Here is a 115,597-nt window from a genome sequence, read left to right on the forward strand (position 1 = left end):
CACAGTGGCATTTTCAAAGGTCTAAGATTACACCTTACATTGTTTTTGTCCTTTTTTGTGGGGGGGGGGGGGGGGAGTGGGTCCCATGAAGAGCAAAATTTTATTCAAAAAAAAAAATAGCGTGACAGAACTACTCCTAAAAGCCACAAGTGTAGAAATACATACTTGATGTCGCTGATGTCGCTGTTCAATTAGTTACAATCTCTCGCTCGACAGCGCAGCGTGACAAAATTGCACTAGCCAGTATTATATTTCCCCTTCATTGAACTCCCTGTACAGGTACATATTTGTAATTGACATGCAGATGGCGCTGTTCATCCTGTCGGTCTCGCGAGTCTTCCTTGTCTAGTGTCGGTCTCGTGGGCTTTCTTTACCTAGTGTCGGTCTCGTGAGCCTCTTTTGCCTAGTGTCGGTCTCGTGGGCTTTCTTTGTCTAGTGTCGGTCTCGTGAGCCTTTTTTTGCGTATTGTCGGTCTCGTGAGTCTTTATTGCGAAGTGTCGGTCCCATGGGCTTTCTTTGCGTAGTGTTGGTCTCGTGAGAATTTTCTGCGTAGTGTAGAACTCATGGGCTGTATGACTCATGGACCTATTTTTTATGTCGGTCTCGTGGACCGTATGACTCGTGGGTGTCGGTCTCGTGGGATGACCCCATTTTTGTCTTCGCGCCTATGTGTGTACGTGTGAATATCTGAATAGTCATAATTTCATAAAGGTTGTTTGGTAAAACAGGGACAATTTCCCCATCTGCACATGATGATGATGATGATCCACAGCATCTGTTATAGAAACATTCAAAGGCGCAGACTCCTCCAAGACAGTTAGCAATTGAATGTCCGGTGGAAAATGTGAGTTTTGAGTGAGGCTTTGAAGTGATCCAATTTGTCAATTTCACGGAGGAAAGATGGGAGGGGAAAGATGGGAGGGAGTTCAAAAGGCGAGGAGCAATAGAGGAAAATGCCCGGTCTCCGTATCCCTTTATATGTGTGATGGGCACCTGGAGAGTAAGGCCAGATGAACGAAGGCCAGGGCGAGGCTGCCCTGTCAGTCTCTGATTTTTCGCTAGATAATTATATGTGATCTGATATTCGACATTAACGTAAAGCACTTACTCAACAAGAGAAACTGATCTCGCAGCAGAGTTTAAGGGTGAGCATATCCACAGATTCTATTATATTTGTCAGTAAAAAGCAAAATGGTTGTTACTGAAATTATTGAGATACCTGAACGCAAGATACATCAATGATTCTGGACTGTAGGCCCATGATGGCTGGAGATTCAGAGTTCTGTTAAACAGCGAAGCTACAGTACGCAGCCTTTGAGGATGTCCCTTCGGGTACCACACAATTGTCTTGTTGGTAATGCTGTACGTTCTCTCTGCGTAAGGAAGTCCCTTGTTATCTCGAAGTAAGTCACTTGGCACTTTTATTTTTGACAGTTCGAACAATTCTTCTGTGTTTACTGTAGTTAAACTTATCCTTGACCCGACATCAGATGAGAAATTTCTCCCAACGGGCGCGAGATTCAGCCTGAAAATAAAATCGTGTTCGTCGATTTCGCGTCCACACCGACTATACTCCAGTACCCCAGAGTTCCCGACGACAGCACATCGTGGCCCGATGGTTGGTAGTGGTTCCGTCTGGTTTTGTGCGATGATAGTAGATTCATTGACGCCGAATTGAAAAGCCTCCGCTGCGATGCCCATGCGAAATATTCTGTGTTTGTGTCCAAGTATTTCATAATGATTTTTGCTGTAAGACAAAATAAACGAAGGTATTAAAAGGGAGAGCTTTTCATGGCACTGTTTGCGCAATTCTGACATCTACATCGATAACTAAGACGTAAGAAAAAGTCATTCAAATATAAAAACATCGATGAGATATGCTGAATAACATCATATAAGATATAATAATATAAATTTAAATTACGAAATGCAAGAAGAAGGTTAGGAAGCGTAGACGCTTATTGGAATTGGGTTGATGACAAGAGAAACATTTATGAAACAAATAGAATTCAAGATGTTTTATCAAAATCGTATACCTAAAGTTATTAATGGCATTTAAAGTATCACAAATTTGCCCCCACAAAAATGAAATATTCTAAGCAAGTGTGTATGACATTTCACAATAAAAGTGACGATGTCATGGCTTCACAATGCTAGACGTACAAAACAGATTGCTTTCATTCGTGTGTGTGTGTGTGTGTGTGTGTGTGTGTGTGTGTGTGTGTGTGTGTGTTGATTGTGTCTTACCGTGAACTAGCAACAGCTGTAGCTGATAATGGCCTCTTCATGTGCTTCATATGTTCAAAAGTCGACATTAAAACTGTACTGTCGTATGTATGTCGAACGGATACTTCAAGCCTCGCAATCATAGCTGCTGACTCTGAAATAGAAAATACAAAACTGAAGTAGTATTTTACATCATTGTCGATCCAGTATGATTGTAGTATAGTATGATCGTTTTAATGGGATAGAGTCTTCAATATTGACACTTTTCTAGGAGAGGACCCGCCAATTTATACACCAAAGTCAGGAGGGACATTTGGGGGAAGCATTTTTTTTTAAATCTGATTATCTATCACACCATGTAGGCCTAACCCTCACAGCACAGGGATATCAAAATAAAGTAAAGAAAGCAAAGGGAACAACTTCAATTCTTACGTTAGTCGATGATGCAAATGAGTAATTCAGGTTTTTCATGTTCTACAAACATAATACCCTGGTTTTATTGCTTTGTGCCTATATCGGAGCATTTTCAACTTGTTAATACCATGATCCCTTATACGATACATAAGTTCTATGTGGAGTGTACACAACTTGAGAATGTTGTTTGATGGTTGGAAAACAAATCTGATTACGTCATCATTCAGCTATTTCTTGATACTGCAGGGGAAGGAATTCCGTATGCTTCTGAAACTTGTATGGTACAGGTTTTATTTTGATTTTAGTTTGATTAATATTACCATTTATTTATTTTTCGTGTGTGTGTATATAAGTAAGTTATTCTGTTTTCACTGAAGCAATTATGAATGTTGGTCCTACACGTTTGTTTGTTCTTAATGTTTTTAACAAGGACCCCTTTGCAATTCAGCCCTAACTTTGGCTAAAAGGGCAATCCTTTCCATGAGTGGAGAGACGAATACATAAAAATGAATAAAAAAAAAAACTAAAGAAAAAGATGAATTGATTTTCAACTATACCTGATCCTCTTTTGCTGATGAGTAAATGCATCTTCCCCAGGTTGGCTCTCCACACAATACAAGCAACCAGGATCACAATGACGAGAGCCCATGTTCTTCCCCGGCAGAAAAATTGATCGTTTCATCCGGAAACGGAACGGATACATGCTTGAGCAGCAAACTCACAGCGATTTCATATCTTCCCACTTCTTTGAATCAGTATGATCCGCTTCATAAACTATACACGGTCAATCTCTGCTTGGCTCACTCGCGTAGAATACGAGCGTGCGTAGAATGATAACCCACAAAGACTGACACGTTTCATTGCGTGATATGGGTTATTAAAGGTAACTGTGATATCGATTACAACAAATTATGCTAATAAGATAATGCGTTGACATCATTGGTTCATAAAGATTGCTGTGAAACTCACTCCAGTCAAAAATTCAGCAAACTGAATCCCCGATAGATATAAAAGTCGTAATTACGAAATTAACACTATGTTGATATGAAGGGACGATCATTGTAGATTATTCTTTTTTATTTCACCGGTGTAAAACTTAAGCATTACATAATGGGAAACTTGAGAGACCATGACATGATTACCTCATCTTATTTGCATATGTAACTTCGACAGGGCTCCAGGGAACTCCATAAAAGGAATTGAGTCAGTTTTTGGTATATTCCAATGAAACTGTGTGAACATTGATAGTCTCCTTTAAATCTACTCCTTTGAGTCAAACTAAACATTTTCACTGTCTTCTTCTTCACGTGTTCTGTTGTAATGTGATGTGATATGATGTTGTAATATGATGTTGTATTATGGGTTCTTTTTTGTTGTTGTTGTTGTTGTTGTTTTTTGCTCTTTTTTTGCTTTTTGTTTTTTTGTTTTTTGTTTCTGTGTGTGTGTGTTTTTTTTTTGTTTGTTTGTTTGTTTGTTTGTTTTTTTTTTGGGGGGGGTATTTCCTCATTGCCATATGTTGCGGATCCGGTCCAGGGCAGCATCAGTCGCAAGTTCTGAAAGCCTTCCTGGGAACATCCGCAGATGGCATCGTCCTCCACGATCATATGACGCAGTTTAATTTAGTTCTATTTTGTTTTTTATTTTTTCTGTAAAATAAACCGTAACCAAAAAAAAAAAAAATAATAAAGTCTGTCAGTCACAAACAAACTACAAGCTTCAATGTCTGATGCCTTTTTACTTAAATTCTAATAAGTAGTGGTTATTAACACATTTGACTTTCAGAGGATCAAGGTCATATAGGCTTACATCCAAAAATCCCACGTACGACAGCACTACTATGTTGAATCAAGCAAAAGTAAATTAATCAAATAAAATGCATATTGTAATCATACAACTCCCCATGACAAGATCATCATGCAGACCTGGTTAAAATTCAACACAATTCCTCTGAGTATTAAAATTTAAGTGGAAGAATATTTCGATGATATTATATCTTCCGATGCTTCAAGAGGAATAGGCACTGATACATATTTTACCCCTCATCTCGTTATGTATTATTCAATACGTTTGTTGATCTGGATTCATTTTAATCTAATCTCTCATGGGGAATTTCCAGTAAAAGCAGAAATCTTATCTTTTTTTTTTACTTCAGAAAATAAATCCGTTATTTTAAGAATTTAGAATCAGAATTTAGAACTTAGAACGAAGTTTAATCAACTATTCAAAAGGGCTGTCTTTAATGTATTGATTCTCGAAACAATCCCTACTTTTACATTTGAAATTTTTATTTATTTTATATTTTTTTATAACACAGTGTCCATTCATAGCCAACTCGTCTTTTGTCTTTTATTTTGAACAGCCCCAGATCACTCCTAGCGCAAATAACCATAAGACACAAAGGTTTCTGATGTATGGAATCCATTACCCGAATATCTTCAAGCTACCTTTTCACTGTTTTCTTTTAAGACCGTATTAGTGGACCTTACTGTGGAAATACAACCATGAATGATTGGCTTGAATGACAAAGCCTGATTATGCTTTCTTTTTTCCCCTTCTCAAACCAAACAAGACTTCACTCTGAACAATGGCAATATTACTCCGCAAAGACAAAGTTCCCAGCAATGTGCACACTGCATCACACTTTGCACAGCACAAACGTATGCAGTTTCCTTTAAAATGGCAAATCATTATTATCGATTATGACATTTTATACTCTTAATGATTCAAGCTGGCTGTATGTGTCCTTAATCATTAAAAAATGGATGGGGGGGGGGGGTCACAGGCAAGACTGATACCAATAAAAGATACCAAGTTTTGATGCTTTAAAAACACAAGCAAAGTATGGATGCCTGTCTTTTTTTGCCAGGTGAATTCATTTGCGTCTGCATAGTTAAAGAATAAATTAAATTAAAGAGGTCTTTTTCAACAATATAAGCGGCGTTTCATTTTTAAGGGGGAGGGGCGAAAGAACATTGAGCTTATGCTGAATACCCACCACGTGAGAAAAACCCTGAGACTGACATGGAGAGGGAAAAAGAACTCTGGAACGTTTTTACAAGTGTCCCGTCATTTAGCCTGGAGACAGGGGCTGAGACATTTCTAAAAAGTGATTAATTCATTGTAAATCACAAGAGGATGTGATGTAGGATATAACCTCTGTGGCCTAGAATTATATTGATAAAAATGTTATGATCAAACCGTCCAACTCCAGAGCCTGATTGTTAGTTTTCTCGTTTATTTCTCTCTTTTCCATTTTCAAATTGAATTTTTGATGTAAACACAACACGAATACAACTTTATATAATATATAATTATGTACACACATGTGTGTGTGCATGTGTGTATCTTTTAATTGATCAAACATTGCTAATTGTATATTGTGTTTATACATTCAAGATTAATGTTTTTCATGTGAAATTATAGAAATAAAAAAAAGACTGAAAACAGTGGTTGTGTGTTTGTGTTTGTGTGATGTTACGAAAGAAAAAACGGTGAGTATAGCTTGGCATTATTATTCCTGTATACTGTTCCTCCTTTTTGGAAAAAGTCACGAGTTGAATGCATATATATATATATATATATATATATATATATATATACATGTATATATATATTGCCATGATTGTGAATTCTTATACACGGAAGAAAAATCTATGTAATAAAACCGAAAAACGCAATATTTGAACATAAATATCATTGATACTATCAGTCCTGTATTTTACTGTAAAGTTGTGCCTTACTAAAATGCTAATATCCTGTGTTTGATATAGGCCTACTCCTGGGTCCCAGTGAGATTATACATGCACACATGTCAAACATACCCAAAAGCAAATGACAACAACAACAAGAACAGTAGTAGTAGTAGTAGTAATGTAAATAATAATACTAATAATAATGATATCAATAAACTCTTCAGCAAGGCTTTAAAGTACGATAGATGCAAGTAGACAAATCCTGAAACGTTTTGTCCTGAAAGATATTCTGGTACAAGATGAGTTTATTATAAAATCCACCGCATCATCAGTCTCTCTTTTGCATGTCGGTGCTTTTGAGAATTACAGACTGTATATAGTTATATTGGGAATCTCTAAACAGATAAATGAAAATTCAGCATGACGGTTGGTACATAATATACACTGTAGACCCCCTATACGTATGATTCGCATAAATCACCTCTTGGTACTGACATATTTGTAAAAATATTTGAAGCTGAATTATATTTCGATGAATATAGTAGAGGCCCATGGATATGCCAGACATTTCGCTCCAGCTGGCCTGGTGGCAAAATGGATTCTATTAGACTTTTTTTTTTTTTTTTTTTTTGGGGGGGGGGGGGCAATTTTGGGTTCCTGATTCAAATATAAAATGTATTTACTTAAAGTATACTGTCATTAGTTTAGGAACTTCTGTCCGTCTCTTCTGAAACAGACTGAACAGTTTGAATAAACACACAATTGATTCCTACGTAGAAAAATCAGTGAGATTGATGAAGCCCATTGAGAGACATAATTAACCCTAGTCTTACTTTGAATGGCACTTATTCAGAAAGACACGTGTTGAATGTTCTTATGTACAATCAAGTTTACACAGCTGACAGCCAACAGCTGTGTGTACAAAGTGCTGTTGTGAGTTTTGGATTGTGCATTATAAAACAAACAAAACGTCGCACGACCTGACTTTTAATTCAATTTGCAGGGACTCAAAATAGGGGAAATGAATCAACCTGATAATTTTCCTACTTTTTTTTCTAAAAAGGGTAAATCTTTTTTTCATGTATAGACTTATTGTTTGTATCATAAAGAAATGGGATATAACCCAATTTTTCTATATTAATAAAGATTTTTTATTATTTATGTGATTGGGTATGGCCGAGAGGTCCCTTTCCATTTCTTAAAAACCTTTTACACACTCTTCACCTTCAACTCTACTAACTTTTTGAAAGAATGATGCTAATACATTGAAAGTTGGTATGCATTGGCCATGAAGAGAATACAAAATAAAATATCAGATTAACTTCATAATTCCTTCATAGTGCTAGCTATGATTTTTTTTTTTTTTTGGTCTTAGTCACTGCACTGATAATGGGTGAGAGAGATTAAACCCTACTATGTATCATCTTTTCTCAGTCAACACTTCTCCAGTAATGTTCCTTCGTAAATGAAAATAATATATTATTCAGAGGAAATGTCGGAATTTCGGAGCTTGGGTATTTCAATTTCAATTCGTTTATTCATCTCATTTTCTGATAAAACAATACAACAGTATTGAATTTTACAATACAGAACAAACAAGATAATCAATCATTTACATATATCTGTGAAAATGAAAAAAAGAGAACTTGAATAAAGCCAAAAGGGCCTTGTAAAGTAAGTTCCCTTATGTACGAGTATGCACAAAATAATTGATTTTTAAAGTACAAAGTGTAGACATGGACAGAAAACCAACAAATACAACAACACATAACAAAACAAAACAAAACAAAACAAAACAAAACTTAAGACAAATTATATGATAGATTGACAATGTGTGATTTGTTGGAAGGTATATTTTCAAAAATTTCTTAAATGAGGACAGGCTATTGCGTGAACAGATATCTTAAGGAATCGAATACCAGATTAATGGAAATTGGTGACGTAGGGAGTTTGAAACCAGATATGTTTTTACTAACAACATATGACGTCTATTGCAATTTCGTGTGTTGTATTTATGAATTTCATTATTGGTGCAAAACATACATGAAATATTATGAGGTAACATACCTTTGAAATAACAAAATCCCAAAATAGCGGTATTATAAGTATACAAATCAAATATATTCAAAGTATTATATTTACGAAAAAGAGGAGCAAAATGAGCAAGTTCCAAGTTGTTCCAAGTTTATGGCGTTACTGCTGGCAACCAGAGATAGCTTGCTGCCCGAAAGCAGTAGATGACAGGTTCGAGTCCCACTGGTTCCTTTTTTTTCCCGACATGTTTGTTAGTTTATAGATCAGCAGTTGCGATCTTAACAAATTTCATTTGCAGAGGGAGACAAATTGAAGAAACTCACACCTGAATGTTCCTTCTTGTCATTGTTAGATAAAGCAACAAAAAGCAATCTTGCTTGCTGATCGATAGACACGATATCAGACTGGTATCGTTTCATTGAAATAACCATTTTATCGACCGTTGAATATAGATTTTCCCGGCCAATTTCCCACTTTTGTCAGTCTAATTCCTTATTGCTGCATTCAATTTAGCAAAATTAAGTGTAGATGACATGCTTGGTATTTCAATTTTATAATCTCTTCATTCAAATTCATTTTGGAGCATTCAAATTACCTTTAACCTCATTCTAATCAACACTTATTCAATTTAAATTCGTAAAACAAGCATCATTTCGTTATTCGTTCATTCAATTTAGAATGATATGGTCACGTGATCACGTATATGCTGCACTCGTTCATTCGAATTCATTTTTGGGCATCCAATTTAACATATTTTGCAGACAATTTAGCACACATGTTTATGCTTTGGTTCTTTCTTTACTTTTTTTTTCAACATAGTTATTGTTTTGTAAACATCATTATATTTCATCTTTTCGTATTCATTTTAGAGATTTTGGCAACAGTTTCCTTTTTTCAATGTGCTTATTGAGTCTCCCAGTCCGGAGATGGTGCATGTGGCTACAACTTCATCTACCCCTTCTGAGAACATTATTGGCTCAGAATACATTTATATACACAGGCCCTTGATTCTGGAATTCATTAAGTTGTGAAATAAAAAATTCTCCTTCTTTGTATTCCTTTAAGCGTAAGTTGAAATCCTTTCTGTTAAACCCTCTCTGATGTTCGTTTTTATTAACCAAGTCCCAACAACCACAGGGTTCATCATCCAACCATCAATCAATTAATCTCTGAACTCATCAATTCATGAAATAGCCATCATAATCTCTACACGGCTGTATGCAACCACCGGCTGTTTAAAGCATCTCTTCAATTCCCTCTTCAATTCCCTCTTTCGTTTCTTTGATCAGCGTGTAGGCATTCTCTTTCTTCCTTCCTTCCTTCCATTTTCCACCTTTCTGTCTAGTCGTGTCATGTTATTGTGTGTCTCCTGTTTTGTTCCGTCTTGTTTAAATTATACTTGTGTTAAGCATATACAAATAAGTATTTCGTTAGAGTTTCTTGAGTGGTTCACAATCTACAAGCTTACTTTTAAGTGGACCTCTCAGTTCTCCTTTTTTTTTTCAACTGAAACATAGACTTGTATTATTTTGCGTATACATGTATATATATGTGAATTTATTATTGTATCATTTGATATTATTTCCAAGCTGTGTGTATACGATTGTGATGATAACCTAATTCATACTGTGTTGTGTTCTGTTGGAAAAAGGAGAATGAAATAAAAATGAAATGAAAATGAAAATGAAAACTTATCTGGCCGTTGAGCGCTTTATTCGGAGTGTGTCGGCCAGTTCTTGGAAGTCAAGGTTATCATCATCAAATGTTCCTATAATTCTTTCTCTGTCTTCTTGAGATATACGTTTGTATCTAACTTGTGCTGTCATGACTGTAAGAAGATGAAGTTAATCTGTAGTACTGGTACATGTTGGCCTATATGTATGAAAGAAAAGGGGCGTTACAGAACAACAAACTCGAGTTATATCTGGTCAAAAAATGACACTTTTGCTGCGTAACAGTGTGTGGATGAAACAAAAAGTCACATAGAAATGCACACATTTAAATGCTCTCACCTTTTCAAAATTTGAATGAAAATGTTTGGAATTTGACTGCCCATTCGCGAAATTGACTGACTCAAATACCCTTTTCGGCAAGTGTTAATGGCGAATTTGAATGAACGTAGAGTACCAGCCAATTTGAATGCCCTTTTTACGAATTCGAAAGCCACATGTGCAAATTTCTTTGATCGAAATGCTAAATTGAACGCACGGATTGCAATTTTGAAAGACAGACTGTGCGATAACGAGGGGTTTTGTTGAATTGAATGAACCTTCTATCAAATGGTCTTGCAGGCATAAGTGCGAAATAGGCCAGGAAAACCTATAATAATATTTTGTAAAGTAGTAACTCTTCCCTGTTGACTTAGATGACTTGTAGAACGCTGAGTGAGTCGCAAAAACAAGAAAAACAACAAGAAAAACAACAACAACAACAACAACAACAAAACCCGAAGTTCCTGTACAGATAGATGAAGACTGGCTGAGCCACATAAATGTAAGAAAACTTGCAATCAGTTCTGCTCTACCCTAGGAAGACGTATGTTCAGAATGTTTATTCGATTCCACACGTTTGTAAGGGCCCTGTCAAAACTTTCCGGGCAAGCCCAGCATGCGACTTGCGAAGAACAATTTTTGCTATACCCGGAGGTGACCGTAGATGACCCACACATGACAGTACCTAGCACGTATCGGAGTTGCGCACGCAAGTCCTATTCACCCCAGCCAAGTTTAGGCCCTGTCACACTGTCACTTATTTGTTGCCAATTAAATATCGACTAAACAATTAAGTGAAGTTTGTTTAATATAAAAAAAAAACTTTCAATTATGAACTTAAGTACGAAAAAAAAAACACAACTTCAAAGAATCAAACCAGTCAAACTTTGGATAAGTCACAAACAGTCAATTAACTTGATTTTTAAAGGGACTGTACAGTACTGGTTGAGGTGGGGATTCATGTTTTGAACATTCTTAAGTGAGATCATGAGAAACCTCTTACGAAATATGAAAGAGCATGTAAATTTAAGGAGTATTCAACGTTTATTTGATGAAAATTGGTTTTCAAATGGCTGAGATATCCAAAAAAGTGATAATAATAAAAGGCGACATGCCACAACTTTATTAGGATCTCTTTGTTTCACCTTGTTTTTGGATATCTCAGCCATTTCAAAACCGATTTTCATCAAATAAACTTTTGATACCCCCTCAGAATTGCATGCTCTTTGGCATCTCATAGAGTGGTTTCTGAATATCTCGCAAAACATTAAAAGCTAAATCCTCACCTCGTCCAGAACTGTACACACCCTTTAATATAATGTACCTTTCCCCTCAAATATTCAAATACATATACTATCAATACAATAATCACAGTCAAATGTACGATTTTGGTTGACAACATACACAGTATTTTGATTACAAATTTGATGGTTTTATAATTTTACAACAGTTTCAATATTCAAAATTCTTGCAATATATTTTGATTAACTTGACCTAAAACCCTAAGGTGCACCAATAAAATAATACCGACTTTACATGGGGGCGGAAATATAAAGCTCCGCGATGAGGGAGATCACGCGTGGGTAATCATGGTGATAAAGAGTTCGTCGGCTACTGGTAATCAATGACGAGGTCGTTGTCGGAGATAATCGAGGTCGTTCGAGACCAATTTGCCGAAAGCGTGGAGTTCGAGGAGTTGACAGTCTTGGCCAATGGCCGGCGTCTACGAAGAAGACATGGAGCTTACTTAGCCCAGCTAAGTTTGGAGTAAGACGAGGAACGGGATGAGGAAATCTCTGTGGTCTTGGGTTTGGAGATGTGCTTTGGTGTGCTGTGGCAGCCAAAAGGAAGTCCAGAAAATTGCAAGTCTGACAATTACTTGCTAGTGGGGGATCCAAGTCGAGGCCTTTTCACACCCAGAATCCACACACATCCAGTCACACCACTGTGAGGATGAAGAGCTCTCTCTCTCTCAACTCAAAGGTTCAATATGGAGTGCACCGATTTTCCCTCACACAACTCTCTCCTAAACACAGGACTGCACGCACCCAAAAACTTAACCAATTATCTCCTACCCTGCCAAGTAACCTAGCAACTGAAAAACAATTTAATTACCGCATTCCTAAGCCTATATAAACTGTGCACAGCCCCAGCACAGCTAGCTAAAACACCAGACTGAGGCTTTGTTAAAATTAGCCAAACGCGGAGACCTACTACAGCACTAGGCCGAACAAGAGAGAATGCAAATGAGTATGCCTTGCCAGAGTGAGTTTAAGAAAAAGAAATAAAAATGCAAATGAGTTTGCCTTGCCAGAATGAGCTTAGGGAACAGGGTGACACACACCTTTCCGGGCAAACTAGGCGGGCTTGTTGCGTGTGGGGATTTTCCTGCACGCACGACAATTATTGCAGGCGGACAAGGATTTGGGCGAGTTTCGCATGCGTCTTACCTGCTGGACCCGAGCTACTTACGTTCTACTTACGTGCATTCCGTTTGGCCTGCGTGTCAGGCGCATGGGTGGCGAGTGAGGGCCGACAACTCGGTGAAGGAATCCCTCTGAAGGAATTTGATATGGCACAATTCCCACAGAATGTCATTATCTTGGCCGCAGCCAACTCTCAAAAAAGCAGCAGAAAGGCAGTAACCGACCCTCAGCATGCACGCAATTTCCTCGTACAGCTCGCTCCACGCCCACAGAATTGAAGAGTTACACGGATATTGGCAGTTTCGACACCTTTCCTTGCCAGTAAAACGCCTGTATTATGCTCGTAGAACACCCGCAGATGACACGCGCTTCTGGCGCATAAGCATAGATCCACGGGCAACTTACGTACTTCAAGCGTGTTAACTGCCTGTGACTTGCGGCAGCTACGGGCCTCCTACTGGCGTTCTGCGCGGACTAGCTCTGCGGGCAATCCCCGCGACTCACCCGGAAAAAGTTTTTGTCGTGCTCTAAACTTGGCTGCGGGTAAATCGGACATGCGTGCGCACCTCCGGACAACTATGGGCGAGATACGCGCTAGGTACTGTCAGGTGCGGGCCAACTGCTGGGAGGTCCGGGTAGCAAAAAAAAAAAAAAAAAAAAAATCCCCGGATGTCAACCCGCAAGGCTTACCCACACACGGTGTGACAAGGCCTTGAGCATGCTCAAAACTCGTTCCGGGTGAGTCGCGGGGGTTTGCCCGCAGAGGTACACGCAGAACACCAGTAGGAGGCCCTTAGCGGTAGCACCTCGCAAGCAACTCCCACGCAGGTACTTCGCACCTGTAACGCAGGTACTTCGCAGTCCCCGTATGTCGCTCGTAACTGAAAACGGATCGGTTTCGAAACTCTCACACAGGTCACACGGAACACACGCACGTAGCGGGTAAGTAGCACGCGTCTAGCAGTAAGACGCAAGTACGGAACTCGCAAACATCCTTGTCAGCCCGCAGGAAATTCTCCTGCGAGCTGCAAAATCCGTACTCGCAACAAGCCCGCGGAAAGGTGTGACAGGGCCTTAAAAATAGGACATAGAATGCAGCATATGCTGCTCCTGTGACCATACTCTATGAACCATTGGTTTATGTATAGATAGTCGTGCCACTTTGATTGCAGTATAAGCTTTGGATCATTAATTCATCATTTTATTGCATATCTGATAATCCGTCTTCAATATAGGGCTCACACCCGTAAGTACAATGGACCGTCCCAGACCCCTTCACAAATTCGTACCAAAGATACCAAAATAAATGAAGAAAAAAAAATTAATTAAAAATCAATGATGTAGTTTGGCAAAAAACTGAATAGCTGTAGATATTGAGTATGAATTCCTCTACAAATTGCATTTTGGTTGGAAGATGAAAGCTTTTCTGGTGGAATTTGAGGGGACTATATTTCATTGGGTACGTGTACGGAAAATGGTGATATTTTGAGTGACAAGAACTCGTAGTCTGGCTTTGCGGACCCCTGGACAGAATTTGAACTGAATTATCCACCCTGAGAATTTGATGGATGAAAGGGTATATCTAACTTATTCAGGTTAGTGAAGCTGAAACACCTCATTTCTCCCAGCTATTTTACAGAATTTTTTGAAATGTGATTTTTAACACACATCCCTATGGGGAAATATTTATGGGTGTGAGCCCTATACAGGTAATACATCAATTGCCAAAGAGTCATCGAGAGAGGGCGGTAGAGTCCCATTCTTTTAAAGATGTTTTTCCCGTCATTGGTTATACATGTACTGGCAAAAAAAGAGATTAGTAATGTGTGTGTGTAGTGTGTGTGTGTGTGGGGGGGGGGGGGTGGTCCTAACAAATGTATATCAAAATGTCAACCTCTGTATTTCTAAGGTCCAAAGTGCTTATCTTCATTTAACAAACATGATGGGATCTACTGCTCTCAGTGCAGCGACACTACCACCAGGCTTTCCCTGGTTGCCGGCAGTGACACGATAAACTGGAAACAAATGCCTAGGCTCGGAAATTCCGACGTTCTTATGTTAAACAGTCCAAAGCGGACAAGACTTATCAAACGAGAGAAAGCGATTATCAATACACACGGGAATATGTGCTGTGATAAATTTGTACCAAATTAATGTCACCCTCTACATATTTATCAGTGAAAACTGAGCAAAGAAAATGGGATTCCATCAGAATAGTGCAGTGTCGCTGCCTTATAAGCAATAGATCACAGGTCCGAATCACAGGGGATTATTTTCTATGAGTGGTACATGTATTCTTGTACTATATGTTATCATAAACACCGATCGTCTTCTTCTTCTTCTTCTTCTTCTTCTCTTCCTTCTCTTCTTGTCATTATCATTATCTTTGACAGGCGTGTATCTTTAGAATTAAAGGGAAAGGTTATAACCGCATTTTCAGCAGTGCAGTACTCTTGTCACACAAATTCTGTCATTTTTCATGTATCGAAATTAGAAAGTTATTAGCTACAACTACTTTTGTTGTTGTTGTTGTTGTTGTTGTTTCACCTCGTGCCCAACATCTTCCACAGCTCGGTTGCTCCGCACCCTTGTATTCTCCAAGTTTTGCAACACCCCCCCCCCCCCCGAAAACGGATCAATATCCCTGTTTGTGTATGTGGATGATAAAATAATGTTCATGATTATAGTTGGTTGTGTTTGTGTGTATGTGTGTATGTGTGTGTGGTTGTTTGAACATTACATTATGATAGCCTCTCTGGACCGCGAATCCCCCCCCCCCCCCAGGCCTGAGGACTTGTCTATCTGGAAGTGACACGATGCAGGGGCCGTGGAACCAGGAGGGTGGTCTGCAGCCCCTCCCCCCACCCCCCCCCCCCCCACACACACACTTTTTATGGAGGCCTATGTCAAGAAAAAAGTAAAACAAACCACATTATTAAGCAGGGGCGGGGGGGGGGGGGGAGGTATAGGGAATCGGGAAATAGGGACCCGTTATAGCCATTTCAGCCCTGTTATGAAGTTTTGGCCGTAATTAGGATAGACTATTAATGATAATGACACTTTTTATAACTCTTGTCAAAACATGTTATTGCAATTTGGAACAGTAATGCAGCTAAGATTAATTTCAATCCACTAACTTGTTCTATAATTTACATATTTTATATTTTCCACGGATTGGTAATGCTTAGTGTGGTCATGAAAATTAAGTATTAGCTTCTATATGAATATATTCTTGCAAGCAAAGCGTTTTACACTTAGGACTCGAGGGTAGCATCTCTAAACAGCATCATGAACAGGAAATTTCGCGAGTGAATGGTCAAAGTTACAAAGTAGAAAAGATTTAAGTACCGATGCACTTTTAACAGAGTAAAGAAATCATTGACAACAGCCGTTGTTTATTTAGTTATTTATTTCGGCTACTCTCTCTCTTGCAGATCGATGATGAATAAGTTGTCCACATGGATCTATTTCTTAAAGCAAGAATACCATGCAGATCTAGGCTGTAGTTTTCGTAATGACCCACCGACTGTTCCGTACAAGATATATTGATTACAAGGGGGTACATTATCAAGAGGCTTAAGGTTAAATCAATTTCTCAATTAATCAATCAAGTGATCAATTAGTTTGTAATTCAGTTACTAAATAGATAATATTTGGTGTCAGCTTAAAGATGAGATGTGATATGATGCAAATGATTGATTTATACACATGGTGTATATACAGTGAAATTCGCAACATTCTAACCATTATGTCATCGCATACATTTAAATACATTTTGCTAACATTTACGGGATATGATAGACATGAAGATACTTTTGTAACAAATAAAACTAGGCATAGAATTGCAACCTTGTAGATATACTCCGAAGATGATAGTTCAAAGCCGATTCAACAGGATGCGTGAATTTTTACACTCAGTTCAAGTCGTGTAAGGAACAATGATTTACTGTATACACTGTATGAATCTCACCCGTACATGCGTATGGGTTAACGGTGGTTCTATCAGGTATTGAGAAACCTCGAAAACTATAATCATTGTGAGCGCAGTTCGCTTTTTTCCAGGAAAGTCGGTAAATGTCATGTAAATTGGCAATGTTAAAAGGTGATACGTTTTCATGCTGCCATGGCTAAACGATTTTTGATTTAATGTGTGAAAATATGATTGTTGCTTCTAAAAATCCTATACCACAATGTATTGGACCTAGCTTATGAAATTCATCACCATCTAGTTTGCTCCTTTAGCAATAATCATTAGCCTGCAATATCTCTAGAATTTGGAATAATTAAGATAACATTCTGACTGGTATTTCATTTTTCAGTATTTCTCATTACACAAATGATTTGGCATAGACGCCTGAAAAATACAGAAGTTGATTTGTGGTGAAGTTGTAACGCACACCATAAGAGCTTTGGCTTACTACAGCCGATGAGTCAAGTACTTTGTAATTGGCAAGTTAACTGATATACAGTTCTCTCGCTAAGATTTTTTTGTTCAATAAAAAAAGGACAGACTGCATATTTTTCCCATTTTTTCTCTACATGCTTCAGATATTGGTGCCGACGATGACTCCAACTTCCTTGACTGAATTCTTTCCGATGAATTGAATACGATAGATTTATGAAATCACAAAGCTATCACATCTTGTTTTTGTTAAACCTATAGGATAAAGAGCAAACCCTCTTTCATACAGACTCTGTTGTCTTTTGCCGTATGCAATTTATTTATTTATTCATTTATTTATTCTCCACTCATGGGATGGATTGCCCTGGTCAGCTAAAAGCTGGTTTTCACAGGGGTGCATTATGGGCTCTTTGACCTTTAACTGAACTTTTTATATTCACCCTTTTAAAGAAAGACGCATTCACAATGGTACCCGTCTCGCAATGGCTCCACATAGAAAACATCTTGTAGTTTGAGATGGGAGTGAAGTGGAACGTGGCCATATATCGCCTTAACCCTATATTTTAACTGGGCTATATGAGACCAAGTTTTTACTGGGGGGGGGGGGGTCAAATTTGACCCCCCCCCCCCTTCAGATCTCGGCCGCCTATCGCGCGATCGCCGCAAAATTTTGCCTGAAGATAGAGCCGGATGTCACCTCAAGATTTCATGGTCATACAATAGAAAAATATTGGCTTTCTATTTTTAGTTAATTAATTATGCAAATTTACGCACGAAATCATATTTTCACCTATAACTCCATTAAAATGACTGAAGGATCCCTAAATTTTTGTGTCAGAGTTCCTCTAGACACATCAAGCAATTTTCTTGTAAAAAATAGCGAAATCAAAATCAGTTTCTTTTGTTTTTCATTGTTTTGTTGATTTCTTATGTAATTTACTGTTTTTTCGACCTTTCGTTTTCTATTGTTTTTTGCCAAAATTTGTTGCAAGTACTTTTTCAAGCTTATCTTTATTAGAAGTGATTAATTTCAATGGTTAAAAGTTGAAATAATCTGATTTATATCAATTTTACAAAAAAACACAATTTGCATTGTATTTGCACACGATATCATGAATTTGAGCCATTTTTGGGTTGATATGCATATGCAAAACATTATATGTAACTACAGAACAGTGTACCCGGACGTCGCAAATTTGGTCTCAAAATATGCGGGAGACTTCAATTTAAAAAAAAAGTAATGAAACGACGCGGCAAATTCTTTGCGCGTTGTGAAATCGTGGCGCGAAATGTCGAGGGGGGGGGGGACAATTTGACCCCCCCCCCCCAAAGTTGGAATAGGGTTAAAGGGAAAGTCCATCTTGATTATCTTGCTTCGTTTGAAAACAGAAAAATCAGAGAGACAATATTTTTCATTTTTCCTAATTATTTTGTCACAGACATAACTTATCTACAGAGAAGGACATGCAAACACGGATTACTCCTCATTACATACCAAGAACAGGTCTGAAGAAATTTGTTTTTCTCGTGGGGAAAAAAATGAAAATTTATGACTTTTTGTGCACAAACGGAATGGAAAGTTGCTCAACACCTATGTCGCATAGAGTTGCCTATTTGTCTAGCTCTCTGAACTTTAACAGTTCATAACTTTGTGTGTGTGTGTGTGTGTGTGTGTGTGTGTGATTCCCTCCCTCCCCCCCCCACACCAAAAAAAAAAAAATCACTGATCTACTTTTCTGATTTTTGTTTGTTTGTTTTCCAACAAAGCAATATAATATCAGAATGGAACTTCCCTTTAAAGGTCCACAGAAATCAAGAACATTCTTCTCGCAATTTTCTTTGTTGACTTTGAATGTTGTATTGCATACCTACTTCTGGCGTATTGTGCCCTTTTACCAGTTTTTTTTTTTTTGTTTCACCTACAAAAGTAATAACTGAACTTGAGATACATTTGAATAAGATGCAAAAAAACTTTAACAATTTTCAGGTTTGCAATCTTAACTGAATCACGCATACACACACACACACACACACACACATATTCTACGAAAGGGGCCCTCTGAAAAGACTGACTGCAGAAATTGTGTGAGACAGTCCGAAAGAAGGAAGAAAAAACACCGTGTGGGGGAGGAGCTCTAAAATGATAGGACACTCTTACAGAGCTAGCGTGGCGTGAACTCATGTCTATTATATTTAGAATTAATCCTTGAAATGTCTAAATCAAACAAGCTTTCTTTGCGCTTGGTGTTTGCAGCGTAAGAGCATCAAGCGGTTGGGGAGATGTTTGATGGCTGCAATGGGTTTGTGATTTCTCGAATCATTTAAGGGTCACACAGTCATGTCATTGATTCACGATTTTTGTATTCGCTATGGAAAACAATATGTCTTCATATCATTGTTATGCCGACGAAACCGTTTCCGATTTACTTTGTTTATCGAGCGTCACTGCTGGAAACTGATGTCCCATAAACTGCAATGAAATTGGCCTACACAGTGTAACGTATACTGCAACGGTGAAGGTGGAAATTCTCTCTTTGTTTGCTAGTGTGTGTGCGGTTTTTTTTAATAGATGGTTCAGAATGGATGATTCCACGGGAATTACGAGATATCCAGAGATTTCCTTTAAAAAATAGGTCTTGTTGCTATTTGAATGTTTTCAGAAGCTAATTCAGTTCGATTTCTGTGGACTTAATCAGACCAGTCACATATCAGCTCCGGCGTCAGTTCCCGACGTGGGCTCTCAATGCGAGTACAATAGATAACTGGTAAAATGGACCACCATTGTGTTCAAGTCTCTTGAGTCTTAATTCCACCTATTACTCATCGTAGCAGCGTTCAGTCACTAATCGGAGTACACCCTCTTCGTCTAGCTTTCGCAGCAAAGAAAATTCCCGAGGCATCTTGTGCACACCCACTGTGTTGTTTTTAGAGTAAAAGTTTCTTATGGTGGGTTCATAGTAATGGTATCGCAGCTCTCGGTTCCGGGAATCTTGCGGGAACGGATAGAACCCATATATGTTAACTTCATCACAGTGTAGAAGAGCGACAGTAACCACAGACAGTCCCGTAGACGGCAAGGGAATCTTCCAAATCCTGTAGAGAGAAAACAAGCCCACACAAGAAAACAATGTGGAATTTGATAACACAGTGAATTGTTCTCTGTAATGTTAAAATGACTTATTGTCAGAGAATGCTGACTCGGGGTCAACGGGTGGGACTCAGCAAAATTGAAATGGTTAAGTTTATATACGGGTGCGTTTACGCATTTTTTGATCTTATTTGAAATTTGAAATTCTGATGTGTCACAAAAATATCTGCCCTGTATTGTCTTTGCAGAGTTAATAACATTGTTTCAATGTCATGAAATGAATGATTTAAACAAAATACACTTAAATGCAAATAGAGCGAAAAGCTTCAATTAACATAGCATCTGTATGTGTGAAAATTTTTACGATGAAGGGTGCCGAACCACATTCATGGAATGAAACAACCGAGTGAGGGCACTCAGCCCCAGACCATCCCGTCCCAAGGGTAGGGGAACTTGTGGCATTTTCCTTTATGAAAATCAAAGTTGAATTCTAATTTGGGGACAGCTAAGAAGCGCATTGGTATATAGAAAGATACCACGTAGCGAACAGCCAATTCAATAATAACGTAATGTAAATCATACAAACTAGTGCCAATTTTAACTTGTATATTCCTTGAACACTTTTTTAGTCGCATATCCGCTGTAAGTATCTAGCAAGTGACAGTTTGCATTATTTTTGGGAACTATTGGAATCCGCAACACGATTGAAGACATAATAATTACGATGACTCAAGATTATCAAGAAATAATGGACAATGAAGTGGTTTTATGATCTGCACAGAATGTGTGCATTAAGATGTTTAAACAGCACTTACAGAGCAGTCTGTCCCTAATATTGATTCCATTGACATTACTACTGTCTTCTGCGTTGAAGTTTGCTATTTCTATATGTTATGTTGTTTTATGAAGAACATGAAAACATAGGACGTTATGCCGACAATCGCATGTAGTGATATCACATCGCGCATGGCACTGACCCAATTTAAATCGGTTGTGTGGAAGATATGGAATTTTCTTTTCCGAAATTTGAGGTGAATGATTTTCAAGTCATTTTTGGCACCACCAAACAGCAGGGTTCCACTCTGAACACAAGATGCATAGCATGAGCGAAAAGCTAGCGCTATTACTCTTGTTGCACTAAGTCAATCCTTACAAATAATGGCTGATTGTCCTGCCCGATATATCAGACCAACTGTTAAAATTTGTCCAAAAGCACCAAATTTGGTGCACATATAATCTTTTATAATTTACATTTAATATTTTATAACATACTTCATTTCTTCACAGATCATAAAGATCTAAACTTTCGCTTTGATATTGCAGAATTATTGTTTTCTGTTTTTGTATGACGCGATCATCTTAACAGCTATATATATTTAATGCAGTTTGCTGTCTTCTGTGGATAAGCACCATTAAATGATTGGTTTGAAACTAGTTTCTCCTTTTTGTTTGATTCCTTCTCTTTTTGAATAATTTCAAATATTACCATTATTGTGTTTTGGTGTTGTTGTCATTTTTATCACAATCATTACTAACATCGTTGTAGTTGCTGTTGCATGTATTAACAATTGACAAAAAGTATTTGAAAGCCGACAGGTTTCCAGCGCACACTTTCTGCAACCAGCCCCCCCCCCCCCCCCCGGGGGGGGGGGGGGGGGCTTTGGACGAATGGTGGGGTTCCAGTCAACACAACGGGATGCGTTTGTCTGTTTGTTTGTTTGTGTGTGTGTGTGTGTGTGTGTGTGTGTGTGTGCAAATATCTCAGCAGTCATGCAGATCTCGAAATTTGTTGTCTGTTGGAAGATGGAAAAAGCAAAAGGGTTGTAACTACAAATAGATCATGCATATTGCGATACCTGGACGCAAGGTACATCAATGACTCTGGACTATAGGCCCATGATGGCTGGAGATTTAGAGTTCTGTTAAACAGCGAAGCCACAGTACGCAGCTTTTGAGGATTTCCCTTAGGGTACCACACAATTGTCTTGTTTGTAATGCTGAACGTTCTCTCTGCGTAAGGAAGTCCCTTTTTATCCCGAAGTAAGTCACGTGGCACTTTTATTTTTGACAGTTCGAGCAATTCTGCTCTGTTTACTGTAGTTAAACTTATCCTTGACCCGACATCAGATGAGAAATTCCTCCCAACGGGCGCGAGATTCAGCCTGAAAATAAAGTCGTGCTCGTCGATTTCGCTTCCACACCGACTATTCTCCAGTATCCCAGAGTTCCCCACGACAGCGCATCGTGGCCCTATGGCTGGTAGTGGTTCCGTCTGGTTTTGCGCGATGATGGTAGATTCATTGGCGCCGAATTGAAAAGCTTCCGCTGCGATGCCCAGGCGATATATTCTGACCGTTGTATTGGTGTTCAAGTATTTCTTTATTTTTTTGCTGGAAGACAAAAAAAAAATGGTGAAAGAGACCCTTTAGTTCGACCTGGTTAGGAAAGTAAAAATGAGGTTATGATAGCGTGCTTGGATATCTATATACGTGTTGATAGACAACGTAACGGACCCCGGAGAAAGTCATGCGTTTTCATGAAATCCTTTTGATCTTCTTCGTCTTAATCTGTTAAAGAATGTGTTATTGATACTGCAACCCCTACACTCTGGGAATGGAAATGACGGAAACGCGCTTTGATAGCAAGCATTTGTTTGAATAGTAGGAATTCGGTACAAAGAGATCAGATACTATGAATAACTTCCTGCACACAAAAAAAAAATCGTATTCGCTTCTAATCGAATAACTGTTTCGTTCTAATATTAATCTTTGTGGACTAATACAACAAAATGTCTAATTGAAACACTGCTTCAGTTGGAAATACTATGATATAGATAAAAGTGCGCTTATAATTTCAGTATGATGAATCATATACACTGTAAAAACATCGGTGTTAGATTTAACACCACGGGTGTTAAATCTAACACCGATCAAACTTCAATAAAGGACCACACCCACAGGTGTTAAAAATGCACTGTGATGGTGTTGAAAAGTGCTCACCTGACACTTCGTGGTGTTAATTTGACACTGTACCTGGTGTTATTTTGACACTGTACTGGTGTTAATTCAAAAATGACACCACATGGTGTTGATTTGATATTTGTTGGTGTTAATATCAATGGTTTAACACCCGTCCAGCTTCAATAAGAGACCACACCAGCTGGTGTTACTTTGGTGTAAATTTATTTTCACATTTTTTTCAAAAATCTAGTATTTCAATGTAAAATTCTTGATCGTCTTGTTTAAATTAAAAATCAACAAGAAGTGCAGTTACTAAGAAACTCTTCAAAAAACAGTTTAAAATTTGGAAATGACACCCGTAGGTGTTAATTCAACACCATAAATGAGCACCGAAAATTTAACACCAGCTCGGTGTTTACTATTTAACACCGGACTTTTTGCAGTGTACAGGTAAAGGGAAAACTGGATTAATAAACTCAAATTAATGTATTCGTGCATCGAGTGCTTTTATTTCAACTGATTGCCCTTTATCGACTTGAATACTCACCGGGTATTCATTGTTTTAGTAGTAGTCACGATAAAAAAAAAAAAAAAGTTCATAGGCATACATACTTCAACGAGTGTATGTACAAGCGCATGACTGTTTTTAGCATGGCTGCTACACCGAATAATCGGTACTTTATATTCACGTCGATAAAGGGTCAATTTGTTTATCAGTTAGATTAATAAAGTAAAAAAAAAAATGGGGATCACTCAAAGAAATAGAGAACAGTGTCCTGATCTCTCATTTGTGATTTGCATTTGTATGATGAAATAATAACTACACTGCACGTATATTGGGGGTTTTTTTCTCTCTCTCTACCGAATTCTGCTGATTGAGTTGTAGTCATCTACGATGTAATAGGTTTCCATTTTTTCTTCACAATGCTACTAAACATATTGCCGTTATTATGAAAAAGAAAGAAAGAAAGAAGAAGAAGAGGAAGAAGAAAGAGAAAGAGAAGGAGAAAAGTGAGAGAAAAAAGCTATAGTCTGTCCGGTCTGCAAAGTGCATTTAGAGATGTTTGATTAAATCCAAATGTAAATGTGGATGGAGTGAAAGCAGCAATATTAATGGAGCACATCAGTGACAATTTGAGGAAAATCTGACCCTTTGTTCAACATTCTTGATTTTTTTTAAAGTTCGAGTGCCGTCATTGCTTGATAAGACGAAAATTTGTCAAGAAACGTATCTATCGCACACGCAAATGTGACACAACGGGAGGCGTAACATTAAGGCCGTGTCACACCATTCCGGGCAAGCTACGCGGGCTTGTGGCGAGGAGGTAGTTTCCATCACGTAGAAGATTTTCAGCGGGCGAACAAGAATGTTTGCAATTTTCATTCATGCCTTGTCATACCGCACGGGGGAACTTCTGCGGCTTGACTTGCGGGGAAACAAATTTACTCCCCGGAGCTCTCCGCAGTTGGTCCGCACCTGACAGTATTTAGCGCGTAGTTGCCCGGAGGTGCTCACGCAAGTCCGATTTAACCGCAGCCAAGTTTTGAGCATGACCAAAACTTTTTCCGGGTGAGTCGCGGGAATGCCCGTAGATGTCCACGCAGAACGCCAGTAGGAGACCCTTAGCGGCAGTACTTCCCAGGCAATTCCCACGCAGGTACTTCGCAGTCCCGTATGCAGCCAAGATAATGAAATTCTGTGAGATTTCAGCCATTCCATTAGAAGAATTCCTTCACTGAGTTGTCAGCCCCCAAGCGACTGGTACAAAGGTCACACAGTATACTCGCAAGTATAACGCGTCCAGCAAGTAAGACACATGCGCTGACTCGCAGAAATCCTTTTCCGCCCTCAGGAATGTCCGGTATGCTAGAAAATCCCTACACGTAACAAGCCCGAGTAGCTTGCCCGGAAAGGTGTGACAGGGCCTAAACACGGTTGCGGGTAATAAAATATGCGTGCGCACCTCCGGGCGACTACTTTTGAGATACATGCTAGGTATTGTCATGTGCGGATCATCTACGGGAACCTCCGGGTAGTCAAAATTGTTCTTTGCAAGTCGCACGCAAGGGTGGTGTGACACGGCCTTTACAAATCCAAATACCGCGCTGCATGCGCGTCCCCGTTTTTGCACATGACACCACGAGCGTGGTACCCCGGGGTGCGGGGGCGTACCGTTATACCCCGGGTAGCGGGTTATAATTATGGCGCCATCTCATGTTCAGAAGACTTATATTTATACACTGCGGTCATTGTGGCCAAAATTTAGCACTCGGGAATAATGATCCAAATGCAATCATGTACCACTATTCGGCCCTGTTATGGAGTTTCATGCCCTTTTTACTATAGGTCTAATAATAATGATGATGATACTTTTTAGGTTTTCAAAATATTCTATGTCGATTTTGAACAGTTTTTCAGAACAAGATGATTTCAATCGACGAACTTGTCCTATATGTTTACTTATTTTACGTCTTCCGTGGATTGGTAGTGCATGGTGCTGTGCAGCTGTCTACGAGTGTGTGACACTCACATCATTGGTGCATAGTGTATGTAATGAGCACTGTGATGAGCACTGAGGCTGATTCTGCTGCACTGCTAAGATCATTGTTGTGAAAACAAAAAAATCTTCCAAGAAGCACTGAAATATTTTGGGTAACCAAAGATAAAGTACTGACAAACGATAATGATAATTATAATAATGATAATAATAATGATAATGATAATAATAACAATAATAATGATAATAATAATAATAATTATAATAACTATAATTGTAACAATAATGATAATAATAATAATCAAAAAGAATTGCGGATTTCTGTTTGGTACCCCCAGGGTACCATAGACCACATCACATGAGCCCACTGATCTCTCCTCGGAGATCAGTGCATGAGCCTAGGGGCTTCGCTTAAAATTTACGCACTGACGGCTGGGCGTAGAGTCTAACTGAGCTCCACACCGGCGCCATGGTGTCTATCGTGCGAGAACTGTACAATTATTGTACATGTATTGTTATTCAGATTACAGGTGCGCTGGGCCAGTGACTTATTGTTGCCTGATATCAATTGTATCTGTCCAGTCTACCATATCGCTGCAATTGATATCACTACAAAAAATGGTTGCGCGAAATGGAGGATGCTACACCAGACTCTCATAATAACCATGATAACGTAGAAGATCTTCTTTCTTTTTTCTTTTCTTTTTGAGCTGATTTCTGAAAAGAACCAGTAAACATGCCAAAATAAACTTGCGCTATGATATTGTATAGTCACCTCCTGGGATCGATAGTCAACATGATTATCATTAGACCTTGAACAGTCTGAGATGAACTAAGTTTTTCAATGTTTTTCTACGTGCTGTCAACATTTCAAGGGAATCTAAGTATAAGGCGTAAATATTCAAGATAGAAAAATAGTCATTTTAAGGTCATACTTGCGTCTTACAGTTAAGTAAACCTCTTTGATCCCCGCCTGTCTGTGTGTTTGTGGTTAAATATGTTGCGAATCAAAATCTGGATTCACTGGTTGACATAACTGAAGTTAATAAAATAATGGCGTTCATGAAACAAGAGGATGGGGAGGGGGAGGTGAATCTAAAATGTGAAAACTTGTATACCTCACGTGAGGTGGTTTAGCTGCAACTGAAATTCTTTCTCACTTAAAAAAGAAGCACTGTTGCAAACTAGAGTTCCTCCATGTGAAACCGGTATAGTATATGCTAAAAAATACAATCTTTTTCTAGAGTGTAACTAAACTCCCCTGTAATAAAATTCACCAAGCATACGCCACATGTGTACGTTTACGTTGTACGTCCAGAAAAGATATGGCGATAAAGAGCAGAAAGATTATTTTTCAGAAACAAAGTCTGGTAGCTGACCGACTCTGTTGATTATAATTTTTCGCTTAGTCTCTCACCCATTACCTAAAATGTGAGAAAACACAGATTTAATACCATTATAATATGGTATTTAATAAATATTTCATCAATTATCAATTATTCATTTATTCTATTCATCTTTGTATCTAATACCATAATAATATTACAGTATTTAATACATATTAAGATAAACATCATGTCATCTGCTAATAGGGCAAAGTGGCACGATCTGGGGGCAAATTACAAATGGTATTCCATTTTGCCTAATTCACTCTGTCCCGACTATGTCCGAAGATTTCTCCGGACATGTATCACTGTATTCACTAGCCCTGGTGCAATTACCATGTTCAAAGTAAGCTTAAGCCCATTTATAATTGATATGATTTTCGAGGTAATTCAGCATAATCATGGTGATCTAGATGCAAAATGTTTGTATCATTATTGGTTAGATGTATGGAAGACAGATGATATATATTATATATATATATATATATATATTATATTTTATTATCATTATTATTATTCATGTTCCATATTCTACATTTCATACAAGTTTTATATTCCATTTGATTTGAAGCAGAAATGTTTTTCACACAATGGTCAGTTTGAACCAATAATGCACAAATGTATAAGGACATTTGTAATTGACGTGTAATATGAGGAACCCACTAAAATGCAAAGCTTGTAGGATGTGGGCTCCAAAAATAAAACATAGGGTTTAGTAAGTACAGATGTCAGAAGTGACGTAACATGCAAAATACAAAATATCGAGAATATTACAAAGTTTACGGGATGTACAAAGTATAATATATAATGTTTATGATTAACTTATGGTATAAATGCTAAGAAAAGTAGCAAGTTGATCAAGCTAATGAAGTCATCCGAGCGAGGCATCATTTGAGTATGCAAAAAAAAAAAAAAAAAAATTTCAAGTGATTACGGCAAAATAATTAAACATAGGATTTTAGAAAATTGGCTTTCAGATTTTTCTTAAAGGAGCTTAAAGAACTTGAGTGCAACCGAACCGAATCTAACTCATTCCAGAAAGAAGGGCCGGTCGATGTAATTGTCTTAAGGGCTAAAGCTGTACGGACAGGGTAAAAATGATAGGATTCACTGTGTCTTGTAGGGTAAGTATGAATATCACTGTTTTTCACAAACATTGAGGAAAATATACTAGGAAGGTCACCAGTATTCAACTTATACATGAAAATTCCAACATGATACAAATACAAATCAGAAATTTTTAACAATTTACTTGAAACAAACAATTCATCAGTGTGATCAAAAAATTGTGCTCGATTTATAATCCGTAAGGCCTTTTTCTTAACCAAAAATAACGAATCAATTTTAGTCTTTGAGCAATTCCCCCAGGCTAATATTCCGTAATTCAAGTAAGGTAATAATAAGGTTGTATAAAGAGAATGCAATATTGGCTTTGGGAAGAGATATTTCAGTTTGTGAATAATTCCAACATTCTTGCACAATAATTTACATAAATAATCAACATGTACCTTCCATGAAAGGTTACTGTCAATATAAATACCAAAAAATTTTGTTGAATCTATTTGATTTAACTGTAAACCGTCCATTAAAACTAAACCTGGAAGAGATTTTGTTGTGTTACTGAAAACCATATAATTGGTCTTATTTATGTTAAGCGACAATTTATTTGCCTGAATCCACTCCAACAACAACTTAAGTTCATTATTCAAAGAATCGAGCAAAACATAAGGATCTGAGTGAGAATAAAAGAGACTTGTATCATCTGCGAACAGAAGAAAAGACAGCAGAAAGGATGAGTTCTGGAAGTCATTGATGTATAAAACGAATAAAAGAGGACCTAAGAGGGAGCCCTGCGGAACACCACAACAAATCGAGTTTATATCAGATTCATGATTATTTACGGAAACAAATTGAGTTCGACCGGTAAGATAACTTCTGAACCGCTCCGAGGCCTTTCCACGAATACCGTAATGATTTGGTTTATACAAAAGAATTTCGTGATCTATTGTGTCAAAGGCCTTGGAGTAGTCCAGAAACAGACCGACTGTATGCGACTTTGTGTCTATAGCTCTTACAACTTTCTCAACCAGTAGTAATATAGCATGGGTGGTTGCATGTTTTTTCCGGAACCCGAATTGATTATCAGCTAAAATATCACATTCGTTTACAAATTTGATTAAACGATTATAAACCACCTTCTCAAGTAATTTAGAAAAGGATGACAGAAGCGATATTGGTCGATAATTTCCTAACTCATCCTCTCTGCCTTTCTTATGAATTGGGATAACTTTAGCAATTTTCATTTTAATGAGCACAATACCAGTTAATAAAGATAAATTCAAAATGTGAACTAATGGTGATAGTATTTCGTTTACAATACATTTCATGAGGTGATTAGAAATCCCATCATGACCTGTACCCTTCTTGGGGCTAAAAGAATTGACAATATCTAAGACATCTGTTTCAAGTACTGGGAGAAAAAAAAAAGACTGAGGATTGGAATTTAGTAGGTAAGAATGAAAGGGTATACATGTGTACAGATGAAATATTGCGGGCCAGATTCGGACCAATATTAACAAAAAAAGAGTTAAATGCTTCCGCAATTTCCACATCATCTGTTAAATTCTTCCCTTCACAAAGGATATTATCAATAATACCCTTATTTACACGTTTATGAATAACACTATTTATTACATGCCAGGGATTTTAGACTTGTTTTGCATCTACGCAACAGGGACTATTCCGATATTCTGTACAAATCACGTATAAATATTTTTGATACTTATTCCTTTCTTCTTCTTTTTTTGCCCAGCCCTAATCACAAATGATGCAGCATTTCTGCTTGGTTCGATCTTTGTGCATGAGCTCAGAGTGAGGACAGCAGAACATAGAATTTGTAAGCAGGGAGGTGCCACCTCCCTGTTCTAAGGATGTGTTTCCCTTTACTCCATGCTCCACTTGACTCGGGTTCTCCTACGTGTCATGGCGTTATCGTGGAATCGCCCTGATATTAGAAGCATTACAAGTGCATGTAAAGTATATGTATATGAATTACTGGTGCTGGCATGGCATTACAAATCTTCCTGAACAAAAATCTTCTGACTACAAAGAAAGCCTTGTTCAAATATTTTTTTTTTGTGTGTGTGTGTGTGTGTGTGTGTGTGTGTGTGTGTGTGTGTGTATGTGTGTGTGAAAGTGTGTGTGATGTTGACAACAATTAAGCAATTATGTGAAATTGGTTAGTTTGACACAAGTTGTAGCAACAAGACAGCACAGACTGTAAAAGAGCTATTGATTCAAATATTGTTGTGTTTGTGTGTGTATGATTTTGCCCAGTGTATGTCAACTTGTGTGACGTGTTTTTTTGCATCAGCCTCAGACATCTTAGTGCAAGAAGTTGCGAAACATGCTGGTGAACTACGCGAAACATTTATACACGTGTATTAGTAAGCTACTCCAGAAGTACGTTTCAGACCTATATGATCTTTCAAAGTTTTTATCGCTTCGTATCGTGGAAATATCCAATCAGATTACTTGTATGTTTTGCAAGTACAATAACTGTTCATTGGATTTGCACTGGGATGACAGAAATTGGTTAGTTTCCTTGTGAACAAGACAGCACAGACTGTAAAAGAGCTATAGTTAAGATGACTTTAGGTGCATAACAACATAACGGGTACCAAAAAGACTGAGACGCTTACATTTTTTTTTCCCTTGCTCATCCATGCTGAAAGTTTTTTCTCGTTTTTTCCCCCCGACACGTCATTCGTTCAACATTGGAGGTACAAAGAAAGATCATTAGTCTTTTGTGTCTCCATGGTTCAACGTGTGACGCCTACACGCCGTGGTATTGGGAGAGTTGGGTGTTGTCCCTCTTTTATTTGGCAAACGGTCAAGACCATACAATATTGACAATTCACTCAAGCTCTTGTCAAAAGTATAGTCTTTTTGAAAGCACTGCTGCAATGAAAACTCAATGGTGTGATATGAATCAGCCACCATGCAGTGACTCTACTTTGTAAGATATTAATTTGCAAATTATGAATGGCCCCACTGGAAAAGTATTTCGTTTTTCTTTGATAGTGACTTTCTATTTTTTGTGAAAAGTTACTTTCCTGCAACATGCGAAAATAATCCCTGTGTAACGAAGAAATGTGGAGTGAGCCATTCGAAAGAGTAAGAAGTTAACTCCCTATACATCCCTTTGTTTAAAGTTATTGTTTTGTTAGTTCCCGGGCACGTGACACATGACATATTAATATATTTATGTACCTATATTCAGAGAGAGGCATGACAAAGATCGATGGGACGAGTGGTATACGTGTGCATGCGTTGTGTCTTCCTGTGTATATTGGCTTACCGTGAAATAGCAATTGCTGTAGCCGATAATGATCTCTTCATGTGCTTCATGTGCTCAACCGACGAGATTAGAACAGATGTGCTATCATATGTGTCTTCAACGGCTACCTTGGGTATCGCATTCATGGCTGCTGACACTGAAAAAGAAAATACAAAACTTAATCTTTCTCATGATATAATCATTCAGTGGTCTTTCTACAATATTGTATGATCGTTTTCACCAGATTATAGCTTCTTCAGGGTTGCCGACGTTCTGTATAGGGACGCCTGCAAATAAGGAGGGACAATTTGTTCAAAGATTTTGTCCAAGGATAAACACACTTGGCCCGTGCTTATTAAAAAAACAGAATCCAGCCTTATCCAAATGCATAAACACATTGATATTAGAATCAAAGTAAAGCATGCAAAGCTCAACTCGTCAACTTGGGCATTTCGAATTACTTGGTAAATAGACCTGTTCTATGGGGTAAGTACACAATGTTGTTTGATGTTTGAAAAAAAAAATCTGATTCTGTCGTCATTAGTTTAGCAATGTCTATACTGCAGAGAAGGGATTCAGTACGCTATATTAAAGCTCTGTAGTCTAGAGTCAAGTAGAAACTGCCAACTTTACCTGATCCTTCTCTGCGCATGAGTAAATGTACCTTCCCGAAGTTGATTCTCCACACTACACAAGCAATCAGGACCTCGGTGACGAGAAGCCATGTTCTTCCCCGGCATAACATTGATCGTTTCAGCGGATACATGCCTGCATAGCAAACTCACAGCGATTGCATGAATTTTCTTCCTAATCTATCAAACAGTCTGAATCAGTATGATCCGCTACATCAACTATAATGGGGTCAATCTCTGCTCGGTATACGAGTAGAATACAACCATGCGTAAAACATGACACACTGACACGTTCCATTCACTCAAAGCGCTCAGTGGTTCCATTACAAACGAAAAGTCAACGTTGCCACAATTGGCATAATCAAGCTCTCCGGTATAAATTTGACCTCTTTGTCATCTATAGCATTATGCTAAGCATAATTTGACTTTTTCGAATGCTTTCAATTCATTATGATCTATTTTTTTTTAATGGCACATCTGTGTGAATTTTGTTTAGATTGTACACATTGGTCTCTACCATCGGAGTAGAGATCAGTGGTGGTACATCCCTCCTTCCATGCGCCACACGCCAAGCAACGAGGAAAGAGGGGAAATTTCCCGTGCGTTTGGTTCATAACGTTCAGCATATGATGCTACATAGTCACAACTCCGAGCGGCGAGCGGCCGATTTGCAGCCTGCCAGGGAATTGCTGGGAATTTAGGCATCGCATCGAGTGATTCCTTTTAAAGGGGCTGTACAGTACTGGTTGAGGTGGGGATTCATGGTTTTTACATTCCTAAGTGAGATAATGAGAAACATCTTATGAAACATGAAAGAGCATGTAATTGTAAGAAGGATTCAACGTTTATTTGATGAAAATTGGTTTTCAATTGGCTGAGATATCCAAAAAAGTGATAATAATAAAAGACTTCATGCCCCAACTTTATTAGGATCTCTTTGTTTCACCTTGTTTTTGGATATCTCGGCCACTTCAAAACCGATTTTCATCAAATAAAGTTTTGATACTCCTTAGAATTGCAAGCTCTTTGACATCTCATAGAGTGGTTTCTGAATATCTCGCAAAATGTTAAAAACTAAATCCTCACCTCGACCAGAACTGTACACACCCTTTAAGTCGCCGCTCAATTTGGAACTCGCCAACTGGTGAGCGACCGATCTCCCAACGGCGACAAGGCGGCGACCGCTCGGCAGCCATTTATTTAGCAGGGTTTTTTTTTACCTTATTAAACTCGCTCTACGGCGACGGTCCGGCCACTGAGCGTATTTTGGGCAGCGAGTGAAAAGTGGGCAGGCGACGTCGAAATTTAACTCCGCGGTAAAACTTCGCGGCGACCGAGCGATGCCCTAATAAATAGCGATACCCGGACGTACAGTCTGTATGCAGTAATTGGTAGTGGGGGGGGGGGGGGGGGGGGGGGGGGGGGGGGGGGTTCGGACGACCCCAGCGAGTGAGGTCCGCTTGAACATCCTTCTTTTTATAATAAAGTACATTTATAATGCGCCGTATCTATCATTAATGGTACTCTCGGCGCATGAGAGCCTGCATATTTCAACACATACTGTGTACAACCCTCCAAACCCAGTCCATATCCAATATTACATTAACATTAACAAAAACTACAATTTTTAAACAAATATGATTTAACTGGAGTCTTGAAATGAGAGGGTTTTTTTTCTTTGTTTAAATCACCCAACCATGAAAGTGTGTGTGTTGTCGTTGTTGTTGTTGTTGTTGGTTGTTTTTTTTTTTTTTTTTTTGGGGGGGGGGGGAGGATGGTATACTGACATGAATAACAAAGTTATCATCTTACTTTTTTATCACAAGATTTCCAAATATTCCATCCAGTATGTTCACCAGATCGTTGAAATTCAATTTTTAACATTGAAAAGCTCCCTCGTTTGGAAGGGGAATACCCCCTCCCACATGCATCTTCCGCTCGGTCGCTGCCTTCGATTATACTAAATCTACTATAGGCATTAGGCTTTCAGTTATCAGTGTCAGTTTAATTGCATTTGTTCCCTTGTACAATACAGAAAACACGCAAATACACAATGAAAACGACAAAATCAGAGCCTTTTAATCTTTCTCGTAACATAATATAGACATACAGGTATACAGAAAAGGAAATGACATACGGGGGATACCTAAAATTAAGAGGAGGGAGAAAATAGATAAACAGTGCTTGAAGGATAGGGGCTATCTTCTAATCTTATACAAAAAGAATTGGTACCCAGGAATTCTATATATTGAGCTTTCGAGTTTGAATAAAGTGGGCAACAACAGTGGAGATATTACTGAAATATACAACAGTAAAAAAAAAAAGTAAGATGATTTAAAACTGAGAAGAGAAACACTGTGCCTAAGTTCCTCAGACAGCGTCTTGTCTGTACTGTCTTATACTGTCTTTCTTTGTGCTGTAATAAGGTTTGTATTTTTCAAAAGAAAAATGATAATTAGTTGCATGACGGGTTGGATATTGGTGGGTGCCGGAGTTTGAGATAAATGTATCTTTAAACATTGCAGAGAGGTGATTGTAGGCGTATTTATACATAAATATCGCAGTTTGCCGTATGTGTACATCAGTGATTTTGATAGTCTTTATATCATGGAACAGTGAATCAGTGTGTGCTATGTAGTGAGAACCCGTGATAATTCGTACTGCACGTTTCTGTAAAAGCAAAAGGGTATTGATTTGGTGAAACCAAACTTTCCCCAAATAATATTACAGTAAATTGTGTGAGATAATGTTAACGCGTTATAAGGAATTAACGTTTTCTTTTACGATTTAACTGTTAATGAGGTAGTCAATCAACAATTAATGAATTTAGTTTGATTTTGCTTTTGACAATATTTTTATGAACAATGAAATAATGATATCACCTTACTTTCTTCCCAAAAATATTGAAATCTTTTTATCCCAAAGTATTCACAAGATCGTTAAATTTCAATTTTAAAATGCAAAAGTATCCTCGCATTCCAGCAAATCAAGAAACCCACGAACAGCCAACACTTTTCACCAGGGATCCGAAGATTTCAAGTCAGCATGGAGGACTATCCACATGTGGTGACCCTGAGGAGACATCGCAAATCTTAAATCCCAAATCGAAGTTTGTTTTTAAATTCACAATTAACTCAAAAGTAGTTAAAACATATATATTTGTGATCTTGTGGAACAAATCACGAAGTCATATTGTCACACACAAAAAACAACAAAAACCAACAAATCTCAAATTCACACGCACACAAAATTCACAATAAATTATTATATTACAACCAAACATGGGCAAATATCTGCTAATCATTTATGAGTTATACAAATTCACAAACATCTCATAACTATTTGTGAACAAATTCGCAACATTTCAGTATAACTGTATAACACGTGAAATATGACACGTGAATGAATTCACAATCTACTGAGACCTCGTCTCAAATTTTCTTCAAGCACAAAATATATTGGATCTTGTCAGCGGGGTTGCTATAATTATTATTCATGGAACTTTTTGATGACTTATCATAGTTTAGAGTTTTGGCTTCTATAAGTGAAAAAAAAAAATGTGTTACGAAGAGTTAAGTTAAACAAATCAATATCAAAGACTTACTTCTATCCGATCAACAAATTTAAAAAGCAATAGAATTTTGAAGGTTACTGTGATATTAATCACAATCGTCTATGCTAATCATTAAGGCGGTGTTGTCATTGGTTCATAAATATTAAACGTATTACACGTATACAGTTGTCAATAGTTCGGTAAACTGAACCCTCTATAATAATTATATTAAATCACTGTGAAATTATTAATTCATTGTGATATGAAGGATGATTATAGGCTCTTCTTTTTTATTTCATATCAAAAGAAAACATCTTTGTAAAACCTATATAAGCGCTATACACAGAGTGTGAGACTTGAGAGGTTTTGGCATAATCATCTCATCTATTTTCATATGTGACTACAGCAGGTTTTCCCGGGAATTCCAAGGAAATGTGAAACTGAAGAATTCCATATTTTTGTTATTATTTTGCATGCGAAATCCAAAAAGAAAACGGTTCACGTAACATTTCTTGATCTTAGTGATGCATTTGGCAGCATAAATCATGATCTCACTGCCCATTCTTTGAATCGTTACAGTGTACCTAGTTGTGTAGTAGACTACATCAATCGATTGTACAGCAGGCTTCAGGGATATGTTTCAGGTCCTTCGTGGGAATCAAAAACTTTTCACTTTCGAAAAGGTGTCTTTCAAGGTGACCCTCTATCCCCGTTTATATTTGTTGCCTGTTTCAACCCTCTACTGGAATATCTGACTTCAATTAAATCCAAGTATGGCTATGACCTCAATGGACACAAGGTCATCACCACCCCTAATGCAGACGATTTTAATCTGATTTCAGAACTCAACTCCCACTGCCAGTCCATGGGTCTTTCCCTGAAGCCTGCAAAATGCCGAAGTCTGTCAATTTGTAGTGGTACTCCAGGTGATATCTCATTCCGTATTGGTAATACAGAAATAGACTCACTGAAATGTATGTGACTGTATTTATGCGGGGGGGGGGGGGGGGGGAGGGGAGGAGGCGTCGTATTTCATTGGGCTTAGACCTCCTTATTTATTTTCTCCACTTCAATGTATAGTATTTCCTATGTTTTATGTACAATTTCAAGCAGTTCATTATTATACTTCATTCAAGAATTTTGTTCACTTCGTCATGTACATGCATTCTATTTACCATTGTAATCTGGGGGCTTTACGCCTTTTCAAGCTATTGCTTTTTGTAGTCCCCGTTCTCCTCATCAATATTTCTTTTTGCTATGCTGATCTCACAATGTATTTGTCTTTATGATGATTGAGATGAATAAACGAATTGAATTGAATTGAATTGAATTGAATTGAATTGAATTGAATTGAATAAATGGCAATTGTCAAAGTAATAAAAAGAATTCAGCTTCCTGATTGGCTGTTGCTATTGGAAGTTGCCATTCCAGCAAAAATTGCTATCCTAACATCTTTTATGAAATGGGGCCCAGATTCCACAGGCGTGGGGCAGCTGCCAAGAAGGGTCTGCCTCCTGTGCGAGTGAGAGTCCTAGGGACAGATAGCCTCGTTGGGTCTTGGCCTGACCGCATTCCTTGTCTTTCACACTGGTAACACGAGATTAGTTTCTTAAGCACAATTCTGATGGAGTACAATTCTGAAGACTTTACTGCAGGTGATTAACAAGATTCTGTACATTATTCGCTTTTGCACTGGGAGTAATTGTGTAATTGTATAGAGGAGAAGCATGGATAATTGGATCTTTTTGATATTTTGTATTTTTTAATACAAAGTATGTCTCAAAATCCCCCCCCCCCCCCCCCCCCCCCCGTTATGACGAACTCGGTTGTGACGAGGTTCCGGTTGCGGAAGTAGCTGTTAGGGCCACGGTGTTGTCCGCCCGGTGTGTTTGTTGTTATTATTGTTTTGTTGTTGTTGTTGTTGTTGTTGTTGTTTTTGTTTGTTTGTTTGCTTGTTTGTTTGTTTTCGGTTGTGGCAAAGTTTCGACATGGCGAAACAAGAATGCCGGTCCCAAGGGCTTTCGTTGTGGCGGGAGTCCACTGTATGAGATACATATCACGAGCGTTTTATAATCATTACGCCAGCTGTAATGAGTGCATTTTTGTATTATGATATACGGATGTATGTTCATGCACAGCATCTCACCTACGGGCTGTGCACGTCGACTTCGATTCTCCCTCATGTATTGTTGAATACAATGTGTAGGCTCATTTCTTCCGATCGGAAAGTTGATTAAATCCACTCAATATTTTGAGTGGATTTTATAAATAAATTTATAGATAGTGTATTATGGCAGTTTTGTACGATTGAATGAGTAACCAGAATTGATATTTTCCGGCGTTAAGTTAAATGTATGTTAAAATCGTTTTATTCTGTTTGTTTTGAAACAGCTCATCAAACTAAGGTTTGTTTGTAAATGTATGTATACATTGTGCTCTTGTCAATTGTGCTGTAATAGTGTATTGTATTTTTCCTCGTACTTACCGTAACCAGGCAATGTTGGTTTAAGAAGAATTAAAGTATCTTAACTGGTTTGTGTACAAAGTGCAATGTCATGCAAAATGGTTAAACTGATGAAGCACAAATCCGGTTAATCCATGATACATCACTTGCTGATACAAAGTCATGTATAGGCAAAACAGTGCAAAAATAATGTGGTACATAACATATTCTAAAGTAATGAAAACCACGAGACAACACACGATGACGAAATGTAGACATATCTGCCGGTCCGTTTATTAAAGAACAATGTGAATGACCTGCCATCAATGATCATAATTATTTACGATGGGTCGATATAGTTATTCTTCGAGATGTGTTAACGACAGACATAGCGGCTGTGCAATTCTGGATGTAAATCTAAGTGGCCAAATACTGACATGACAACTGCGCGTTAATATGGATTCTCAGTAGAAATAAATAAAGGCAAGATTTTTTTTTTTCTTGTTTGTTTGGTCGTTTGTTTTTCACGGTGCAATTTTAAAGATGACTACTATCAGTCACTTTCCTCTCTGATCTCCATGATTTCCAGCCTTCAACTTCTTTTACCGCTAAGACCATAACACAGGCCCGTAACTAGGATTTTTTGGGAGGGTTCAGAATTAGAAAAAGTGGACCTTTTTATTTCAAATTCTTCGCCACTTCGCGGTTTAATTAACTGACAAGCAAAAAACCAGAACAAAAAAACAGAACTCCCCCATGCAGTTTTTTTTTTTTGCGTTTCTTGTGCCACTTCACCCCCCCCCCCCCCCCCCCCCCCGATCTGCGACAAACAAACTCGAAACTACAGTCACTAATCTAAATTACTCATTGCACCACCTTAGATAATCACTCACGGTTTCAAAGAACATTTGTAAAGATTCTTTAATTTTGAGGGTTTGTCTGTCTCCCCCCCCCCCCTTCCCGGCCCCACCTCCGGCATTGTGCTCCACCCCAGGGGACCCCTTAGGTGGGGAATGGTGTGCCCATTTGAACAAATTAAGATCATATTCCACAAGGGATACTACCTGACAAGTTTGGTGAAAATCTATCGTGAGGTTCTGAAGAAGATGAAAATGCGCAATTTCATTTAGGCTCAAATTTGGACCCCTGGGTTTCAAGGTGGAGGAGGGGCACCCCTGGATCCGCCAAGAACAAACTTCCCTTCAGGTGGGGAATGGTGTGCCCATTTGAACAAATTAATTAAGATCCTATTCCACTAGGGATACTACCTGAGAAGTTTGGTGAAAATCTATCGTGGGGTTCTGAAGAAGATGAAAATGCACAATTTCATTTAGGCTCCAATTTGGACCCCCGGGTTTCAAGGTGGGGGAGGGGCACCCCTGGATCCGCCAAGAACAAACTTGAAACTACAGTTATCAATGTACTTACTCATTGTATGAATTCAGCTCTATACCTTCTCGTTCTAGAGAAGATTCCCAAAGATTCCTTGGGGGTTGCCGTGCCCATTTGAACAAATTTAGATCCTATCTCTCTTGGGATGCTACCTGCCAAGTTTGGTGATACATGTAATTCGTCATGATGTTTTCAAGAATATAAAAATGTAAATAGTTAATTAATACATGATTATTGTACATGTACGTACGACGGACGACGGACGGCGGACGAGTGATCGCCGTAGCTCACTTAATTAGGTGGACCAAAAATTGTACTCCCGGGTCCGCCGCCCTTGCGTGAAGAGTGTTTTGCTTCTTAGTTTTGAACGAAAAGAAATTTACTGAAGATTTGTACACATGAAAATCGGAAACTTATGAGGCCATGACGCTACCACCTCATCTTATTTGCGTCATTGACATAATAGAAACATGTTATTCCATAAAGCTTTCCTTTCTTGTCTAATCTCAATGATTTTTTTTTTTAATTTCCAATGTGTGTATGGGAGGCCAAATTTAGTTTAATCAGCATCATTATACATCATATTGCTATGACGTCATCTATGGAGATGTTTAAAAAAAATACGCAGGTTCAACTAATACTGAGAGAAAATATTTGTGACAAAAGCTTATCTTTTTAAACAATTAATATTTCGTTACATCTCCACTTGTTTTATTTTGTTTTCTTTAAACAATTTTTTTTTACTTTCTTCCTGAACTCTCACATGACAAAGAGCATTTTGTTTGACTTACAAATTTGAATAAAGAGCAAATATATATATATAATTATATACACGTATAATATTAATAATATAAATAATAATATAAATAATAATAATAATATTAATAATATTAATAATATAAATAATAATAACAACAATAATAATAATAATAATAATAATAATAATAATAAGACTGTAGCACGCAGTGTAATACATTGTATGAGACACTCGGTAGTACCAAAGTTTCATTGGGGATAGGAGGTGGCATTCTTGACAACAAAACACATTCATTGACAATCGGAAATATTTACATATGTGTATACATATTGCTTTTATTTCAATTATCCTTCATTTCATATAATTTGCATTTAAAATCCCTTTATGCACAGAACCTAAAGAACATAATACACCAAGCACAAATTCTTCAGAACCCATTATGCTGAAGAAAGAAAGAAATGAAGTGGGATTAGGACTACCATGCTTCCAAAAAATAAATTAGTAACGATTAGGAGATTGTGGGGAAAAAATCACATTATGCCTATTTGTGTATGAATATGTTTTGTGGACCACTTTTGTACAGCATCAAAGAATGAGGCTTCCCTTACTTAGATTATCCACGTGGCTTAAACCTGTCAAAATGATTTATTCATGTTGTTACAATGTTGTGAGAGTTTTTGTTTGTTTGGTTTTGGTTTTTTTTGGCCATGTGACAATGTAATGATAATCAATCTCTTTTGTATGAAGAATTTTACATGGGCAGATGAAATATGCAACACAGTAACGTATTACGGTTGTACTGGTGCAACACTGTAGAGGCGTTTCTTCACGTTCTCAAACTTTCTATGTGTAAAGCATGACTCATCAAGCACTGAAACCCCAGAATGCAACATTACCGGTAAACTGCCTAGAACCACAGTATGTTTGCAATGACTATGACATATCTGTCTCAGTTCCTGTTTAGAAACTGCCTACAGAAAGTTAAAATATACAATCGGAGCTTTCTTGTGATATGTATGAAATGCATGTATTTGTATACCGTCATATACAGTCACAGTTCCAATCATTTTAACAGTGTGTTCCTTTTGATATGTGATGTGTGTTCTGTGTTTCAGTCATATCTGAGGAAGATCAAATCACTTTGCCTCATCCCCTCATTCACTCACTGGAAAATCCCAGTATGATTAGGTTTGCCATTCAAAACATGGTATGTGTCTTATTACTGTGTATGTGTACCATAACAATAGAAACTGCTCTTGCAAACACAGGAAGCAATAGCTTGATCTTACAACATTTGCTATCACAAAAATATGTGTCACAGTTTCTCCAGATCAGTCAATTTGCACAGCTAAAGCCAGAACCATTTCTTTCTTTTTTTTTTTTTTTAGGTGATCCGAGTATCCTCTCGGATCACCTATTGTATCTGTACGGATTCTTTCTTCTTCTTCTTCTTCTTCTTTCTTTATTTCTCCCCAAAAGTTGTGCAGAGGTTAGCTCAGAAAGTACTCTGCCTATCAATTTCAAACTTATACCATGTATGTATCGTGTCCCAAAGACGGCAATCGAACTAAAATCAAAGTGATCAGTTGACCGTGACGTCACTATGACGTCATTATATGAAAACACATTTTCAGTCATATCTCATTAATGGAATGAAGTTTTTCAATGAAATTTACGTCACATATATTTCAAGTTATGCGCATTCTACTAATATTCTCAAAATTCACATTTTCTCTTGGTACGTGCGCGTACGCGCGCGTTGAAATATTTGTATGCTCAAATCGAGCTCAAATTTTTTTTGCACACGTTTCAGACCATTTGGAGCATTTTTTGAAAAATTGAAAAAATCGGACGGACGCGTACGCGCGCGCGCATATACGCACGCACAGCTCATATGCAATAGAAATTTCCCGTTTTTTCACACATATCGGCTGCCTGAAATGTCAAGCAATATTTCTACCAAGTTTCAAGTCAATCCGACTCAATATGACGTCATACGGGCCCGTCAAAGTTGAAATTCCGCGCGCGCGTCAATGGCGATATGCAGTACAACTATGCCAAAAAACTGCCAATTTTAAATCGGATTTTACTCGTCAGGATGGACGGTGACCCCCCATTTTCTATACATATTTTGAAAACTGATGAGTTGTACATGTCATTTCATGGGTTGGCAACGCTGACAAAATGATTAAAAGATATCAAATTTCTTAATAAAGTAAAAAAAGTAAATTTTCAAAATGACGTCATCAAATTTCAAGTTCATTCGAGCGTATCTCACTAGTCCTTTGTCAATTTTCACCCAGATTTCAGTATGATGTAGCTCATTTAATGTTCTTTCAAACATAAAATAACAGTGTTCTGATTGGATAACGGTATCACCTCGTAAAAATGGATAAAGTAATCTTGTCAAATTTGACCAGTTTACGTGTTATCTCTATGGGAGTGCAGTTTTTCTGGAAATGAAAATTGACATGACTATCTTTATCGAGCACTAGCTCACTTAAGCTTTGGTAAATTTCTCCCAGATTTTAATATGTTGTAGCTGAGACTTTACGCTACCGTAAGTGTGCCCTTTGTTTTTTCATACGATGTCAAAATCACGTCAAAAAATTGGGTTGAAATTCAGGCTTATCTTCGATGTATTGAGATATTTCTTTCTTTCTGCAACTTTCTTTGCAATAACTCAAGAAAAACGGCCTCTATCACTTCTATATTTTGCACATGTTTAGTTCATGTCACGTGAATTATTTCATAAAATAACAGCTACTTGATCGGACACCATCTTGGGTATGTAAATTAGGGTCAAAGGTCATAGGTGTTTCACCCTGTATCTTAGTGAATACATGTCTTATCTTTCCCATATTTTGCACACGCAAAGACCATGTTACAAGGATCATTTCACAAAATAATCACTTTTTACTCAGATGCCATCTTGTCTGTGCAAATTGAGGTCAAAGGTCATATGTACTTCTTTTTGTATCTTCGTTATGACGTGTTATCTCTATGGGAGGGAATTTTCTTTAATGTGAAAATTGACATGATTGTCTTTATCGAGCACTAGCTCACTTACCCTTCGGTGAATTTCTCCCAGATTTTAATATATTGTAGCTGAGACTTTGCGCTATCGTTTCATTTCCTTCATTTTTTCATACGATGTCGGAATTACGATAAAAAATTGGTTGAAATTAAAGCTTATCTTCTATGTATTGAGATATTTCTTTCTTTCTGCAACTTTCTTTGCAATAACTCAAGAAAAACACGCCCTATCACCCCCATATTTTGCACATGTTTAGTTCATGTCTCGTACATTATTTCATAAAATAACAACTACTAGATCGGACAACATCTTGGGTATGTAAATTAGGGTCAAAGGTCATAAATGTTTCATCTTGTATCTTAGTGAATACCTGTCCTATCTTTCCCATATTTTTCACACGTATAGACGATGTCGCGAGAATCATTTCACAAAATAACCACTATTTCATCAGATGCAATCTTGGGAGTGCAAAGGTGGGTCAAAGGTCATATGTATTCATTGCTGTATCTTCGTTATTCAGTGTATACAGAATTTGGTACCAAAGATGGCAGATATGACTCCCTTTTCTAAATGAGAATGCAAACATCACACGGCCAATGTCTCTAAACACAGATGAAACTTGTATGGTCATGCCTATTGCGATCGGGACTCGAATCATTGATAAAAAAAAAATCGGATCACCTTAATTTGTCAGTGATGACAAATTACAATCTCTAGTTTTTTTTGCTGTTGTGGTTGGGGGTGTTCTTCTTTTTTTTTTCTTTTTTTTTGGGGGGGGGTGGGGTGGTTGACAGCTGTATCAAATGTACAATTCATATGAGTATCAAAAGCGATGTTGCACAACCAATGTGTAAAATTTGGAACATGTGAATCATAGAGTTGGGAGTGCTTCTATTAAAAATTAGTACACACGGTCAGGTTTATAGCACACAGAAAGATCATACCACAATAGAAAATGCCAACAATATTCATAATGCCAGTCTCTTTCATGTGCAGGCAACTCCCGTTACAGTCAAATCCTCAGGCGGGCAGTTTTCTTTTGTTATATCGAAATTCCATCATATATAGCTGAATAAAAAAGCATGTAAAGATATATTAATGGTAATCGTAGGACCTGAATTCTCATTTCATTTTAACAAGAGTTCCATTATAATCATGTTCATTTTAACCAGAGTGCACTACACTTAAAAAAGGAAATACTGTTTTCATAATGACAAATAGCTGGCTTACAAATTTCCACATGTGACAAGACTTTTCTCTCACTAACAGCATGAAGAAAAACAGGGGAACTTTGACCACAGACCATTAACGAGTTTATGCAAGCACTTCTTCTAATTTAATAAATCAATAAATGTGTTTTAGTGTTATCTGTGCAAATATACACATTAATATATCACACAATGTCAACAGATACCTTGCCATGGATTAAAGTAATCATGTTTCTTCCACAATCTTGTACACTGTCCATTCTGAATGGTACTGCAATGAAAAACCTCTTATGAATTATGAAAGAGCATACAATTCTAGGAGGATTTCATGGTTTATTTGATCAAAATTAGTTTTGAAATGGTCGAGACATCCAGAAACAAAGAGGTCCTAATAAAAAGTGGGACATACCTTTTATTGTGACATCTCTGTTTTATTTTGTTTTTGGATATCTAAGCCATTTGAAAACAGATTTTCATCAAAGAAACTTTGAATCCTTCTTAGAATTGTGTGCTCCTTAATATTTCATAAGTGGTTTCCGATTTTCTCGCAAAAAGTTATAATCTGAATCCCCATGTCAACCAATTAATATACCATCCCTTTAGGTCGCACTATGACATATAATGGCACTCGATGTATAATGCTCAGGTGACATTAATGTTGGAAGTGAGGAATTCTTACTGGTATTCAGCAGTACAATGTACATGTTTACACAGGGTTTCTCATCCTCATGCATCATGGCTTACGCACTTGGTATGAACCATTTGTAATGCACATTAGGATACACAATGTACTTTTTGTCAATACACCGTAATGCTGCTGTAAGATGTCATTATCTTAAAATTTGGGATGTACACTGCACATACACAAGAGATTGGTGCATATCATTGCTGGGGTGACAAAATCTTGTATCTAAAATTTTGGTGAAAATGACTTTCTTTGATTAACCAGTACTGTACAGTCCCTTTAATGGCCAGATACACATAATTATTTCAGTGATGTCCTCTCCAAATCCTAGCTGTCTTACCCCAAAAATGAAGCCACCACGGCATGTCAACTGAAAGGCTATCCCATTTGATATAGTGCTTTGGCTGCCATGTTTTTTTTTGTTCTCCAGAACATTTGACATTTTGTAGATACGGGGTCTTGTCCCCCTCGCAACAATATGTATGCACTGCTGCCAGTCCATGTTAGTTGTAAACCGAAAAGCAGAAGTATTCGATCATGAGACATCAGATAATAAGGAAAACTTGGCAGTTCCACCTACACATCATTTTGTTCCACTGCAGCAAGAACTCTCATTAATTTATCATTATAACCAAATATAATCTGGTATGAATCAAAACATGCCGAAAGGTTAAGAAAGGAACACCAATTAAAACCAAGATACAAGGGACTGCAGGATGCTTTTTCTCTTTATAACAAAATTTACATTAGATGGGACGGTTGCTACATAAATAATACACATATGTAGGACTACACACTGATGCTACAAATCAAGCCCCACTTGCAGGTGAGAAATCTGTAATGATAGTGTGAGTTTGTGTCATGTCAAAAAGACAATATTGAATACTACTTTTGTAAACATATGTATTTCTAACCTCACATTACAAGCATTCACTGTTCATTATGATATGGTACTCAGTTTCTGTGGGTCTCCAGACATCCTGTGGAGAGAGAGAGATGGCATGGAGGATAGCTTCCAATGGCACGCTATCTATGGATTCTTACCATCCACATAGGAGTGGAGGCATCTGTTAATCATGGCCAAAGAATCAGTCACACACTTATGCCGAAGACTAATGCATAAATTGGTACTGTAGATGGTACACTACATCCCAATGCTACAAAAGGGAAACTTAGGACCAATACAGCAAACAGTGCAGCAGGTGTTACCTCTCAAATTCTTGTGTACAATGAACATGCAATATGCTCCGCATGTTTGTGTATGTAACATATACAAGATGTTGTAAATCCTTGTAGCGTATGCACTGGGCAATTAATCATTTCACCTGTTCATTTGATCCTGTTGTAACAAACAAAGCTAGTAAATGGAAATATCGCATGCTCTATTATTGATATCATCTCATGCTTCCAATAGTTGGGTATTTCCAAAATAAGCTGGCTTTATTGAACAGGTAATGCCATTCACATTTGCATAAAATATGCGTACTAGGAAAAAATTCTTGCGATAATCACATCTCATTGTATTAACGTTCAATATACTGGGATGTGCTTGTATCTCATTCAGCAAAATACACAGGGTGGTGTCTCCTGTAGATGAAACTAAATCTGCCAATGTGTAATCTGGTAGCAACTTTTATAGCAAATTACACAATGTTGTATGGGTGTACAGTAGCAGTTTAATTTGTCCATCTGACCATGCACTGTGATCAACTCTAGGATTTACGTGATCGCTTCGTATCATCTTCCTTCTCTGTGATGTCATCAGCTACTTTGGTGGCAAAGTCTTGTGTGCTGGGAGTGTTTAGGGCCAGGCGTATCCGTCCCACAGCTCCATTTGGATCATCTGTGACAATATTTGCACCTGGTGATACACACATGCAAAAATGAATTTATAAATATATGAACAAATGTTCAGAATGTCAAAAATGTGAGTTTTAGAATACTTTACGACAGCAATAGATCCTGACCACATGTAAGCCACATACAGTGGAAACTCGATATAACGAGATGGTCGGGACCGAGTCGTTTTCCTCGTTATAGCCGATATCTCGTTATATCAGTAGGCTTAAAAGAAAGCATAACATTAAGACATTAATTTGCACATGTGGGACTACCCATGATCTTTCAATCAATACTGACAACTTGATAATGTGTTTGAGGGAATTACTCACCTTTATGGGTAAAATGTTTTTCGCCAATGAAATCCAATATCAAGAACATGTTTTTTGATAACTGTAGACGTTTGAATGTGTAAATTAATATAGCTTGCGATTGTCAAGATCGTCAGTGGATTGGTATGGTTATGGTATGGGTGTATGTTATATGTGGAAAGCTTGAATACTAGTATGGTCTGCACAATGATGTGTGTGTATGTGACACATTCTGTAGTACATTATGACTGCGTGTGTGTGAAGATGGGGAATTCCCTACGTAGAAAGCCAATCACAGCATCAGATTGCCTCACACCCTGCCAAACGTCATGATGACGTCATGTATACATACGGCCGTCCCACCACATTTTCTGCATGTATCAGTGCACACACACACACATACAAGTACAACATGCCGTGCTAGCTGGAGTGCACTGAAGAAAATACGTGTGTACAAGACAGTTTTTGGCGCATCGCGAGCTTTACAATATCGGAACATGATAGCACAGGCGAAGTAAAGCTTTACCCGAAGACATTTTGCTTTACCTCGCTATAACAGGTTTGATTGGCTATGTTTTTCTTTGTTTGGAAATCACAAAATTTATCTCGTTATAGCAGTTATTTCGTTATAGCCGATCTCGCTATAAGAGTAGCATTTTACATAGACTTGTGTGGAAGGAAATTTGGGACCGGGAAAATTTTCTCGTAATAACCGATATCTCGTTATAGCAGTGTTCGTTATACCGAGTTTCCCCTGTATAACATGAAATGATTACTATCATGAAATGTTTTGATGTATGATTTGTAACCTGAAGTCCTATAATCCAATTATTAAGTGCTTTGTTTACTGTGAAGTACATTTAGACTTTGCAGAACATGAAAGGAATACTACATGTATACCATTAATCCACATATCATGGCTGCCTAGATGGCACTCTGATCAAGAATTCTAAATAGGCTATTAATTCATAAAATTACATCTACAGAATAAATGTGGTAACACTAGAATAGCTCATGAAAAAATGTCACCACCCCAGGAAACAGAATATTTTTCACTTGCTATCATACGACTAGCATTTAAAAATGACATAAACATAAATCATTCAGTTTGATTTTGGAAAAAAAACCAAGGTAACCGCAAACACTGAACATAAACTTTGGTATCCAAAAAGAATTAGAGCATTTGGCAGGAGAACCAAATGAGGCTGAAATGGCAGTCTGAGTGGTGCTCTTTCCCTTAGTGGCCTGGTACTTTATCCCTCAATAGAATTTAATGAAGGAAATAATTAAAGAGTGGGCATGGAGATCAAATATGGCTGAGTTATCACTAGTCAGCGTAACCTGAAGAAATAACTTAACAAAGTTATTACATTTCTTAAATGGGTGAGTGATTGTTGCATATAGATTTCAGAATTTCTCATTTTTCCATCTTAATACGTCTTCCAAATCAAACTAGTGACAAGAACGGAACACTTGTCATACATGGGTGAGAGCAAGACGGGCAAACAAGGGGACAATGCAAACGGTACAATAAAATTCTGTTTCAAACACTGTCAGGATCAGACTGTATGGCTTCTTTTAGTGCAATGACTACTACTGCCTTACAGCAAACTTTGATGTCAATGTTCACATGACCAGCAGCAAAATTTTCCCATTTCTCTGAGTAGGAATCAGTGAGTAACAGAGGAAAAATTGAACAACCCACGCACCTTAAGATATCTTGAGTAAAATGGAGAAGACAGAGCAAGGTTAATTGCCTCTGATTCTGTTTAGCAGTCGCCCAAAGAAACCCGGCTCGCTCTCCTCATCACTTTCCCCTAAAGGTTCTTCTTTTGATTTCTTGTCTGCATTGAATGGACCAAACACGAGAAAGGAACACAGCAGTAAGGAAAATTGTTCACCTTTCCAGAATGTCTTTCTCGAATGATATAAAAATAAGCCATGTTGAGAAACTGCGCAGTTTTACACTGTTTAAAACTACAACCACCAATTATCCAGGAAATGATTTGATCTGTTAATCCTCCAGATATCAAGTAAGCCACCATCTCATAAATGAGCCAACTCATTCAATCATAGTACTAGCCTTCAGGTTTTTGGCAGTACACTGATCAAAATCACCTCATTTGTGAGAGTCTGGCATCATTTTACATATGCCACCTATTGCTTTACTCCCTCAAATGTTTGATGTTGACTTACCTTGTGTACAAAATATGATTAACAGTGACCAACCAGTCACATTGTACCAAATGAATATGGCATCTCTATCAGTTATGGCCTAAAGCTACCAGAGCATAATCAATTCTGATGCTATTTTTGTACATATCTAATTTTCTATCAATATTCTTCATCAGCAGTATATGATCTATCATTTTTTTAAATCTACCATGACCTGCCATTTTGTCAACAGCATCATAGAGTCTACTGACAACTTAGGGAGGTTTGATTCAATTAGACTCTACAACAATTTTGCTTACATGGCACAGAATACTGCTTTTTGACATTAAAAATAACAAATTCCTTGATTCACTATTAAAAATCCCAGAGCTGTTAGCATAAAGAAACAGCTAAATGCTAAAAAATTATAGTTTTCAACAGAACTTCACAGAAAGCAGAACCCCTCAAAGGTACATTAATATGCTTGTTTGTTTGCTTATTTTTTTAAATAAAAAGAAATTAATCACTTATCAGAAGAAATTGTGGATGTACAAAGGTAACAGCTTCAACAAGTTTTCAGCAGAGAAGTATTAGGTACGGCTGAAGCACCAAGGACTATAACTGTGAGATGGTTGCACCTGATGAGCCCATCTGATGTACTGACGTACTGAAATTGTGCACCCATTTTGTGCATTGTGTTCATGGTTATCATTGCATTTCACATTTACAAAGTGTGGAATAATATACTAACAAAGTGAAAGTCAAGAAAAGGCATGTACAGAATAAATCCACACAAGTATGCAAGCAACAGTAACATACTTTTCAATTGTAGTTCTGACCCCTGTGTACATGGATATGGCCAGGAATTGCATCAAGTTGCATTTTTAGGATGTTACACTATCCGCCCTAGTCCCAGGCCCTGTTTCATAAAGCTGTTTGTAAAGTTACACATGACCTAATGAACGACTGGAATATGAAGTGCCAATAAGTGAACCCATTTTTTTTATTTCCTTACGTTTTCATAAAGCACGACCGTACATGTATGTCAATATTTCATCTACACTGGGGCAAAAATACACTTTCAACTAAAAACGTGCGCTAACATGTAAGAATAATCATTATCATCTGCAAATTTCAAATTTTGCTACTGAAATTAACAATGATCAGGGGCCCGTTTCATAAAACTTGTCATCAGTGACAACTGCCACATTTCTATGACAGATTTGCTCTCAGCCAATCAGATGCAAGGATTTCAGTAGCTTGTCACAACTATGACAACCTGTCACTGATGACAAGTTTTATGAAATGGGCCCCAGGAAACCCACTTGGGTTGCTCTATTCCAGCTGTTCATAAAGTTGTGTGTAACTCTTCAACAGGCTGGGCAGCATTTGAGGCACTCAAAAATATTACCCAATGTAAATGTTTGTCTGCAAATCTCAGTATATTCCAAACCCACCCACGCAATATAAATGAACTTCCCCTGACAAACCCCAGTGTATACCCGAGCAACCCGGGCCAAAAAAACAAATAAATTAATTAATTAAAAAATCCCCACTCAGCTTGGATGCAAGTGGCCGCCATCCCTGCTTACCCAGGGGTCGGGACTATGATTGACAAGTGCATAAAAACAGTCCATTCAGCTTTTTATGGACTACTATGTCAAAATGTGAGTACCATTTCAAATGGGTCACTTAATGTTATGACAGAGGTTAAGGTAGTACTGTTGCTCCACTCACCATCCTGTGTCTTGCTCAGCCCATTGATGGTCCCAGTCACACCAGACTCTTCCTCAGCATATGCCATCATGAGAGCTTTCTGCTTGCTTGACAGAGACCTGGGCAAACATTATACAGTCAATAACCATCTCATCCCATTTCATGGAGAGACTGTTCGATCATTTGAATTACACTAATTGCAATTGCCATAGCAACAGCTCTTTCATGCTTATCGCTAATAGCTTAGTGCCTTCATGCAGCCATAATGCCTATTAGCATTATGGGCTGCTATATAAGGTGGTCTGGCTCTACATCATTTTGTTCACATTAATTTGTCTCTAGCTATGTCCTTTGATAATCATTTTGCCAAATGTTCACCTTGCCCTTCTGAAAGTTTATCTAGAAGCTGAATGGGCTAGGAAACACAAGATAAAAACAAAGTTATAGGAGAAATATTGTACAATTGAAGTCAAAATAAAAATTACTACATTTCTTTTTTACCAGAAGCCCATAGTACACCATACCATATGACACACATATTCACATAGGCATAGTCTCCCTAGATATTGGTAATTATTAACTTCTACTTCACAGATCTGCAGCTTTGTTTTTGCACCCATTCACACAGCATTGGTCTGACTGTGATAACATTCTTCTGTAATGGAACCACCTTGCTGAGAAGGCCACACTTTTATTATGATATTATTGTGTTTATACATTCAGCTTCCATTTTGTGCAGAAACACTTGTTTGACATTTTCAACAGGTAACACAAAACACATCCCTTGAGATTAATTCACTTCCATTAAATAATCCATCAAGAATGATGGTGGTACATTTTGCTAGATGACAATTACATGCTAACTTGCATTTTGTCCTGCTTAGATGCAGACTGATGAAGATGGCATCAGTCTGCATCTAAGCAGGACAGAAATCAAATTGTCTCCTTGCTTTGCACTATGAACTAAGCTGATACTAACATTCCACAGTTGTTTGGCTGCCAACAGTCACCTCCTCAAGCTATATTTACATTGCTCCTGATGAGCTCCTTACTTTCTTAAGCAGGCTTTTATGAGTGTGAGAGTGTGTGCAAATCTGTATGTGTGTGGGTGGGTGGGTGTGTTCCGTCTTACAGCATTGGCAGATGGCAAATTGCATCAATAAAACAACATAATACCATAAGCTTAGAATATGTCTTAAATTAAACATAGCAGTCAACCAGACCATGAAAAAAAAAGACTTTTGTTCTTCATCTTTTGCAATGTTAGGACACTTTGCAGATGACTGTTATTATTATCATTTTATTATTATTATTATTATTATTATCATTATTATTAATATTACTACTACTACCACTACTACTACTACTACTACTACTACTATTATTATTATTATTATTATTATTATTACTACTACTACTACTACTACTACTACTACTACTACTACTACTACAACTACTACTATTACTATCATACTATTATCATTGCTGTTCTTATATAATGCATAATACCTTTGGCAAGATCTCTATGTACTTTAGAGGAAAAAAGTTTCCTTTGTTTTTTTTTTTTTAAGTTTGTTGAAATGAAGGGTATCACATATAGATTCTCCCATGACGACCTAAGAACTCTCCTAGACTCATATCTTACATGAAACTCTGAGAGATATGAAGGAGCACTTTCGTGAAAACATTGGTACGCAATCAATAAGATCTTAAATTCAATACGTGATCTGATAGAAAGCCAATGCAATGCACGTCAGACTATGACACAAGAGTATTGCTTTCAGACCAAGTTTCTATTGCTACAGTGCAATCTATGATGCAATGAATGCTGTGATATGTCACTTCTCCAAGTAGCTCTGCTCTAAACTTAAAGGAAGCCAAAACCCACAGAGATATGTGGATTGAGTGAAAGCGGCAACATTTGTATAGCACGTCAGTGAAAGTTTGAGGAAAATCGGACAATCAATGCAACAGTTATGAAGTTTAAAAGTTTTGGTGTTGGAACCACTGGATAAGGAGACAACTTGAGTTTATGACATCATGTGTGGACAACAATATAAAGAAAATATAAAGAAAATTCAACATGCTTTCACTTTTCTAGCACTTTCAGAAAGCAGGGGGAATGATTACTGCCCTTAACATATGACAGTATCAAGTTGAAGGAATGTATAACTTTCATGAAAAAAGAATTTTCGTGGAATTCTCTTTATATTTTCTTTATATTGTTATCCACAAATGATGTGATGAACACTAGTAGTCACCTTATCCAGTCATTACAACACCAAATTAATAACTTTTGCATCGATTGTCCGATTTTCCTCAAACTTTCACTGATGTGTTTTCCTAATGTTGCTGCTTTCACTCAATCCACATTGCTCTTTGGGTTTTGGTTTCCTTTAAAACAAATAAGTACCACATGAGACCTGCATCATTCATAAAATGTTGCAATACATCTTACTGCACGGTTTGACTTTCTATCCAATCACTTTGCATAGTCTCTGTTCAAGAACCTAAAGGTTTGTTTACAGAGCGAGGGCATTTCCCTTGAACAAGAATAAAAATTATATGTTTGTTGCATGACAAACTCCGAAAAGTACGACTTCACTTTAACTTACATGGGGATCTTGATCTTGACATGGACATAATGGTCACCATAACCATAGCCATTGACTCTGCTGATACCTTTCCCTGGCAGTCGTATCCTGGCATGTGACTGGGTGCCTGCTGGAATCTGTATGAAATCACAGCAAAAGAGGACAAATATTGCATCCCCAGTACGAGATATGAAGTTCACAGAGACTTCTTCTTATGTAATCTTTACAAAAATAATTGATATACATATACATCAGGACTAAAAATGACACTGGCAAAAATATTTATGAGATTATTGATAAGACAATCATACGGTAGGTGCTGTAATGTCCTTGTTGCTTACCGACACTGGAAATTTTAAATTTGAATATGATTTAGAATTACGGGTTGTTGTTTTTTTCTCCAGGGGTAGTTAAAGGGAGGCAGTCCTGAGATTTTCACTGTACTGATAATTAAGAAGAGTAAAAAATATAACCTTTCACCAGTTTATAAGTGTGAAAATTAAAAACTGTCTCTGTACGCGATTTTTGAAAAATAATTCCTGCAAGCGATTGTGTAAGAGCCTGCAAAAAGATGCTATGTCATTGATGCCCTACTCTCAAGTTGACAGGCGTGCCTCTAAAAACCAATTTAACCCATTGAAGACGGTTTGATTTAGCTACAACACGCATTTCCCATAGACGCTTGCCCGAGTATACACGGGACTCGTCTTCAACAGGTTAAGTGTTCAAATGATCAGTTGTAATTTTATCATAAAATGTGAAAATATGTGATTTTATTATTTTAAACAAAATAATTCAAGCTTAGTTATATATAATTCATGTAAATTAATATTGTAAATATAAATGTATATATATTCTAAAATCAAATAAACCATGTATTTGACATCAAATATCTCGGTCCTCTTCTAGCTTCTCTCCGTGTTGCATACTACTTTGCGTACAAACCACTCTCGCGCGCGAATTCTTACCATACTAATGTACACAGTACTCCGTCTAGCTGAGTTTGGCGTTCAGACCGAAGATCACCTGGGCATAAGAGACTCGAATTCTTCAAAGGAAATATTGTTTCTATCTCGATATTTCTGTAAGTACTCAGATATCAAACGAATATGACTTCTACCGGGCAGGGTAAAAACAGGGGACCGGAGGAATATGATTTCGCTCCACTTTAGCCATGCAGGTCCAGTCGGCACTTGCAGTGGCACTGTACTGCAGTCCAACCCCGGCTGCAGCCCCACCGTAAATGACACATAGCTAGCCACTTTCCTTACCTCTCTAACATTTACGCTTCCTTTCCTCGGTTCTCTTCGAAGTTGATGCTTGAGGTGTTTCTGTTTTATAACTCATATGAGCAAATATGGTCGGGATTGCATCTGGCTAGCTTCAGTTTTCTCGGCTTATAAGCGAGGGCCACAGCCTGCCTGTCCACGTCAAAACATGCTTCTCAAATGGTCCTCGCATAGGCCTAACGTTACAACACGATATCGAGAATGCTTTAAGTTTTAATGTTCGGCTTCGTTGTACCGAGATTTCTCAGCCATACAGCGCACCTTTCACGATCCTTTTGTGGGTCTGGGATGGAAAAAAACGATTTTCCTGGGCAATTTTCTCTACGATTCGAGCAAAATACTTCTTGACACATCGCCATCGGCATGATGAAAGATAGCCTTACAAGACGACGCCAAATATGTAGAACTGTTTCTACGCACGTACATGTACTGGAACATGGCCTACTACTGTAAACAGTGTAACTACATGCGCGGCGACAGGGCTGCGCTGTGATAGACTGGAACGCACAAAGGGCAAACGCAACGGGGTATCTACCGTAGACCTGTAGTACTGTAGTACTGTCCACAGATGTACTGTGCGAATATACAATACGCAATACATACACACACACAAACACACACACACACACACACACACAGAGTACGTAAAAACAACGTCAAATATTAGCCATCGCCTTCTTCATGCATCCGGGTAACAATTAGCATACGCATAACGAGCAGAACACGGCTGGGAAGAGTTGTGCCTCAGTGACGTCGGACTCTCTGCCAAGATTTGCTCATTAGCATATTCACCATGCAGATTCACACTTTTTCAACAAAAATTTATGAGCTTATTTGGTGATTTGAAAGTTTGTTTTTAGTGAAAGTAGTTCATTGGAGGTACCAACAACAACATATTTTTTTAAAATTCGTGAGGACTGCCTCACTTTAAGAATGTTTGTAAGCCAGCAATTATGGGACCGACAGCCTTAAAGTCCCCTTTGAAAGACTAGGCAATGAGGATAAAGTGCTTTGCCAAAGGGCACAACTGCTGCAGCCGGGGGAGTTGAACCTTGGACTTTGTGAGTGAGAGTTGACAGTCTTATCCCCCTGAGCCACAAAAGATTTTGATTTAGTACACATCAGCAATTAAACCTACGACAGTTCTCTAATGGTTCTCTCACACAATGCACATTTAGACAGAATACTGGGTAGGGAAAACTTGGTGAGTTATAATCCCACTATGAAGTACACAACGACCATGTTCAACATGGTAGGACTCACATCTAGTGTTATGGTGTCGTAAATGCCTCTGATTTTCACGGTGCCTCCAAGCGCGGCTTGAGTGAAACTAATTGCAGCATCTGAGTGAATGTCGGCCCCCTCTCGCCTGAACTGGTTGCTCCTGGCGACACGGAAGGTGATGAAGAGCTCCTGACTACCAACGGGCATTCTCACTGTCTGTCCATCTTCAATGCCTGGTGAACAAGTCAATTGTGTTCAGACAGATGTGCATTAAACCAGAGCACTCGCAATTGAGCACATGTATCCCCCGAACCCATCTCCCATACCCCATCTGGATTACTTTTTAGGCCAGAATGTTGTATAATATGGCAACTGTCGCAGGATACAATAAAATCCGACGAGAAATGAGGCTAGTATATATAGCACATACGAGGAATATGCCATCCTATAAAAGTTTGAACAATGAGAGCACTGGCAATGAAAACTTTTGTTACCTAGAATAACTCCGCATAAACCTCCATAGCAAGTTTGAATAAAATCTGACAAGAAATGTGGCTTATACAGCATATACAAGAAATGTGACATGGCCTCCAAGTCGGAACACTGAGGGCGCTGTCACTACAAACTGTTGTGTCCTTCATGTACAATGACCACCCATACACCTCTTTAGCAAGTCTGAGTAAAATCAAGTAGCAATCAAGTTATTGCCTAAATAAGCATGCATTTTTGCAAATTTTGACATGATCAGGGTGACCTTTGACCCTGTAAAAGGTGGAATAGAGAGGGCAGCATTAATTATCAATAGGTGTAGGTGTATAGATTTGACTATGATACATTTATATACCAAATTTGAAAAAAAATTGGTCGAGAAACAAGGCCAGCGTCGTACACACAAGCACACCCTGTTAAATTTACCTTTTCATGTATAAAGACGGAACAAGCGAGGGCGCCACCACCAAAAAAAAAAATATAGGCATCTTCATTTCATTATAATGCACCTTTTTGCCAAATTTGAAGAAAATCTGATAAGAAATGTGGCTGATAGAGCACACACAAGAAATGTGCATTGGCATCCAAGTTGGAACACTGAGGGCGCCATCACCATAAACTGTTGTGTCCTTCCTTCATATAAAATGACCATCCATACATCTCCTTCGCAAGTCTGTGTAAAATCCATCGAGTAACTATCAAGTTATTGCATAAATAAGCACTTCTGTAAGTTTTGACATGATCAGGATGACCTTTGACCCTGTAAAACGTGGAACAGTGAGGGCAGCATTATCAATACATATAGGTGTATAGATTTGACTGATACATTTACATACCAAATTTGAAAAAAATCGGTCGAGAAACAAGGCCAGCGTCGCACACACAAGCAGACCCTGTTAAATCTACCTTTTCATGTATAAAGACGGAACAAGCGAGGGCGCCATCAATAAAAACAATAGGCTTCTTCGTCTTACCATAATACACCTTCATGCCAAATTTGAAGATGATCGAAGAAGAACTGCAGCCAGTAGAGTGCTCACAAGAAAATCTCTGCGGCAGACACGGCACAACGAGGCCAAATCCATAGTATCCTCCGAACTCTGTTCGGGGGATACAACTATGATTTTTCATCTTTTCTTATACATCAGTTTACGATGTATAATGCAGGGCTGCACACTAACCCATTTTTTCTGCCGGTCCGACCTGTCTCTGTCGGACCGGTAAATGCCCCGTTTTACCATTTTTTACCGGTCCGAATAGAAAATTTACTGGTCAACAACGACAATCTAAAAAACATTAAATGACTTGCAAACTTATTTTCTTGTTTTTTTATGGACGTACCCCCCCCCCCCCCCCAAATGTACATTGTACAGATTAATATTTTTTTTAAAACTTGCATTATTTATTGCACAAGAACTTTAAAAAAAGATAAGAAAAAAATAGAATGTTTGTTTGTGAATTACAGTGTAAAATGGTAATGAACAAAATCAGATTTTATCAAATGCGTGCAAGTGACTTTTTCTAAACATCGGCGCACGAACTTGCTGCGTAATCTGCTCTTGGTGCTCAGTTGGATTGCGATGATTTAATGAATTATTTTAGCTGTGATATTTTGTGATGCACGCGCTACAAGGGGTTCTCTATTTTTCTCCCGATAATCTCTTCGCATTTGTGCATGCGTTCTTGAAAGATACACGACATGCAGGGCCGAATCCTTTTTGCGCCCATTTCTACCTCAAATATTAGCGGGATTGTGACGATTTCATAAATTACTTCGGCTGTAATATTTTATGATGCACGCACCAAAAGGGGTTGAAAATGTGTCCTTTATTTTTTCTCGATAAACTCTTCGAATTTCATAAGTGCGTTCTTAAAAGATGTACCACACGGCCGCATACATGATACTTTTTGCGCCTATTTCTACCTCAAATATCAGCGGGATTGTGACGATTTCATGAATTACTTCGGCTGTAATCTTTTATGACGCACGCGCCAAAAGGGGTTGAAAATGTGTCCTTTATTTTTCCCCGATAAACTCTTCGAATTTCGTAAGTGCGTTCTTGTACCACACGGCCGCATTCATGATACTTTTTGCGCCTATTTCTACCTCAAATATTAGCGGAATTGTGGCGATGTCATGAATTACTTCGATTTAATCTTTTGTGATGCACGCACCAGCTAGAATGGTTGAAAATGCGTTCTCTATTTTTCTCCCCATAATCTCTTCGCATTTCCGTACATGCGTTCTTGAAAGGTATATGACACGGCCGAATTTACGATCCTTTTTGCGCCTATTTCTACCTCAAATATCAGCGGGATTGCAATGATTTCATGAATTACTTCGGCTGTAATCTTTTATAATACACGCGCCAAAAGGGGTTGAAAATGTGTCCTTTATGTTTTCCCCGATAAATTCTTCGCATTTCGTGAATGCATTCTTAAAGGGATTGTACAGTACTGGTTGAGGTAGGGATTCATGTTTTGAACATTCCTAAGTGAGATAATGAAAAGCCTCTAATGAAATATGAAAGAGCATGTAATTTTAAGAAGGATTCAATGTTTATTCGATGAAAATTGGTTTTCAAATGGCTGAGATATCCAAAAAAGTGCTAATAATAAAAGGCGACATGCCCCAACTTTATTAGTATCTCTTTGTTTCACCTTGTTTTTGGATATCTTAGCCATTTCAAAACCGATTTTCATCGAATAAACTTTTGATACCCCTTAGAACTGCATGCTCTTTGACATCTCATAGAGTGGTTTCTGAATATCTCATAAAACGTTAAAAGCTAAATCTTCACCTCGACCAGAACTGTACACACCCTTTAAAATATATACGACACGGCCAAAAATCATGATTCTTTTTGCACCTACTGTTTCCTCAAACTTCAACGGGATTGCGATGATTTTATGAATTATCATTCGGCTGTAATCTTTATGATGCACTCGCCAAAAGGGGTTGAAAATGTGTCCTGTATTTTTCTCCCAATAATCTCTTCGCATTTCGTACCTGCGTTCTTAAAAGGTAGGCCTATACGACACGGCCGAATTCACGATCCTTTTAGCGCCTATTTCTACATCAAATATCAGCAGGATTGCGAAATTTCATTAATTATTTCGGCTGTAATCTTGTGTGATACACGCACCAGAAGGGTTGAAAATGCGTTCTTTATTTTTCTCCCGATAATCTCTTCGCATTTCTGCATGCGTTTTCAAAATTATATACTGCATGCAGGGCCGAATTCGAGATTCTTTTTGCGCCGATTATTGTTTACTCAAATTTCAACGGGATTGCGATAATTTCATGAATTACTATTCGGCTGTAAGCTATATGATGCAAGCGCCAAAAGGGGATGAAAATGTGTCCTTTATTTTTCTCCCGCTAATCTCTTCCCATTTCGTACATGCGTTTTTAAAAGGTAGGCCTATACGACACGACGACCGAATAAAATTCACGATCCTTTTGCACCTATTTCTACGTCAAGTATCAGCGGGATTGTGGCGATTTTCATGAATTACTTCGGATGTAATCTTTTGTAATGCACGCACCAGAAGGTAAAAATGTGGGTTTTTTTTTATTTTTCTCCCGATAATCTCGTCGCATTTGTGCATGCGTTTTTGATAACCAACACGGCATGCAGGACTGAATTCAGGATCCTTTTTGCGCCTATTATTTCCTCAAATTTCAACGGGATTGCGTTGATTTCATGAATTGTTATTCGGCTGTAATTTTTTATGATGCACGCACCAAATGTGTCATTTATTTTTTTTCCTCTATAATCTCTTCGCATTTCGTACATGAGCTTTTGAAAGGTGCGACGCGGCCGAATTCATGATCCTTTTTGGGACGATTTCTACCTCAAATATGTAAGCGGGACTGCGATGATTTTATGATTTTTTTTTTCTCCCTAGCATTATCTCTTCACATTTTGTGCATGCATTCTTAAAAAGTACACGGAAGGGCCGATTTCGTGATCCTTTTTGCGCCTATCTTCCTTATGAGACCATTCTGAACGAATGAAAATATTCATTTGTGAAATGACTGTGTAAAATGAAAATGAACGCAATCAGATCAATTAACTGTATCGCTGAATATCGAATATGTTTTTAGTTTTTCTAAAAATCGGCACAAGTAAATCAGTTCTAACATGTCAACTGCCACGCTGCTGCGAAGCCGGGATCGGATCGATCTTGGGTTAAAAAATCATGAGTAAAATGACCCAGAAATGCGTGCGCTTCTATCAATGCTTCTTATCATGACCGCCGATTGCAAGCAAACGAACAATCAAAACGAGATCGGGGAATTACATGCATTTCAACAGTTACATCAACATGCTTTGCATGTATTGCATGGCATGGCAGTGCGTGAGCAGCGCCAATGCGCAAGCGAGCGCGAATAACTAGTCGACTGCTAGTGCTCAAAAATAACATGGTATGTTTACTGTACAAATTGCACCGGTAGACATAAACGAAAACTTGCGTAAAACTTGTTGAACAGTGCGATATCTTGCATTCTGTTTCTCCCTGATCGGGGCTGCTCTTTTTCATTCTAATGACCCCGCCAATGCTGTTTTTTTACTGGTCATGTCGGACCGGTAACTTGTGGATTTACTGCCTGAAAAGTTACCAGTCTTTGACCGTCGGACCGGCGCCAGTGTGCAGCCCTGTATAATGTATTCTTAGCATGCTGATATGTTGTGGTTTAAAAAGTTAACTAATTTTCATAGCCCTAAAACTAAAAGAAAAAAAAATCAGTGGAATGGGACTTCCAACAAAATGAAATGAAGCCAATGATATACATACATACATACACACATACTTACATACATACCTACATATATATGCATACTACTAGCATATAAATCATCATGTAAACTGCGAAGTCAATTAAAGGTTAAAGGTTAATCAATCCCAAGATCTATGCCACACATAGCATTATTTTATCATGTACTGTATGGGTGACTGGGACTATGCAGCATGACTCATTCCCTCATGTTTAATCATTAAGACACAGCTTTAATATAGATAGCTGAAATACAATTGGTTGGACCCTACCATTCCAATCCTTTCCCCACCTCAATCTGAAAAAAAAACAAAACAAGGCAATCGCCAAATTGTGTCTCGCCCATTCGCGTACAGGAAATTAATATTTTTTATAACTCCCAGAAGTTAATTGACCTGCTTATGACCTTTGACCTTGTGGTGACCTTCAACACCCTAAGGGACATTTACCATCCAAGTTTGGTCACAAACGGACATAGGGATCAAAAGTTATGAGCCACAATCAAAACGCGCCCATAAAACATAACATTGGGCCCTTAAAGTTTGTTGACCCCTGTCTGTGACCTTTGACCTTGTGACGACCTTCACCTCCCCAAGGAACATCTTCCATCCAAGTTTGGTCACAAACGGACAAAGGGATCAAAAGTTATGAGCCATACACGAAATGCGGCCTAAAAACTTAACATTGGGCCCTAAAAGTTCGTTGACCCCTATCTGTAACCTTTGACCTTGTGGTTACCTTCAACTTCCAAAGAGACATCTACCATCATCCAAGTTTGATTGCCATTGTAGCAACATGTGCTGAGTTACATGTGATAAGAGAGTCTTGCAAGTAAACTTTAACGTATGACCTCGAATGACCTTTGACCTTATCATGTGACCTCTTACGGCACCATAACATGAAGGTACCCCCAGTGCATCCATCACCCAAGTTTGATTGCCATTGTAGCAACATGTGTCGAGTTACGTGTGATAAGAGAGTCTTGCAAGCAAACTTTAACGTATGACCTCAAATGACCTTTGACCTTATCCTGTGACCTCCAACGGCACCATAACATGAAGGTACCCCCAGTGCATCTATGACCCAAGTTAGGTTGTAATCCAAGCAACTTATGTGAAGTTATTTGTCAAAAGAGAGTCTTGCAGGTAAACTTTAACATAGAAAAGAGAGTCTTGCACATACTCTTTAATATATGACCTCAAATGACCTTTGACATCATCACATGACGTGTGATAAGAGAGTCTTGCAAGCAAACTTTAACGTATGACCTCAAATGACCTTTGACCTTATCCTGTGACCTCCAACGGCACCATAACATGAAGGTACCCCCAGTGCATCTATGACCCAAGTTAGGTTGTAATCCAAGCAACTTATGTGAAGTTATTTGTCAAAAGAGAGTCTTGCAGGTAAACTTTAACATAGAAAAGAGAGTCTTGCACATACTCTTTAATATATGACCTCAAATGACCTTTGACATCATCACATGACCTCCGACAACACCATAACATGAAGATACCCCTAGTGCTTCTATCACGGTAAGCACTATTTGGGCACCCGTCCCGCTTCATCATGAATATTCATCAGGCAGTAAGATACTGTACTAGTAAATGGCAGAACGCTGGATACGTGCAAAACGTATGGCCGGTAAATGTAAAAATCTCGAAAAATTGCATCAACGGGGAATGTTAAAATGTCTCGCCGGGAGATGGTAAAATGTTCAGTTTTGCCGAGAAATGTAAAAACGCTGCCGGGAAATGAAAAAAGTATGTATTTTCCCGGTATTACGGATACATGTAGATGATGAATATTCATGATGAAGCGGGACGGATGCCCAGATAGTGCTTACCTTCTATCACCCAAGTGTGGCTGCCATTGCTGTAACAGTTGCCAAGTTATGCATCATAAGAGAGTCTTGCAGGTAAACTTTAACATTTGTGACGGACGACGGACGACGGACGACGGACGATGGACGGACGACGGACGGACGACGGACGACGGACGGACGCCATTTGGATCCCTTAGTCTCGCCTTCACCTCCGGTGGGCGAGACAAAAAGCAGGAAAAAATAATAACAAAACATGGATGTCAGCCCTTTTTACATGTCACTATAGTCTTTTAATGAATTACATTGAAATATCTGGTAAATATCAAGTATCTTTTGACATCTTTATGACTGGCTTACCAGCTGGAACTGGCACTGTGACTTTCTTCCGCTGTAATGTTTGCCCAGCCCCTTTGCACATGATACATGGAACATTGATGATTACACGAGTGCCACGGCATCGCCGACAGGTGGTCCGCATCACAAATGGTCCGGTGTTAATAGTTTCCTGCAAGGTTAATTCAAAGTTAAAAACAAAGTGCATAATCAATCTTTGTCATTAATCCTATACATATCATACACTACAGCAACAAAAAAATATCTTTGTAAAAAGTATCTCCTTAACTCTTTTTGCTTAGACTTGCACTATGAACCTAATGACAATTGATATGAGTTACTAAAAAAAAAGATTATCATCCTGCACAAACTTTCAGAAATAATCTTTAAATAACATGGCAAAGTATTATCATAATAAGGAGCCTTCGGAGTAACAAACGTAAGAAACAAACCTTTGGAATAGCGAACTGTAACCGAATCCTACGCCATCATTTTCTATGCATATGTGACAATACAAACAACTTTATGCTCTCTTTTAAATGTAATACTTAAACCAAATTGAAAAGGTACCATCCCATTTCATGTAGCTTTCCAGTGTGTGATTTGTATTCAACAAGTATTATGATATATGCGTGGCGTCCTTGTTTTCGCTATTATTGTATTTGTTCGGTTATAACGAAATTTTGTTATAACGTAAGAAAACTGCCGGTCCCGAGCATTTCGTTATAACAGGAGTGCACTGTATATATACTTTGATATGTTAGATTACTTTCATTTTGTTGCCTCCTCCTGGTACACCTTTCAGGGCTCACTGTTTGCTCAGCCCCCTCCAACCCCGCCCCCCCCCCCTTCCCCCTTGCTGTTGCTTTTTCACTCTTTCCCTTTCTTTATCCCTCTGTTGCCTCCCTCTTCATCCTTTTCCTTCAATGGTTGCCCCCATGATCCTCATGATCATTAACTGACCCTCCTCTGCCTTTTGTCTGTCCACCCTCCTGCTCTAATCTCCTCCATTTACCTGTTGGGCTCCTTGCCCCTGACCTCCCACCCTCTCCTTTGTTTTCTTTGTTCTGTGTACCCAGCCTGTCCCTGACTGTTCTTGTTGTGTGAAGTCCTTATATGTGATTGCTTTCCCTGCTTGTTTGTCATTTTGCCTCTGACAAAGATTCTGCTAGGATCGAAAGCTCAGGCCCCTTTTGACTACATTTTACTCCATTGGCTCGCCTTTATTGGATAAGCAGTTTTCAGCAGGTTTTTTTGCTACACTTATTTCATGTCTTATATGCTCTTAATCAAGCAGAGTTGAAAAATCCACATTCGTCAGCAATGTATTGTATCTTCTCGTAAGGTACGGTACCGATTGTCTTCTCCTTAATTTCCTGAAATGTCTTTTTTGTAGCTGAGAAATTACCCCCCCCCCAAGAAAAAAAAAAAAATGCAAACCAGGTAATCAGATGTCCCCAAATCTAAATCATGCTTTTCTAACCTGTCCCGTTCCATTACACTGGTGGCAGGGGGATGACTTGGTGCCTGGTTCTGCCCTAGAACCTTTGCAGCGTTGACAGGTGTCCTCAATGTTGACCGTCACCTCCTTGTTGACACCACGCGCTGCCTCACTGAATGACAAATCCATCATCACCTGGGTACACATCAAAAATTATTTATATAGTAAAAATATCAAATAACATTCAGTTTTAAACTTCCTCTATCAAGATATGCGCAAAGGAGGGGAGAAAAAAAAACCCAGTGACCTTAGCCTTTTACTACTTTAAATTCATGGTACTGATTATTGTCTTTTTATGTTTTTAAACGATTTCTAACCTTCCTCAAAAGTTTTCTACCACTGTACATTCCTAGATTAGGTTACAGCATATCTTTATCTTATTTTATTTTTTATTCTTCGGACAAGTTATGTGACATTTGGCCATTCAAGATTTATTGCAAAATCTAATCAGCAGATGCACACCTCATCTATTGATTTTCTTAAATCGTAATGATGAAATACAAGATGAACAACAATTCTAAAAACATGACTCCGCCACACACCAACAAACCAAACATGAGACCCGCGGGTCTAGCGCTCACCTGAGTATCGCAAGTTCACCTTTCACGCAGTCACTAGTAGTTAATCTAAATTATTCACAGCTCTACCAAAATTTGACCAGGCATTCTCAAGTAGAAGATGAAAATGTACAATAAGGGCCCAAATTTTTTAAGATTCCTTAATTTGGGGGAATTGGGGCCCCCTGGGGCCCTCTGGGTGGGGTATGGTGCCCATTTTTATAAATTAAGATCCTGAACCCTTGGGGAGGCTACCTGCCAAGTTTGACAAAAATACATCATGATGTTTTCAGGAAGAAGATGAAAATGTACAATTCAGGCCCCCATTTGGACCTTCCCAACCAACCCCCCCCCCCCCCCTGCCCCCAAGAGGGGCACCCCTGGATCTCCTATGAACAAACTTGAAACTATAGTCATTAATGTACTCACTCATAGCGTTATCTTATCTCTACAACTTCTGATTCTAGAGAAGATTTTAAAAGATTCCTTCATTTTGGGGGTTTGGGCCCCCCTGGGGGCACCCTGGGTGGGGCATGGTGCCCATTTTAACAAATTGAGTTCCTAACCCCCTAGGGATGCTACCTGCCAAGTTTGGTGAAAATGGGTCACGGGGTTCTCAAGAAGAAGATAAAAATGTACAATTCAGGCCCCATTAGGACCCCTCCTCACCCCCCTCCCCTGGGTCCCAAGGGGGGCACCCCTGATTCTGCCATGTACAAACTTGAAACTACAGTCATCAATGTACAAACTCATAGTATTAACTTAGCTCTATCACTTCTGGTTCTAGAGAAGAAGATTTTTACAGATTCCTTAATTTTGGGGTGTTTGGGCCCCCTGGGGGCCCCCTGGGTGGGGCATGGTGCCCGTTTTAACAAATTGACTTCCTAACCCCCTAGGGATGCTACTTGCCTAGTTTGGTGAAAATGGGTCACGGGGTTCTCAAGAAGAAGATAAAAATGTACAATTCAGGCCCCATTAGGACCCCTCCTCACCCCCCTCCCCTGGGTCCCAAGGGGGGCACCCCTGATTCTGCCATGTACAAACTTGAAACTACAGTCATCAATGTACAAACTCATAGTATTAACTTAGCTCTATCACTTCTGGTTCTAGAGAAGAAGATTTTTACAGATTCCTTAATTTTGGGGCGTTTGGGCCCCCCTGGGGGCCCCCTGGGTGGGGCATGGTGCCCATTTTAACAAATTGAGTTCCTAACCCCCTAGGGATGCTACCTGCCAAGTTTGATGAAAATCGGTCTTGGGGTTTTCAAGAAGAAGATGAAAGTGTAAAAAGTTTACGCACAACGCACGACACAGGACGCACCACGCACGACGGACGACGGGCGATCGCAATACGTAGGTCACTTGAGCCTTTGGCTCAGGTGAGCTAAAAACCAAAACCAATACATGGGTGGGACATTTACACACAAGTAAATTCAAATACCATACTAACATGTCTCATTGATACAAAAAGTCTTGACTTCCAAACAATTCTTTTTTTATCTTTAATTTTACCTCTAGAACTTTTAAATTTGAATATTGATATTTCTTCTTTTTTAGGTAAATCACCTTACTTTTGCATTATCTTGACAAATGTAACTTAATTAGGGTACCATCACAACATATCATTAGTTTCAGATCAAATACAAATGGGAAGTGTCACATATTCATGGTACACAATGACCAGCACATACCTCATGTGCCCTGTTGAATCCCCCAAACACAGATTCATCAAACATGCCACCTCGGTCAAAGGCCTGGTTACCAAAGATTTTTCTGAAGAGCTCTTCTGGGTCTAAATTGGTCTGCTGCCACTGGCCCTGGAAACCTCCAGCACCACCCATGCCACCAGCCCCAAAGCCTGCCTGGCCTATGGTGTCATACTCTTTCCTCCTGGTGTCATCACCCAAGACCTGTGAGAGTAGATCAACAACATATGACTCTTTCAACAACAACAACAACAAAAGTTCCACAAACTCTAAAATTCATCTTTCCAAACAGTGATGTACACATAACATAACAAAAATATGAACAGCAACCATTGCGATAGTGTCTTTGTGAACTGCAAATAAGTAACACACATTATATCAAATTTAATATGAGATCGTTTCTGAAGTCACAATTATCACTGCTTTCACTTTATTTGTACTGTTGTTCACTTATCTCTAAGCAAATGGCACTTAGAACTTGAGCCATGTACCAAGCTGCGATGTTAAGTCACTCGTAGAGCACATTTGTTATGACTGGCAAGCAAATATAAATAAAACCATGGATGGCAAAGCAGGCCAGAATGAAGACTTCTTTATATTGACTGGAGCAGTTGCTATCTACCTACACCAATTAATTTGTATTCAGCCAAATTACCTCAAACTGAGGTGAATGGGAAAAGACACTTTCATGTGACATCCAATTCTTTTTTTCTTTTCTTTTTTTTTTAGTGGAGAAAAACAAACAATCTAGAAAATGAACCTCTGAGAAAAAACAAGATCTACATTTACACTGTGAATGCCAACAAATCAAATCACGATTTATCAAGTACAAGTAAGATAACAAATGCAGTTCTTTGCAAATAGAAAGTTTTGTGGCTACATGTACATAAGGGTAATTCCATGAAGTTGGGGCACAAAGTGTTACATTTTAGCATAACTCAATGCTAATTATGCTATACATATATTCATTATAGGCTTTACATTTGTATTGAGACCATACATTTTCCTGGAAATTTTGTGCCATTCAGACTCAATTTTGATGAAGTTATTTTTAAAAAATGTAACGGTGTCCTGTAGCATCGTGACGTGTCCATGTGGCATCGTGATAGTTAAAATCTGGTCCTAAAAGACAAATTAATGCAATTAGCTTGACCAAAATTTGATATAATATGCATAATTACTAGATTAGTCAGATAGCTAAATATCTTAACTCTATTTTCCACAGTTTAACTTTTTACAAGAAAATTACACGATGTGTCACTATGCTACACGGTGTCCACCAAATGTAACAAAAAAGGACACCGCGTAGCATCGTGATACATTTTGTAATATTCTTTTAAAATTAAAACTGTGTACAGGAAATGTGAGATACTTAGCTATCTGACTAATCTAGTAAATATGCATATTGCATCAAATTTTGGTCAAGCTAATTGCCATAATTTGTCTCTTAGGACCAAATGTTAAAATTTCACGATGCTACATGGACACGTCACGATGCTACAGGACACCGTTACATATTGTTTAATAACTTCATCAAAATTGAGTCTGAATGGCACAAAATTTCCAGGAAAATGTGTGGCCTCAATGCAAACGTAAAGCCTACAAACAATAAATGTATAGCATAATCAATATTGAGTTATGCTGAAATGTATTTTTCAAATATTACGATGCTACATGGACAATGCCCCAACTTCATGGAATTACCCATAACCAAATGCAAATCAAAGCATGCTGACACATATTAGCCGGGTTCATACGTACAAAATAGCGGGATGACGATAGCACTCCTTATCTCGAGATTTTTCAAGGCATGCAAACTTGGTCACACAGCGCCCTTCTCTATCACTGCCTGCACGCGCTTCTCTTTGTCCACTGTTTTTTGCGTGTCAGTGGTGTGGTTTGCGCACTGTTGTTGTGATGCGCCAAAGAGGTGAAGGACCTCTTCGCAAAGGCCTTGCTGTTGTGATGTGCGCATTGCATGATGGGATATAAAAACTTGAGATTCTAAACCCGACTGTTCACACATACCAGGGCGGGGCAAATTATCCCGCTAATTGAGGAATTAGCGCAAGATTTCTTGGGATTAGCATCGCGATGCTTATCGTGCTAATTGTCAGGTTTTTTCTGTCCAGATGTGCAAACAACTCGAGATACCGATCGTGATGCAAATCGCGAGATTTGTATCCCGCTAACTGGTGTACGTGTGAACCCCCCTAGTGGATGTAACCACTTGCCAAATACCTTGTGTATGTGTGGTTAGAAAATTGGTACTGAATGTAGAATGGATCTAGTGGAGATTTCAGTCATCATTTAATCATATCCAAAATGCAGCAGTCATTCAAACTGCAGGTTTATATGACAACAACCTTGGGCCAAGAAACTGCATTACATTTCAATTAAATATTGAATGCTATGCAGACCATTCTCTTCTTTTTTTTTTTCAAATAAGGCACTCCACAGATTTATTGCAAAATAAGGCTGGATCAACAACATTTGAAACTTAATTTCTGGAGAAATCAAATTATGAACAACATTATTCTCAACCACAAATTGCCCTAGTGCAAGAAATAAATTCATTTCATTTGTACAATATATACATTTATACGATATACAGTTCGTACCTCATATGCCTCAGCAACCTCAGCAAATTTTCTTGAGGCATCTGGATTTCCTTTATTCCTGTCTGGATGGTATTTCTTCGCCAGCTATTCAATTAGTAAACAGACATAAAACTTTCATTTAAAATATTCATTCTACACAGGAGGTTTGTTTTAAATGGACAGTGGTTCGGCACTTTAAGTTGTAGAGATGCACAGGCATATTCACAAAAACCACTCTATTTGAATGGATGGATTTTATCACTGAGTTCATATACCTTGTACAGTACAATGCTCATTAATGGTCATTGCAAAAACAATATTAACAAATTCTTCAAATAACTCAACAATGCAGGACATAAAATAGTATGAGCAAAACTGATCTCTAAGGCATCTGCAGGATGAACCCTATCACACAAACAACTGGCATATTCATCATTTGAACACAATATTGAACATTAGACACAATTGCTCAGAGATTCTTTTCCTTTCTTCTTTGCCTGTTTTTCATAATAACTGAGTCATTAAGTGATGGTTTTGTGTAAGAATAGACATATTAATATTGTCAAATTCATACAATGTTTGATAATATGCTTTTCATGTGGTGTGTCAATCTTGTTGATGTACATTCCACAAGAAAACATTAAAGGCTCATTCACAGGTTTATGACACCACCTCAAATACATAAGGGAGCCAGAGGATAAGACTATTCAGATCTACTAGACCAAGGCACAAATATTCAAACTTGAATGATACACCTCTTAACCACAACCACCACCTATAATTATATATGACAAGCACAATAAGACCCAAACCAACAACAAAAACCAGCTAACAAGCAGGAGCATAGGCCATGTTTCAATTATCCAGGTGTTGGGATATATGCATTTAGTTTCAATGTACATGACTGAAATAATTTGCATTGAGAAATACAGAGTATTACCTTGAATTTTGTCACCACTAATCAATGCTTCGAATAAATCTCACCTCATAGTATGCCTTCTTGATTTCTTTCTGTGTTGCTGTCTTTGGAACACCAAGCACTTCATACAGATCTTTTTTCCCTGCTAGAACGGCACTGCTTGTATGTATGTCACGACAGGAGACATTAGTTTTGATAGGATGGAAGCTGACTGCATGAACAAAAGAAAAAAAAAGGTAACCCATCAACATTTGCCATCATGATAAAGTTGTCATACAAGTTCATACATAGAATCTAGTGTGTAGAATATTTGTCACATATAGCAGCTCTAACAGTTCCAAGAATCATTTAATTACACTGTAATTCTACCCAACCTAGAAGCTTCAGTATATTATAAAGCAGTTGCAAAGCTCTTTTAAAATATCACTGTAAGTGTAATGAAGATCCTTTCCAAATTGTTAAACTTGTACATTGTAACTTGCCTTATGCTTGCTAACATAATTTGACAACCAATTTATGACTAGTGCAGTCAGACACTAGACCTACAGACATAATTACAATTGATGAATTTGAGCTACAATAAATAAAGTTCTTCTATCGTGTCATACACATATTCTAGATGGATATGGATTGTTTGGTTGGTACTACTAGTACTACTATTCAGTGTTAATGTTAGTATCAACAGTACAAATTATGCACAATTACTTTTGTATCCATGTAGTAGATACAAGTGTACATTTCAAATTCTACATAACCAAATTCCATCAAAATCACAGGAAATACTAGATACTCGATACAGTGTAGTACATTTCCAATCTTCCATGCAAATTTACACCGAAAATCCAGCTGTCAATCCAGTTTACCAAGAGCTAAAATGAGTATAAATCAATGTAATTTTAAAAGTCGGCAATGATTATGGGAAGTTGAAAGAAATCGGTTGTGAAAAGTTTGTGTGTGTGTGTGTGTGTGCGCGCGCTCCATGAACTGCATTTCTCACTCGACTTTTTTCAACTTGCCATATTTGAACAAAGATTTTAACTTCCAGTTTGAGTTACTTGAAAAATACATTGCCTATCATTTAGCTGAACATTACATGGCTAATTTCTCAGCTTTAGCACAAAGGCAGCATACAGCATCATTAACAAAGGCAAAGACTTTATTGTTTTGAACAATCAACCACATGAAACTTAGTACCTGCCAATCTAATGCTTCAATAAGTTCAACAGCTAACATTACAAATCAGTTCGGGAAACCCACTCACAAGGGGGGCCCCTCCTTATAAGTAACCCGTCCCCCTTATAAGTAACCCCGTCCACCTTATAAGTAACCCCCGGGGCACCCCTTATAAGGAGTCTCCACGCTTTTTTGCAATGCAACGCGAAAATGAAAGGACTGCGGCAATTCGCTTGATTATGTCCATAAAGCTTCACAAGTTTCCTAGTTACTCACGAAATTTGAGCAAAATTGGTTTGAGGCATCATATCTAAAATCATGGATTTAAATGCGATGTCAAACGACCCATGCGAATGCTGCAATGCTTGAGTGCAGACGTGGCGACTGAGTACGAAAGTCTCCGTACTCAGTCGCCACGTCTGCACTCAAGCATTGCCGCGCCGCCGCGCCTGGCGACACTCACGCCAGTAATCGCTCGCACTTCAGCATTCGCATGGGTCGTTTGACATCGCATTTAAATGCATGATTTTAGATATGATGCCTCAAACCGATTTTGCTCAAATTTCGTGAGTAACTAGGAAACTTGTGAAGCTTTATGGACATAATCAAGCGAATTGCCGCAGTCCTTTCATTTTCGCGTTGCATTGCAAAAAAGCGTGGAGACTCCTTATAAGGGGTGCCCCGGGGGTTACTTATATTAAGGGGGATGGGGTTACTTATAAGGGGGACGGGTTACTTATAAGGATGGGCCCCCCTTGTGAGTGGGTTTCCCGAACTGAAATACAAATGGTTGATCAGGATGCGATCAGCACTATAAAAGAGCACCCCAAAAACAATTTTTAAAGTCCCTAACCAGAAAGTGGGCACACACACACACACACACACACACGTACACACACTCCAGCCAGATACAAACTACAGTATCACACCATACGCTTTAGACTAGATCTAGTATAAATTTAATTATATCTCGGTTTTGTTAAACTCAAAGAATGGTATAAATTTAAACATAACATCGTTTTGAGCACATGGGACTAGCTCCAACAAGCATGCATTCGATATAACTTACCCTTGCTCTTTGTCATTAACAAGGAGGTAAACCGCGGTGAGTTTCTTGCAGACGTTGCTAAATTTCTGGAAGTTACAAATATACAAGTTTGGCAGGTTCTTTGACGGTTGACTTCTACTTGGGCGAAGATAGCACGCAACAACATCGGGGAGGTCCTCATGCACCGCAGCGCAACGGCAGCAGCCATGTTGAAATGTCGTAAAGAAGGAGAATGATGTGGATGGATAAGATTGAAATCATGCAGACGGTAGGAGTTGGTAATACACATCCGCTTTGTCAGACCCGGAATATTTTGGATGAAAGGGTACCAGTCTGTAGATGTCGTCATTCGGAAACCAGGCTTGTTCCAAAAAGTGCTGCATCAAAATGAAGGAGGTTGATCCCTGGAAACAAGAAGAAGCTAATATTAATTTGGCCAGTTATTGTTGTTTCCTTGGTGCGGGGTCTCGTGGTATTGGGCAGCACTAAAAAACGCCAAAAGAAGAAGAAGAGGGGGAGGAGCGAGGAGAAGGAGGAGGAGGAGCTGGAATTCTAACTGGCTGTATAGGCCTAATAATGATATTCTCTATTTTAGAAATTATTTCTACACTAGAGAATATTTGAGAGAGGGGTGAAAAAGTTGTCTCCCTCTACAAGCTGTAGTCTTTTTCAGAGATGCATGAAGGAATTCCACTTTTGGCATTAAGTTTTGTGCCTATGATGATCGGGGTTCGACGCCGCCTTTGAACTCTGAAGATTATTTTGAACTCTAGTGACATGATGTTAGGTATTTCACTTTGTGTATACTTTATTTTTAATGAAATAAGATTTTATCTAATGATAAAACACAGGGCTGCCAACCTTGAGTGAGAGTTTGGAGTGATCGAGACACTGTTAGGGAGAGAGTGACCAAACCTGGTCTTGTACTCAAACGACGGTGGTGGCGGGGGCTGGGGGATGTGGAATGGGAGTGTTTTCCCGATCCCCCTCCCCCTTCCGACTTGAGCCGGGAGCTTTGACAATCTTACATTTTAACATGGAGCCTCTGGTGCATACTTCAGTAAAAGATTTCACACATGCATAGAGAGTGTGTCTGTGGGAAAATCTCGAAAGTTTGGGCTTGGAACTTTTTATCAAAAGTACGGATTATCAGGGATTGGTGAAATATGTCTATCTGAAGGTATCTGTTTGAGGGGTTTAGCGTGAAAATTCTTTCATCGGAGTGATCGAGACATTTAAAATTTGGTGAGTTGCGTTAGTCATTTGCGTACGGTGAAAGTTGTGGCACCTTAAACCGATTTTACATTTCCGATTAATGCCGACACTGGTAAAAATGACGTAGAATCTTCACTGCTTAATAGGGCCTATCTGGCCTAATAGGATCGATAAGTCAGATGATGATCTGAACATTTATTGTCTGTTCATTCATTAAAACAGAAATTTGATTTCACTGGTTGACGTATAAATGACGAAACAATCATACCATACATAAACACAGACATAAATTCATACATTGTATGATTAAGACCATCATCATTAATTTTAAATCATATTTTAAAACACACTATTGAAACCTATATAACCTGCAACCCAATTACCGACTTTACCCTCCTTATTATAGAATAACCACAATTTGATGCATATGTTATCATATACACACAGTAGTTTAAACATAGGTATTGTGTGTGTTTTCTGTCTCTGCAATCCAACATCCTTAAAGAGAAAAAAATCCAGAAAACACGAATTACTCTTCACTTAAAACTTGCTCCTACAACAACTAACATTAAAATCTAACACACTCCCATCACTCCTTACACAAAATACAATTACTATTTCATCAACAGAATATATTTACTGAAAATTATACAATAACAAATGACAACTATGTTCATCATTAACATAAATAAAACATACAAATGTTCATTCGGGCTATTTTGATTTTCATCTCATCGATGTTTCCGCAATTTATATTCGCGCATGATTAAAAGTAATTTCCATATTGAATACAATCATCTTCCCGCATACATAATCATCCTTAGTCATTCGAGTGAATGAATTGCGCAATGAGATATGAGCCAATCATCTTCCTATTATCTGTGAGGCAAATCCAGTTTGATACATACAACTTGTACTTCAGATAATTTTGAGTAGCATCATACATGGGGTTGCGAAAGTAATAATGTGACTTCATCTCTTGAACCTCCTTGATCATAACAAGGATTGATTTAGTTGTTTGGCGATCGAGCTCTCCCCGCATAGGTAATGTAATAAGGCACTTTAACCTTGACAATAATACACGTAATTCTGTTGGCCCAACAATTATTAATTGTAAGCCTATATACCAACACCACAATATTCGTCTGAAGGCCAACATGGCCAATGCATCAGAGAGATCGCATGAGCGCGAAGAATAGTCTGACAGTAGCTCTATGATTTTACTAGACTATGTACTTATTAATACACTCAGCACAAAAAGAAAGAAAGTAAACACTTTTTCGAGGTCATATTTTTCATAGAAGATTTTTATGAAAATCAATGTATTATATACCATATAAAAGGTAATTTAATTTGCTATTAAGCTCATAGGTTAATTAAAAAGAAAACTTTACGCATGAGTGAGCACAATCGTTTTTGTCCTCCAAGGCACAAAATCAAAAATGGCAAAATTTGACATGTTCTCTTTCATTTGCAAATGCCCTTCACGATAACATTGACAACAAAAGACCAGTTTAACACAACGAGAGACATGAAAGGAATAGGAAAAATAAGTTTCTGTTCTCTTTATCTCTTTATTACCTCTAAGAAAAACAAGGTGGGAAACTAAAGGGGAAAATAAGAATTTTCTGTCAAGATATGGGCTGGAGCTGGTTCCACTGTACTTGGGCTACTGGACAGGCTACAGAGAAAAGCCCTTCGCCTCCTAAGAATTGATGACCCCATCAAAGTTGGAATTTATCCACTGGAGCATCGGAGAAATGTGGCATCTCTTTGTACCTTCTACCGCCACTTCTTCTTGAGACCGTCCCTTGAGCTGTCTGGAGTTCTATACTCCCCCATTGGTCTCCAATGTTCGATTGACACGCTCTTCTACTGCAACTGCTCACTCCTACAGAGTTACTGTACCAAAGTCAAACACGTATCTCCATATCAGTCTTCCTGTATACCAAGGATGACTCGGCTGTGGAACTCAGTTCTCATCAACATATTTCCTCTAGCTCCAAACATGGACAGATTTAAGAATTGTGTTAATTCGTATTTAATTAGTTTGTTGTAAGAAATAATGATTTTTGTTATTTTGTATATGCATACAGTGTATAAGTTATTTTGATTATGGTCTACAATTTGGTAATCTGGGGCCACCTTCCATCATATTATCATGGTAACATCAGGTCCCCCCCCCCCCAAAAAAAAAAAAAATAAATAAATAAATAAATAAAACTTCAAATGACATGGGGAATAAAAAGCATAAAGATGGTTAAATGAACAGAATTTCTTTCTTTATTTCTTTTATTTTACTTTTTCTTTACTGTTTGATTGCTTAACAGACAGCGTTCATGAAATTCATTGTATGAATTATTAATACAAGAAGTTTATTAAAACGGTACCACTTATCAATAGGCAAATTGTTCAATAATAATCCACATCAAAATATCCTGCTACCTTAAACAAGAGGGGCCAATTCATGTCAGTAAAACACGCAGAAACATGCATCAAATTGCACCATTTACTACATCAAAATGCAAAAAGTTCTCTCCGTGGGAGGGGGGGGGGGGGGACACGGGACATGCCTGTACAGTGACGGAACAATCGTTAATGGGCCATTAACGATCGTCCCGTCACTGTACAGGCATGCTAACCTGGAACATAGAACTGCACATTACGTGAATATGAGACCATTCTGAAGCAAATAATTTTCACACAACAATAGATAATATACTTTTCAATGAATCCCACAAGGAATGGAACAATCATCCCCAGCATTCCCACTGATTCCCACTGATCAGTTACTAGCCATCCCCTTTGAAACATAGACCTCGTTTACAGTGCGAGGCTCGGCCGTGGCCGAGCCCGCCTTCATTTCAGTGTAAACGCGCAAAAGGCCAAATGCGGGGCCAAAATTGGCCGCGCATTTGGCCACGCTCTGGAGGTGGTATCGACCGCGGCTCGGTTGCGGCCGAGCCCGGCCTTTTCTCAGTGTATAAACAAGGAAAAGTAGAAATTACGCGGTGCGTAATATATGTCCCCGCCGGAAGTAGCATTGTGTAGCCAATGTACAATACAGGTCGAATATCAAGGTCAAAGGTCAAAGGTCAAAGAAGTCAAAGGTCAAAATTCTGTGTAGAATTTTTGAATTTTTTGCCATCACATAAAGCAAACGGAATCGAAATCGGGTTAGAAATGGCGAAGGAGTAGCATTTTGTAGCAAAATGTACCATACAGGTCAAAAATCAAGGTCAAAGGTCAAAATTCTGTGTAGAAGTTTTGAAGCCCTCACCTATAGTGCCATCACATGAAGCAAACGGAATCGAAATCGGGTTAGAAATGGCGAAGGAGTAGCATTTTGAAGCAAAATGTACCATATAGGTCAAAGGTCAAGGTCAAAGGTCACAACTGAAACTCTGTGTAGAAGTTTCAAAGCTCCCATGTAGTGCTATCATATAAAGCAAACAGAATCAAAATTGGCTCATAAATGACAGAGAAGTAGCAAATTGAACATTTTGATCACACACGGACGCACACATTCACAGACGGACGGACGGACGGACGGACACATGGACACACGGACACACACACGTACGGAGCCCGTTTCATAGTCCCCTGCTCGAACTCGTTCGGCGGGGACAAAAACGCAAACTGGGCCAAATGTGCAGCCAATTTTAGTCTGGCTTCCAAACCCTCTGCCCGTACAATTTCGTTATTCAGGATATTAACCCCCTCAACGTCGAAAACTAGTATAGTTTAAGGTGGTTTTGTCCTGCAAAGGATTTTTCCTTCGGCAAAGGCCTTTGCCCGAACGGCGACTTTGTCGCCACGGAATCCAGTTGGCAAAGGGTCTGAAAACCAGACTATACCAAATTGCGTTTGTTTACAAGCAGAGCGCCACTACTACAAAATATCAGGGGCGGCGCAGCCGTGGGGGCCGTGGGGGCTCGGGCCCCCACACTTTTTGTGCACCATACAAAGGAATACATAAGGTGTCATCACTTTGGGCCCCCACACTTTTTTAAACCCGGAAGTACGTAAGAGGCACTACAATGGGAGAGGAGAGAATGAGCTGAGGACCTTTTTTTTTTTTTTTTTTTTGCTTGTCAGCTGAAGAAACTCGGAAGTGGACGGGGACGGGGAGAGATGAGCTGAGGACCATTTTTTTTTGCTTTTTTTTTTTGCTTGTTAGCTCATGAAACCCGGAAGTGGGCCCCCACACTTTTGAAAACAGTGCGCCGGCCCTGAATATTGGCAGGGGGGTGTTTCATAACGCTGTTCGTAAAGTTATGAACGACTTACGAGCGACTGGTGATCAGTTCTTGTGCTGAATTGTGGACATTCTGATAAGTATAGCACATCAGAACTGATCACCAGTCGCTCGTAAGTTGTTCGTAACTTTACGAACAGCTTTATGAAACACCCCCCTGGTATGAATTAAAAGCGCGGCCGAGCCCGGCAGAGTAAACGGACAAAATTGCGGGGCTCAGCCGCGGCTCGGCCCAGCTCCGCACTGTAAACAGGGTCTATTATGTCGTCATAAGTATCAATGGTTTTTCGTCGAAAAATGTGTGTCAAAGTGCTCTCGACATCAATTTCTTAGACCACTGTGTAAATCACGTCCACCAAAAGACTTGGGTTTTTCACAAAGATCCACTTAATTCTGATGGAGTTCGACTTAAACGGCACTCATGCAGTTTAATCGTCGCATAATCTCTCAATAGAGATTGTCTTGACTCATTTCGCCTATGCTCTCCCATTTTCGGGCATGGGTCATTCATGTATTTGTGCGGTTCATTTAGCTCGGAGTTCGTGGGTGCTGGCCTGGGTATTTTGCAAAACTGCCTGTAATGGAATTGAAATCATGTTTTCTTTTTATCAAAAAAAAATTTAAAAAATGGGTGCTGTTGAATCACCCAATTTTCCGAAACTTTTTAACAGTCCAAAACACACTAGACACACACACACACACACACACACACACACACACACACACACACACACACACACACACACACACAAACACACACACAAAGTTGGAAACCTGCAGCCCCATCTAAACCAAAAGTGTACCATCTCTTTAAGACAAGAGAGACCTATTGAATCTAGCCCTAACCAGAGTATTGCAAGTTTACCTTCCACACATTCTTGCAATCTATGTGTATTATCTAAGAGGAATATTGCAAACTTGGGGTGGTCCCCAGGGTGCCCATTGTCACATTTGTGATAATACCTGTCTAGTTTGTAGAAAGACTGACCATGCACAGAGACTCCAACCCCAAGCACCTTCTGATCTGGAGATTCTCCCGCCCGAAACCCCTAGCAAACGGGAGACTCCAAGTTGATGTGTGCGAAGCGCGAAGTTCCTATGGTTCTAGATGCTCTCTGGTGCTATCTAAGGCTTATTTTTTCAACATACGATAGCAATAAGTAAGAAATCCTTTCCACCGCGAGACGCAGTGCCAGGACGGGAGAAATCAAATCTCAAGCGGGAGAACGGGAGATTTTGCAAAAATGGGGTTTCGGCGGGAGATCTCCCGTCGAAAACGGGAGAGTTGGAGTCTCTGCATGCATATCCAAAAGGAAGATAAAATGTGAAACTGGCTCCAAATTAAGCAGCGACCCCAAGCGGGCCACCCCTGGATCTGACGTAAACAACCTTGTAAGAATGCTCACTGATGTGTTTACTTTGAGCATTTTGTCATGTATATGACTCTTGTTTGTTTGTTTTTTCTTCTTTTTTTTCTTTCCATGACTCCTTAACTTGGGAGGCTTTGGGGTCCCCCTGGGTGCATGGGGGCAAGGTGCTCATTTGCACAGACGTTAGTGTTCATTCTAAATGATAATACAGTATCTACTTGTACCAAGTTTGGTAACAAATTTGATCTATTCAAGTTAATGATAAAAATGTGAAAGTTGGTCCCACTTTGGTCTCCCCACCAAACAAGGGCACCCCTTGATTTGAACTGAACAAACTTGAAGCACTCACATCACACTTATCAACAGAATTATCACTCTATAGGCCCACTTCTCTGGTTTTATGCTGCAAGGGGGTGGGGGGCAGGGCAAGTGGGCCATGGCGCCCATTTGTACAAATACATGTACATGTATAATATTCTATCACCCTCGTCATGATACCTGCCAAGTTTGGTGACAATTTGAAAATGAATTTTCAAGAAGTCAAAGCTGAAGTAACAGTTCACTGGAGCCTTTGGCTCAGGTGGAGCTGAAGAGCACATTAAAACATTGTTTGTTTATTTTGAAAGGTAAAAGTGGTGGCTACCATGCATATATGTGTACCGATGTTCATTTGTTGGCTTCCTCAGTCATATCACTCAAAGCATGTGCATATATACAAACACACACACACGCACACAAACAAACACACAAACAAAAACCAAACATTTGAACAAGGTTATCTCTACAAGGTACATGCTTGCATTTGCCTTTATTTCCAGACACCTTACTGACGATATGAAAAGAACACAGACATCACAATGAGCATCACAATGAATACTACCTAGAAAAAAAAAGAATCCACAGAGGGCATCCTGTACAGAGAAATTAAAACCTCCATTTCTCATAGATTTGAAATCAAATGTTAAGTCATTAATGCTTTAATGCCCCAGTTTTCATGAAGACTGAACAAGGTCTGAGGCATGCAAAAGTTATTATTGTCATTAATATTTTTAACTACAAACCCTAAGAGATGTGAAGAAGTTTGTCAGTTTTCTTTTGATTTTGTTTCCAAGCATGACCAATTTAAACCAAAATGTATGTTTGTACTGTACATAATTCAGTGATTCAACTGCTCCTCTGCTCACATCAAGCAGGCACTGTCCTTCATTTATGTCAGCTAGGAGTGACTATCACTTTGGTCACCTCTACTACCATTCACTTTGTCCATTGGTTTTGAAAGTTAACCCCACAAGGGTATTAAATTCTGGCATATGCACAGCCACATGTACAGACAATATTCATAAGCCCCCAGAAATTAAGCCTTGACCAATATGTTGCTCTCAGTTCCTTTAGGTACAATGAACAATATGTAGATTGTTTCCATGGTAAGAGCCACTCCAAACATTTTCAGCACATGAACTGAAACAATGGTACATCTCAATTTTTTTGCTGTTAAATCCTTTGTGGCATCAAAGCATCACGCTGTAGATAACTGCAATAAAAAATCATTTCACCTACAGGGAGTTTGTAAAACAGGAGACAATGTATTTCAGTGAAGCAATCATGAATAATACTAATAAAATCAATTCTTCACGAATTTTCCTGCAGGGACGACAGGAAAGATGGAATAAGAGGGGCGAATATAATTAGAAATATGTTATAGCCCTGATTCTGACAATTCTTCATCAAAACCATTAAGCAGACATCACAGAAAAGTTCCCTTTTGGAGGAGCATATGTTTAAAAGCAAAATAAATTAGCATATTGGCATTTTTCATTCACGAAGAAGAAAGAATTATTAAATCACAATCCATCCACAGGTGAGGCTTGATTAATCTATTCCCTTTCTAACATGCTCAAATAATCTTATATACAAAGTTAAGATATTATTTACAGCGCATACTCAAAACACTCATCACATATGTATAAAGTGCCTGAGCTTTATATTAACAAATACAGCAAACAAGATATTCATTTTTAATTCACTGAAATACCTGATAAAGGGTTGCAAGATAATGGACTTTGACTCTTAAGGCTACACCCATATATATCACAAGGGTTTGTATTGCATCAAAATATGATACACATTATAATCTCTTTCCTGTTCCCCTCTGTGTGGTTGAATTCCGAAATATTTGGATAGCCTGTGTATGTTGTGAAATGCTTTTTGATTGGGATACTAGTGGTTAAAAGCAAAAGCATGTTTTACATTCATGTCTACATCTGGTTACTTGTTCATTATGTGCATAATACATACACTTCACCAGTATACAAACTCAACGTTTTTAAGCACATCTTGGATTTTGTCACAAAAATAGTTGCAACCATTTTATTTCACACTAACCATGTGTAGTAAGACAAAAAAAAAAAAAAAAAAAATGGACAACAACCAAAACCTGAAACACTTGCAACTGATCTACTAAGCTGATAATGCAAAACTGCATTCACTGTACGTTGCTATCATTCCTCAAGGTTTCTATTATGAACTGAGATCCTAGTCTAGCAGCAGGCTGTGGTCACTGTCGCATTGGTTGTTGGAGGTGATCCTGCCTTCTGCAGTGACTGCAGCATCTGCTGGCAGCTCTGCATGCCACGCTTGTCACCAACCTTCTCCAGGGAGCGCACCGCGTCGTTCAGGAGGTTCTTACGCTCTACCTGGTCAGCTGGCATGGCGGAGTAGAGGTAACAGCTCTTAACCAGCAGTGACTGGGCGCGGTCCCGCTCAGTCGTGGGAGCCTCCTCACGCTCTGCATGACAAATAATATAAATCCAATGACAACTATGAATGGAATGTGAACGGTTCGGTTGAACAGTACAGGAAATTTTTAATGAAGAGCACTCAACCATCAAAGAAATGTCCCCAGGCTCTAACCATGACAGCAATTACTCCTCTGAGAGTAAGAGTGAATAACGTTTTTCATGCACTTTAAGTCAATCATAATATCAATCCATTTGGGCAAATTCCATGTTTATTAGGAAGCTCGATCAGGCTCAAGGTAGTATCAAATGTCAACAGTAAGCAAGACTGGAGATTAACCACATGCATTTTAAATGTAAAGTTCTCACATCTGACTTTACAGTACAGAATAGTAGATACATGCCTCGTGTGTCATTGCTTGTATTTGTGGCATACATACTCAAGTCTATCATATGCAACTTGCTTCAGCAAAACCAACACCTAATTACTACAATTTGACACCATTTAAGCATGACATGTACAATACTCACCTCTCTGCTTGGGATCTGTGACCCTTTTCCTCAGGTTTCGGTCAAGGAGAACCTGAGTGCGGACAGGGTTGGCACCTGCCATCAGGCGTGCTACCGCTTCGTAGAGAGTGACCTTCGAGCTGACATGTGGGAAGTTGCTGGCCAGCTTGCGAAGGGAGTTCAGATCCTGCTGGAAGGCAGAGAGCTCTGCCTTGGGGGAGAGAGTGGAGCTGGAACCCTGGCGTCGCTGCCAGATGGTGGACCGTGTCGAGAGGAGCCAGTCAACCACTAGCAGTTGGACCAACTGAGGAAATAAGATAACACAATAGTTGTTAATCATAGCTACATGTACTCGTCTGTTAGCTAATCACCAAAGCTGATGAGTAATACGGAGCAACTAACCGAAGCATGACAAGCCCCAAAATACACATGCATACAAACAGCAATCCTCACTTTAAATAGTATGCAGCAATGTCCACACACTAATGCTGCTGCAAAGAATTGTCATGCCTACATTGTGCAAGTCTGCTCTTGAAGGGTATTTCCTCTACATACACCTTCCTCATACTCCCCCCTCCCACCGCCCCCACCCCCCATTCTTACAAATGACACCTTTAACCCTAACTAGGCCGGGCTTTTTTGGGTGTTCTGTGGCCGGGGAGGGGTTGAAATTTGGCACATGCATTACCTGTGGCGTAATCTACCAAACTATACAAAAAGAAATGGAAATTTTCGTCATAATAATTAATTATGCTAATATATGCATAAAATCATACATTTTGCTCTAAATCAGAATTTAAAGCTCCTAGAATCCTAATTTTTGGTGAAAACATTCTTTGTAGCATTCCGAACAATGTACTTCAAAAAAATTCGGTATTCAAATCAATTTCTTATGTATTTTACTGTTTTATGAATTTCTTATGTATTTCTGTGTTTTTTCGACCTTTTGTTTTATCAATTTTTTTCCGCAAAATTTAAGACAGAAACTATTTCAAGCATAATTATGCTAAAATTAATTAGTGTCAGCCTATGAAAGTGAAAATAATCATATCTTCATGAATAAGAAGAGAAAACTCCATTTGCATAGACTTATACACAAAATCACGTTTTTGAGCCATTTTCGGTCTGACAGGCATGTATAAAACGTCATGCAGCATCGTAACGGTATGCTCGATTTTCGCTAAAATGGTGTCAAAAGATGCGCGAGACTTGAAAGTAAAAAGTTAGTGAACGGCGTGGTCAAAAAAGTTCATGCGGCGGAGTAGTCGCGAAAAATGTCGAGGGGGGGTTGATTCAACCCCCCCCCCCCCCCCCCCCCCCCCCCCCCCCGCCTTTTTAGGGTTAAAGGGATGGTACAGTATTGGTGGAGATGAGAATTGGGCTTTTAACTTTTTGCAAGATACCAAGAAAACACTTATAATATAGTACAGAGCATACAATTTTAAGAGGAATTCAAAGTTTATTTGATGAAAATCGAGTTTGGAATGACTGAAACATCCACACACAAAGTAAAACAAAGCGATCGTAATAAAGTGTGGGTCCCACACTTTATTAGAATCGCTCTTTTTTGGATATCTCAGCCATTTCAAAACCAACTTTCATCAAATAAACGTTGAATTCCTCATAGAATTACATGTTCTTTCATATTTCATAAGAGGTTCCTCATTATCTCACAAAAAAATGTTAGAAACCTGAAATTAGTTCTCAACCAAAACTGTACGATCCCTAGTCTTATGGCATGCCATTCTAACTACAGTCAAACCTGCCTTAGCGGCCACCTGTCTATAGCGGCCACCTGTCTATAGCGGCCATGGCAAAATCCCCCCGAGAGAAAAGCCCTGTTAAAGACCCTGTGTATAGCGGCCACCTCTCTAACGCGGCCAGCGGCCACAAATTTTGTTTCCCGCGGGAGATATTAACCTGTCTATAGCGGCCAAAAACCCAATGGAGCCGTAGCCAAGCCGATAATTCAGCGTATTTTTCTGTTTGGTAGCCGTGCGAGCAACGTTCAGTGATCGCCACCGCTGCATTCATCCCTCATTCAGTCATAATAATGCACGATTCTTCACGACAATAAACATGCTACTGTGCAACAATTTCATATACACCGGCATGATTAAATGCATGAAACACACGATTATGCATACGTACACACATACACTGTATATGTACATGTAAGGATACAACGATGATACATGTACATGTAAGCAATGCACTCAAAGTTGGAGTACCTGTCTATAGCGGCCACCTGTCTATAACGGCCACTTTTTCCGTCTCCCTTGGGTGGCCGCTATAGACAGGTTTGACTGTATATTAAAAGGAAGACTGCTTTCACAGTCCGGGTCTCCTTCAAGTTTAATCTGTAGTAAAAGCTGACCTGAGAGACAAGCTACAAGATATAGATCTCCAGTCGACTGTTGCTATCTTCCTTCAGTTGCAGCTCCTGCCTCTGTGTTGCACTGCAGATGCACTGCATTAGCAGTACGTGCATGCAATGCAACTACAATGCACCACAGCGACAAGTAGTTTGGACAGTCTGATGCGCTGACCCTCTGTGGCTGTTTCATGACTGGCTTCCTCCAGTGTCCACACCAGTTTCCTCCAGTGTCCACATCAATTTCTTTCAGTGATCCACCCAACTACCCTCAATCATAAATCAAACCACTGGTAGAAACAATCTGTGATGCTTGACTTACTAAACAACTCTACAATTTTTCCATTTATTTCATTGCATTTGGATACTCTAAACTCCTGGTGTACTTCTAAAAATCAAACTCCCCAACTCATGCATCAATTTTCATGAAGTTTTTTTTTTCCCCCTTGTCTAATTCATCTTAAATATTTGATGATGTTTCCTACAAAGGTGCAAAGGGTGGGGCAACTGCAAGGACTTACCATGATGGATTCCTGGCTCTCTCCTGGATGGCAACTGTCCATGCTGCGAACCAGGTTGTCACTAGCAAGGTCCAACATCCTTGGGCACTCTTCGGGCACTCTGTTTGGTGCGGCAGCCAGGAGAGCACGGCGAGCCTTGTAGGCTTGGAGGGCAGCCAGGGGGAAGCTGTGGAATGAGTGGAAAACAAATTAAGAGATTGATAAATACTTAGGTCTGCTATGCTCACGATATTCAAGGCTATCAAATATCCCTCTCTTGCTTTCTCTGTCATATATATATATACATATATATAGCTTATAACAAAAAAAAAAATGAACACCACTATCTTTCCAGCATGGACTGAAACTTTTGTTTGAATATTATTCACAAACACTGCCTTTTTACACCTGCTGAGCAAACGTAATCTCCAAGAAGAAATTTACACAAGACTGTCATGAAACTACAGTCTCGGGTACTGACAATTAACTTAACATACATACTGAATGGAGAGTGGGTTGGGGAGAGGAAAATGGGGAGTGAAAATAATCCTGTAATAGTCATCATGCTTGTCTCTCCAACAGAAACATTTGTCATTCACAGCTATCTTACCCCTCATGCTCAAGCTCTGGTGGGGGAGAGTCTACACAGGCAAAGTAGTCTTCCGCCTTCTCCTCCTCCCCGATCTGCCAATAAGCCGCCACAAAGAGGAGGTTGATCCACCAGCGGGCAAGAGGGTCATGATCTGAAAACAAAGAGAACAAAGATATTATTCTTCAATCAACCATATACTACCCAAGAGTCATCCTCGAAGGTACATGCACCACTTTCCAGTCAATTCACTTAAAATCCATGCAATGGTTTCAGCAAATAGCAGCTCACATCAAAGATGCTTACCATTTCTTGCTTGCAGGTTTGAGCTCATATCGATGTTCGGCTGGTGGTAGTTGGTAGCTTCCTCAAGAGAGATGTTCAGGCAGTTCAGCAACATGAGGAAGTCATGGTTCTTGCCACTGTTGAGAAAAATTGAAGCATAAAGAGTGACTCCAAGCTGAGTGAGGAATGAGGATAGGGATTTGCATTGCCCTGACTAAGCAGAGAATTTTCAATTTGACTTTGTTCATTATTACCACATTGAGAACTTGCATTACCTGTGGTCCATTTACTATGTTGTTTTACCCTGTTCACTTCCTTTACAGGCTAACTACATTTTCTCCTTCCTTTCTTTATTTCTTTCTTAATTTCACATAAGAACCTGATTTTCTGTTTCAAGCTTACAAACAAGATAATCAGTCAGGGTAACATTTTTTTCAACTATATCCTATTGATCATGAGAGCATACATATGAACTGTGCAAGGCAGGAGAGAAACAATGTTATGAAACAATATGACATAATTGCCAGGATTGTCAACTTGCCCATTCATCCTCCGTACTGTATCAGGTGTAAGTTTAAAAAAAATATAAAAAAATATAAAAAAACTTCAGGCAAGATTAAGTTCCTGTCAAAGCAAATCTTCTCGTACATCAGTAAGGCTCGCTGCACCTATGACCATAAGAATTCTTGAAGACAAGAGTTTCTCCTCTCTCTCCAAAGAATTGTCATCTGTGATTGCTTTCTCGCTCATAATGAGTTCATGTAACTCCTTCGAGACAAATCACGAAGTAATTTCACGAAGATTTTCCTGATATAGGACAGAAAGACAATTTTTCTGCGCAAAAAATCCTCGTGTATCACACGAATCCCAATGCGCTGAACATAGTGATGTCTGCACATGTGCATAAGCGGAATCTCACATGAATTCACGAAGCGAGAATTACGAAATAAAATATACATAACAAAAGTAGAAGCAGTCAGCTCAATATTTTCAGGTTACTAGGAGACAGGAAGATTGTATATACCTCTTTCTCTTCTTCTGAGCATCATCTCCATCCTCCGGGCTCTGTGTTAGGATCCCCTTCAGAATGCTGTGAATCATTTTCTCTCTCAGATGCTGAGCTACAATTACCAGGGGGTTTCCTGTACCAACACAGAGAACAAATCACATAATTAACTGTCACCACTGCTTCCATACACACAGAAGTACACATCAGAGATTCTTATATCACACAAGAGGAGGGTTGTTGCAAAATCATTCGAATAATAATTGCTGCCATCATACAACGTGTACATAATTAGGTGGGCATCACCATAAAATATGACACCAAACTTCTGCATCTACTTCTTACTTAGATTGTGATATGTTTTGTATGTTTCAATTCCTGGACAAGCATAATTCTATCACTTCCAGACACACAGTTTCATAGCCTAATGTTGCACCTTTACCAATTCCGGCAGAACTAAAAATCAGTGAAGTTTTGGAAGCTTAACCTGAAACATGCAATAATTCAGAGAGACACAGATAAGAGTCAAGTAAGAGAAACATCTCTTTGACTTACGTTTCTCAGACACAGATGTGAAGAAACTCGGACCCTGCCAAGATGTAGGAACTGTTGTGTCAAGCTTGAAGTGCTGGCTGAAGGCAGGCAAGGTCCAGCTAAGAACGGCTGGGCTTGGGCCCTTTGTCAGCAAGCGGCGAACCCTGTAGAATGCCGGTGACTGCACACAGAGAGGAGAGAAGTTTAAATTTTGTTTTCTTATTTTTCTAAGATTTCATAAGGCACTTGAATTGTGAGTCTTTGGGTAGGTATAAAACTCTGGACACATATTACTGCTACCTTCAGACAACTTAATAAGGAGCAAACAATACTAATCTCCAACTCTGATCACTCTGCAACACAAGGCGCACTGTGTTTATCATCATAGCATGTTCTATTTATAAGGGGCAAAAATTGGTGTTGGCCACAGCCAACCACAAAAGGAGCAGTGGATAATTTCCTCATCAGATTTAGAGATTACCACTATAACTACTAAAGTTGCCAGCTACAGATTAATAAGAAACCAGATTTCTACAAATTGTTACATAGTCATAAAATATAGTTACCAATATCTACTATTAGTTTTTTCTTTTCTTTTCTGTTTTTTGAGGTGTAGACAATCAACAATTTTTAGAATACTTCAGTATTACTGTTTAGCATCAAACAGTTCATCATATGCATTAAGATGAAAGAGATACAACACACCATGCGAGAGACAGTCCAACCAACATAGGACCTACAGCCAGCCGTGGTCTCACACACAAAGATATTCCATGCACTGAAAAGGCTATATGGCATATACACATAGTGAACTTACAGCTAGCCACTGCAAACTCTTAGGGCAGCGTGTCCTGATGAGGACCCCGACAGTGGCATAGATCTCGGCCAGCTTGGTATGGGTCATGGCTTCCCTCGCCCTCTCTCCGTGGTTGATACTACAAAGTCCCATGTAGAATGCCCTCGGCACTCCAAGAGAGAAGTTTCCTGAGAAAGGGGACAACGTTTGAAAGGGAATTACAAGGAATGCTATCAGAACTGAAATTGATGAAGTCAAGCTAAATGGCATCACAGTTGAACATAAACCTGACACAGAAACTACTGAGGCAAAGTGACATCATATCTAGTCGCTTTATGATCCCATTGTTTTGGTTTGTTTCATTTTGCGTGTGTGTTTTTTTTAAAGGGTGTGTGTGTGGCGGGGGGGGGGGGGGGGGGGGGGGGGGGGGGGGGGCTTAATGAAGATGACCAATTAGAATGTTTAAAGGACTTTAGGGGTAGGCAGTACTCACCAGTCAGGAAAAGCTGAAGGATCTTGTGGTATGTGAGAGCAATGTCCTTTGCCAGAGTCTCTGGAGTAGGGGGCTTTCCATTCCCATCTCTGCTCTTTGAGGAGGAAGATCGCATCCCAATACCACGCCCCTTGAAGAGGATGTTGAGTGGTAGGCAGAGAAGGTTCCAGATGAAGGAGGCATAGTACTCCAAGCTGGTGAGGGGATGGTTGCGTCCCAACACACCAAAGCAGTGGAAGAGCTGGTTGAGAGCTTGGGCTATGTTTCCCTATTGAGAGGAAGGTCAACAGTGAAATTACACATGATGCATAGCCATAGGCAGCTCAAAAGAACCATCTGTATCTTTTTAGACCAAAATAACTCAATTCAAATTATACAATGTCCTCTCACAATTTTACATCCAAGCCAGGGCAAGGCTTTTCTTTTTAATTCTCATTCTGTAGTTCTCGTTCATTCTGTTGCTTAGTTGTGGCTGCACCAGCAAACAGAGAGTGTACCTCATTTTCCAATGTACAGGGGAATCCTATTATAACGAGGTTGTCAGGTCTGCCTAATTTACCTAATTACTGTAAAACAAGGTATATTTGAATAATGGCATGATTTTTTTTTTTTTTGCATTTTTTCAGAGGCTAACATATATTCCCAGAGGTTAACATATATTCCCAGAGGCTAACATATATTCCCAGAGGCTAACACATAAAGGTTAGCTGGGACCTGACAATCTACTCCTTAAAGTATACTTTCATAGAATTCCACCTTGCTATAATGAGACTTCCCTGTATAACCTAAATACTGGCTATTCACAACTTACTCTTGAGATCTCAAGATCCGCCTGAGTTCTGAAGCGGAAGTAAGCTGTGCCGTCAATGGAAAGACTCTTGGAGGTCTTGTCACCATAGAGCATTGTGATGAGGACGGTTGCCACGACAGCGCCATTGACCAGCCAGATTAGCAGCGTGGGTATCAGCTGCCAGAAGAAAAATGCTGAGGCATCTTCTGATCCAACTGGAGTGTGACAGAGCAAATCATTGAAAAACATTCATTTATTCATTTTATCCGTCTACCGACCACTCTCAAATTTCACCTCTACTGCACATTAAAGGGTGAGTACAGTTCTGGTTGAGGTGAGGATTTAGCTTTTAACGTTTTGCAATATATTCAGAAACCACTCTATGAGACATCAAAAGAGCATGCAATTCTAAGGGGTATCATAAGTTTATTTGATGAAAATCGGTTTTGAAATGGCCGAGATATCCAAAAAGAATGTGAAACAAAGAGATCCTAATAAAAGGCGTGGCCTGTCACCTTTTATCATCATCAATATTTTGGATATCTCAGCCATTTGAAAACCAATTTTCATCAAATAAACGCCGAATCCTTCTTAAAATTACACGCTCTTTCATATTTCATAAGAGGTTTCTCATTATCTCACTTAGGAATGTTAAACACATGAATCCCCACCACAACCAGTACTGTACAGTCCCTTTAATGGCTTGGAGCAGTTTGCTCCAGAGGAGTTTTTCTACTTGGTTGATGTATATATTCACAGAGAAGCAGAAGAATGTTTTTTAAAAGTAATGGAAAACAATGCATATTTGCTTCTCCCATTCCTTACTTGATATTTGGGAACAGCTTCAGGTCTCTTGGAGAAACTAGGACCCTTGAACCACAGCCCTGTTCCTACACAATACTTGTTTAAATACTGCTGCTGCTTATGCTGTCAAATCATGAACTACATTAAAAGCTTTACAGGTATTTCCCATTAATGAAAACAGTAATGATTAATGACCCCTCAGCTTTTTACAAATACATATACATCTGCTTGTACAGCAGGTACACTAACTGCCAAGAAAGGGGACAAATATCCTTTTTCATTTCAATTACTCACTTTCAAAAACTTACTCAGTCTTTTCAGAGTACCCTCTCACTCTAGCAAATAGCTTTAGAATAAAGATTACACGATGTCAATGTGTGACTTTTACAATCACTGTTAACAACTTACGAGAATATTGACAAATCCTCTTACCATCCATGAGCTTTCTGCCACCACCATTCATCCCACCAGAGTGGCCACTCCCGCTGGAGGAGCTACCAAAGACGTAACTCTCGAACCCCTTGTTGATGAGGAATCCGAACGGGTTGAAGGCCAGTATGGAGAACATGAAGACGCACAGCACCAGGCGGGTTCGGTCCAACAAACCTGTGGGGCCTAGCGTGTGCGCTGGGCTGGGCGGGGGGACATGTCCATCTCCTTGGGGAGGGCAAGGACTCAGGGTAAGGTGAATCAGGGTCGCTGCAAGACTGGCTGCTATGGTCCGGAGAGTCGGTGAAGGATGATGGAGGTGTAAGTGGGTCTTTGACATCTGGAACTGTTGGGGATCAATAAGGTAAATTGTCAACTTGGGAAGCTCTCACTTTACCAGGCATTATATGAAAGGGGTGAGTGATATGTATTCAGTGCAACTTTCCATTCACATATAGAAGCAGAAACAACTGTGCAAAGTGTTGATGAGAAAGACTCCTTACCAGCAGTTGTCGTCCCTTTCAACTTGTCAAGTTCCATCTTCAGGTTGAAGTTCTCCTGCTTCAAAGTGTGCACCATCTTCCTCAGTCCCACCAGATGATCAATTGCCTTTTGCAATGTGTGAGACTTTGACACCTTCAACAGTGGAAAAAAAATAAAAATACAAAATTGGACATATGCTCCATTGTAAAACCATGATTACATTCTACATGCAGCACAAACCTGAATTTAAATACAAAACTGATTATTCTAGGCATTTATCAACTGATTCTATTTTCTATGCACATCTGTAGATACATATCCAGCTTTTCTCAACAGTCAACAAAGACAGTATTTTTTTTAAATGCAAAATGTGGTTATGCCTCTACAAAATTCTAGACCTGAAATCCATTATGAATCTGCATTATGACTGTGCTCCTAAAAAGAATAACTTCAAACCACATTGAGCATACTTCAAAATTTTCAAGTTTAAATATATGGTGGCTGACTTTTAATCTATTGAAAAAATAATGAATGATATCAATTTGCTTTTCTTTTGGTGACAAGATGCAGCATTACTACCTTTTTGTTCTCCTTGAACAGCATGACTTTGAGGTCCTCTATCCTGCCATTGATGCTACGACGGTACCGCTGCTCAATAGCATTGTGGGCCTTGCGTTTCTCTGGCTTCTTCACGATCTGGATGCCGTTTGAGGTTGGAGAAGAGGAGAGGGGTGCAATGGGGATCTTGGACATCGGGGAGGAGGTTGTTGTGGTCTCCGTTGCTGAACCCGTTGCTGTGACGCCAGTAGAACCAACGATGGCGACACTCCCATTCTGAGATGTCTGGATCACCAACTGGAGAGACATAAGTTGGGTATATAAGCAACGAGAGTGGTGGCATTACATATCCTCACCATAGTTTCTACTTCTGTAAAACATAATTAATGGTTGCCTGAGAGTATTCATTTTTTCCTTTATACTGAGAACTGTAGAGTATAAACATAAGATTACTGATGTCTTGAAACTGGGATGCCCTTATTCGACAATTGGTTTTTATTGGAATAATATTTGACACACATTTTCAAATTGTAAATATACTTCGCAAAAGTTGTCTCTTTAACACCCTTTTGTCCTAGGAAATGTGTCAAAACAAAATCAGACGAGTGAAATTACACAAGTCAACAAACCAGTTTGGTTGTTTACAAACTGACATGCTCAATGCAAAGGACACCCTACCACCTCCCCCACACACACACCTTCATATTCTTGAACCACACTGATTCAAATCAATTCTTGCCTTACCTGTGGCACAGTCGTAACTACAGGCTTTGGCTGCTCCTGTTTGATCACCTGCATGCTGGGCATGGCTGAACTGGGAACTGTCACAGGGAACACCTTCTGCTGTACCGTAGTGGTCTGCTGCTGTTGCTGCTGCTGTTGCTGCAACTGGGCTGGCTTCTGTGGCTGCAACTGAGCCTGAGGTTGTTGCTGAATGGCAGCCTATAAAAAATTAGAAAATATCATGGTTATGACATGCTGGAAACATTGTTTTCAGAAACCTATACCCCTCTTTCAGTCTACCTTGATGTCAAAATATGTTTTGACTGGCATCCAGGCATTAATGAAAACTAAAAGTTTGTAATATGACATATGGATCAAAAATGCAAATATCAGCACATCACACATCACAGAAATCACTAAAGCTCCTAGGTGAAGTCTGATAGATGCAATGAATCACAGCAGACTTGCTTTATAATGGACTGCTGGATCAGATCAGTACTTGTAGGCAGCTGTATGATTTAATTTCAGGAGAATCACCTGCAGTGCAGGCACGAGCAGCTGTGCTTGTTGCTGTGCCTGTTGCTGTTGCTGTTGCTGCTGCTGTTGTTGCTGCATCTGAAGGATGACTGCAAGCTGTGCCAGGGTCTTGTTCTGTAGCTGCTTCTGCTGCTCCTTCTGAACCAGCTGCTGGATCACCTCACTGGCTGTGGTGGCTCTCATGGGGGCTGCAGTGCCCACCACCTGTGAAGTGGTGACAACTTGGGGTGCAGCGACAACCTGTGGTGTCGCTGCAACTTGCGTGGTCGCTGGTGCTGACACATTGCTGGATGTTATCTGTAAACAACATGTATCAATGAAATGGTAATATGAACTGTACATTGCTTTGTGCTTCCATCTCTTTCAACGATTTAGAAACATGGCAATTTGTAGAAAAGTGAACATACATTGTACATGTAGATGAATCTGGATTTTCTTTCCCTGGGTAACACAATATCATACACTGTTAATGGCTCCATCAAGAATGAGTTTCACCAAGCAAATATCTGTAGAAGAGTAAGTTCTACAAATTCCATAATTCATTATATTTTTAGGGGTGCAAATTGCAGTAAACATGAATCTAACAATAACATGCTCACCTGAGAAACACATACACAGCAAAAAAAAAAAAAAAAAAAAATAGTTTGGAATACAAAATATAATCAGTCCCTGAGCAAGGAACAGGAGACCACTTTTCAAATATGGCAGGGATTAAAATACTTGGCTATCACAATAAATCACAATCTTGATACAGACATAGTGGTCATATTCAATATCACAGGAGTATTTCCAGACAATGGTGATAACAAGAGTGTATTGAACATTTTCCAAGAATGAGAACGTATTAAGAAGCTTCCCATAATAGACTGACTGACAGAAGAGGAGATAAAAAAATCTAGCAGCTTTATGTGTGTTTCTCCAAGTTTGGAAAGTTTGAAACTTTTTGAGACAGTTGGCCACAATGGGAAATATGAACAAAAGTAAACATACATTGCATACTTTGCAATGTACAGTATGCTGGTATGTATCTACACTGTCTAATGTCATCTTCTGTGCGTTTTGCTATTTAATGTACATATGTGACCCGCTACAACAAAATGATCCTAAAGTCGGGCGAGGTCGATTATTTGAAAATTACATGACACAATTCCCTAATCTTTCTGCTTTAAATTGATATACTACACGTCTTATAAAAATAATCGGCTGCGGAGATATCGATGTTTAAATGAGAGCATGTCAAGACGTCTGGGAAATCACTGTTTCGAGAAAAGCGCCCTAAAAGTTCTCCTTGCGACGCAATCACAATCAAGAGACACGCAAGTCAGTATTCACCTCCGGATAATAGAAGTTAAGCCCTAGCAACTCCCGAAATGCTCATTCAAACACAGCGTCGGCGGTCTCCTCACCGACCAATCAGTGACCAGGATGTCAGGAGAAGCGGCTGGGCATAGCGCAACCCGCCCGCACGCACCAGTCGACTGGGCAGTGTGCGAGCTTCACGCTTCGGTCAGCGGCAAGCAGCAAACTGACCAATGGGATCACTGGTCGTTGTTAGGGGCGGAGCCTATGTGTGGCGCTCAATCCAAATGTGCGAACCAGTTTCTGCTTCGTTGAAACGCCAAAAAAACATGGCCCAGAAAAACGCTATTTTTTGGTCTTTCCTCTCATCATTTTGCTTCAAAATTTCGACAGATGATAGAAGACATGTCAGAATCTAATAATAAGTCAAATTCAGAAAATCGTAAGTTTTGACCAATTTTGATGCTCTAACTTCAAACTCGATTTTCAAGGCTTCGAACGTGCGCGACTTTAGGACCATTTTGTTGTAGCGGGTCACATATGTTCATCAATATTAATCAGGGCTCCATGGAAGACGACTATTTATTGGTGAATGGGCTACCCTGACAAAAGATTAGAAATAAATAAATAAATAAATAAAATAAACGAAAACATGAATGAAGCAGAAGTGAAATTGCCTTTGCACTAAAGATGAAATGTGAATTTGTCATAGTGCAATGTGGTTGAAACAAATTTTAAAGCACACCGTCAACATTGGTCAGATGAAACTCTGCATCTTACCCCCCCCCCCCCCCACCGAAAAAAATAAAATAATGAATCTGAATATAGGCCTAAATGTCCCTACAGTTTCTCAATCATAACAGCTTTTCTTAAATAATTCTGCTACGTACACATCATCCAACCCAAACAGTGTTTTTCACCTATACGTATGCATGCTGAAAATCGCCCCATTTCCAAATATAGAAGCTTTTTGTTACATCATCAACTTCCAGCTGAACAGTATCCATCGCCCCAGCAGAAACTAGAGTAGTGGACCCAGACCCAAATAGCGCTATAATGTGTAAATCCCATAGGGGTACCACAAACCGGGCCTATCCCGACATTTGGTCACTGTTGCAATCCTCAAAACTGACAAAGGAAATTAATTCTAGAATATTTAACACAGTCACAAGAGGAATCCTTACCATGCCAGGCCTCTTTTGATATCAAGATTTTGTATAAAGATACAAACGTGGGATGATGGTGGTGACCTAGCAACAGAACAACAGTTTAATGTTTTATTATGAAAGTCATACTTTTTTTAAGAACAGCGCGACAAAGACGGTTTAAATTAGAATTATGAAGGCCATCATCCGGGTTACTTCATAATTTTGGCATCAAAAGAAAGCTCTTCAGTTGCTCTTCAAATAAAACAATCTAGAAAAAAAAAATACTCTCCTACTTTTGTACTGTAAACTGGACCCCTGCAGCAAACTGATGCCCCGACTCATTCTACAGCACGCATTTGAGTGCGCATCTAGGGTAAAATCCCTAGTATTCGGTCATTTAAGCTTTTCTGCAATATTTTTTGAACTAAAATAATACATTATACATCATATCTACAGCAATGTATGTGAAATATATCAAATTTCTTTAATCTTAATGTTCATTTTGTTAAATATCTCACAGAATATCACAAAATCCAAAAATATATCACCTTGAAAATCCCCCAGAATACGGTCACCGCGATCAGAACTCCGTCATGCGATATGCGCGTTCAAAGTCAATGCGTGTTCAAGGCAACTGAAAAATAAGCCGCACACTAGTCACTACCTTGTTGGCGCATAATTGCATCGGGGACATTGCGGCGCCCATTGGTGACCGAATACTGGGAAATTGGCACTTGCATTCAACCCTTGTACATTGAGTCACTGCATCGGCACATACAGAAATTTTGTTTTTCTTTTGCGTTTTTGAGGATACCATCACACTCTGAGCTTGCGATAAGCAAAAACTCCCGCAAGAGAACGGCGTATTTCTCAATTTTCAGCGCTTTTTCGGCGACCCACACTCTTAAAACTGGGCTTAGTCTGCGCGCGCTTTGGGAAAGGCGTGCCGATTCTGCACTTTTGACGGTGAAATTTGAGATTTTGGATGGATTTTTGGAGGGGACTAAGGGACTTTCACGTTGTGAATGAGTGTGCAAGTACACTGTACATGTGAACTGATGTGATTTGCAGGTGTTGTGACAGTAGAACTTACTGGCTGGTGATTAGTGATATAAGTGACCAAATTCCGGTAGGTGACTGAATACTGGCTATCTTGCAAACCTCAAAAAATGTGCAGCTTGAACTCCCAAGTTTATTGACCCTACCTGCCAAAATATCAAAAAATCTATTATATAAAATCCATAACAATTCCCGCATCACTACCAAAATTTAATCGTTTTTTCCTTGTGACAAGTTGTGTCATTCTCAACCTTTCCTGTAAGTTTCATTCAAATCTGTTCACAACTTTATGAGTTAATTTGCACAAACAGTCCAACTAACCAACCAACAAACAAATGCCAATGAAAACATCACCTTCTTCCTTGGTAGAGGTAAATACAAGTATTTGTAACACACTTTAATACTTAGAAAACTAATATGTTATACATACAAATGTATTTCTAAATGCAGTAGAAACTTTACTTACAACATTACACACACTAACATCACTCAGCATACTCAGGCAAGTCTTGACTAGAGCATGGAGCTACAAACTTGTAGCTCCATGGTAGCTCCATGACTAGAGCTAGTAGAGCACCAACAAGCAGCTAGGTACCGGTATGATGTCAAAAGACAGATAATCAGTCACCCTCATGCAGGGTAAAAGAGGTCTGCTAGACATGCTAGAGGTTTACTAAATTCCTAAATCACAACAAAGGTCAAAGCTACATAGTGAAAGCGTACTAGCGCCCAAAGATTTAACCATCCACTAAGACTGAAGAGCTGATAATCAGGGATTATCTCGTCTAGATTAAGCATCAAGCATCCAACTAGCTTTCAACATTTATTAACAGGGTATAACGGCAACAATCTAACATTAGTTTGATAGACGAATGAAGTTCTGACTAGGCTACCTACCAAAAATTAATTAAAGTATCAGATCACGTTGATGAACAAAGCTCAGTCAAGACAAGGGTTAGTAGAGAAGTCCGGCACATCCCCCTCTCCATGCTTTTACCACAAAATAAAAATCTTGGAGCTCCGACAGCAGGAACATGCAACGACTGTACATCCCACACAGAATTGTGCCAGAATAGCCACTAAAGGAAAGCTGCCTTGCTGGCAGGGGCTGAAGAGCGACAAGCATGACAGGACTTTGTACATGGGCCACCCCAGCCAGCCTGCATGTGACTACCATGTGCCCAGCTGGCAAGCATCCCTCCCTTTCTCTGCATGACATACGTGTAACTGTACATGCAGTACGGGCCTGATATCAAGGTTGGGACATGGCCAATGGGCGGGGAGGCACCCCATTCAAGGGGCCTTGGCCTTTATTGTATGGCAGTCATGCTGCACGGGACAGCAAAGAGTCATAGTCTCCATCCTAGACATGTTTTGCCTGTTTGCTCTGCAGTTAATTGTTTAACATGGTCTTTCTTCTTGATTGTGTGAATCAACAAAATTGTATCTCTGCTTTGGGGTCTATACAAGGCAAAATAAAGACACACAAGTGGAAAACTTACTGAATCATACATTTGACCACTTCACTGCGAATCAACAGTGGAAAAAGAAACCTTCAAAAAAGGTCCGTGTTATGAGACTCTGAGAGTAAAACAAATTTACAAGAATAGATGTAGGCCTACTTTTAATATGTTTTGAGATTAGTAGGTATACAATTTGAAATCACAAATTGTATTGTTGCACATATACATGTAGTACATATGTTCCATGCTTTTGTACTGTAATATTTGGTATGTTTACTTATATTCTGTTATATACATTTCAATAAAAAAATACAGAAGGAAAAAAAAAATGTTCAAAAGAGAATAGGCCCTATCTGCTATTCATTATATACAAACTTACAAACAATCTTCTACTGAAATATCAACTGAAACTACATGTACAAGGCTAATAAGAATTATTGAATCTGGTATTCCAGAGATGAAGAGGTCAGAGTTGCTAGTACTGGGGTTGGTGTACTGTATGCTGCTGCCAAGGGAGCAAAGTGATTGAGGAGGGGTGGGCAGGGCAGTTCCCCCTCCCTCAGTACAGTCAGAGAGCTTTAATACTACTCTAACGTACAAGTGTATTAAACAGTATCATGCCATCTGATGCAAATGTACTAATAACATCTAAGTTCATTCTGATAATGGTCCTAATATTGTCCTAAAATGTGACTTATATTCTTTTGCTTGAGAAAAAGCTTATCAGGTGTACAATGTATGAGCATGAGACAGATTGATGACACAATCTGAGTCTCTAATAAACCTAATTCGTGTGAGAAGTCTGGTATTGTGTGGAATTTGAAAGTCAAAAATGCAAGAAAAAAAGCTGAACAAAAGAAAACTATGTCACTCGTTGGATCACTAAAGTCTACATTGTACGTGTAATCGATAGCTCAGAGATTATTGATTTAAAATTTTAATAGAATTTCACAGACCTTGAAAAAAGCTATTACAATTGTACATGACAATCAACTTCATATACTGAAACAATTTATTAATCTACTACACTTATTGTGAAAGATCATAGAGACATGAGAGCCAATGAGATGGGCCTTGTTTCATCAAAAGATCAAATTGATTATAAATTTCCTTAACACAAAGGCTGCCATAGACTTATGATAGAAATCAACTATATAATCAATTACAACTCTTCATAAAACAGGGCTCTGGAATTATTAAAGAAAGTGAGTAATACATATACATGTACAATGCAAATCAATCCTAGTTCATCAGGATGCAAATCATAAATTGCTAAAGGAATTTATAAATTCCATTTATAAAACCTCACATACAGCTGTACAGCTACGATATAGAAATCCTGGTATATGATGGACAACTGAGATCTTCTTGACATCTGAATACTGTACAAGCTGTTATTTCTGTGAATTTTGCAATCACAGTTGGATCGCAAATTTAGCAACATACGAAAAGGTCTACACATGCTAGAGTAATAGTGCATTCACTTTAGCATCGGCATCAATTCGCGAAAACAACATCTCGCAAAAATGTCTATGACCTCCTCATTTGCAAAAATATTTGTACACAAAAATAACAGCGTATACAGTAAGATACTGACTAGAAGAATCTAAGCTAGTTTCACAGTTCCACTTTGGGCACGAGCAGAAAAAAAGGACATTCGTAACAACAGGGATGTTGGTTTTTTAATTCCCTGGGATAAGCATCTGTGATGTAACGATTATTCATGTAATCTTTATAAATGCTGCTTGCCAGCACATCCCACCTGACAGCAAAAGTGGTACTTGGCAATATCTACAGAAAGAGACTGTTAATATATTTTAAATATGCTTTCACAGGTGTTAATTGATGGATAATTCTGGTCATAATATGGTCTACACAGGTTCATTCTTTGTTTGAACCTAGGACTGATGAATCCAATGAATATTTACGTAAAGTTTATGCATTAAATGTTGCTCCAAAAAAATAGGCGAAGTGCCCCTAACAAGCTGAGAAAAAAGAAAGGTACAAGTAATTCATACCAATGTGCCCATGAGCTAACTCCAAACTGGTTTATTGTAGTCAGTTAGTCAAAATTTTAAAGATAAGGCAATCACATTTCTATAGGAAAAAGCACATGGGGCCCCTATGAATAACTTGCATTTCAAAACTCTTAAAAATAAACAATATGTACATGTGCATGTGTATGAAGCTTACCTGCTGCTGCTGTTGCTGATTCCCAAGCAAGAGGGCTACCAGATTGGTGAGATCACTGGACACACTTATCCCTGGCTGGGATGTTGTCTCTGCCTGCTTCAGCTGGGCAACCTCCTGCAACAAGGTCTCTCGTTGCTGCTGTTGCTCCTGCTGCTGCGGGACAATGCAGACATCTGGCACTTGCTCCACCACAGTCCGCTGCTGTGGTTGCAGAAGTTGCGAAGGTTGCTGTTGCTGTTGCTGTAACTGAAAGGTCAGATTCTGTTGTTGCATGTGAGGGAGTTCCTGCTGATTGGTGCACATCCCTGTCAGCTCTTCCTCACTCATCCCAAGGAGGCGCTCTCCAACGAGGTCTGAGTAATCCGACACATTGAACGTCAAGTCGGAAAAACTCATGTCCTCTGCAAAAGAATGAATGGGAATATCACAAAGTCAATGATTTATGGATGTCACTATCACCATGATCACAGTCTTAGCGGGTCTATAGGTAGTTTTATGCTAGAGTCATACACGGCCAGGTCACAAAACGGGTTTGATCTGGGTGAATATGAGCCGGATTAGTCCCAGAATGGTGGGCAATTTATGCTACTTGTACAGTCACACACGGCCAGATTTCGAAACAGGTCCAGAAGGAATTAAAACCATATCGTCCAGGCTCGAGCCGTAGAGACCCGTATTGACCCGTATTGAACTGCACAAAAATCAGCTTTAAAATCCTCAACTGAATCCCTTTCGACCCCTATCGACCCGTACCGACCCGGATGTAAACCTTGTCATCATCTGTTGCATGAAGGCAATGCGGTATACGGCAAGGGTCCATAGGGTTTTGCGCTGTGGGTTGCAGCGGGTCGATGCAGGTCAATGCGGTTCGACCCGTGTCAATTTGGATATCAATACCGAATTGAAATCCGTGAGAAAATTTTGAACATGACCTAAAAATTTTCCCCGCCGTATCGTAGCCCCTGGAATCCATCAGGAATTGACACGGGTTACGATGCGTGTCAATGTGGGTCTGTACCATGTTTACAGCTCAAACCGGGTCGATACGGTTTTAATTCCTTATGGACCCGCCATCCGGTATGAAATCCGGCCGTGTAAGAAACTGGCATTACAATTGTAAAAACTATCAAGCTCAGGATGTCACTATGTCATGGTGATGCTGCAAGCCACTGCTACATAACATAGAAGTCTATTTCACTTTTAGAAAAGCACACTCGAATCATCAAATTTTTACAAATTGTTGTATTAAGTGTGAAATCAAGATGATCTCTTTGTTTTCACAGGTTAAATACATATCTTTATCGGGTATAATGCACCCAATTTAACACCACTGATACTCTACTGTTTCACTGAATCAACATGGCAATGCAATAACATACAGCATAGATTCTACAGGAGAATGACATGCAAGTACGGGTTGTCCATCATACTTCACAACTTGCAAGAACCTTCAAGGAGTGAAAGAGGCAAATTAAATCATCATCTGTTGCATCTACCTCTAGAGGCAAAGCAGAACAAAGCATAAGACAATACAATGTATACAGATGGATGATAGAGATTGTAGTATTCACTCCCTCCTGCCAGCAATGATTCTCATTAATAGACAATATACCGGATACCAGTAGGGCCTACTGTCTACATGAAATGACTAACAAACTTCTTACACTTCCATGGCCATCTTCATGCTCTAGGGAGAAGACCAACCAGCAAGCCCAAGAGAAACAATGTACATAAGAATGGAGTGAGTGAAGTGTGTCCTCACTCTCGCTGTCCAATCTTAGCACATCCTCAATATCATTTTGAACAGAGATCATCATCCTGATATCAAAACTGCTCACAGTCACTGCAATATGCAATGACGTTCGTCTGTGATCATATTTCATGGCAGATCATTTCTCAGGTGGGATAACAGAGAAGGAGGCATATTAAATGTCAACCAGAGCACATCATTGATCCTTGACCATGAATTAACCACAGATGAGCAGTTGGTCTCTTCATTTTCAGTGGAGTGGCTTGTGGATACCGATTGGTGCCTGACCCAGGACCAACGCTGCCAATGAGCAAGATGTACATACATTGTACATAGATTGATACAATTCCCTCCAAGAAATACTGCAGGCAGACGTGACAAGTGGGTCCCCTAGCTCTGAACACAGATTGATACCGGTATGTCTTTAAGTCTTGGCAGCTATTAAATGATCATCGTTTGATCTGCCAGAGCATTTACTGCTGGTCAGTTCTCAACAGGCATCTGATAAAAGCCCTTGTCCCAGTTTAGAATTTGGCGGTCAGATAAATCCTTCCCAACTACTTGGCAAGAGAGCACGTGCACAAAGCATGTCCCCAGTGCTATTCCCCACATCTTTAAAACACGCTGCCACTTATAGCATACAACTTCATCCAATAATAGGACACCTATTGAACAGCTTCCAGGAATTATAGTCTCACTATGCAGACCCTGTGCTGCATGAAAAACACACTGACTGGAAGCTGTACACAAAGAAAAGTTCCTTGGAGGTCATATGACTAGTGACTACTCTACATAGCCATGACAGACAGGAACAAATGGACTGAAAAGGCAAAAGACAACACACTAATGGAATAAAATCACAATATCTTGCCACTTCATCCCACATTTGTTATTTCCTCAGTGGTTCATCGTGCCTGCTGGCAGTGACACTGATGTCCGACCCTGATCTCTCCTGACTGCTCACATGATATGCATATGACCAGCAAACAATGATTTATGATAGAGGGATGGCTGAGACTGTGGGAAGGGCTGGCAGGACCTGAGAACTCTGTTTGCCTAGGGAGGTTTGCTGGTTCACATGTAGCTTCCCTGATCACCATGGTGTGACCTCTGTGATACTTACATCACCACTCAAACTGGAACTAATGTTGCTATAGATCTCACATCATAACCCTGAGATGCCATGATCTTGACTTTTCTTGACATACATGTAGATAGCCAATGATAGCTTCAAATACACTGCTACAAGTTTACCTATGTATGGTATTTCTGATATCTGGCAAATAACCCACTGTTAGTTCACAGAACCAAGGGAATGTTTTTTGCTAATCATAAATCTATCAACCACCATGGCATTATTTTGCAATATATGAAAATGTGTACGTATCTATGTATGATGTATGTATGCCCTGGGCCCTGTTTTATCAAGATATAATTTATTCTAAATTTCCTTACCTGTTACCACACAGGATGCCATAGACTTGCCATAGAAATCAACTTCATAATCAATTTCAACTCTTCATAAAACAGGGCCCTGATATATGCTGCATTCTTGCTGCTGCATGCACCCCAACATTCTCTTCACGAAAACTGTGACTATCATCCAGAGCTACCAAGTCTCACGCAGAATGCGTGAGACTCAAGCATTTAGGGTCCATCTCACGATCTCACGCATGGCGCCCATTATTCTCACACATCGGGCGATGTCTGCAACTTGGGCCTATAATAATAATGAGCATAGCTCAAAGGATTAAAGTGACAGTTGCAATTGAAGGTATATACCGTAGTTATGGGTAAACTTGGCCGAGAGGGTAAAGTCGGCCCCCAGCGCGCGCAGTACAACTACTTGTAATGCGCGCGCTGGGGGACGACTTTACCCGCTCGGCCGAGTTTACCCATAACTCCAGTATATCCCTTTTGTCTTTCAAAATACGTGAAAAATATAGTCACTCAAGTATGCACCCGATCGCACCATTAAGAGCTAAAAATTGAAAAAGCTCCCTAACGGGCCGTGGGAGGGGGGAAAACCCCTCCCATACCTTCACTCGCGCGCACATTCGCGCGCTAAGATGCCGAGTCATGAAAATTTCACTCATAAAATTTTTTTGAACTTGGCATCCCTGTATCACCATGCTATTAGCGCACACTGGGGTATATTTAAATGCTTTCATTGAGCAGTCTAGCATCAGTTAATTCTTATTCTTTACACCATTGACCACATTTGATGAGAAGAGAAAATCCAAAGCACAAAAATAAAGGAATTGAACATGAAATTCCTTTTGCTTTTTTTTGTTGAAAGAACTTATTTTGTGAAAATAAAGTTCAGTCGAATTGAAGACTTTCAGCACTTTCAGACACACTGAGTTTTTATATCTATATTCGTAAAACATTTTGATATGAGGCAATTTAGATGCAACGTCCTGATGAATAATAATAATATGATGCCAGTGATATCATATGACAGTAATAATAGTGAAAGTTTGATATCAAGAAATATTATCATCATGTATCAGCATTATTACTTGGTGATTCCCTGTACTTATTAACTAGTAGTGCATTCATGTCCTAATGCCCTACATAATATTTAGATATATCATGGACTATGCAGTGTGCTAGACCTTCAGTAGTGCAGTTGTATGAACTTTACTACATTGTGGAGCCTAGTTGCAAGCAGTCTACATGTAGCACAGGCATGGCTTAACTTTTGTTTGTTTTTTATACAAATGGCATTTTTATGCAATGTTGTTTTTACATGTTACTATATTCGCATAAAGTTACATTCCAGTTCAAGAGTGATTTGCGAAATTAAACAAAACAAAACAAAAACAAAAACAAACCAACAGATAAAATTCAGCTGTTACAGTATGTTTAGCACAAGCCAAATGTTAAAGATCCTTCTTGGCTGCTCATAGAACAGATCAGCACAATTGGTGAAAGTGAAAACATGAACTCTCTATAAAGATATATTCTGGTGCTGGTAGGAGGAAGTAACCTTTAAACAACGTGTCGACTTTTCATCACATGACAGTCACATGTTTGCAATCAATGATTTGTACATGTATGTATAAAAACCATGTAAGAATGTTTTTGTTTTGAAACCCACTGTCCCCTCCCCCCCCCCCCCCCTTCAAAATTAACTCAATTATGTGCTCTTTGGCTATTATTGGTATTCAGTCTGTGTACAATGAAGTCTGATCAGGAAACACAGGGGTTTTTCACAAAGCATAAAGATCTACTGTAAAAGTGGAAATATTCATTCAGTGTTGAAATTTTCGTGCATTTCGCGCAACCAGAAACTAGCGCAAAAATAAAAGCACGAGAATATTTTTGCTTGCCATATGTTCCTGTAGTTGATGTCTTGATTCCACGGAATTAAAAACACATAAACTCTTCTTACCCCGCTGAGCGCGAAAAATTAGTCGCGCGAAAATATCCACTTTTACAGTAATATGTAAAAACAGAGTTTGATGATAACTGATATATTTTCCAGTGTCTGCCCCAGAGTTCCGAACACATTGTTCTCATAGCCCAAGGTGGCATATCTCAAGTCTATTATATGCAATTATAAAATGTAATTTAGGGAAAACAATTCCTGAGCCATATGCACATCCTCACAGTGACATTCATCCTGATGCAATATGCTAAAGATTGTTAGGGAAAGGGGTGGGATATGGGCATTGCGTTCAATCTTACAACTCCATCATATAGTGAAAACACAGAGATGATACCTAATTGTACGTGAATTACTTGTAAGTAGAATCTGCAAAACTTACAGAAATCATCTATGAGTAGAATTAAAAATGGCATAAAATATATTAATTGTATGTCATGACAACTTTCTAGGGTTATCACTATATACATGTACAAGTTGTAAGTATTCCTAAAATTAATACTACTTTCTTTGCCTTTTCCCATGGCTTAATCTTACTTAATGCGAGACATAGAAGTCAAGTGAATTATTCATCTAATTAGGGGACTGACTTGTTTTATAAGGTTGGCATTACCATAAAGACTGCTATCCCTCTACACTCCATGTCTGACCATGTGCTGAAATGCCAATTTTTCTGTATGATGCCCATTACTGTATATTCATCATTGGCCCAATTTTAAATGTACATACTCTTATCAACATGATCTGAACAATGATGATAATAATAATAATAAAAATAACAATAATGATAATAATAATAACAATAATAATAATACAAAGTAATTTCGACATGTAGTTTTTCAGATGTCTGTAATTTCTCCCACATATTTCTCAGAGTTTATTTTACGTTATGAATGCCGTAAAAATGCAAAGAAACTTAATCTTCATGAATATTTTACACTAAATATCCTGGAAAAGAGGCTAGTTATTTGTCGTTTTAATATACCCTAATGAAAAGTTTAGATTTCCACGGATTTCCAACTAAATTCTATAACCACCACATTCCTTGATGTCTCAGCTTTAAGCTGATACCAAATTTGGCTGCCACCTTTTGCCACTTTTTGTGTTAGAGCCGATTTTCCGCGACACATTACATCTATTTTTGACCTTGCAGTCGCATAGGAATGCTGCTATATCATACGGGGCCGCATGAGGGCGGCATTTTTTTTTTTTAATCATTTTTTTCTCGCACATTAAAGGCACAAAAACATGAATAACACTGAATAAGAGGTAAACAGAGTTATAAAATACATGTATAGGGCTAGTCCGGTACCTAAAAGAACCCTCTTCTGAAGACAAAAGAGTACATAATTGCACATAGCCAAGGCCATAGCCATATTGTCCATAATTGTCACAGCCACTACTGTAAACATAGCTACTCCCTCTGCGATATATGTTATGGACACCTAATACTTCGATCCTACTCTTGATTCATGCAGATAGAACGTTATACACTAAAACACAGAGATTTTATTCTCATCGGTTACTCGTTGGAAGCCAAGTCTGTTGCTTTCCGGCCGCTCACCAAAGTGTATATAGGATCGCAGTTTGTGAATCCGATTGCAGGTCAATGTCAGACATTGCTCGCGTGATCCTCATCGGACGATCTTGCCTCATTGGATCATGCCTGACATGTCTTACATTGACCTGATAGGCGACCAATACAAGTCGGATTCATCAGACTGTGATCCCATACACTTTGTGGGTTGTCGGAAGCAAACAACTTTGCTTCTGACGACTGATGAGAAAAAAATCATAGTGGAACGTGAATGAATTTATAATTTCATGTGATAGTGATTCCGATAAATTTTTCATGCAAAAAATCTTTTATTTTAGCTTTTCCAAGAAACTTTCCAACACGGCAAAATCATTCTTAGTTGCCAAGTCATAACCTTTCATTTTCCTGATTAGTGACTTCACAATTTTTTATCTTTCCAGTAAAATTAGACAAAATGGTTTTGGCGCTTGTATGAATTGATATGGCATAGGCCTCAGGTTATAATTACGAAGTAGAGAGATAAGAACTATATCGGAGATTGATTTTATATCGCACATGTATGTCCTGCTAGAATAAAGTGAATAAATTCACCCAAAAGTACAGCGTACATCATAAACTTATATTCTAACTAGTTTACACGGATAACAGTATCATTTTGCAGTAAATTTTACGTGTGTAATATGGAACTTTCAGCATAAATTTGATTCTTTTAACGAAACCTGAATGTCTATACACTTTCTGTGACATGTAAGCATCGTGTATTCAATGGTAGTATGCTAAGCAGTGTCAGTGAATGTGAAAAGATAAATCAATCTTTAAAGAAAAAAAGAAATAATAGCCTAAGATTTGCATTGCTTTATTCGTCATTTACAGACAGATTTTTGGTAGCCAATGAAAAAACAGCATCACAGTGACGTCATATGAGTTTGAAATTATGTTCAATCAATTCTACGTCCCCAATTACCCCTAAACACCAAATTTGGGTAAAAAGAAACCATGGAATATAATTTTGGCGCACTTTGAGCTCATTCTGGCCCACTGTGAATCGGCGTATGCGCCTCGTCTGGTCGGGCTAGGTCTAGGATATTCTGAGAAATGTACAAGACTTCCTTGTATACAAATCAAATGAACAGTATATAAAAATCAAATATATTCAGTTGTTGTTGTTGTTGTTGTTTTGTGTTTAGTATAGTGGCGTCTTCCATTCTCTTCAGAATATTTACGCCAAACACTCGTCTATAAATTTCTTTTCCTTTTATCATTTTTTTTTCAAAAAAAAATTTTTTGTAATGAGTATCCTTGGTCAGCTGTCGGTACGTCTATTTGCCTGCTTAAAATATAGGCAGCCTAAAATATATCTTCTGGCCAATCCGGCTCATTGTCTCGAGCAGACTTCTCAGCCGTTATCAACGGCCTTAGGCCCCTCCGATGGGCGATATCAGTCCGGGAAACCCGCTCATGAGGACCGCTCCCGCGTATGAGGACTGCCCTGCCTCATGAGGACCCCGGGGTTCCTCATACTGACCCCGGGGGGAAGTCCTCACGGGGACCCCTACTCACTTCTTTTTCATCTCACATCTGACGTATAAATTGTCGCAAGTTTGCACGGTGACTTTTTGTTACACACACATGTCCACTATCCATGATGAAAAGAAGAAAAAAACCTGTCTGTTTTTTTCTTCAAAAATCAAGTTTTAATCAACCGATGCAGAGCGCCCATCTAAACACGGGCGCCAACGTTTTCGCACAATGCCAGACTGCCGCACCTAGCGGCCTGATCCGTCTAAATATTTTCGGTGCTTTTTTCTGCGGCTCGCACATCTCCGCATGCAAATCAGCCTCATGAAGCTGAAGTCCGACATCTTTTCACACAAATTCGCAACGAGAAAAATGAAATCAGTACTAACCTGATCTTGTACATATATTCCGAATTACTATTCCACCAGGGTTCGAAATTGGCGATGGTCCGCTGGCCATTGGCCACCCAAAATAACGTCGGACTAGCCAAAAATCATAAATTCTGAAGTTACTTGTCCGTCTGGCTAGCCAAAATATTGCTTTAGTGTCAAAATTGATTCTAAGTAGTCCGCCTGGCTAGTTAAAAAAAAAGTTAAGTGCGACCCCTGTTCCACACTGATAGAGTAGGTGGGTACTCCAGTTTGTTAGCAAACTAATCACTTTGTAGGTATGACGAGTTCACTTCCTTCGTCAATTCCGCACCGTCCACTAATTTTTGTCAGTTTTGGCGCTTTCCTGGAATCATCCCGCGGTGCGACGTCACATCACATCACACATCCAGCACATCCAGACAGCGCGCAAGCTGAGAGATTTTCAGAGCGAACTTGCGCGCTGTCTGTATGTGCTAATGGGGATGCGTGATGTAATGTGACGTCTCTCTCTCGTCGCGGGATTCCAGAAAAAGCGCCCAAAGTTTAGCGGACGGCGGAATTGACGAAGAAAGTGAACCCATCATACCTACAAAGTGATTAGTTTGCTAATAAACTGGAGTACTCACCTACCTTATCAGTGTGGAATAGTAATTTGGAATATATTCACAAGATCAGGTTAGTACTGATTTCATTTTTCTTGTTACGAATTTGTGTAAAAAGTTGTCAGACTTCAGCTTCACGAGGCTGATTCGCGCGCGGAGATGTGCGAGCCGCAGAAAAAAGCACCGAAAATATTTAGACGAATCAGGCCGCTAGGTGCGGCAGTCTGGCATTGTGCGAACACGCTGGCGCCCGTGTTTTGATGGGCGCTCTGCATCGGTTGATTAAAACTCGATTTTTGAAGAAAAAAACAGACAGGATTTTTTCTTCTTTTCATCATAGATAGTGGACAGGTGTGTGTAACAAAAAATCACTGTGCAAAGTTGCGACAATTTATACGTCAGATGTGAGATGAAAAAGAAGTGAATAGGGGTCCTCGTGAGGACTTCCCCCCGGGGTCAGTATGAGGAACCCCGGGGTCCTCATGAGGCGGGGGCAGTCCTCATACGCGGGAGCGGTCCTCATGAGCGGGTTTCCCGGACTGATATGCAGGCAGTATGGTAGGTGTTCAACACACCGACCGGGTCTATATCGACCGACCGCGTACTATAATGGCATTGCGCGTACAGAAAGAAAATGTACGCATGGGACTACGCGCAACGGTGTTCGATTCTTCACTGGGCTACGCTACCGAGTAAAAATGAGGTGAAAACAAATAAATTACCGAAATTTAGCAAAATCGAATAAGATTTATCGTGTAACTACATATAACTAGGCCTACCTTTGCTGACTCGTTGTTAGATGTAGAGTATCCTTCCGTAATAAATTTGACGATTTTGACCGCAAAATTGTCACCGCCGCTTGTACGATCATATGATCGTGCACACACGTACACATACACATTGACATAATTATCTTGTCGCCCGCTACGACCGTACGAGTGGAAGCAGAAACGAGATGTGAATGTGAAAAAACAAACCGACTCATCTAATTTATTTCAATTACGATGAAAAGTTTCCTAATGAAAATCAATTCAAATTCATCAAACAGTCCTTCAAAAGTAACATCGAAGGATTCAAAATATATTCAAATATTATTGGGGAAAAAATGACGGCTAGAAAAAAACAGCGGCCTGTCGAAAAAACGCATTTAAGTGCCCTTTATACGTATTGTCAGGGTGGTCGGTTGAAATGAGCAGGGCAACTGAGTGCGGAAAAAATGAGACCCCACGCGTTCGAAGCCGCCATCTAGAGCGCGTACCTCAGATCGCATTTTCAGTGCGCGCTTGTGAATCCGGAGTATTTTCTCCACACGTGAGTAAAATTTCAGGCAAATTGTGAGATTTTTCACGTTTCTATTGATAGAAAAACGTTAGGTGGCCGGTATTATGAACACCCAACCATACTCATGGTCCGATGCTTACCAGCACAGCCACAGGTTCACCTCAATTGGTCCGATTCAGAGCCAATTAAAACAAACAAGCAATATTGATAAAATACAAATATATATAATAATCACATATACATTTTTAGTAAAGTAAGCAATCTCTGGGCTGTGATATTAGAACTACTAGTGATATTAGAACGACTATAGTCTATTTTCCAACCGGCAAAACTTGTTGACTACACGACCATATTTTGTTGCACTTGCGCCGAAATAAGTATCTGGGACTGTGATAATTCTACGAAACTATTTTGTGTATTATTTCTCACCATCTTGAAGATCTAAGTCATCGAGAAAATTCTCGTCCTCTTCTTTCTTGACAGATATCAAATGTGGATCAGAATTCATAACCGAATCCGGTGAAAATAACCAATGAGTTTGATCGCCCATTTTCGAATCATTTCTCAGCGATTCACTAGCATAATCCCCGTAAGTAAACACGGTAACAAAATAATCGCGATCGTCGTTCCACACCATGCATACAGTACTATGCAATGCTAGGCAAGTGACGTGCCATGCGAGAAAAACCGTGTGACTGTAAACAGGCCCCTGATTGGTCCAAAATACATCGTGCCACGCTACCTCTTAGTCTACAATCGCAGTTTTTCAGGTTAGTGTAATTCGGCGCTCAACCGCCTTCCTTTTATGAATAGCATAAAAGCTCAAAAAGTTGATAATAACATACAAAATTTAATTCCTGGCCATAAATATTCAATCTAATGACTGTTAGATAGAAGCTGTAGAAGTAAAAAAAAAGTAAGAGCACGATGTGGAAAATTTATACCATATAACTGGACTGAAGGTAGAGACTATGTTTCAAGAAAACGATCCCCTTATGCATATGTATAACTTCCCGCTGACGCAATGTCAACTCTTCTTCTACGAAGTTTTGCGATTGTATGTACTTGGACAGCGATGTAGAATAACAATGGTAAACGTGAACATAAAATATGAAATATAACATGAAAGATACACAAACAGCAAGTGCATTATGTGAGCAACAAAATCTTCAATAGTTTATGAAATAAAAAGAGAACTAAAACGTGCTTAAAAATGCATTTGTTGGGGATGTTTTAGTTCACAAGGCCAATAGAAGTGAGCAATATATTATGGATATTGCTCTCATTTATTCATCCATTTATTCATTTGTTTTTCATCTCCAACATAGCATGTAAATACGATTTTTCCAGAAGATATAAGCTCATAAATTGACGTTTCAATATCTAAGTGAAATTTATCATATACCACTTATAAGAAAGGTAAAAAGAAAAACTACAAAAACATGCTGAAAATATGCTTTATTGTAGAGATGGGGAGGAATGCTAAAAAGCAGTGCTTGTAAGGTATACATCCCTCTAACACAGTAAAATAATTATAGGGCCTACTTAGTTAACCTGGTATTTTTACACATGAAAAGTGAAATTGCAAAGATAGACCTAACTATCCCTAAACAAACACCAGTGCCTAGACAAATCCCGACACTAAGACGTTATCATGCAGAAAAGAAAATATGAAAAAACATGGAAAAGAAAACATTGAAATATATCAAGTTTCAAGTTTCAAGTTTATTTAACCAATTCATTAAACATTTGACATTTTACAAAAGGATACAGCATTAAGAATAATGAATGGTTTGGGACCCCAAAAGAAGCAGAGCTTGTAAAAAGGGGTCCCGGATAAACATATAAAACAAAGCAAAACATACTAAAGTTTTAAACATATTAACAAGAAGTATGATAGTAACATATTTACATAGGACAGATGCAACACAAGCACACACACACACACGCGCGCACACACACACATTCAATCACACAAACACGTGTCACAAAAACTCTCATGCACATACATATAATTTACATGAAATTGCAGAAAGATACTTTCTATTTTACTATACTTTTAAATTCAGCTTCCCTGATCATTCTTGTTTTACAAATTTCCCTCAAGATAAATGCGACATGTACGTTTAAAGTTGGAATATATGAAATATATGTATTATGATGTAATAATATTTACAATATCAAAGACATCAATAAAGAAAAATGGACAATTTTATCTATATTAACCTCACACCGCTTCTTTCGTTTTCTTACTCTTTTTATTCTACAAACATCGCGTACGTTGTCCCAAGGTACGTATTTACTTCATTTAGGCCTAGAATAGAGAAAAGTTCAAATTATTTTCCGGTTATAAGGGATTTGATAGATTTCATAGAAAACTGAGAATCGGATTTTCAAGCCAGTAGAGAAAATTCAGTTCAATCATACAGACTGCCTGAAGGACAGAAAAGCTTTTTTTTTCTGATGCATATCTTATGTAAAGTAATAATCACCCTTTTTATTTTAGTTTATTTCATATACCTGCATGTGAGTTGCAAGATCATGACTCATTAGCAGGCAGATGGAAAAAGACATTTCCCTGCTTACAGTCAAGCAAATACATTCAGTTTACATCAAGAGAACTCGATACTGAAATAATGAGTTGTATATGACAGGATGCCCTCCATGAGGAAAATAATATTCCAGTTCCCATAGGCCATTTGAACTGTGGGGGCGTATGACTGGTATAGGCGAACCAACACAAACTGCGTGGTCTTTATTTTCTCCTTGTTTCATCCTCTGTATAAAGTTATGTTGTGATTTGTGTTTAAACCGACGCAGCGCATTTTCTTGTGCAATAAAATCATTTCTCAGTGGCCTTTATTTCCTCTTTGTTTCATCCTCTGATTCATGATTTTAATTATACATTTCTTATCGAATAGCACAGCGTTTGACTGCACTTCAGGTCTTTGGAGGCGGGTGATTATATTGCAGTATCAGTACCAGGGGAGGGATTCATTGTCCTGTAACCCGATACTTCGAATTTTTTAAATCTAATTTTTGTGAATTACTTTTAATATCATACTGCTGTGACATCACATGCTGTAGCCTACACTTATAGTTAACAAGCAATGACGGCAAAAGTTTATAACATGACTGTACGGCTAGGCCTATAAATGCGCAAGAGCGTACAGACCAAGGAGCTTATATTGGCCCTACAGTTCATTCTCTTGTAGCATTTTGTGTTGCGTGAACCTATCCCATGTCATTGTGTAATAATCAATGTGTCTTCTATACGTTCTTTCTATGTTTGTTAAATTGAACTGAATGATCTGTTAATATTTTCTTTTTTATTATTGCAAATTAGTGTGGTTACAGTCTATCTGATTCTGAAACGGCCTTTTTGGCTGTTCGAGGGCACTGAAATATCCCGTGATTGGATGACATAAAACACAAACGAACCAACAATCAAAATATTCAAAGCGTTTGAATGGATTGTCTGAGTTACTAACTCAAACCTAGATGCATTTCTAATAATGTTTCTGTTGTCTTTGAATTTTATATCTGAGTGGGGTCCCCCCCCCCCACACACACACGCACACACAAAGTGTACAGCATCTTCGACTGTTCTGAAGCGCACACCTTCTATGGAGGATTCTCGAAAAACTCACAAAAAGCGCGTTGTCATGATAGTCTTCAGTATTATGCAATCACAAAGTGTCTGAAAGGGATAGTCTAGTACACTGTACCAACTTTCTTTTTTTTTAGCACGATTCTCGCTTTACACCTGTTTTT

The 115,597-nt window shown here is 38.9% G+C and overlaps 4 protein-coding genes across 5 annotated transcripts in view; all 4 read right to left on the reverse strand.

The window, feature by feature from the left end:
- Positions 1-1,701, reverse strand: part of LOC139716260 (CMP-N-acetylneuraminate-poly-alpha-2,8-sialyltransferase-like) — a 9,592-nt gene extending 7,891 nt beyond the window's left edge. The window contains exon 1 of the mRNA XM_071627828.1: positions 1,220-1,701. Within this exon, the coding sequence (XP_071483929.1) occupies positions 1,220-1,701 (482 nt within the window). The remainder of the gene's footprint in view (positions 1-1,219) is intronic.
- An 18,300-nt stretch (positions 1,702-20,001) lies between these two features.
- Positions 20,002-26,202, reverse strand: LOC139716261 (CMP-N-acetylneuraminate-poly-alpha-2,8-sialyltransferase-like). Its single transcript, XM_071627830.1, has 3 exons — positions 26,162-26,202; positions 22,130-22,663; positions 20,002-20,278 (listed from the first exon to the last, which is right to left on the reverse strand). Exons 1-3 carry the CDS (start codon positions 26,200-26,202, stop codon positions 20,002-20,004), a joined length of 852 nt encoding a protein of 283 aa, XP_071483931.1.
- A 20,212-nt stretch (positions 26,203-46,414) lies between these two features.
- LOC139716215 (dnaJ homolog subfamily A member 3, mitochondrial-like) lies at positions 46,415-73,414 on the reverse strand. 2 transcript variants are annotated; one of them, XM_071627778.1, is made up of 11 exons: positions 73,244-73,412; positions 71,067-71,212; positions 70,104-70,187; positions 67,468-67,686; positions 65,203-65,355; positions 63,744-63,891; positions 56,329-56,522; positions 53,798-53,913; positions 51,204-51,301; positions 49,022-49,156; positions 46,884-47,023 (listed from the first exon to the last, which is right to left on the reverse strand). In XM_071627778.1, the coding sequence occupies exons 1-10, from the start codon at positions 73,401-73,403 to the stop codon at positions 49,062-49,064; spliced, it is 1,413 nt and encodes a 470-aa protein (XP_071483879.1). In that variant the 5' UTR covers positions 73,404-73,412; the 3' UTR covers positions 46,884-47,023; positions 49,022-49,061. The 2 variants fall into 2 exon arrangements, with proteins under 2 accessions (XP_071483878.1, XP_071483879.1); XM_071627777.1 differs by lacking the exon at positions 49,022-49,156 and having other exon boundaries at positions 46,415-47,023; positions 73,244-73,414.
- A 7,432-nt stretch (positions 73,415-80,846) lies between these two features.
- LOC139716290 (sterol regulatory element-binding protein 1-like) lies at positions 80,847-112,460 on the reverse strand. The gene is given in 18 exon segments (XM_071627855.1): positions 80,847-82,850; positions 83,332-83,614; positions 86,206-86,371; positions 86,795-86,927; positions 87,080-87,195; positions 88,083-88,200; positions 88,620-88,779; positions 89,416-89,582; positions 89,888-90,155; positions 90,699-90,892; positions 91,914-92,146; positions 92,148-92,256; positions 92,414-92,546; positions 92,973-93,248; positions 93,696-93,893; positions 94,212-94,508; positions 101,374-101,774; positions 112,253-112,460. Coding segments are annotated over 18 exon segments (3,708 nt in total). The 3' UTR covers positions 80,847-82,602.
- Positions 112,461-115,597: the final 3,137 nt, after the last annotated feature.

Source organism: Diadema antillarum, unplaced genomic scaffold (assembly GCF_040938485.1).
Source record: "Diadema antillarum isolate AM-2024a unplaced genomic scaffold, OU_Dant_1.0 scf00000063, whole genome shotgun sequence".
In the NCBI taxonomy this organism is placed as follows: domain Eukaryota; kingdom Metazoa; phylum Echinodermata; class Echinoidea; order Diadematoida; family Diadematidae; genus Diadema; species Diadema antillarum.

Coding starts and splice junctions, on each gene's coding strand:
- LOC139716261 (XM_071627830.1), bottom strand. CDS start 26,202: ATGGCGCCGGTGTGGAGCTCAGTTAGACTCTACGCCCAGCC. Junction 22,664..26,161: donor GTTAGACTCTACGCCCAGCC/GTCAGTGCGTAA, acceptor TTTGTCTTCCAG/CAAAAAAATAAAGAAATACT. Junction 20,279..22,129: donor TTGATGTACCTTGCGTCCAG/GTATCGCAATAT, acceptor TTCTCTCTACAG/GATTTGGAAGATTCCCTTGC.
- LOC139716215 (XM_071627777.1), bottom strand. CDS start 73,403: ATGAGGACCTCCCCGATGTTGTTGCGTGCTATCTTCGCCCAAGTAGAA. Junction 63,892..65,202: donor AGTGTAATGGAACGGGACAG/GTTAGAAAAGCA, acceptor TTAACCTTGCAG/GAAACTATTAACACCGGACC. Junction 53,914..56,328: donor ACGACACCATAACACTAGAT/GTGAGTCCTACC, acceptor GATTTCATACAG/ATTCCAGCAGGCACCCAGTC.